The following is a 144,179-nucleotide window of genomic DNA, read 5'->3' as shown; positions in this document are numbered from 1 at the left end:
GAGTCTTACAACTTAACCCAAAATTCTTATCTATGCTTAGCCACATGGCTTGGTACCTTTTCTCAGTGCAGTATTTTCATCTTGCTTTCTCTGCATCTAGGTGGCGACAGCAAACTGAACCTTTCTACTTTCCAGAATTCTCCTAGTCTGGTCACCCCACCTATGCTTCCTACCTAGCTACTGGCCAATCAGTGTTTTATTAAACCAATATGAGTGACACATCTTTACAGGGTAGAAGAGCATTATCCCACAGCACTTGTATTTGTGTGTCTGTGTGTGTATATGTATGGTGAATGTATACAGGTATGTGTGTATATGTTTTTGTGTAGCTGTGTGTGTATGTTTTGCGTGTCTGTGTATGTTTGTGTCTGTGTGTATCTGTGTATGTTTTTGCATGTGCTTCTATGTACGTGTTTGTGTGTATGTGTGTGTGGTGTATGTAAATAGGGGTGTGTGTGTGTGTGTGAATGTGAAGACCAGAAGTTGATGTTCAATAGCTTCCTCAATCACTGTGCATCTTGACTTTTAGAGACAGGGTCTCTCACTGAACTTGGACCTCACTGGTTCAGCTAGACTAGCTATCCATCAAACGTCAAGAATCCTCTGTTTCCACCTCCCCGTGCTGAGATTATAGATGCATACTGTCTAGATTTTATATAGAAGCTTGGAATCCAAACTCAAGCGTTTTACCAGCAGACCATCTCCCTAGCCTAGGGGGAAAAATAAAGGACTAGCTTTACATTTAGTTTTTGTGGTAGTCCCTTTTGTTTTCTTTCGTTTTGTTTTGCTTGTGACAAGATCTAGTGTATTATGTCCCCGTTGCCTTGAACTCAAAATCCTCCCACCTCGGCCTCCCGGATATGTGACCAACCACACTTGATTTACTGCCATGATATTAATAGCACTTTGGGGGGTTGAAGATGGCAACGTTTACATTTTGCACAAAATTGTGAAAATTATATTATTCATTAATTATAACTCTTAGGTACACTTATGCTAATTTAGTTATTTCAAAAGTGCCCAGAAGAGAAGAGGAACACTTGCCCTATATGCTCTTGCATAAACCTTAACATGAATAAACTTCGGGTACTTCTTTAAAGGGTTTTTAAATGTGTAAAACAATGTCCTAGGGAAGCGAGATAACATAAGTAGGTAACATTAAGAGGGGAAAGAGTGAAGAAATTGGGGAATAGTCCTAAAGACAATGCCAGATTGCACACACTTAGACTCTGTTAAGTTCTATCCCTGGCAGGGATGTAAATCACACAGCCAGCTATTTAAAACTGACAGCAAGGCACAGAGCCCAGCTATGAAAAACTAAAGATGCCATTGATAGGAGGCATTAACCTCTCCCCTTACACCAAAAGGATGCTTACGCCATACACAAATTTGCACACTTGGGGACATCATGTAAACTCTTGCTGAGAACTGACTCTGAATGGCTCAGCTCTAGGGAACTAAAATTGCTGTTTATTATCTGGGGGCCTCCAGAGAAGTGTCAATTTCTCGGAATCCTAAATAAAGGAAAATGATGTGGCGTTAATTAAAGTGTGCCAATCCAGTCATTGCCCACAGGGTGTGGAACTAACAGGTCATTAGGAGAACAACAAAGACCGGGGACACTCGCAAGTTGTTAATAAATCCAAACCATTCTTCAGACGTGATGGATACACAATTATTTTTAAAAAGGCATTCTGTAGCTTGTATATTTAATGGTTCTCTTTGCTTAGCCATCTCATATTTTTTAAAAAGCCTTATCTGTATGTAAAAAGAACTTCCACAGTCGAGAATCTTCTAGCTAAAGATAGCAGAATAAACCAAGATAGTTTTTCCTAAACATAGTTCAGATTAGAAAGTACATCTAGGGCCATACCACCCTGAATTCATTCAATCTCTGCGCTATCTGGGAAGCTATGCAGGGTCAGACCTGGTTAGTACTTGGAAGGGAGAAACTACTTATCAGATGGGGGAAAGAAAAAAAATCAACCAAAGAGATTTTGACCATGGACTGGACAAGCCCTTCGGTGTGATTCCCAGTGCTGGAACACACACACACACACACACACACACACACACACACACACTGTAAACCAATATTGGGCACTATTTGGCCTTTCTTTATTTCCTAGTCCTATGGGTTAGTAATTCTAAACTACATTCTCTGTATTCTTGGATTAAATAAAGAACTACACTAAGAAGAATAGAAGACGCGTTTCTTGTTTGAGAACTACAAAGACTGAAAGAAAAAGTGAACATAAACCATGAGGTGCTCATTTCAAATTATAGGCCGACTTGAACTCACATAGCAAATTATAAATTTTTATGGCTAAACTATATCTTATTTATTCACTTTGATAAACACGAAGTGAGCATTTGTGTAAAGGATTTATGCACCTAATTTTTTGCTCACATTTAATTTTTATTTATTTTTTTGTAACAAGGTTTCCAGGTAACTTTGGAGCCTGTCTGGAACTAGCTCTTGTAGACCAGGCTGGCCTCGAACTCAGAGATACACTTGCCTCTGATTCCAAAGTGCTGGGATTAAAGGCGTGTGCCACCACCGCCTAGCTACTTTGACTTTTTAATGCTACACAACTCAATTCGCACTCCATTTGTGTTTCATTTACTTCTTTATTACTGTTTGTTGCCACTTTGTCCTAGTTACTGAAAGTTAGAGGCCACTCTTGTGAACTATTTCTTTTTCTTCTGTAGGCCACCGTAAACTTAACTAAATTTGCAACACCTAAGCTAAAAGGAGGGGGGCACATTCAAAATCACTCTGGAAAAAGAGAAAGTTGCATCATGAATCATGCCCGATGGTGAATGACCAACTGGTTGTACAATCCCATTTCTCTCCTAATTGATTGTGCTTAAGGCTGAATTGACTGTGAGTGTTCCCTTCCTAGAGCTGCTCCTATTGACAGAGATGCACGCGCTGGATGAGGTCACCACAGTCATCGAAGATATTCTCAGTGTCCACGGCACAGTAAGAAAGGGTCGGAGTAATGGCGCCCATCTCCACTAGCAGCCCTGATTCTCAGAAACTCATGAATGAAGTAGCTAACTCAGAGTGGACCTTGGACAAATGGTCTGGCAGCACCCATGGTCTACAGTTCCCAACCAGAAAACAAGTAACAGGTCACTGTCCTCCCCTTTGGGTCCCTAGATAGGAAGGGTCAGAGTGGCAAATAACTCCCAGCACACAAAGTCCAGGGGTTCCCGAAAGAGGGAGGAGTAGCCCCAAGGCACAGCAGAGTCACCCATTGACGCCAGTGGAAAACGATCTTGGCTCCTCTGGTTCCTGACACGCTAAGCGACCGGATCTGCCTATCCGGAAACATGTTCTCACCCACGGCGCTGTGCGTCTAGGATTTCCTACAGGAAGCATGAGGACAAAGGAAAAGAAAACCAGAACTCTAGCAGTCAGCTGCAGGCAACCCGGCATGTTCTCATGAAGAAAAGAACACATTCTCAAAGATTAAACCGCCAGGGAGGAAGGGGTTGAAAAGGGCAGGGCATGCTAGAAAGGACTTTGACCTCACAAGGAGATCTGCGGTTCCAGCTAGAGGGGTCATGGTTGATGCAAAAACAGACGTAGACAAAAGATACAATCCCTCTAGCATAACTAAAAGTCATAGGAAGTTACCTGCATGATGACAATACAAAACAGAACACCTGGCCAGGTCACCACAGAGGAGGATCATGCTCCTCTTGCCTTCAAGGCTCTAGAAGCTGCCTCCTGAAGATCATAGCCAGAAATTAAAGGGAATCCTTTGATAAAGGATTTTCATTATTGTCTTTATTCCACCCACTGGCCATGGCCAGCCCAGGGGTTCTGAGAAGTTACAGGCATCTGGCTATGTCATGACAGACTGGCATGGTCCACGCAACTGCAAACTGGAACCGAACATTGTGTTTGAAAGTGGCCCCAAAAAAGACACTTAAGGTCATGCTCAACTTCCTTAGCGATCAGGGAAATGCAAATCAAGACAACTTTAAGATACCATCTTATACCTGTCAGAATGGCTAAAATCAAAAACACCAATGATAGCCTTTGCTGGAGAGGTTGTGGAGAAAGGGGTACACTCACCCATTGCTGGTGGGAATGCAAACTTGTGCAACCACTTTGGAAAGCAGTGTGGCGGTTTCTCAGGAAATTCGGGATCAACTTACCCCAGGACCCAGCAATACCACTCTTGGGAATATACCCAAGAGAGGCCTTATCATACAACAAAAGTATATGCTCTACTATGTTCATAGCAGCATTGTTTATAATAGCCAGAACCTGGAAACAACCTAGGTGCTCTTCAATGGAAGAATGGATGAAGAAAGTATGAAATATATACATATTAGAGTACTACTCAGCAGTAAAAAACAATGACTCCTTGAATTTTGCATGCAAATGGATAAAAATAGAAAACACTATCCTGAGTGAGGTAAGCCAGACCCAAAAGGAGGAACATGGGATGTACTCACTCATAATTGGTTTCTAGCCATAAATAAAGGACATTGAGCCTATAATTCATGATCCTAGAGAAGCTAAATAAGAAGGTGAACCCAAAGAAAAACATATAGGCATCCTCCTGGATATTAACCTTCATCAGGCAATGAAAGGAGACAGAGACAGAGACCCACATTGGAGCACCAGACTGAAATCCCAAGGTCCAAATCAGGAGCAGAAGGAGAGAGAGCACGAGCAAGGAACCCAGGACCGCGAGGGGTGCACCCACACACTGAGACAATGGGGATGTTCTATCAGGAACTCACCAAGGCCAGCTGGCCTGGGTCTGAAAAAGCATGGGATAAAACTGGACTCGCTGAACATAGCGGACAATGAGGACTACTGAGAAGTCAAGAACAATGGCAATGGGTTTTGTCCTACTGCACGTACTGGCTCTGTGGGAGCCTAGGCAGTTTGGATGCTCACCTTACTAGACCTGGATGGAGGTGAGCCGTCCTTGGACTTACCACAGGGCAGGGAACCCTGATTGTTCTTAGGGCTGATGAGGGAGGGGGACTTGATTAGGGGAGGGAGAGGGAAATGGAAGGCGGTGGCGGGGAGGAGGCAGAAATCCTTAATAAATTAATTAATTAATTAAAAAAAGAAAGAAAGAAAGTGACCCCAAATGTTTTTCTACTGCCCTTGCTGTCTTCTGAGCCAACTGAGTTAGTCCCAGCACATTCCAGAGCAAAGGCAGTGGTCCCAGGTAAGGCAATTTCACTCACAGAGCCACTCAGCCCGTACTAGATTGAGCAAGCCCTGCATTCCATGAGGAGAGGCCAGCCAGGCTGCCCCAGCCTCTGACCACCTCACCGAGGCCCTTGGAAATCCTGGCCCACTCAGAGAAGATCTACCTGAGAAACACAACAGAGGCCTGGAGCCCAGAACCCCAGACAAAATGGTGCCATAAACGTAAGTCATAAAAGAAGGGGTGGAGGGATTGTAGGGGGCAGAGGTGACCAATAAGATCAAAGAAACAGTGTTTTCCAGACACGACAGAGCAGATACACATATGGACTGTAACAGGGTCCGAGACTTTAGTAGGCCCCTAGACCTTAGCATAACTGACTCCATGATGGAAGTATCATTCAAGCTGTGGAACTCAGCATGTAGACAGCACCACCTGCCAAAACGAAAACAAAGACCTAATCCATCAAAGTCCGGAGTTCTGGGAAAGTCTCTACCTGTACTCAACTTGCTTTTGGCTTCTGTAGTTCTGCTTCTGGCTAACTTGTTGTTGACTGAAGTATGTCAACCCAGGATCCAGTTTTTGTGCCGAGAAGCTCATCCTGAGAAAGGCTCAATGCTACACTGGGATCCCGGACACCCAGTGTAGTCACCGGCTGGCTAATAAAGATTTCTATTGGTTTAAACCCATGTCTGAGCAGTCTTCTCTGGAGAACATGCCCTAACAAACTCACAGCAGTTATGACAACATGCACCAGACCTGTGCAAATCCAAGCAGAGAAAATCCCAACAAGGAGGGTAGAAGATGGACAGGAAATCCCACCGCAAACTGGGAGCACTTGCTATTTGATAGCTGCTGGGAGAGGAGAAACAGTCTTCCTTAACGCTATGGCCCGTGTTGGGTTGACAACACACCCCCAAGCTAGCTGGGCAACATAAACTGGACTCAATGCCAAAAAAGGAAACTCTCAGTGTTGGGTGAGAAGGGTCAGAGAGGATGGTAATGGGAGGAGCTGGGGGATGACAGTGAATTGTATGAAATTCTCAAAGAATTAATAAAGTCTTGCTAAAGTTTATTTTAAAAAAAAACAGGTGGTTAGAGACTGGGCCTCTAAACATCTTGTCATGGTGGGGATGGTTTTGCAAGGCCCCACCCTGAGGATCGACAGGCGATCAGTGGTTGTTCCGGGAGAGAGAGAAATGTTTTCTTCAATGGCATAGCCACTGCTGAGATACCCATGCACCAGTAAGTAACCTTTCACCCTTGCTTCTGTTAGGAACGCTAATTATATTCATTCATTTCCCCCAAAAGAGGGGGAACATTTTGAAAGAAGGGAAACTAATAGGGAAGAGGGGAATCAGCAGAGTGAGAGGGGACCAGAGAAGGTAATCAGGGGTTAATATGATTAAAATACATTATATGCATGCATGACTATGTCAAAACAAAACCACAGTGCACATTTAACATATGCAGGTTAAAGTCTTTAAAATAGAAAATAACAAAATGCAGAGGAGGCCAGTGAGGAGTAATAATGACCCTGTCCCTGCCAGACATGATATTGGACAGACTCGTTCATCTTTAGCCACCTGAATTGGTGGACCCCAGAGTGTCACTCCAACGTCCCACAAGGGAATCTGCCTTCCACTGCCTTCACTGGGGAACTTGCTCACAGCCATGCCCTGAGCGCTGTGCCTGAGAACCAGCCCCCGGAGCACAGGGAGGGCTAGTGTTCAGCCTCGGGGCTCTGTAAAATGTGGTACCCGTCCTGCTGTTTTCCTTTGTTAAGGCGGCTGTAAGGATGGAGTGGCTCAAGAGGTGAAGGGTCCTGATCTACCTCACCGGAGTGAATTTGGAGCTCCTCCTGCAAGGAAGCCAACTGTACTCCTGGGCTTGAGATCCCTTCCTCTGCCTCGTCACTTCCCACTCGGGCCTCTGGCCTCCCTCATAAAGACCGTTGTAAAGACCCTGGGTCCACCTGGACAATCCAGGAGTCCATCTCCATCTCAAGATTCTTAACACCACATCTTCAAAGTCCCTTTTACCCTGCAAAGAAACACAGCGAGTGCAGGTTGTGAAGATTGGGGAGTGGGAATCTTCAGGAAGCTGTTACTCAGCCTACCACAGCCACCGAGCCTCAGTCAGTGGGAACAAACAGAAAGGCAAAGGGTTGTTAGGGACAGGTTCTATCTGGTGTGTTATAAAGTCAAGATAATAGACAGCTGATGATAGATAGATAGATAGATAGATAGATAGATAGATAGATAGATAGATAGATAGATAGATAGATGATAGGTAAATCTATTATGACGGATAATTGGTTTGTATGTGAATAATAGACAGATATCACATACATATATGTAAAGGGTCAATATCAGACTTTAGGGAGCTTTGAAATCAGGATCTTGATAAACACATCAGTGTATTTTGCTGGTTTTAATTGTTTATGCTGAAATGGTTTTTTAAATAGAGATCTCTATTTGTTTTGCTGAATTAAATGTTTTTTCATCAAAATAGCATTACTATATTTTGCCACAAGGTGGAGCCAACGAAACATCAAAGAGGCCTTCACAGCCGCCATTTTGCCGTCACTTTCTGACTGGTTGTGACCTTATCCACTAAAGTTCTCTGTGTGACTGGGCTATAAAGGCTATGTGTATTCGTTCAGGAAATCTCAGAGAGCTTTACAGTTTTCTATATTCAAAGAACTCATCCAGCTCCATACGAGAGTGAAGAGCGATGTTCTCTCCTGAGAGCTGCCAGCACAATGGAAGAGCTGAATGTCCTGAGTGCCACTGTGAGCGAGCATAAGCTGGGAGAAACGGCAAAGTGTCACTGTCGTCAAGGACACCCGTCCCAGATCTGTGAAGGAGGGAGTCGTCTGGGCTGGGGATGTGGGAGATCGCTCCTGACCAGGACTTTGCTCCCAGGGATGGGGCTTCAAGGTCCCTGGCACACCTGTGACAATGTGATCTCTCCTACCACAGCTATCATTGCATAAAGCTTCTCTTCAGAGCTGTGACAGGACTCCACACCTGCTACCCTTCATGACCTTATACCATCTAGCCTCTGCGTACCTCCTAGCCTCACTTCTGGCCTCCTCCAGCCCCTGAACACACATATACACACACACAGGCCCGCACACAGGCACGCGTGCACGCACTCACACACACAGGCACACACACGCACACACAGGCACATATACATACAGGCCCGCACACAGGCATGTGCGCGCACTCACACACACAGGCACACACAGGCACATATACATACAGGCCCACACAGGCTCATGCGCACACACACAGGCATACACACTGATGCACACACACAAACAGGCACGCACACACACAGGCATACACACAGACATTTTGTAAGGAGGGCTGCTTGTTTGTTTCCCGGCTGCCCAGACTCCCAAAATAATCACACAGAAACCATATTATCTAAATCACTGCTTGGCCCATTAGCTCTAACTTCTCATTTTCTAACTCTTACATCTCAATTTAACCCATCTCCATTAATCTGTGCATCACCACAAGGTCATGGCCTACCACAGCAAAGTTACAGTGGTCTGTCTCTGGCAGCAGTTCCATGGCTTCTCTCTGACTTCGTCTACTCTCTCCCCGCATTTCGTTTAGTTTTCCCCGCCTAGCTAAGTTCTGCCCTGCTATTGGTCCAAAGTAGTTTCTTTATTCATTAATGGTAATCACAGCATACAGAGGGGAATCCCACATCACAGACATATACACATGTGCATGTATGCTAAAGTATGTGTATGACCTCTTCCCCAAACACACACACACACACACACACAAATAAATAAATAAACAAATAGATGAAAAATAAAGATGCCTCCGTCTCCACTCTGTTCAGCATTACTGCCATGAGGTCCCTGACCCTCCACTACCCTCTGGGTGACCTCTGACTTGGCTTCGTCAAAAAACACTGTTAGGTGGCTATGGTGGCTACTTTTGATTGTCAACTTGATTGACTTAAGAAACAAGAAGGGCAGTAGAGAGCATATCTTTGGATGTGTCTTACAAGAGTGTCTCCTGAGTGGTTTAAACGAGGAGGGAGAACCTGCCATAATGTGGGTGATGTCATCTCGTGAGCTAAAGCTTGGGCTGCACACAAAAAGGGGAAAGGAGAAAGCCCACTGAGTGCCAGTCTTGCCTGATCTCTGCCTCCTGGCCTGCCTAGACCTAGGGCATGCCAGCCACAGTCTGCCATGCCTTCCCACAATTATAGACTATGGTACCCTCTCAAACCATGAGCAAGCAAACCCATCCCCCATGAGTTGCTTTTTTGCCGAGGACTTAGTCTTAGCCATGACAAGAGTGAGTGAGCTACAAATCACTGGGTGAAGCCAATCCTCTCACCCTGGGGCTCCTTTGCTGTACTTTCTATGGTCACTAGCTTCCTTGCTCCCAAATCCCATTGCTATGTTCCCTTTAGCTATTGTAATAGCTTAGAATAGTCCTCCTTATACTTTAAACATGCCATTGAATCATTTTTTTCTCTTCAAAATCCCCATCACTATGTTACCACTACTACCCTAAGCATGCTACCCACACAGTATTCTCCAGAGGTCGAGAGAGTTGCCAGGGTTTACCTGGCTTCCATGATCTTCTTTCTAGTTGGCTCCCAAAATGCCCTCAGGAAAGCAGAGAGAAGCTAAGCCATGTGTGAATGGGCAGTGTGGTCCCAAACAGACTCTCCAAAGATTTCATTAACCCTCCTGTCCTCAAACTTCCATAGAAACCAAAACTCACAGTTGAGGGATGAGCTGAGCTACAGAGAGTGAAAAAAGGAGAAAAGGAAAAATGTTTACAGGGTCTTTGTCCCAACCATTCTCCTGTAGATAAGCACTCCGCCCTAGGGTGTAGGGTATTCTCTTGTAAAGAGGGGTGACACATCACATTCTGTTCTAAAGGCAGGATGTAGGACCAACAGCACCCCTGCCCAGCCAAAATAAATGACGTTGACGTTAAAGATGCCAACAGTCTTTGCCTCAGGAGAGATCTGTGTCTCTAGCTTCCAGTCAATAAACTGGAGTTGGTTGTTTTACTTCTTTACTCTTAGGGGACCGCCACCCAGTTACCAAATAAATATATGGAGAAGTGTTCTTACTTATAAATGTCCAGCCTTAGCTTGGCTTTTTCTAGCCAGGTTTTCTTAACTTAAATTCTCCCGTCGATCTTTTGCCTCTGGGCTTTAAACTTCCTACACCTTTCTTTCCTTCTTTCCCCATGGCTGGCTGTGTAGCTGGGTGTCTGGCCCCTAATGGCCTCCTCTCTCCTTTTGTTTCCTGATCTTCTCTTCCCAGATTTCTCTTCCTATTTATTCTCTCTGCCTGCCAGCCCTACCTACCCTTTCTCCTGCCTAGCTATTGGCCATTATTTAGAAGAAACACTATTCTAAAGAAAGAAACAGAGGAAGGAAGATCTTCAGAAACCCACCAAAGCTCTTTATTAGACCAATCAGGTGTTTTAGACAAGCAAAGCAATTCAGCTTTACAGAGTTAAAAAAAATGCAACATAAAAGAATGCAACATATCTTTGCATCATTAAACAAATATTCCACAGCATAAACAAGTGTTACGCATCTTAAAATAATATTCCACAACAATAAACCTTTCAAAGCACCTACCAAGCGTCAAGCACTCTGCCAAGACCACGGAAACCCACAAGAAGGACACACGCTCCTATCTTATATTATAATAAAATAAAGCTCAAAATCAATGGTGAGAGTCATTGGAGAAACAAAACAGCATTGCGAGAGCAAGCACACACCTTTGAGCAATCAATGAACCATTGACAAAATCAATGGAGAAATTTTTAAATTCTCTAGAATCAAATGAAAATGAAAACACAATATACAATAACTTTGGATACAGAAAAAAAAAGAAGTGTATAAGTAATAGTCAATGTCTATGTTAAACAATCAGAGAAAAGGAATTCCAGGTAAGAAGGTAGACTAGAACCTACCTACAAGATGGCTTGTCCAAAGAGAGGTGCCAGGATAAGAAAATAAGCTAAACTGACGAGGGAGAGGGAGTTGGCCGGGGGAGGGGGAGGGAAATGGGAGGCGGTGGCGGGGAGGAGGCAGAAATCTTTAATAAATAATTAAAAAAAAAGAAAAGAAGCTAAAAATAGACTCTATTTTAAAGAAAGAAACAGAGGAAGGAAGATCTTCGGAAACCCACCAAAGGAGCGATAAGGCAGTGGGGAAGCACAGAGAAACTGAAGGTGGGGTGATGGGAAGAAGAAAGCCAAGCTGGACACTGTTTCAACTCTGTGGCTGGGGTGAGGAGTGAGGCAGAAGGTGGCCTGGATGGAAAGAGTATTCTAGGTTAGCATGATTGTCCTACCCACATGGCAATCCTACCCACAAGACCAGTCCACAGCCCTCACGAGCCTCAAATCGCATTGTGGATCTTGCTGAAGCAATGACTTCTCTTGTGGAAGGAGTCAGCCATCAGGGAAGCTGCCCTGGCTCAGAGGACTTTGGCTGGGTGCCATCTTGCTTGAGAGGTAACCTACAGTTTAAGAATGAGTACCACTGAGACTTGAGAACAGGGAGCAATCCCGAGTCCTGGGCCCTAGTTCCAACTGCCAAGGTTGCAGGGTAAGAAGACAGATCTGGACAGTCCCCCTAGTTGTGGAGAGCGGGAAGGCAGATGGTAGGAAACTAAACAGTGCAAGCAGCAGTAGGCGTGGCTCAGGAAGTCAAGTGCATAGGCAAGATGGTTCCTTCCTTGGTGAGAGCACACTTCATTGGCTGAGAAAAATTCCAGAGCTTGATAGCCCCGAGCAGGAATCAGCAGAGCAGACTTGCCTCTGGAGCCAGCTATATGTCCTGAGGCACGCAGCCCTCATCAGATAACTGCGGAGCTCCAGCGGGGTAATGAAGACTTAGAAGGCTTTGAAAGTGTGGAGACAGGCTCTCCTGTGTGGTTGCTTCCTCCACTCTCAATGCACTTGGGAGACATTGCTAGAACATCACTCACCCCAGGGGGTGCAAACTGGGAAGACTTAGAAGAGTGGAAGAACCAGTTTGGCACAGCAGCCTCATAGCCAAGGGTGGTTAGCCAGTAGAAGCTCCATGTATACAAAGAAAGGAGCTACTGCTGTAAAGATAGCTCAGACAAACATCAGGCTTCTCACAGGTTCAATATACCATTTGGAATCTCCCCCTTTGTGCATTTATTTATGCATAATTTTGCTATGGGAAAATGGTCTTTTATCCTGTCAATTGTTTTATTTTTAATAAAATGCTGATTGGCCCGTAGCCAGGCAGGAAGTATAGTTAGGGCAACCAGGCAGGAAGTAGAGGTGGGGCAACGGAGAACAGGAGAATTCTGGGAAGAGGAAAAGTGCAGTCTGCAGTTGTCACCCAGTCACAGAGGAAGTAAGATGAGAATCCCTCACTGACAAAGGCACCAAGCCACAGGACTAACACAGACAAGAATAATGGGTTAATGTAAGATGTAAGAATTAGTTAATAAGAAGCCTGAGCCAATAGGCCAACCAGTTTATAATTAATGTAGGCCTCTTGTGTGTTTCTTTGGGACTGAATGGCTGTGGAACTGGAAGGGACAAAAACCTCAGCAAACTTTTAGAAATTTTTGAGTTTACCTTACTAGGTTTTTATTTTATATTTCCCCTTCTTATGTATATTCTTAGTTATTTTTCTATTGCTGTGAAGAGACACCATAACCAAGGCACATATAGAAGAAAGAGAGTTTATTGGGGCTCACATCTCCAGAGGGTTAGAGTCCATAACCATCATGGTAGGAAGCATGGCAGCAGGAAGGCATGATGCTAAAGCAGTGGTCAAGAGTTTACATCTTTATCCAGAAGTAGGAGGCAGTGAGCAAGGTAACCAGGAATGGCAAGGACCTTTGAAATCACCCTGAGTGACACACCTCCTCCAAGGCCACACCTCCTAATCTTTCCCAAACAGTGCCACAAACAGGGACCAAGCATTCGATTATAGGATCCTAATGGAGCCATTCTCACTCAAGACCCCACACTCCACTCCCTGGCCCTACTACAACGCAAGCAATTAGTTCAACTTCAAACGTCCCCTAAGTCTTTCACAACCTCAACATTGTTTAAAAATCCGAAGTCTCTTTTGAGACTCAAGGCAATCTCTTAATTGTCATCCTATGTAAAAATTAAAATCAAATTATGTACTTCCAACATACAACAGCACAGATTGTACATTACCATTCCAGATGGGAAGAATGAAGACATAGCAAGGAAATGCTGGACCAACGCATGCCTGAAACCCAGCAGGGAAAACTTCAAATCTTCTAACTCCATGTCTGTAAACAGAGACTGTACTTTTGTTTCCTGGACACCCAGAACCAAATAATCAGACAGAAACTATATTAATTACAACACTGTTTGGCCGATGGCTCAGGAATATTTCCAGCTAGCTCTTACACCCAAAATTCACCCATTTCTATTAGTCTATGTATTGCCACATGGCCATGGCAATACCTTTTTTTTTTAACATATCCTCTTTCCTTGACTCTGCTTACTCTTTCTAGCTATCTCTGTTCAGATTTCTTGCCTGACTTTATTCTAAGCCACTGGCCAAAACAGTTTTATTCATCAATCAACAAAAGCAACACATACAGAGAAGGACCTCCCACACTGCATGTCTGATGTCAAAGGGCTCCCCCCTTCCGGCTTTGCTGACTGCAAGGCACTTCTTTGTCTAGGGTTTTTCCACTCCCTGTTTGCAGTCTTTCCTGGCAGATACCCCACAGTTCTGGCATCTCCAGCATTTGGGGGGTCTCCAATACAATCCAGGCTACACTTTCACTGCATAAAAGATCAGATGGGTCCTGATACAATACTCCATTTCCATCTATGGATAGTTCACCCAAACTACACCATAGATGACTTCATAGATATCTACAGAATATTCCATCAAACAGATATTTGAAAATAGATCACATTCAAGGGCACAATATAAGCTTTAACAAGCACAAGAGAACGTAATAATTTCTTGTGTAAAGCTAGAAATAAACAGCATGAGAAACAACAGAAACAACACAAATACTCGGTGACTGAAGAATGCACTCTGGAATGGACAGTGTGTCATTAAAAATATTAACAAGAAATTGTTGTAGATTCCTAGAATCAAATTAAAATGAAAGCATAACTTGCCAGAACTTCAGGGATAATAGTTAAGGCAATTCCGAGAGGACAGTTTATAGTTAACAGTGCCTACATCAAGCAAATCAGAAAGATCGCATGTAAATAAAGTATGCATCTTGAGATCTTAGAAAAACCAATAACAAACCATACCCAAACTATAGGTAACAGAAATAATGAAGGTTAAAACAAAATTGATGTAATAAAGACTAAAATATCAATGAACAGTTGGGTTTTGATGACATAACCATGATTTGCCTGGGTAACTGTGGATGGGGGTAGAGAGGGAAACATGAGGAAATGGGATGGTCGAGTTGGGGTGGGCATGGAAGAGGAGAGCAATGTTAGAGACATCTTGATAGAGGGAGCCATTATGGAGTTAGGGAGAAACCTGGGGCTAGGAAATTCCACAGAATCCTCAAGGATGACCCCAGCTAAGACTCCTATCAATAGTGGAGAGGGAGCCTGACCTGGCCTTACCCTGTATTCAGATTGGTAACTACCTTAATTGTCATCCTAGAACCTTCATCTAGTAACTAATGGAAGCAGATGCAGAGATCCACAGCCAAGGACCAGGCCAAGTTCTGGGAGTTCAGTCAAAGAGAGAGAGGAGGGATTATATGAGCACGGGAGGTCAAGATCATGACAGGGAAATCCACAGAAACAGCTGACCCCAGGTTGTGGGAGCTCATAGACTCTAGACTGGCAGCTGGGGTATCTGCATGGAACCTAACTAGGCCCTTTGCATGTGAACGACAGTTACATAACTTGGTTTGTTTGAGGGGCCCCTGGCAGTGGGACCAGGATCTCTCCCTGGTGTATGAACCGGCTTTTTCGAACTCATTTCCCATGGTGGGATGCTTTTCTCAGCCTTGATGCAGGGAGGAGGAACTTGGTCCTGCCTCAACTTAATGTGCCATGGGAGACCTTACCCTTTCTGAGGAGTGAATGGGGTGTGGGTTGTGGTGGGGGGAGGAGTGGGGGGAGAAGGGAGGAGAGGAGGGAGGGAAAACTGTGGTTTTTACGTAAAATGAATAAAAAAAGTTAAATAAAGAAAAAGACAGCTCCTTCACAAATGGGAAAGCTGGATATTCACTGTGGAGTAATAAATCCGCCATCCTCCAAAAAAATAAATTAAAAATACACCAAAGATCTTAATGTAAGAGGTAAAAATTTGAAATCATGGGGTTAGGGATGCTTGAAGGTTTGGGTACAAGCAAAGATTCTCTGAGGACTCTAATAGCTCAGGAAAAAGTGACAAGAATTGGCAAATGGGATTGAACCAATTTAAAACGAGTTTGTGCAACAAAGGAACCAATTAACTGAGTGAAGAGAGCCTGCCTACAGGATGGGATGGGAGACAATTGTTGCCAGCTATCCATCTGATGGAGAATTAATATCCAGACTCTATAAGGAACACCAAAAATTAAATACAAAATCTAATCAGTAAATGGACAAATTAAATGAACAGACAGTCCCCAAAGATGAAGCAAAATGTCTAATAAACATGCAAAACACATTTGGCATCCTTAGCCATCGGGGAATTTCCACAAACTCCATCTCACTGCAGTCAGAATGGCTGTCGTCAAGAAAAGCAGCAATCGATGCTGACCAGAGTGAGGGTGAGCGCATTATAGGCTATTGGAGGGATATAAATTAGAGAATCCACTATGAAAATCAGCGTGGCAGTATCTCAAAAAGAAATAGGACTACTTTAGTATCTATCTAAACCAAGTCTAGGAATCTAAGTCAGCTTCCATGGACCATCTGCACGATTCACAACAAGCCAATCTCTCTCTCTCTCTCTCTCTCTCTCTCTCTCTCTCTCTCTCTCTCTCTCTCTCTCTTTCTCACTCTCACTCTCTCTCTCTCTCTCACACACACACACACACACACACGAGAATTAGTGACTATTTTAGAATTGATCACAACAAAATCAATTGTTTTGTACAACTAATGTATACTAATAAAATTAATTCAAAAAATAAAAAAGAGAGAAAAGGAACCACATAGTGGACAATGGGGCAGGTATTTGTGTCACCATGGTACAAGTATTCTAACAGCAGTCATATGGAGAGAGCTAAGGGGGCTGGAACAGTGACTTGGTGGTTGAAAGTGCTGACTGTGCAAGATCGCTGTGCAAGGCAAGGACTGGAGTTTGTGTTCCAATACCCACCTAAAAACTAGGAGTGGTCCTGCACACATCTGTTACCGCAGCATTGAGTGGGTGGAGGCAGGGGAATAGCTAAGGTTTACAGACTGACAAATGTGAATGAGTTCCAGGTTCAACGAAAGGCCTGTCCTCAAGGCAGAGGACAAGGTGGTATAAGGGGACCCCCAGTAACTCTGGCCCCTTCGAGAGGGGCATGCAACCCTCCACACACAAATAAAAATAATAAAGCAATGAATAGAACTAAGTTTTATTACAGAGAACAGCTTCACTCGTCGACAGCTGTGTCTTCTGGCTTATGAGTCCACATCTCAGGAGACAGAATCCACACTCCTGATATGACTTCCATTTCAATTAGCCCCAAGCCTGTTCCGGGACACTCCCTTCTGGATATGAGTCAGAAGGCTGAAGCCTCCCTGCAGAACCTGCTCAGGACAGAGGAGCTGGGCCTCAGAAGCACCCTCAGTCCATTCAGACTGGGCACAGCCTAAGGAGCAGAGGAAGAACGAGCTGTCTCCGGAGAGTCTAGAAATGCCAACTCCAGCCCCGACTCCAACCCCAGGTCCAATCCCAGCCCAAGCCCCCGCGCGCACCAAGTACTCCTAAAGGACTGGACCTTCGCTGACCTGTCACCAGCCTTCACTATTTGGACCCCTGTTGCTCAGCCACAAATGCAGGACTAAGTGAAGAGAAGATCCCTCGGGTCCCCTCAGAGCCGCGGCTTTTTTGAATATGGAGAAATCTGCTGAGTCAGAAGCTTAGGGACACGTAGCTGAGCTGAGCGTGACTCAGCCCCAGGCTCAGCTCTAAGGTTCCTCCCAGAATGTGCCCTTTTTTGGCCCCAGGCAGGGCTTCCCTCATCTCCCTTAGGAGTGCTCACGGGCAAAGCGTCAAACAGCCTCAGACAGGCGCTACAATTCTCTGGTTCGCTCTCCAGAAGGACTGGGTGCAAGGAATGTCTCATTCTCCAAGACTTCAGCTCCTACTGGGAAGGAAGGGGCACAGCTATCCTTCACCTGCTGTGCCTGAGAAGCCACGCTAATAGTGTAATGAACGGATAACCCAAGTCAGTAGAAAAATCTCCTTGGAAGGGAGGAGAAAGGGGGAAGGAAAAGGGCAAGAGGAAGGGTCAAAAGGGAGGGAACCGGAAGAGAGGAAGTCTCCATCAGCTGAAGCATTCTACCTTTTTTTTTTTTTATCCCAGATCCTAGATGTATTCACAAGTGGCCCCTGGGATGGGAAGTTAAAAGCACGAGCCAGGCGGGTGTTTTGAGAAAGAGAAGGAAACGGTCCTACACAAAGACACAAGCAGAGGGAAAAGGGATGGTGAGCGAGCTTAAGATGTTCAGGTCAGTGGGAGCAAATCACGGAGAGAAGAGAGAGGGGTCCGCTAGCTTGGGGATGGCCAGAGTACCGGGAAGCCACAGAAGGAAAGTGAGCTGTGACAGCCAGCCCCGCAGTCTGCAGCGTGCTGTGACAGTGAGCTCAGGATGCAAGCGCACAATCCAAAATCCACTATATGATTTTGTATCATGAGCTCCCAGCTGAAGTGCAGGCTTCACAGTCCAGAGGTTGCATTTTCCTGAGGAAGTAATTGTATCTCTTGATGACTCTGTTTTCCCAGCTGTAAAGGTGGCAACAATGGCAAGACAGGGCTCACTGGGCAACGTGAGGATCTGATGATTGAATATATGCCAAACATTTGAGAAGGAGAGATGGACTCCCCAGCCGCTCCAGCCTGTAACAGCGCAGAGAGGTGGACAGACCATTTTGACCTCTGGCAGTCCTCTGCCTGCCAGCTTTATTTTGGAGTCTCCATCTTAATGACAGAGGTTTTCTCAGAGCTACACTGTATTCTAAGGGCACTTTTGCCCCACAGCAGTTCTTGTCTCTCTTCCTTGTTCCTGTAAGATCTTCCTGGGGGTCTGAAGACTTTCTCTACCTCGGGTTCTCTACATTTCCCCAGCCCTCACGTCTTTTGTCAGTGGTGTTCTGAGACAGCGTCTTACTCTATACCCCAGGCTGACCTCAAACTCATAGCAACCCCCACAGCCTCAGACTCCCCAGTGTTGAGATTACAGGTGTGAGTCACCATGCCCAGCTCCCCTGTTCCAGTTTGCTTTCTGTTGCTATGATACAACTAACTTGAAGGCAGTAATGTTATTTGGCTTAGAGGTTATAGGTCATCCTGGGAAGCCAAGGTTGGAACGCAAGGCAGGAGCTTGAGGCAGAAACCAAGGAGGAACACTGCTTCCTAGCTTGCTCCCTCTGGCTTTCTCAGCTACCTTTCTCATGGAGCCCAGGGCAACTCGCCTAGGAATGACAGCTGCTCACGGTGGGCGGGGCCCTGGGAAAGTGACATTCGCCCCCCCCCCCATGGAGGCAATTCTTCAACTTAGGTGTGTCAGGTTGGTGATGAAGATTGCCTATCACAATCTCTAACTTTGGGGGAGGGGGGTGGAGGGGAAAATTTGCTTCCTAGAAGACACAAATTGGTACACTCAGTTAAATGTAATTCTTTGCGATAAGACTGGTCAGAGTCCTTCATATATAAACAGCATTATGACTCATGAAGAGGCAAATTGAATGTGAAGTGTTTTCCAAATTCTCTTGACCCTGAAAAAAAATTACAGAACTACATTCACACAGAGATCACCCATTGACATCTCACAATACTTGGGTTGCTTTGCAGAGTCAAGTTGCAAGCCATTGGTCTAGAACACCTCTGAAGTTCCATTCAACCCTGCTTTCTGCTTTGCAGACCTCAAATCGTGAAGCATTCTGGGTGAGTATGGCACAGCCAGGGCCTTGTTCTGCAGAGAGGGAAACCCAAGCCCTCCTCTGCTTTGAGCTGTATTTGTGAGCCTTCATCCACCTGAGCGTTACAGAGCCCTTTGTCAGCTCTGTTATGGATGTCGTGGTCTCTCTTTCACAGACAGAGAAACCAAGGTCTAAGAAGTTAAAGACACTGGCTCAGATCCATAGCCAAGCAAATTCTTAGTGTGATCACTGAGTTACCCCCTGTTTGACAGATGGATGGATACCAAAGGGCCACACTCACTCACTGTTGCTGAGGAGTGAGAACCAGAAGGGTGCAATGGAATCAAAGCCCTACAATAAATGAGCCCACAACAATAGTGCTATGTCCCTGAAGCAAGTCAGTAACAGCAAGGAAATAACACCTGACCCCAGCAGACCACAGCAGGAAGCAGAGGAAGGGTATGAACCAAGTCTCAACTGTCATAAATTATACAGCAAGAACCAGGGGAAATGTGATTGCTGTGGCTTGGATCTTTTAAGATTTGTTCATTTTATTTTATGTGTGCATTTAACCTGCATGTATGTATAGGCACCACATGCAGGCTTGGTACCTGAAGAAATCAGAAGAGGGCATTGGAGAGTTGCAAATGGTTGCAGGCCATCACATGGGCACTGGGAACCAAGCCCAGGTCCTCTGCAAGAGCAAGAAGCACTCTTAACCTTTGAGCCATCTCTCCAGCCTGTGATCTGGATTTTAAATGCCTGTCAAAGGCCAATAGGCTAAAGGTTAGGTGCCAGCCTGCAGCACCATGAGGAGACAGGACACGATAGGAGGAAATGGGATGTGATTGTTTGACACGATAGGAGGAAATGGGACGTGTTTGTTGATCCCTGTCACAGTCAATGTTGCGTTGCTGTGCCGAGCTGTCATGAACAGCAACTCTTATAAAAGGAAGTATTTAATCAGGGCTTGCTTACATCCAGAGGCATTATTGAAAAGGGGGTGAGGATGCGAGTCAAATAAACCCAAGCTAACTCCAAAACATTTCAGCTATAATTTTTTTATTATAAAGGGCAAACTCACAGAAGTCCAACCTCAGGTGTGTAACACGGGAACCAGAGAGAGAGAGAGAGTCCTGGGCGGGCCAGTGGTTTTTCTCTGGGTACCCAAAAGGTCACGCCCTAACCTGGTCCAGCCTCTTAAAGGTCATTGGCTGAAGGAGGTACCCCATCACCTCTGCCTTTTGTATAGATAAGAGAGTTTTAAACCCAATTTAAAGCTATATACACTAGGAACATATATTAAGTATAAAATTAGGATTACAACCAGCATAAACAATATTAAGCAAGGAATGTACGCTAAATGTTTTAATAAACATTCTATTCTAAGGAGTTTAAGCCTTGCATTGGAAATGGCTTGGCTAAATCATAAGAGGAAGGTAACTCTGACTATCTAACCTTCAACCCCATCAAAGGCCTGAGAAGGGAGATAATATTATTTGATTAAGCAGGAAGTGCAATTAAGTAGCTTCCAAAATGTGTAGTATATGACAGAGACAACTCACTACCTGTGAAATCACCCAAAGTCTCATTTGCAGTGTTGAAGCAACCAACCTTGGCTAAAGCCTAGAGTAACTGACAGACCATTTTCAGAGTCAGGAAAACTTTTAGAACTGTCGTATCCTGTCTTGGCAAGATTTGGCAATATTTTTCCATGTGCCTTGCTTATCCAGTCTGGACACTATGCACTTTGTCAGTGGTCAAGGCATGGGCAGTTCCTTAACCAAAAGCCAGTTGTGCCAAGAAGAAAACAAACTCTGAGTGGAGTGTCTTTGGTGCTCAACATTCTCTCAGGAATAGATTGGTGCTGTCTGGAGCAATTATGTCTCACATCAATAGAACACTAAGTTATTTAAATGTCACATTCTATATATCATTGAAGAGGTTAAGGATTACCTACCTATGCAGAATACAATCTCTGTGTATCTAAAGAACCTAATTAATCTGACTATATGTATAACAAACATGACATGAATGAATATTGATGCATAATATTTAATACCTATATAGCTTAAAGACTAAGACTTCATATTAGAATATTAAACAATCTTTAAACAAATGTGCAGTGAATAAGGACAGTGACCTCAAAGTGTAAACAATGTGTAAGTATCTTGATTAGAGATAGAAATATATATAATGCAATATGATAAGTATATCCTAAAAAATTGTATCAATATACAAAATGTCTTAAACAGAGGAAGAAACAGAGAGTTGGTGACCAGGATAGAGAGAAAACCCAGACCCTTCCACCAGTGTGAGTCTCAGACTGTGTGCACTGCAGGGATCCCTGGCTGGAGAGGCAGAGACCTGTGGAGAGCTACACCGTGTTCCGGGGCGGGGAGGGGGGTATGCAGGACTCAGTGACAGCTGTAGATCACGAACTGCTGATGATTGGAGCCGCAGGTGAGGAGAGTCAGTGCCCAGTGGGGTCCCAAAAGAGGAGTGGACTGGTCCCCAACACCCACAATGGGGCACCAGATGTTACTAAAGGGGGTAGGGGGTGGGTATGAGTCAAATAATCCCAAGCTAACTCCAAAAGATTTTAGTTACTACTTTCTATTATAAGGGGCAAACTCACAAAACAGAAATGAAAAGTCCAACCTCAGGTGTGTAACACGAAAACCAGAGAGAGAGAGAGAGAGAGAGAGAGAGAGAGAGAGAGAGTCCTGGGCCGGCTAGTGGTTTTTCTCTGGATACCCAACCTGGTACCTCTTAAAGGTCATTGGCTAAAGGAAGCTCCCCATCACAGAGGTTTGGTCCATTGTCATCAGGATGGGAAGCATGGTGGCATGCAGGCAGACATGGTGCTGGAGAGGCAGCTGAGAGTTCTACATCCAGATGGGTAGGCAGGAAGCAGGAAGAGAGACACTGGGCCTGACTTGAACATTTGAAACCCCCAAAACCTGCCCTCAGTAACACACTTCCTCCAACAAGGCCACACCTCCTATTCCCTGGCAAGTAGGACTACTCCCTAATGACCAAGCATCTAAATACGTGAGCCTATGGAGGCCATTCCTATTCAAACCACCACTATCCCCTGGAGGCTCACACATTTGAAAACGTGGTCCCTAGCCAGTAGCGCTGTTTAAGGGGATTTAGGAGGTTTTGCTAGAGATAGTTTTTTTCTGGGGGGCAAGCATTGAGTTCATGGCCTCACCCCACTTCCAATTTGCTCTCTGCTTCATGTTTGCAATTGAAGATGTAGTCTCTCAGTTTGCTCTTGCTGCTGTGTCTGCCACTTGCTGCCTTGCCTCTCCATCAAGATGGACCCTGTCCCTCTGGAACAGGAAGCCCAAATAAACCCTTCCTTCTATAAGTTGACTTGTCATGGTGTGTTATGCCAGCAATAGAAAAGTAATTAGTACATTTGGTGACTGGGAACATGAACCTTAAGAGGCTATTGAAATCCCAGCCTCTCCTGCCTCTCTTTCTCTCTTTGCTTCCTGGAGGCCATAGGTAAATGTACAACCCTGCCACATACTCTTGATATACTATGCCACCATCTGCTCAAACCCACAGGACCAGGTGACCACAAAACGGAGCCTATGAAACCATGAGCCAAAAATGGACTTCCTCCTTGAAGCTGATTATCTAGATGTTTTGTCAAGGGGTAGAAAGCTGATTCATAAGTTCAGTGGTTGGCTCTCCCAGCCCCTTCCTGTCTCTTTACTATTCCAGCATCCTGGCCCCTCAGTTCCTTATCTGCAACCCCCATACGCTCCCTCCAACACAGCCACTGAATGATTAACAGCTGACAGACTTCCTACCTCGGGACCTTACCCTCCACTAGCTCGGTGTCTGATGCCACAGTGTTATTCGGTATCTTCGGTGTCACTCCCCGGCAACGAACCTATTCACCCACTGATTGAGAAAAGGAATGGAGCCAGGGGAAGGAAAACAATGAAGAGACCAGGTTGACCTATGCTTCTGCAACTATGGCCCCCAGATCGTAACTGAACAAGCCCAGTGTGATACTTAACCTTCATTGTCACCTTGAATGGATTTGAAAACAACTCAATTCTGGAAGTTCCTGAGGGTGTTTCCAGAAAGACTCAACTGAGGAAAGAGAGCCCACTCTGAATGTGAGTGGCTCCTTCGCACGGGTAAGGGTCCCAAACTGGGTAATGAGAAAAGCAAGAGGCCAGCTGGGCACTAGAGTCCATGTCTGCTTCGTGACCATGGCTACAGTGTGATGAGACACCTCATGCTCCCCTGCCAGGGTGGACAGTATCTCTCAGACTGGAACCAAAGCAGACCCTGAACTGCTTTTGTCAGGCATCATGTCACACTAGTAAGAAAAGTAACCAAGCGCGAAGATACCCAGGGATGCTTACAACCAAGATGGCGCCTAGAAGCCCTGGGGAACTGCTAAGGCTGTGGTCGGTGTGTTGGGAGAAATTACACCATCCAGACTGCACACTCAGGGGCCAAGTGACTGAGTGCCACACTGGCGTCTCGCCCTGTGAACTTGAGCACATATCAGGGCAGTTCTACAATTTCTACTGGAGAGGGACTTGAGAATTGAAAAAATGCAGGCAGTAGGTGGAGTTGCTAGGGTAGTCTTGAGGCTTGCCTTGTAGCTAAGTTTGCTTAGTAAGCAACTTGTTCTGGTTCAAAACACTGATTTGGAGGACTTGGGGTTACTGCTGATGCAGGGGCCACACCTCTCTGGCACCCTGGGGTGCTTCCCATAGAGCAGGCAATGTTCATCTCTGCATCTGTTCCCTTCATCAGGCACTGTGAAGACAGAGGATCAGCTGCAGCAGCCTAGGTACTCAGGTGCCCTCCTATGGAGGTGCCGTTGCTGCTGCTGCTGCTGCTGCTGCTGGCAGTGATGGTGACAGCAATGATCATATTGATGGTAACACCTAAGGTCCAGACATTTCACAGACATTGAAAGCTGATATGTGTAACAATTCTGACCGCGTGAAGTAGGCAGTAGTAGGTCCCCGCTTGAGAAGAATACTGAATTTGCTTCTCTGTTGCTTTGATAGAACACTTTCACCCTACAGCTTACAGCCCATCATGGAGGCAAGTCAGGGCAGGAGCTCAAGGCGGGAAGCTAGAGGCAAGCTGAAGAAGAGACCCCAGAGGCGTGCTGTATCCTGGCTTGTTTCTAGGCTCACATTCAGCTACCTTACTTATACAACCCTAGGCCCACCTGTTTGGGGGCAAGACCTGACCACAGTGGGACAGGCCCTCCTCCATCAGTTAGTCATCAAATGCACCCCCAGACATGTCCAGTCTAATGGAGGTCACTCTCCCCTCCCTGTTGTCTCTAGTCTGTGTCAAGTTGACAAAAATGTTCAGGTGCAGAGGTAAGTAAAAGGGGATGGGGAGCTGGCATTTTGAAAATGTCAAGGAGTCAAACAAATGAAGATATAATCTATCCTTAGCTGATCTGCCAATAGGAGAAGCCCTATGTAAGCTCCTCTCAGAGAGAGCCATCTGATGTCTGTGGCCCTGTGTGAAGGCTGGAGACACAGGCAAAGACATGCTCAGAAAGAATCTGGGCCTCTGGAACTTTTGGAACTTTCTTCGGGCTGTTTTCTCTTCCCTTCTAGTCCTAGCACCCCCACAGATTGATATTGAAGAGACACCTGCCTGTCCAATCTCCTCGTCAGCTCTCGGCCATCATCCAGAAGCTCCCTCTGCGATCTTGAGGAGAGAATAAATATACAATCTCTGCAGAGAAGAGAAAGTCTCATTGAGTGCTATGCAGCTTTCTGTAGCTGCGATCCAAACACTGGGAAAATAGATAAAAGGCAGGAATGATTCGCTTGGACTCAGGGTTTCAGGAACTTCAGTCTGTGCCTGGCTGGTCCTGTTATTTTAGGGCTGAGCTGAGGCTCCATGGAGGCAGGAGCCTGTAAAGGAGAAGGCTGTTCACCTCACTGTAGACATGAAGTAATCAGAGAGGTCCTGAAGGCCATGTGTACTTCAAAGACCTCCTTCCAGAGACTTCTTTCCCTTGCCAAGTCCTGTCTGTGAAAGTTCCTACCATTTCTCCAAGTAGTGCCACCAGCTGGGGACCAAGTTCTCAACACCCCAGCCTTGTGGGGGACATTAATGTCAAACAAAAGTTGACACCCAAAACTGGGCTGTTTGTTTTTGTTTCCTGTACACTAATACAGGGCAGGGGTGGGGACGACTCGGCCTGTGTACACTAGGCAAGCGCTCCGCCGCTGGACAGCTCCAAGTGTCTTTTAATAACACTGGAATTCATATTGTCTGTGACCTGCTATCTATTCATATGACAGACCTGAAACAGGGAGAAGAGGAAAACATGGGTGTCCCTCAGGCTAGACCTGTCTTATCCTGTGCTGTCTGAAGCCAGGAAGGGAAGCCCTGGGACTATGGTCTAGGGTTTCAGAGCGAGGCTCAATTCACCATGTCCGCTGTTGCCGTATCCCTCCTAAAACAAGGAGTGAGGATTTCCTGTGGGCAGGTGTGAAGTCTGAGAGCCCAACAGAGAACTGCAGTGCGCACACACATACACACACACACACACACACACACACACACACCTCCCACTTTCTTTCTCCTTCTCCATCTTGCTCATATTTCAGATATGACAACTGTTTCTGGCTCACCCGCTACCCTTCTGGTCTGGATGACTCATTTGGGAAGAGGGGATCTATGTGTGTCTTTATGTTTCCCTGACAGGGGTCTCGTTTGCCTAAAAGAGAAGACTTGGCCAGCTCCTCTGAGATAACATTGCCAGGGAAGCTTTGGAAAGCATAAAGAGCAGTGTTGACTCAGGTTACAAACTGGCCCCTGTCCAGATGGTGAGGTCAGTCTTCATATGTTTGCAAACCAATTGCAGCAGCTTTGGACAGTCTGGAGCCTTTGGGGAGCAGCGTTCTATGTACACAGTTGGTTAGGTCTGCTGCCCTGCCTGGATGCACTGTGATGGGTGTTTACTAAACTGGAAAAGGAAGCCAGCCGTAGGTGAGAAGAGACTTTCTGCTGCCTCAGCCTTGCAAAGCTTCTGTCTTGCAAGTTTCTGCCTTGACGGCAATGATGGGTGTAATCTGCTCAGACATTTATTGCTGGGGCCTGGCCTCCAATTGCCAGGGATTAGGCACTTCCTCCAGGTAGTAGCCAAACTCCACTATAACAGGTTTGGGACAAGCTCTTGAGGAACCAAGAGCCCCGAGCCCAGGAGAGATCAGGGTGGGGCCAATAGAAATCAGACGGTGGGGAAATCAATGGCTTCCAGGAAAGGACTGTGAAGCTTCAGAAACCATCGCACAGAAAACCCCTGAACTACAAACAATTGCTGTGGAGCCCCCAGCTCTTTCAGTGGTACACAAGATGGTGTAGTGACAAGCGGTGTGCCTGTCAGGCAATGTGCAGAGAGTTGAAACTTGAAGACAGAGGATGTGAGACAAAGTCAAACTTAGGTAGGGAGAGGTTGTCATTTGAAAGAAAGACTGTGGTTATGGGCAGAATGAGCCTGTCTCAGGGCTGTGCAAGCATCTCAGATTCAGAAGAACTGGGAGAGGGGTTTGTCTTTCTGTGGCAGAGGAGGGCCAAATGGCAATGTAGAATCTGGAAAAGAAGCTGGACAAACACTTGAACAGCCTAGCCAGCCAGGGAAAGTTCTGGCTGGTGAAAGTGGGCTGGGGACACTCAGCTTTGTTTGTGTGTGCTCTGGCCAGGGGGAAGAAGAGCTGGGGAACCAGTAAAAAAAAAAAGGAACCCTGAGCAAATGAAGCAGAGGGTCAGCCATGGGCAACAGTGGACTCCCAGTTAAAGACAAGACTGGACATGGTAAGGAGTGGTGTGGATAGCTCTTAAAGCTAAAATTATAGTTATTGTATTGATATAAAATGAAAACCTTTTTTGTTTGTTTGTTTGTAAACTGTTAATATTTTTTATCACTGTCAGATTTCCATCGGCCCCACCAAGATGTCAGAACTCAAAAAGAAGAGGAGGACTCTAGACATGCTTCATGCACAGGAGTGTGCGTGAGTCGGCAGTGTGAACAGACAAACTGGCCTTGACACTGGGAGAAAGACACCTTGATTCCTCCAGGAACAGAGCCATTTGCATATCACATTGATATTTTTAAGTTGCTACAGTTACCTACAACTTCCAGAGTTAAAAACTAACTCAGAAATGATGCTAGACCATGACAACCTGGAGGGAGGTTCCAGACCTCGGTTCCTGAGTCTGGTACAGAGAGAGACATTTGAGACTGCATTGTTCTGCCTTTTCTCTCTGTAAAGCACTGCCCAAGACCTGCTAACTCTATAGCAGCATCCTTGGCTTTCACTCAGTAGAGGCCAGGAGGACTCCCCTTCCAGCTGTGACAATAAGAAGAATGCCTGCAATCATCTCCAAAAGCCGCTTGGGTCACATGGGTGGGTAGGGGCTGCCTCCCCTTGAAGACCCCTACTGGAAATCATTCATAGCCCAGGCAGATACTAAGCCCTCCCAGTATTCATTCCAGAAGTTCTCTGAATGTGAACTGCAGCTCAGAAATTCTCTCTTGACAGAGTGGTGGCGGCAGTCACCAACACTGGCTCTCTCAGTGTTAACTCAATAAATCCTCCCAGGTAAATTTGAGTTTTAGATACGCTTCACACAGTCGTTCTAATATAGGTTGGTCTCGGGTGGTATTTGAGGGCTACACATACTAAAACCACACTTTTTTTTCCCTTTACTTAAAACTCAGATTTAACCCGGATGGCTGTTTTTTGACAAATTGTACAAACCAACTTGTGCACAAGTAACTGTCCGCTAATCGCAGGGACCCTGCTCTGCCTGTGACTAGCTTTAACCCATGGGGTTACATCATTGAGCTTCTATGGGACTCAGTTTCTCTTCTGTAAGATGAACACACCGGCAGCCACTTCTCATAAAATTTCAGGTATTGACGCACTTGTCCAGAGTCTGCAGAGTTATTACGATCGTGGGCCGGTGAGTGGCAACTGGAGTTAGTCTCTACGCTCACACTGCGACTGACTCATCCTGTTTCCTGGACAGTCATTGCTGAGTTTCGCCCGGCATTCCTCGCGACCGACACGCTGGGGTTTGTTTGAGTCTCAACTTTCCCATTCCAATTTGTGAACATTCCCCACCACCGGGTCGCGCCATCCCGGGAACCGTCCGAAGGTGGCAGCAGCGGCCCCGCAGTCCTCCACGGTCGGGCTGGCGCTGTGCAGGTCGCCGGCTGACCGCGTCCTGGGCTAGGCGACGAGCAGGCAGGGAGAGGCAGAGGCCACACCCCGCGGCCCAGGCTCTCCCAGCCGGTGAATCATCGCCTGCAGCAGCGGCTCCCGCAATCCGCTGCAGCGCCCCGGGCCCGGCCGCACCCCAGCCGAGTGCAGCGCCCAGCGTCTCCGCGAGCCCTCTCCCTGTGCAGTGAGCCAGCCCGATCGGTACCATGGCGGGCATCGCAATCAAACTAGCCAAGGACCGCGAGGCGGCCGAGGGGCTGGGATCGCATGAGAGAGCCGTCAAGTACCTCAACCAGGACTACGAGACGCTGCGGAACGAATGCCTGGAGGCCGGGGCGCTCTTCCAGGATCCTTCCTTCCCCGCCCTGCCGTCCTCTCTGGGATACAAGGAGTTGGGGCCCTACTCCAGCAAAACTCGGGGCATCGAATGGAAGCGGCCCACGGTAGGAAGCACCAGGAGACCGGGTGGGGCCGGGAAGGGCTGCAGTGGAAGCCAAGACCCAAGGCTCCCGGGCTCGGTAGTGCTAGCTTGGTTGTGCTCCGCGATTGCTGCTAAGGGGCCTGCAGATGCAGGCTGTGGCCCACCCAGTAGACCTGCCCCCAGATAGCCCAGAGCGCTTGGCAGGACAGGACCCCAAATCCCAGTAGCGGGCACGCCCAGGAGGCCGACTTTGTCTTCACAAAGCCTCGGGGACACAGGGCCGCTGGGGTGAAACTTAATGCACTCTAGTGTTAAGATGGAGGGAGGGGACATGGTTCTGCTGTGCGCGTCAGTATCCGAGTAGGGTAGAAGACTTCCGACTGCTTCGGGGAGGAAAGGGTGGGCACAGCCTGGCGCTGGCTTACATAGGTGGTCACAAGTACCTGTGATGGTTGGTTTTATCCAGCTTGGATCTTGTTTATTTCTCAAAGTGTAGCTAGTGTACCCCTCCCTGCTCCCCAGTACTTCCCCGGGTAACTTAACAAAGAATTGAAAGGCTTAAGGATCCTGTTATTCATTATTTGGCTAGCCCAGAGTCCTCACCTGGGAACCTCTGTCCCACTCCCAAATGTTCTTAGGCCAACCCTCAGGATCTCTGCCCTTACGCCCTCCCAGTTCCCGGGTGGTTTCAGTCTCCAGTGGAATTCCGCCTGGCTGGCCTTGACTTTCCCAGGGAACCTAGAGGAAATCTAGACTCCTGTTAGAACTGGGCATTCGTGCCCTGCTCCCATACTCTTGATCCTCCCAGGCCACTTTAGTTATCCTGAATCCAGTTCAAGATCTAGAGAGTACCCTAGAGCAGCTGGGTGCTCTACGAGCCCCGGGTTCTACCCCAAACACCACATAAAACCAGGTGCATAGTAATGTATAATCTATAATCTATAGATTATAGTCTATAATCCCAGAATTTAGGAGGTGGGGACAGGAGGATCAGTTAAAGCGGGGTGACCACTGAGGTGGCTCCGTGAGTAAGTTGCTAAGCTTAACAACCTTCGCTCTATCCCAGAACCCATGTGGAAAGAGAGAATTGACTCCCAAAAATTGTCCTCTGACCTCCACATGTACACTGTGGCAGACATGTGGACTATTGCAAGCATGTACACACACAAAATAAAGATTAATAATAATAATAACGATAATAACAACAACAAAAGAAGGTCAAAGCTAGCCTTGGCTATACAGCGCATTTGAGGCCAGCCTGGACCACATGAGAACTTGGCTCAAGTTAAAAAAAATAAATGAAAAGGAAAACCAGAAAGTCTCTGTGGAGCAGGACGGTGAGCACCTGGGTGCACTGAGTGAGTCATTGATCCTCTGCTCCTCACCGCAGCCCGGCCGGGTGGTACACACCTTGGCCCCAGCTTTGGCTGCTTAGTAAGTCCCAGGCCAATCTGGACTACAAAGTAAGACTGTATCAAACGAAAAGATAAGAATGAAGCAAGCTAAATTTCTCTAGTCTCTCTCTTGTCCTTCACACTGGGTGCAGCTCCCAGAGACACCCAGTTCTTTTCCCTTGCCCTTCTCACCTGCCGGGCATGCTCCCCCCTCGACCTCCGAATCTAGTTCATTTACATTCTTTGGGGCTTTGTCACAGGTCTCCTCCCCAGAGTCTTTCCTGATCACTCTTAGCAGACTTCACCCTGCTGTTCTCTGCCCTATGCTAACTTCTGCCCTAGCATTTCCCCCATGAACCAATGCGGTCCCATGTGTTTTCTTGTTCTGCCGAGCTGGTGTGTTGTTTGCCCTTGTGGTCTCGGGGTCTCAGAGAACTGTTCCTCCTCAATATTCACGCATGCATTCATTCCTCAGCATTTATAAAGTGCTGTTCTAGGCCAGGCATTGAGACATCCATGACAATCACAACAAAACAAACCAACAAAACGAAGTCACTGAGTATTTGGAAAATGAATGAACGAACGAATGTACAATCATTGTGAGCCTTGAATGACATCCCGGCTGGGGAGATGACTCACAAGCAGGAGAAAATGTGCCTTACTTCTGTGTACTGTTTTACAACTTACTTTCTATCCAAGTTTCATTTCTGTGGCTACGATAAACCACCCTGGCCAGAAGCAATTGAAGGCATGAAAGAATTTTTTCAGCTTACAATTCCAGGTTACAGCACAACACTAAGGGAAAGTCAGAGCAGGAACTCAAGCAGCTAGTCACATGACACCCGCAGTCCAGAGCAGAGATGATCAAATGCTACAGGGCAGTTGCTTTTGTCTGCCCTATCTAGGCTCCCCTGCCTAGGGAAATGGCGCCACCCACAATGAGCTGGGTCTTCTGGTGTCAATTAGCAATCAAGATAATCCCTCACCGACAGAACGACAGGCCAACCAGATCTGGATAATTCTTTGAAACGACTATTTTCTCCATGACTCTAGGCTGAGGCAAGCTGACATTTACACACACACACACACACACACACACACACACACCTTCTTTCACCCTTCCATTCAGACAATGAACACTTACTGAACACCTGTTATATTCCAGGCACAGGCTACTTAGCGTCTATTTCTGAAGCCCACAAAGGTTCTCTCAACAGGTGATAGAGATCTAGGGCCACTTCAGGGACTCTGCCTGGGCAGGCCACACACCACATAGCCATTCTATAGTTGGGGAAACTAAAGCTTGGGCATGTCAGACTTCCTCAGAACAATACAGGAGTGGAGCCAGGCCTGTCTTTCCAGACCTTGGTGGAGTCAGGCAATGGTACAAAAAAAAGTGACCCCTGGGTTCATTAGTCAGTTATCGGAGACTGGAAAAGAGCAATGGTGTGGATGGTGTGGATGGGGTGGGGGAGGGTGGGGGCGGGCAGGCAGGCTGGAGACCCTGGAGTAGGAGGAATGGAAGTGAAGTGTGTGTGTTTCACTCATTTAAGAAGGATGTCTAAATGACAGGAAGAGGAGAGAGAGAGAGAGAGAGAGAGAGAGAGAGAGAGAGAGAGAGAGAGAGAGCGCACTAACACCTATGGCTTGATTTGAGAGAGAGACTGGGCAGCTGTAGGCAACTTGAGTTTGTTAAAGGTTGAGTCATGACAGAGGAAGGGATTAAAGATGACTTCCAGAGAAAGAATGAAATAGCCATGAGGAAGAGAAAGCAGGGCAGGGCAAGGGAGCTGGTTAGCCATCCTGGGGGCAGGGGCGGGTGCTGCTAACTCTTCCTGAGGGGATGTCATAACACTGGCAGGAGAGGGCTTCACTACAAGAGGGATGAGGTAGAGCATGACCATGGCCACACTGAGGCCACAGATAGGAGTGGTACTGCATCACCCAAGGCTGGCACATCAGGTCCTCTATAGAGTTGTCATTTATAGAGTTCATGGCAAGGCCGTTAGTGTTCATCTGCCCTGACCCTGAGAACAGTTTCTATGGGTGCTACATTTGTCTTCAAGCCCATTTTACAGATGCAGATCGAGCTTCAGGGTGTTCAGTAACCCACCCGCATCCTAGGACCTATGCATTAAGAGGCACTGCCAAGATTCTCACTACCTTGTCAGAATCCAAGGCGCTCCTTTCTTCTGCTGCTACGTGGCTACACCCGTGTTTAATTCCAGGCTCCACAGGCTGTAGGCAGGGCTGTTTTCTCAAGTGTCTCTGGGCTGTGAAGTCTGAACTTGGGCTTCTCTGGAGACCCTGAGGCAGTTCCTGAAGTGTAATGGTAGCCCCTTCCGGAGGTGAGAGAGAGCTTGGTCCCTGATTGATCAGTGTGATTAAGGAGCTCCTGGAACTGAACCCCGTCTGTACCACCCCCAGGATAAGTGCTTGCCTGGCAGAACTTAGGGAAAGCTGGCTTCCCTGCCTGGACAGAAGTGCATTCTTGCTATCCCTTCCTTCGCCAGGCAGACTGTTGGGAAAGCAGGAAGGGAGCATGCTCTGTGAGCTGGTGTGCTGCAGGAGGCTGCCAGGATGGAGCTCTCTCTCACCCAGGGAAGACTCCTGGAGACAGCAGCACGCCCAAGGGGCAAGGCCACTCTATGCAGATGTGGCACTCCTACAAACCAACATCTCTGAGTCAAAAGCTGCTCAGATTTGGGCCCTGACTTCCTTTGTGGCTTTTGGGTGGAGCTCTTCGAAATCCGGAAACACATCCAGGGGGCTGCTGGAGGGCTGAGTCCTTCCACCGTGGCTTCCATCAGGCTGTTGGGAACAACCACGGCAGAGGCACAGGATGGAGAGGCTTAGCATTAAGGAGTTCAAATCCCAGTGATTTCTACTCCTGGAGAGGCAAGGAGCTTTGAACAATCACTTTACTTCCTGAGCTGCTCCCCACGTGTAAGAGGAGCTACATCACCCTGAGTTTTCCCAAAGGGCTGTAAGAGATAAGGCTCCAAGCAGTGTCTGCACAGCGGGTACAGAGTGCATGAATTCTTCTAGTCCTGGGGCCAACTCAGAAGGGCTGGATCCAGTCCCCTAACCCAAAGAAGCACGTGTTTTAGAAAGATGGAGGAGGACCCGTGAACACCACCACACAACACAGGTTTAGGTCCCCAAAGGCTTTGGGAAGGAACTCAAAGGGAAGAGTGGAGCTAAATGAGGAGGAAAGGCTTCATGCTGGAGGAGAGGGATGGGAGACTTGAAAGATGAACGGTTTGGGAAAAATGTAGGCAAAAGAGGAATGCCTTGCAAGCCCAACCACTGGCATGCAGGCCCAGAAGAGAAGGTGCCAGAATGGTGGGCAGCGGGGCACTTAGCATGGAGGGTCTGAAAGCCTGGCAAAGGAAGCTGGATGTACTCCCTGCCCTTGGTAAACAGCATAAAGGAGCCGACTGCGGTGATTTGGAATGTGTGGGGTCTGATGACTTCCTGGAAGCCCCCCTCCCTGCCCCACCCCGTTAGGGCCAATGGAGCAAGGTCACATGACTAGCACGGAGATCTGACTGTGGAACTCTCCTCAGAGTTGAGTAGCACTAGGAGGAGGGGCTGGACTCACAAGCTTCTGCCGGCTATGTTGACCTTACTCTGTGGGTTTGTTTCTAGGAGATCTGCTCTGACCCCCAGTTCATTGTTGGAGGAGCCACCCGCACAGATATCTGCCAAGGAGCCTTGGGTAAGTCGTGGGGTCTGGGACAACCTGTACCATGTCAGCTGCAAGTTCCACGGCTTCTGTTCTCGAGCCCTGTGGTGACTTCCACTCCCAAAAGTTCCCTGAACATCTTGTCTCCTGGGGATGTCCCCCAGCCAGCCACGACACTAAGGTGGAAGTTCTGGGAGGTCCAAAACAGGTCCCCAAGAGGAGGCAGTGACACAGTATGAAGGAGGGGAAACCTCTGCTGAGAGGAAGGGGAAGCCCTTACTGGGAGGAAGTGGAAAGCGCCAGGACCAGCTCAGCCCTGCAGGCAGCTGGCTCCCTGTGGCTCACCAGAGTAAGCTGTGAGGATTGTGCATACTCACACAACTGTAATACTCATGGATTCAAACTAGCCCAGGTGTCAATCAAGATTGAGAGGGCTGTGTTTGAGAATTCCAGCTCCAGAGCCCCTAGCCTCGTTCTGAAACTTCCCGGGCTTCAATGAAGTCTCAGCATTGAGAATCCACCCTCATTTTTTTCCTATACATAACAAACATGGGCCTATAATTATTGGAGCAGATTACTTACTCTGATAAGCTGGAAACCTGCTGTCCACCTCAACCAGCTTCCTAACAAGCCCATGGTAGCAAAACTAGCCAGCCAGAATTCACCCCCTTCCTGTGCCCGCTTCACAAGGGTTCTGATCTCTTAATGATGGCAGCCACTATTTCCTAGGCCAGTCACTAAGCCGTGCTTGTCTACGCTCCAAGATACCCCTGGTCATTCTGAGTTTACAGAGAAGTGTGCTAAAACCAAACTGTAGCCAGAGAAGAGGCCTGGTGTACAGACATTTGGTCTGACCCCAGCACTAGAGTGTTAAGTGACGAGGTGATCTCCCTACAAAGAGGCCTGCCAACATGTCACCTTGGGGGGGGGGACATCATGGCCTGTGCAAATCCTAAGGAGAGAGCAACCTCAAGGGAAAACAGGATCCAGACCTGTTGGAACACAACCATGCTAAGTGTGGATTCCTAAGATGCCAGAGAGTTTTCTCACCTGCAGGAAACAGGCCTCCCTTCTCTGCCCTCCCTTCCCAGGAATTAGCAGACTGGTATCCCAGTTTACCTAAGGTGTTCAGTGAGGCGAGCCACTGGCTCGAGAAAGTGGAGGTGGTAAGGGCTGGGTGTTGATTAAGGTTATGACCAAGCTTGAAGTTTTTGAAGGATCAGGAAAAATCCAGCAGCTACTGAACCCTACTCGCAGCCTAAACAGCTGCTTCAGAACTCTGAAAACATCCGAAGGGCCACGCTACACATTACAAGCACCCGAGTTAAGTCCCATTTCAATTCCACCAAGTTTTGGTTTGGGAGGGGGCCACACGGTTAAATTCCTGGGAGAAATTGCTTGTTCTAAGTCCAGAACCAAATGAAAAAAGAGAAATATAAACCTTCCTAAACTTTCTTGGCAATTGATCTAATGTTTAAGGTCTCTGAAGTGCGCCGACTAGCCATTTTATTTTCTCTTGGCTTTTATTCTGGAAGATTCTAATGAGATTGTGGGTCATGAAATGTAGTCTACTGAACTCTCGCCCTTACTTCGGCTTCCGGGCATGAAGTCCTGAAGGGGTGGTAACATCCCCAAGTCCCAAAAGGCTCAGGAATGACAGAACAGGGCTGTGGCAGAAACACAGGCTCAGGAATGAATGTCAGGAGTTGGGGGGTCTCGGCCCAGGCATCACTGGGGACCTCAATTTTCCCAAACTGCAGAGGGAAGCAAGTTAAATAAGCTGGCATCAGAACCCACAGATAGGTGGCATTCAGCCCTCTAAAGCTGTTCTTGCTGTGGGCTGGAACAATGGTAGAACGCTTGACCAGTTGGCAGGAATGAGGTCCTAGGTTCAATCCCTGTGGCAGCAACGAGTCAGTCAATAAAATCAAGCCCTTCTCGGTTCGTGGCTAGCTGTCCCCCATTCCTGGGTCTGGTATGTGAGCAGTAAGGAGCATCCCCTGAGAAACAATGGGTAACTCAGCATTGTCTTTTTGTTTGTTTTGATCTCATTATCATATGCAACCATCCCAAGTCCCACATAGATACATTTTTTAAGGTTTATTCATTTATTGTATGTATATGAGTACTCTATCTGCATGTATGACTTTATGCTGAAGAGGGCATCAGATTCCACTACAGATGGTTGTGAGCCACCATGTGGTTGCTGGAAATTGAACTCAGGACCTCTGGAAGAGCAGCCAGTGCTCTTAACCGCTGAGCCCAAGTACGTATTTTTACACTCACCACGCACATATGCAAACTGAAACACAGAGAGGAGGGTGCTTATAAGGCTGTGCTCTAATCATTGCCTGAGCTCTGGTCTGATGCAGTTCCTGCACTCACTTTATGACCCCACCCGGGGTCTGAACCCATGGTGCTGAGCTGGGCAAGGAGTTCATTTTCTCCACTTGTGCCTCCTACCCCAAATGCATTCGGTGACCCAGTGAGCCTGCGTAAATGGCTCTCTTAGACTTGTACACGTCCCGGTGTCCGTCTATGACCTTTGCTGTGAAGTGCTTTATTCATGATCTCACCCGCTTTCTTAGAAGGCTCGACTTCCAGCCGTCCCTCAAAGGGTTCAAACCGTCTGTGTGTGCATGCACAAGCACGTGTGCGGGAGCATGCGTTCCTGCACTGAGAGGCTCCCTCCATGAGCCACCTGTACAGCAGAAGGCGGCTGGACCAGGCATGGACTCAGCAAAAAAATTCTACCCTTCCTCAAGGAAGGTTGGAAATAAAAGACCAAGCCTCAGCCAGACTGGCCCAGAGAGAGGCCAGAGGCTCTGTGACTGCTGGTGGTGACCGAGCCTTTGCCCAGCAGGCCTCTGGCATCCAGTCCAGAGTGTAAGGTTCTCCCTGCTGTCCCAGGTGTTCAAACCACAGACCTGTGCTCTCTGGGCCATTGAAGTGAGTCAATTTGCCTCCACCCTCATCTGGTTCCCAGAAGAGCCACCAGGAAGTGTCTGACCTCAGGGTGCCCTTCCCTACAGCCTCCTAGTGTTTCCCTCCTCAGAGAGGCAGAGGCTGGGTGGGAAATGTGCCCCGAGGGTAGAGTTTCCGGTTTTATGCCCTCTACCACTTAATAGCCTTTATGATTTGGGGCAGGCCACTCAACTTTTGTGAGCTTTAGTCTTCCCTTCTGTAATAGTGGTACTACAAAGAGTACCCAACTTAGCAATGGTCCAACTTAGCTTTCCTCGGCTTTGCAATGCTGTGAAGAGTGCACACATTCGTCAGAGATCACACTTAATAGCATGCATCCCAGAACTCAGTCCCAAATGCTGGAGGGCGATAGCAAGCTACAGTTCCTGTCAACCATTTATTCATGAGGGGAAATACACACTGTTCAGGGGCACTGAGTTGCATTCATGAGACACTCGACATTTTGTAATAATGTGGTCTTGTGTTGGGGGACTTTGCCCACCTGTAGGTAACGTAAGTGCTCTGAGGACATTTAAGGGAAACCAGGCTTTGTATTAATTGCATGCACATTTGAAGAGCTCGGAATGCAAGGGTGCACGTGCCATGGGGGAAGGGCGCACCCAAGTCTGGAGCACTCAGAAGATGAAAACGGGGGAGAAGGAAGCATAATGGGGCAGGCGCTCGCTCTTTGGCTTTGGGAGTTGAACTTTCAAATATTTTAAACAACTAAAATGAAAGGTTTTAAGTCAGGAAATAAACCATTAAAGAAAATATCTCTGTATTAGCCCAGAATTGCCTGGAACTCACAATGGAGCTCGGGCAGGTCACCGACTGGAGACTAAATGCTGGGTTCGTTGTCCACTTGGTACGTTGTAGAAAAAGAGGAGGATGAATTTGCTTGTCCCAACAAAGTAGCCAACACCCATTTCCTAGCTATTGTCTTTTTAAAAAATTGCATGTGTAATTATTATTATTATCATTGTTGCTCTGTATTTGAGATAGTGTCTTGCTGGGTATCCCAGACTGGTTTTAAACTTGAAGCAATCCTCCTCCCTCAGCTTCCTGAGCCTGTGATTACAAATGTGCCCCAGTTTTATACTCCAGATGTTGGGGTTATAAATTGTGCCACCATGCCTGGGTTTCTTACTTATCTATTTGTTTTAAAGGGTTTTGCTATGTAGCTGAGGCCTAGAATTCATATGTATCCCATCCTCAAACTCACAATGCTCTTGCTCTCAGTCTTCTGAGTGTTGAGATTACAGCAGTACCACCAAGCCTGGCGTAAAATGTTAAATTTTTAATTTCTTTCACTTTTATATGTATGGGTTTTTGCCCCCACCCCCGTGTGTATGTGTGCATGTGTGTGTGTGTACCTTGTTTGTGCAGTGCCCAAGAAGGCCAGAGAAGGTATTGGAGTTACATGGTTGCGAGCCACCATGTAGATGCTGCACTCAAACCCATATCCTCTTGGAAAGCATCCTGTGCCCTTAATCACTGAGCGAGCCATCTCTCCAGCCCCCACATGTGAATTTTTAAATTCATCCTTATAATAGGAATTTTTGCATTTTAATAAACTTTGTGCTTTTAGGATAATTTTAGATTTGCAGAAAATTGAGGAGACAGCACAGAGACTCCTGTAGCCCAGAACTAGTCTTACGACCATCTCATGAGGGTGGTACATCTGCTACCATTGATAACCAGTATCGGTGCGTTCTCCTAAGGGCCACACTTCACATAGACCCTTTAGGTTCAGGGTCTCTTCCAGAATGCCACATTACATCACTGTCGTGTCTCCCAGGGCGCCTCTCGACTATGACAGTGTCCCGGCCGTTTCTTGTTTTTTGTTGAACTTGACAGTTTCAAAGAGTACCAGCCAAGAATTGTGTATGACAGCCTTCTCTTGGAATTTGCAGCTGCCTCTTTAAAATAATACGTGGAAATGTTGAGCACGGTGGGTGCCTGTAATCCCAGCACTCAGGAGGCTGAGACAGGAGGATTACTGAGGGTTCCAGGCAACTTTATCTCAGAAGCACACCAAATTAACAAGAAGAATAAGAATAAAAGAAGACGATGCTGGTGCCTGTAATTAAAAAAATCAAAACAAAACTAGACAATAACCAGAAAACGGGTGTAGGCTAGTTTAAAGAAGAAAGTGAACACATCCTTCTCTCTTCAGGTCCTTCACCCCCAGCCCCACCCCACCCTCCTACTCCATCACCCCACCCCACCCCCACAGAGGCCCCTCCCGGAATACTTTAGTATCTATGAGTCATGGCTTCCGCAACTTCCTCTCTGCTGCAAAGGCTCTGACACAGCTCTCTCCCGAGGCTGCTGTCTGCTTCGCAGCTGTCTCCCCTGCTGCAGTTTCAGGCAGCAGAAACGACGCTCCAGCACTCTGGCGCTCCGGCGGCCCTGTCTTGCCCTGGCTGGCCCCAGGCTTGGCCATCAGACAGCAAGGCTACAGCCTCCTGTGATAGCTCTGCGTTTGGCTGTGGAGTTAAGAGTGGTAGGAATCCATCAGAGCCTCCAGCTCACCTCCAACTGTCCTCTGAAGCCCCAGCATGCCCAGCGGGTAGTGGGACTGACTTCTGGGTCTGTAGATCAGGATATGATCTTTGGCTGTCTGGGCACTCCCTCAACTTTCCCACCAGCTGTCTGTGGCTGGGCGCCACAGCACATCCCTGTATGACCTCAGTCATCTCACGTCTGGGAAGAAAGGGTTAGATCAGATTTTCCAAAGGCCCACACTTGCAGCATGTGATTTAAAAATCAGTCACCTCCCCTGTGCTTGGGAGAAGAGTTCAAAGTCAACGGAGCCTTGTTCAGCCTCAGCCCCCAACAGTGTTAGCTCCAGGAAGGCTGCTATATGCGGCAATAAGGACTTCATGTCCTGTGAGGCGCTGTCGGGTCCGGGCAAGATCACTGCATGGATGGTGAGCCCCAGGATGAGACGGCCCATGCTGTCTCTGACTTGCCTGAGAGCAGGTGGCCTAGAAGGCAGGTGTGGAATGAGGCAGGCTCGACCAGCTCTGTCTCAACAGAGCACTTAGCAACAATGCCAGTGTCCAGCTGCACTGCCCGTTTGGTAGCCACCAGCCACATGGCTCGCGGCACCCAAACTGTGAGGGATGCAACCGAGGAGACGAACTGGGGGTTTGTTTTGTAAAATGCGTTCTCATGTCGTAGCTTGGGCTGGCCTTGAATTCAAGGAGCTCCTCCTGCCTCAGTTTCCCATGTACTGGGAGTATAGATGGGCACCCTCATGACTGGTGGAAGAAATGTAATTGTAGGTTTTGTTTCAGTGCAACCAAATGTGACAGTGGCAGGGGATAGTGCGGCAGAGGGCGGGGCTTCAGGGCCCGTCTCCTGTCCATCCCTTACTCTCTGGCATGGCTCGGTCCTCACATCAGAGCCAAGCAAGGCACACATGTCAGTCAGCATCTGAAAGCATCAGGGTGAGAGGGAGGACTTGGGCACCCAATGGTTAGAGGCTTGGCCCTGAGCTCTGTCACTTTGAACAGTGAGAGCACTCTTCCATAAAATGGTTATAACCATGTGGAGATGAAATGGGATAAGTCACAGAAGCTCGGTGTGCAAGAGGCTGAGCTTGGCAAGGAGTTGATAAGACCTCTGGGGACGGGACAGTGTGCTCTAGGGGAGACACTCAGACGAGGCTGCTTTGCACTGCCTCTCTTTCATGCCTGGATGGGTCCAGTGGTGACCGCAGTGTCAGAGAGGGTTGTGACTGAGAAGGTAGTAGTGGGGAAACATTGAGATTCCTCTGTTCCAGCACAGTAGAGTTGTGATGGCCACCCTTGCTGCTGTTTCCTTCCCAGAACCAGAGGTCTATTAGTGCCACCCAGCCTGGGCTCCTGCGCCACAGGGCCCGGGCTCCTGCGCCACCAGCCAGGGCTCCTGCGCCACACGGCTAGGGCTCCTGCACCACACGGCTAGGGCTCCTGCACCACACGGCTAGGGCTCCTATGCCATCTGGCCAGGGCTCCTGCACCACCAGCCAGGGCTCCTATGCCACATGCCCTGGGCTCCTGTGCATGCCTCCAACACCCTGGGAATGTTAGTCATCAGTTTCCAATTGCCCATCTGTGAAATGGGAACCATGTGGACATTTGAATCCTTTTTCCTTTCTCCACACAATGTGGCATCTTGAGACCCCTGATTCTAAAGTGTTCTTGAGACCAGGGCCTCTGGGGGTTCCTCCATCCCTCTGAAGATGGGTGAAAAACCAGCAATAGTCCTCGTCAGGCCAACCCTCACTCTGGCATGTCTCCTACATGTTGTTGCCTCAGCTCAATCCCCTTCCACTGAAAGGGGCTGCTGGTGAGCAGGAGCTTCAGAGAGCAGCAAGGACCCTCCTCTCTCCACCTCTCTCTTCTGAAGGTGTGGGAAGGAGGCAGTGAGCTGAGCAGTGAGCTGGGAAAGGGGGGGGTTGGGCTGCCTGATGGGAAGAGGCGTGGGGTAGAGGACAACGGGAAGGCAGACAAGAGGATGAGGAATCAACGCTGCCTGGGTACCAGGAGAAAAAAAAAATCCTACATCAGATAGTGACTGTGGGAGTGGCCCAAGATGGTTGGGGCTGCAGGGAACAACAAGGTAAAGGAAACCTGGGGCGGGTATGTTCTACTGTCCCAGGACAACTGAGGAAGGAAGGGGCTTTGCAGCTCTGGTGACCAGACAGACATCAGAGTATGAAAGTGTGGCAAAAGTCCTGTACCTTTGTGGATGCCCAAAAATGTAGCCTATTTCCATCTTGTCCCTCCCACTCCCTTCAGGGCCTTCCCACAGCAGGAGAGAGAAAGACAGGGGGAATGAATGGATTGGGGGTCTTTGGCACAAGAGACTGGAGACCTGACGTTGGTGAGGAGGGGCTGGGTAGAGTTCAGGCTTCCTCCCTCCCCAAGGTTAGTGGAAATGACAGGATTGCACATGCGTGGGGAACTCCCATTTGGGGAAGCCTTTTCTGGCCTGCTGCCAGGCTGTGGAATGAGTAACAGGAGGGAAGGCCCAGAGTGACTTATCATCACCTTGTTACAGGCCTGACTCTGGGCTGGGGTGTTTCCTCTAAAGCAGCGGTTCTCACATCAGATATCCTGCGAATCATATATTTACATTACGATTCATAACAGTAGCAAAATTACATTTGTGAACTAGAAACAAAATAATTTTAAGGTTGGGGGCCACCACAACATGAATTAATGGGTCGCAGCATTAGGAAGTTGAGAACCACTGCTTTAGAGAAACCCACAAGCCAGGTCCAGAGGGACCTTACAGTGACTCATTGGTCCTTCCTTCTCATTGCTCCTGAAGTTGAGCTATCTGAGAACTGAGGTCCCCTCCCTGTCTGGGCTGCCGAGGGCAGGAGAGTGGCCTGTCTCTTCCTCACAAGGTGTCAGATGGGCTGGAGACGGAAGGCAGAAGTGTAGCCAGGAGCTGCTTCATAATCTTGATCATTCTTCCAGCTGTGGGCAAGCGAGGCAAGGGAAGAGGCCACCACAGGAATGAGCCACAAAACCAGCAGGACTGGAAGCAAGCTCTCTCCTGGGTGTCATACTTGACATTTGGGACAGAGAATGTTTTCATGACTGGGAGTTCTCGCATGTTCAGCAACATCCTGAGCTTCTACCCGTCGCGCCATGAGCGCTCCCTCACTTGGGCTGATAAAAAGTGTTGTGCTGAGAATCCTCCCAGTATGGGGAGGATGAAAACGTCTCAGTTGGGCGACAGTGATTGATGGTGCCATCTCCACGCACCTCCAGCACTGCAGCAGCCTAACTGAGGGAGAGTTAAGGTTCCAGCAACATTGTAGCCAGGGCCAGCTTGCAGGGAAGTTTAGCATTGTTGGGGTATTTGAGCATGTGGGAGGGGAGTGCCAGACTTCCCGCCAGCGCTGGGAGGAGCTTCACAAAGGAGGAGGTGGGGACGACTCTTCTCTGAGTTTCTCTCAGGCCTAGCTATGGGCTTTCTCAGTTTCCACTTCTGGGTCCGTTCTAAACCTCTCATCAAGAGTGTGCAGGAACGCATCTCAGGTGCAGGTGTTGTCTGCAGAGTGGCTGGCTGTCCTGGGCATCCCAGCAGTGGCATATTTGGTGTTTATTGGTTTTCTCAAACCCCTACAGACTCAGTCAGCTGGTGCAGCTAAAATCTAAGTGCTTTAGAAAGTGCTGACAAGCTGCGACAGGCTGGTGTCAGAATGTGAGAGGGGAAGGCGCCTCAGTCTCAGGCCCCAGGGGCCAGTTCAGACTCCAGACCCACTCTGGGTATCTAACCCAGTCTCTCCAGACCTGGCCTCGCACTGACCTTTTCTACCCTGGTCTGTGCCTATTCCCCATGCCTTTGGTCCTCCCCTCTCCCTGAAAGTGCTCCCACCCTCTTCTCTCTCAGTCCCAGCTCCCACTCTGCTAAGCCCACTCCACAGCCCCACTCTTCCCTGCCCAGGCCAGTGCTCACCACCATCATTGGGATCCAGCTTCCATGGCTGTCCTTGCTGGCTGTGAGCTGGCTGTCCAAGTGCCTTGGCATAGCCTAAGGCTGGATTGGGGGTAGAAGAGGGTGACACTGCTCCCCTGCTTGGATGCATGGGAGGGGAGAACAGAAGAATGACAAGAAAGCTAAGCACAAATGTAACTGGAGGTTTCTCTCTTACCCACCAGCTCCCAAATAACCACTCTGAGGCTTAATATTAATTATAAATGTTTGGTCAATGGCTCGGGCTCTTACTAACTAGCTCTCAGAACTTAAATCAACCCATTTCTATGAGTCTATGCATGTCCACGTGGCCATGTCATTACCTTGTTTTCTACAGGTCTTGCTTCCTTGACTGGCTGACATCTCCCAGACTCCACCCTTCTTCTCCTGTATCTCTGCTTAGATTTCCCACCTGACTCTATCCTGTCTTACTATAGGCCAAATCAGCTTTATTTATCAACCAATGAGAGCAACACATATTCACAACATACAGAAAGACGTCCCATGGCACACAAATTAGGAAAGTAACCATGAAAGCCTGAGACATAGGAAGGGCTTCCAGGAGTGGTGTGGCTGACTGGGCTGTGTCTTGTTTGCCATCCCGGAGCTTAAGCACCACCTTGACTGTGTTTGAAGATTAACACCGATGGGTATCTCTTTCCCTGGCCTTGTAACTCGCTCATACGGATGGCAGGGCTCAGCTGAAGCCGTGGGTGGCCAGACCCTATCAACAGGCTATTGCCCTCAGGTATGTCGAGGCTATGCAGAGCCCAGCATGTCCTGGGTCCCCTGGAGTGCTTCCCCACTCTGCCTCACTTTCCTGTTTGGGAAGGAAAGATGTTGATGGCTAAAGGGAATGAAAGAGAAAACACCCAGCAGATGTTTCATCTTCCTCTTGGTAAGCCCTACAGACAACAGCGAATATGAGTAACCCAGCCTCAGCCGTTCCCGCAGTGGTACAGGTGACTCTGGCCTGGACACTGCGCTGCCACACAGGGAGCAGACACCAGGACCACAACTCTGGAAATTTACTGCCATGGCCATGAATGAATTTAACTTTTCAGATGAGGGCCCGGAGCTTAAAGGAACCATTCAGAAGGCCTGTGCTAAGGGAGGGTCTGGATACAGCCTGTGCCAACAGGGACCTGTCTGCAGGCTTGGGTGTGCAGGGAAGGCCGTGGGTTCTAGTGAAGCTCACAGCAGCCAGAGCAACAGAAACAATGAACCTTTTCATCCAGGTAGACCAAGTGAGTCCACAAGGCTGAGGCCAAGGGATGGAAAAACCCAAACCCCAGCTATGGGAGAGCCTGGCAGCCTTGTGTTCTGTCAGGGAATCAAGCAGAGAAGGAACCCCAGAAGGGCCCAGGATTCTCAGGTCCAGGGTCCAGCTCTAGAAGGAATGAAGAGGAACTCAGTTTCCCCTGAAAAACTGTTCTGTGGAGTAGGGTGGGATGTGGGATTTTCTCTGCAGAGACTACCCTTGACCCTTAAGCAATTATACAACCATGGCTTTCACCTCAGTGATGACTTTGACCTCAGTGATGACCTTGACCTCCATTGCTGGTCTTGAACTCCAGGCTGCCCTTGACCTCAGTGCTGACCTTGACCTTCATGGTGGCTAAGGCTTGCACTGAGGAAAGTAGACAGCAAAGTTTGTGTGCTTTTAAGTGGCATCAGGACCCAGATTCAGGTTTCTGGCCCCATCTGTGTGTCTCCATCTGCCTCTGGTGGGCCTCCTGGGTCACATCTGAGGTCCTTACCCCACTTGCTTAGCTTCCTCCCCATCCAAGCTGGCCAGTGCCTCTGCCCAAAGTGGCTGCTGCCTATGATAACCGTCCAAGACTCTCGGCTCCTGATCTTCCAGGCAGCCCTCAAGTCCACTTTGCTTGCCTCCTATTGGCAGGTGGGACCCCATGGTGCTAGGATAATGTGAGAAGGGCGGGTCACACCCGGGGAGGAAAACCCACAGGAAGTGAGAGCCTGGGCCAAGGAACAAAGTGAGCCAGCTGCAGCTCCAGGGGAGTGAGAGAGTAAAGGGCCTAGGGTGTTGAGGCTTATGGTGTCTTCTGGTGCTGGCGAGCAGGTGCGTGGAACATGCCAGAGAGTGAAAAACTAGAAAAGGAACGGGGTAGGCCAGGTCTCTGAGGGAAGAGGCACGCACTTTGTCTGCAGCCCTGGAGAGGACCCTGGAGGAACCCAGCAGAGGAAGGCAGGATTCCTCAGTGACTCCCAAGCAAAAGATAAAGGTGCCAGGCTGGCTGTGAGGCCCTCACCCCCTCCCCTGACCCTAGCAATTTCCTTTCAGTGCTGGCCCTAGACTCCAGAACCCGGCCTTCCCCACTTTCCTCAAACTGTCAGACATTTTACCTCAGAACTTTATAATCCAAAGATTCCCTCAGCCCAAGTCTGGCCTTTCTATTTGGAGGAGGGAATCCATCTTTTCTGACAGAAACAAAGCCCAGTGCTAGTAGAGGTTGAGCGGGAGAACACAGGCAGCCCCTGCAGCTCAGGCTGTGAAGTTTTAGTGTCTTCCCAGATGGTGTGTGACTGGCTGACGAGGGGCAGCCTGGGTGACAGAATGGCATTCTGTGGACAGTGGTCACAGGCAGCTCAGTAACCTCTGGGCTAACCACGACATGTTCAGCCATTACCAACTCCCACCCTTGGGAGGCACAGCCACGGGGACTCTCATGAGTGATAAGTGCTATAGTGACCCTATAGTGACCCCTCTCTGACCCTTGCCCCTGCTCATGTCCAGGGTGCTGGACAGAGGCCAGTACGAGGCAGACTGGAGATGGTATGCCACGGTTGAACAGGGGCCAAGGCAGTGCTTATTTATATTTACTTGTGCCTTTCCATTCCCAGGGAGCACAGACAACAGTGTAAATATAGACAGTGTATAAAACAGGATAGCCTTTAAAGGGAAAGCAAGCCACTGTAAAGAAAATACACTTCAGAAAAAGGCAAGAGCTCCTGAGTAAACTGGAAACATGAGGACCTTGGGAGAGTTGAAGGGGAGGAGAGAGGCAGGGAAAAATGTAGAGCTCAATAAAAATCAATTAAAAAAATATACTTCAGAGCCAGAGTATAGACACCTGTACTCTCTGCACTTTAGGGTGCTGAGGCAGGAGGATTGCTGTGAATTTGAGGCCAACATAGGCTATCAGTGAGTTCCAGGCTAGCCTGAGCTACAGATTTACAGATTGAGAGCCTGTCTTAATAGAAAAAAAGAGAGATCCAGAAGAAAGAGGGTGCCCCAACCCAGAGGGAAGAGCATAGGTACTGGCAAAGGCTTGTGAGGCTGCAGCAGATGGGCCTGCACTGAGGGTCTCTGGGCTCCCTGGGCAGCCTAAGCAGCCCCGTGAGAAACCCTTCTCAAAATGAAGAGTGGATGGACCTGAGGGACAACTCCTGGGGATGACCTGCACACACATGCACAGCCTCTGCTCTTGTATAGACACATAATACACACACGTGCACACACACACATGAACACAAACACATGCACAGTGTCCTGTTCTTGTGTATGCACATAACACACACACATGAACAGATGAACACAAACACACACGTGCTCAGCCCCCGCTCTTGTGTATGAACATAACACACACACACACTACAGGCAGAGCCTCATGTATATGCATACACGTGAACACACACAGGCATCAACAGCCTCCTGTTCGTATATATGCACACCTGAACACATGTACACACATCAATTTTTCCTTTTTTCATTAAATATATCTTCATTTTTGTAATAAGTTTGACCTTTTGCTCTTTATATCCTTAAAAAGATGTGACTTTTGGTCTAGGTCTGAATCACATTAATTTTTCATGTTTTTTGTGTTTTCATTATTTTACTTTTTGTGGCTTTTACCATATAATTCCTTTACTTTGATTTACATTTATTATTTTAGATTGAAATATTTTTTACTTATGATTTTAAATTTTCATGGCTTATGTTTATAATTGGATAGCCAGTCTAAGATTGTAAAAAGCTACGGAGAAACCCTGTCTCGAAAAATCATAAAAAAAAAAGATTGTAATAGAATCCCCCAGTTCTAGAACATAAATAGAAGAGCAAATCGTATAAATGAACAGTTTATCATAGTTATGAATGTGTAAGTATGTGTAAATATAAATTTAAGTTGCATAATATGATTGTTTACATATGGACATTAAACCATTTATCATTTATCTTTTCAGAAGAGTATTTATTTGTGGGGGGCACACACAAATGTGGGGGACAGAGAACAACTTGCAGGAGTCAGTTCTGTCCTGCCACCATGCGGACTCTGGGCCGGGTTCTGGAGATCAAACGCGGGCCTTCGGGACAAAAACTTTTGCCCGCAGAGCCCTCTCCCAGGCCCGTTCTTTGGCTCATGGTTTCAGAGATTGTTTTTTAAAAGACTTATTTGTTTACTATGTATAGTGTTCTGTCTGCATGATGCCTGCGTGCCAGAAGACACAAAATCTCATTCTGGATGGTTGTGAGCTGCCGAGTGGTGGATGGGAATTGAACTCAGGACCTGTAGAGGAGCAGCAGCCGGTGCTCTTGACCTCTGAGTCATCTCTCTAGCCCCCAGTTTTAGAGATTTTAATCTGTGCTCTCTTTGTCACTTAGCTCTGTTGCTTTAGGGGGATTTGAGGTGAAAAGGCAGCGAGGCAGGGAGCATGTGGTAGGCATGCATCTGAGAGCCTGGGGAACTCTTCCCACCTATGTTCCCAAGTGCTGGCATTACAGGGTGCACCATCACTCCAGGCCTCTCCTAGATACTGTTTTCTGAGGGTGTCTCACACTTAATGTTCCTTATAAACTTAGGCGTCAACTAGGTTCCAATTTTTAAAATTCATTTGCTATTTTTATTGGGATCATATTGTTTATAGACCAATTTAAGAGGAAGAGACATTTTTATGATAATGGATCTTTGCAACAGAGAATATGGGCTTCTTTTTTAAAATAGGGTAGATGATTGTCTCTGCCCCCAGAGGCAGGCTCTTGAACATGTAGTTAGTAAAAACCAACAGTTCCCCATGGCTCTTCTCTGGGTCCCAACCTGCAGATTTAGGGCCATTGCCAGAATTCTAAAACCCTGTACCATGTCACCACGAGGGAACCACCATCAGAAGAACCAGGGTAAACACGTCCTGTCTTCTGGTGTCCAGGCCCCCCACTGGCTAAACCACACCAGCAGCCATAACCCTGTGTCTACTGGTCAGGGGGCTCCTAAGCAGAGAAGAGGTTGGGGGATATAAACTAATCACAGAGGCAAACAGAGGGTATTGACTCAATCTCTGCCCACCGCGGTCCAGCACTCAGGCTCCAGAGACAAGTGTTTCTGTGTTGAGATAAAGAGAGTAATTTAGGGACCCAAAAATAGTCCATCGGAAGTAAAACATAAACAAGCTTCGTACCTGTGTAACAACAGCAATGATTTCTAGGAGAGAAAGGAAGACAGGAGTTTGGGTAATTCAAGGTTCAATGTGAAGAGACAGACAGTCCTTCACCCAAGAGGGGGCCAAGCCCTGAGTGGGCATCTCACCCTCCCTCCCACCAGTTTCTTCCTGTCTGACTAGAGAGCAGCGCCAAAGCAATGCCCATGAGGAACACTGTGCTCATCTTCAGCCTCTCACAGGTGAAGGTAAAACCTGTATAATTGTTTGTTTTTTTCTCAAGTTCCAGCCATGTGACCACCTGGTCCCTAAAGGCGCCTTCTAGGGTGTTCCTGGAGCTAAAACAGATTAGTCACCTCTCTTTGTAGCCTTCTAGTTAATCTGTGATCAGACTCCTCCAAATTCGCCAGCTGGCTCATTACCTACCCAGCCTCTAACTACCCCAAGCAAGTTTCGCTTAGAAAGAACCGCAGGGAGGTCTCCAGCTAGAGCACCTGCCCGGAAACACCAAGATTATCCAGAAGGGAGTGTCTCATAAAATGTTTTACAGAAGGTGGGTTCTGACCGATGGCGTGGGTTCTCTGTAGACATTTTCAGGTTACCTCTGGAGTACTGAAGTCCTAAGGCATTGCCCTTTGAACTGGCTGAACCTGGGAGCGACAGCAGCCTATTTGCAAAGCAGGGCATGAAGGATGTGTATGAAAAAGCCTAGATGAACAGACAATGGTGACAGATATTTACCCTCTGGGACCGGTGGGTAAGCCACAAACCCCACTGAACCTGGTTAGAACCATAAAATAGGATATGGATATTTACCCCGTGCTGTTTAGTGACCGTGAAAGGACATGATACTGTGCAAATACACACAAACTCTTGCACAAGCCTGGCACTTGGCAAGCCTTGAGCATGTCAACAGTACAATCATTGCATAGAGACTGATGTCAAGAAAGTGTATATGAAATGACATTTTTTAAAAAATTGGGTATTGAAGCTTCCCAATTTATTTAAAAATAAATTGCTGATAAGGGAGAAAGAAGGAATAAAATATGAGATGGGATTTTAAGAGTTTCCACCTCATTAAAAACCAACATATTCTTCTCCTGGCCTCACTGGACTCTAGAGTTTGAAAAATTGAATGCATGACTGACTATAAGATTTATATGATGAGCTGGGTGTGGCGGGGCACATCTGTAATCCCACCACAGAGGAGTCTGGAGCGGGAGGATTTTTGAGTTCTTGGCCAGCCTATACCACACAGTGAGATCTTTTTCAACACCACCACCAACACCAACAAACCCAAAATGTCCGTCATTTGTTTCTTGCCTTGGCTGTGATCTTAGTGGCATTTTCTTGGCTCTGTAGTGCTAACCTTTCATATTGTCTTGGTGAATTGCCTCACAATGAAGAGATGAATTTTAATATTTCACAAATATGGTGGTTTGCATAATAATGGCCCCAGGGGCTCACGTATTTGAATGTTTAGTCACCAGTGAATGACACTATTTGAAGGAATTAGGAGGACTAGGAGGTGTGGCCTTGTTGGAGGAAGTGTGTCACTGGGGGTAGGCTTTGAGGTTTGGAAAGCCCAAGCCAGGCCCAGTGTCACTCTCTCTCAACGTACAGACCAGAATGTAGCTCTCAGGTACTGCCTCAGTGACATGCATGCAGCCATGCTCCCTCTCTGAAACTGTAAGCAAGCCCCCCCCCCCCTAGTTAAACGCTTTCTTTCGTAAGAGTTGCCCTGGTCATGATGCCTTTTCACAGGGACAGAACAGTGACTAAGACAATGAACTGATGTTAGGTTATTAAAGTGCAGGGCTTACGGGCCCTGTTAGTGTGTTCTTCCTTCGTGCTAAATCTGAATTGCAGTTGAGTGTTCTCAGGAGAACTGGGTACTCCTGATCAAAAAGAAATTACTATCATGCTATTCTGAAGCAAAACCCAAGGTTTGGCTGGGCGTGATAGCACATAGCTTTAATTACAGAACTAGAGGGGAAGAGGCAGGCAGAGATCTGGGAGGCTGAGACCAGTCTGGTCTACATTATCAAGTTCCAAGCCAGCCAGCGCTCCACAGTGAGACCTTGTCTCAAGAGAACAAAACAAAAACAACCCAGGGTTTGGGCTCAGAGAATATGTACGCGAGACCTGCTGAATGTCCACTCCATAGACCTCCTGACCTTTGTGATAAGAATAGTGATAAACATCACATGAGGGCTATGAGATGGTCCTAAAAAATTTAGACTATTCTTTTCAAGTATTGCACAAGCGTTAGATGCCTAATCCTTGCTGTCCTGGAACTCACTCTGTAGACCAGGCTGGCCTTGAATTCACAGTGATCCACCTGCCTCTGCTTCCCCAAGTGCTGGGATTGAAAGTGTGCACCACCACCTCCTGGCACTGCCTGTTAGTTTTTAAACACCTGCTGGTAGAAGGAACAGAGACTTGAGGTGGAGGTGTTTGGACTGTGCCCCTTTCAGGACACGTGAGCTAAGCAGGTAGTTTAGTCTGGAGCCAGGGCTTTACCGCCCAGGGACCCTCTGGCATCATGACCTTTCAGAGGAACTGGATAGCAAGTGATGAGGAAAGCGGTCCTCTCCAAAGGCAGGTTGAGAAGAGGCTAATTCCTACCTGGCTAAGCTGGGGATATGTTTCTGGGACATAAAAGAAGAGAACCAGAAGCCATAAAGCAAGACCTCTGATTTCCAGGATGTGGCCAGAGCACACAGGATTGCTGGCTAGCAGTAACGTGAGATAGGTGTATGAACTTAATCTGAACTCTGATGCAGATAAATGAACTACAAACAGATACAGTGTCACCTTCCAAAGCCAGGCTCTCCTGTATTCAGTCATTGTTCCCTGAATAGCACACTGATCTGTAGTGAACACTGAGATTATAAAAACCATGGGCTGGGCCTGCACACATGCTTGTGTTTCCACGTGCATGCTGGTGTAAAAGCATTGATTGCTGGGGCTGAGGGAATCTAACGGGAGGGAAGATGGTCTCATCCCTGGGCTCAGACAGTACCAGGGATGCCCTAGGCAGATGCTCAGGGTTTGATGCAACATTGCACTGGACCTGTGGAATTTCCTGGCTCAGGTCTGACTCCTTACAGTTGGGTCTCTTTTCACACACACACACACACACACACACACACACACACACACCCCACCCCACCCCAGGCTTTCTTCCTTCAGGTGTCGTGGATAGACTCAAATCTAAGCAGCTTGCCAGATTCCTAGAAAATTCCTAGAAAGTTAGAATCACAGGTATTGCCTGGCTCCTAAAGAGGCCAAAAGAAGAGGAGGAGGAGGATGAAAAGGGGGCTCCTACCACCCCAGGAGCAGCTGGCACTTGGTGAACTAATCTTTTAATGTGGAGAGTTGGAAGGAGCTTGACCTCAGACAACTTGGAGGTCTTTTTGATCACTGAATCCATAGGTCCATCCATGGCACCACCTAGGATTATGTGGGGAAAGCAACCCCCAGATAGATGTCCAGTCCATCTGTACCAATCCTCAGCTTCGCCTATAGCCAGAGCTAAATAATCACTACCAAATTTCCAAGGGACTCCATAGCTTCTGCATGTCAGAGAGTCTCCAGTTTGGGCTGTATAATGGCTTCACTGACCCAGAGGGTTCTTCTGGAAGTCCAACAGCCGATAAAGTCTGTACCCGCACAAAATAAAGGCAATGCAGATATCAAAGAATATTTACCATTTTAATGATAAACTTACAGAACCAAAGTTCCAGCGTAGTACAGGTAGGGAGGGAAAGAAGGGAGCGAGCCACCTCTCCGCGCACCATTTATTGGCAGGCATTCGCCTGAGGCAAACCCCGCCCTCTAAAGGGGGCTGTCTTAACCCTACAAAAGTCACATCTTTAAAACTTGGGCCTGTAGCTGTTTGAATGTGGACAGGGCACAGCACTTCTCCGAGCCCTTTACTCTCAACTTTAACTTGGAGACAGCAGTTGCACTGCCCTCCTGGAGCTGTCGTGAAGGGTTTTCGACTCTCCTAGGGCAGTGGGCAACACACAGGAAGGCCGGAGGAAGTAATGGGTCTTGCTCATTTGCCCCTAGAATGAAGCAACAGGTACTTGCAGCCCCGTGTGCCGAGTGAGGAAACGGGAATGATCAGTTCATGGGACTGAAAAACTTCAAGCCGGGTCAGGTTCTAGGTCCAGCTTGATTCGGGGACCTGGCTTGTCCTGCATCGTTCATGTCTTCATCAGCATTGGCGCAGTTTCGGGCAGACGGCCTGTCCCTCCAGGGTGGCAGGACGGTGTCAGCTCTTCAGTCCACACCCATCTTTAGAGATGGCAACGCAGAGGAGGCCACCCTCCCCTTCTACCCCAAGCTCAGTTGGGGGCCATTACACTTTGTTCCTGAGCCTGCCACTGAAGTCAGCGGATGCCTCCTTGCTCCAGTGCTCCTCTGGAATTGGGGACAGGGACATAACTACTGAACCTTGGAGACAGAGCCCAGGGACGGTCTTGGTGTCACTAGGAGGGCAGCAGCTGACTGTGAGTGGGAAAACCACAGCATCCACAGCACCGCACCACCCATGCTATTCCAGGAGCGACACGGTTTGATTTCTTTTGGTTACGTGCTGACTGATTAGGAAGGCTGGGTGCTCACCCTCCACTCACCGCCGCTGTTTGTCACAGCACATCTAGGCCTCAAGTGGACATGCCGTTGTGTCAGCAGAATCGTCTAGCTCAGGTTCCATCAGGATCTGCTCAACAGCCAACCAGAATTCAGGACCCCATAAATGTCGCCAGTACATCTAATGGGCAAACTATTCTCGGTGGTGGAAAATTTTAAGCAAATGTTCCTTTCTTAAGACTGCAGTAAACATCCTCATCCTCTTCCCGGCCCCCCCTTTGTTGGTATTTTGTACTGAGCGGTGTCCCTGTCCACCAGTGTCCCTGTCCTCAAACTGTCCTGTGCTGGTGCTGGACCAGGCTGTTTGTAACTGCAGGGAATGAAGCTCCTACATTGGGCACCAATGAGGTCTGCCTGCTTTAAACATACGTTGTCCTTTGCAAAGGATGGGCCTGAGGCTCAGAGAACCTCATCTCCTTGCCCCTGTCCCTGGCCAGTCTCTTCTGTGTCCACGTCCCAGAAGGGAGGTCTGCCCCTACGCAGGAACCCTCCACGTTAGTCTGAACTCACACCTACTTCTCACGGCTGTTCCATCCACATTGCTGAATACTCCCGTGGTCATACTGCCAGCCTGCATGTCCTCCTTGTCTCCGAATCCTCCTCCTAAGAGACGTGCAGTGTCGGCCCTTCCTGTCTGCTGCTGCATTTTCTTCCTCTCATTCCAACCCCCCTGGAGAATCTCTTCTCACGGAAGCCTCTGTTGCCCAGTCCATTCATCCATGATGATTGCGGCTCCTGTGTCAGTCACAGAGCTGGGCTCCAAGGACACAGCTCGGCCACCCCAGAATTCCGAGTTTCGCAGAGAATGAACCTCACTTCTTGTACCCTGCCATCCACCCAACGTGGCATTTGTCCCTTGGCAGTGCCATTAAAATATCCACCCAGCCAACTGGCCTATCCCTCAGATGAGGACTATCTGAAATACTGCTCCATCTATACAAGGGTAATGCTGGGTGTCAAACCCCCAGCTGTAGGAACAAGTCTTAGCATCCTCCAGGAACTAAGATCTGACAAGAACTCTTGACTTTGTGTTCTCAGGGGACTGCTGGCTGCTGGCTGCCATCGCCTCCCTCACCTTGAACGAAGAAGTCCTGGCTCGGGTTGTGCCCCTAGACCAGAGCTTCCAGGAAAACTATGCTGGGATCTTCCACTTCCAGGTAACTGAAGAACTGACTTAGGCACCTCCTCACCCAGGCTCAAGGGCTCAAGAGTCTCCTGGTGTGGCTGGCTCCTCAGTCCCTGGTGGTTTGCGAACTCCTGAGATCAGTGTTGTTCTGCAGAGGATGCTGGGGGAGAGAGACAAGATTTTCCCAGCCTGAGAGTGGCGAGTGGGAATGACCCATGGAGGTAGATCTCGGTGTACAGGAAGTAATGTGTTCAGGAAGTAATCCACAAGTTTAAAAAACGCTTATTATTTGAGGTTTGAGATAGAAGTTAAGAAACTTCCTCTTTTTATGATGACAAACGAGAAATGATATTTTAGAAAGAAGTCCGGGTGGGTTTGGAGACACAGACAAGCTCCACCGTCCTCTCTTGCTTGGTGAGGGGCGTGCCTAGCATAGGAGACTGAAGAGCATCTTGGGAACCTACAAGGGGCTTGGCGGGAGAGAGCCTGGTGAGGCTGAGGCTCAGAGTCCCAGTGCCACCCTCTCTTGTCCTTCTTGCCCTGCAGTTCTGGCAATATGGCGAATGGGTGGAGGTGGTGGTGGACGACAGGCTGCCCACTAAGGACGGGGAGCTCCTCTTTGTGCACTCCGCTGAGGGGAGCGAGTTCTGGAGCGCCCTGCTGGAGAAGGCCTATGCCAAGTAAGTAACCACGCCCTTCCCAACACCCCACCCTTCCCCGGCTGCTGGACTCCAAAACAGCAGGAGCTATTCGGGGACTGTTCTGAGTAGAAGTTCTGTTCTATAAAAGGATGACTTTGGCCCAAACTGGGCTCTTAATTCAAGGAGGTAATGTGGGCATGGTGCCCGGTCACATGACGTACTGATAAATGGCAGTCATTGCTGTTTTTAATAAAGTAAACTGGAACATTCTGGGGCTGACTGCGCTGGGCTTGAGAAGGAACCTGGCTTCTTTGGTGGGCCCCACTGCATTTTACCAACTGAAAAGAGCAAAAGCTTTACCAGTGGGGAAAACAAAATACAAAAAAAAAAAAAAAAAAAAAAAAAAAAAAAAAAACTACCCATTGCAGAGATAGGGAAATTGTGGAAACTCACCCAAAACAAATCACGTGGCTGGTAAGATTGGTTTCCCAGTTCCAATCCTAGCTGTGTCTCACCCAGCTTGCCCAGAGTTGTGCTGGGCCTGCCCAGGGTGTGAGCCCCTCTGTAGAGGTGACTCAGCTGCTGGTGCTAGTGGCCCCCTGCATTGAGGTGAGTCCGTTTTAGCAGCTGCTGGGGTTAGAATCCCCACAGACCTAGGCTAAAACGGAGGGAGGCTTCAAGTCCTCAGCCGGGAAGACTGATGGAGAAGTCGTAGGAGTGAGCGCAGGAACCCGCTGTGTGCTTCCCAGGAAGCCGGCTTCATGGCTGAAGTGTCTTTCTAAGCACCTAACTGTCCAACAGTCAACCAGCCAATCTCCCCTTTGTGTCAGTGGGAGAGTCCACGCCAGAGGCTGGACCAGATCATCGCTAAGTCCTTCCAGCACCAGGACTGTACAATTCTGAAAACATGTCACAGCCATGGAGGAAACGTGATTAGGGAGATAGCGCCTTGCCTTCCTGGGTACCCCAAGTTGGAGATAAAGATAAGAAGACTAAAAGCGGAGGACCCCATGAGCTCCCGTGAGGGGGGACCTGAGTTGGAGTGGGATGGCCCCTTCGGGGATGACCACACAGGGTCAGCAGCATGAAGGGCCGTGAGTGGCAGCATGCCTTTCCTCCTTCAGGATCAATGGGTGCTATGAAGCCCTCTCAGGTGGCGCCACCACCGAGGGCTTTGAAGACTTCACAGGAGGCATCGCTGAGTGGTATGAGCTGAGGAAGCCTCCTCCCAACTTGTTCAAGATCATTCAGAAGGCTCTGCAGAAAGGCTCCCTGCTCGGCTGCTCTATCGACGTAAGTCCACACCACCCTCTGGAATCACCCTGGTCTGCCCTAGCTCAGGGGAAGCCCTGAGAGCGCCCAGGAGCTCATTAAGAACATTAGTGCATCCCTTGTTCACCACGCTGCTCATCACTTGAAGCCAGGGGTTGCTAGGCAACAGCAAGGCCTTCTGGGGGTGCCTTTGGCATAGAAACGCTGTCTCCAGCCCTTCCGTCCCCAGTCCATTTTCCATTCTGACTGCTCTGAATCACCCCACTCACAGAATCCAGTTTCCAGGAAAGTCCCCCAGCTTCTGCTGGTCTCCAGACCTTCACCCCACACCTGCAGGGCTGTCTGAGCACCCAGCAGCTTCTCACTCACTCTGTCCCAGTGCCCGTGGGTCCTGGAGAAGACTTCAGAGAGTAATTCCCCAAAATAGCTTTACAGGCAAACCTCAATAACAGGGATATGAGTGGTGGGCATGGTCTAGGCCCCAAGATTTTCCCAAGTCTGTGCCACCCAACAAGGGTAGTTTTGAGGAATTAGCGGTCCAATACACTGACTCTGAAGAGAACTGGAGATAAAAACTGCCATCTTGTTTGTGCAACTGAGCTGGGCATGGTAGGGGTTGGGATGGGAGACCAGAGCATCTTGGCCACAGGTGCCCGTTGGGTATCATCATTACGGTCCCCACGGGCACCTCCTTCACGCCCTCCCCATCCAGAAGACGCTGAGGGGTGTGCTTGGGAATAGGTGCTCCCACTTGCTCCTTGCCGATCAGCAACTGAAAGTACCACGGGGCTCCTCCAGATGGCGGGATGAATGTGCAGAGTTCCCCAGGCTGGGCCCCATGGCTTGTTCCTTTTTTTGGGTCGTTTTCGTATTAGAGTTGGAGCAGCTGCTGACTGTGTTTGCAGATCACCAGTGCTGCGGATTCGGAGGCTGTCACATACCAGAAGCTGGTGAAAGGACATGCGTACTCCGTCACCGGAGCTGAGGAGGTACTGGCCCTCTGGGAGGACCGAGTTCTTCCCCTACCCCCGCACCCCACTACTTGGCTGACCAGGGTGGGGCCTCCAGGCCCTCATCAGCGCGGCGCGCGCTGCCCCCTGCTGGCCACAGTTGCTGCTGCAGGCATTTTTCTATTCCGAGAGAGTTCCGACTTAATCTCTGAACCAGCTTTTAAAACAAAACCCAAACACAACGCTTTGTATCTGTATGGTATTTTATACTCTTCAAGATACTGTTAGTGGGCATGGTGCCTCATACCTGTAATCCTAGACTCTGTCTCCCATATGCTAGGACTTTTTTAAGAGATTTATTTTTATGCTTATTTCAACATTGCTAAGTTTTGCCACACACGCTCTCTCCATATGCATGGCTGTTTTTCCCGAGCCATTTACAAGTAAGCGGAAGCTATGGTGGCATGGCCTGAAGTCCCAGTAACTTTAGTGCAGAGGAGGGTTACTTGGGTTCATGTGTTCAGGGCCATGCTGGGTAACCCAATGAAACCTTGTCTAAAAAAATAAAAATAATTCCCAAACTGCATCTTCCTTTCATCCAACACCTTTAAGCAAGTGAGAAAGCCTCTCTGAGAGCCCAAAGTACATCCTATTCCAGTTAGCTAATTGAGGTTTAGCCATAACACCCCAAACACAGGCAGCAGGGCTGGCCAGGCTGTTGGTGCCTCAGGCTGCTGACAAAGACTAAAGGGTCCAGCCCTCCAAAAGCCAGATCCTGGGAGCCTTGATTCTCATTTTCTTTGGTTTATTTATTTACTTTTTGCTTTGGAGAGGTGGTGTTGTATTGAGATGGAGTCTCACTATGTAGTTCTGGCTTCCCTGGAATTTGGGGGAGGCCTCCTGGGTGCCTGGGGTTTAATTTTAGCTTTTCAGACCTGGGCAGCAGTGAGGGTCTGAGGGTCAAGCCCCTTCCTGATTCTGTGACCCTCCTCCATCCACTTGGCTCTTGCTGGAGGGGGTGTGGGTGTGAGCCTTCATGACTCTCAGCCTCTTCTGCTTCTTTTCCTTCAACTGGACAATCCATCAGGTTGAAAGCTCAGGAAGCCTACAGAAATTGATCCGAATCCGGAATCCTTGGGGACAAGTAGAGTGGACCGGGAAGTGGAACGACAAGTGAGAAGAGTGTGGGGTGTGCCAGGGTGCAGGGGGGGTGTCAGGGTGCGGGGTGTGCTAGGGTGCAGGGGGGGTGTCAGGGTGCGGGGTGTGCCAGGGTGCAGGGGGGGTGTCAGGGTGCGGGGTGGGCCAGAGTGAGGGGGGCTGTCAGAGTGTGGGGTGTGCCAGGGTGCGGGGGGGGGGGGTGTCAGGGTGCGGGGTGGGCCAGAGTGAGGGGGGTGTCAGAGTGTGGGGTGTGCCAGGGTGCGGGGGGGGGGTGTCAGGGTGCGGGGTGGGCCAGGGTGCAGGGGGGGTGTCAGGGTGCGGGATGGGCCAGAGTGAGGGGGGTGTCAGAGTGTGGGGTGTGCCAGGGTGCAGGGGGGGGTGTCAGGGTGCGGGGTGGGCCAGAGTGAGGGGGCTGTCAGAGTGTGGGGTGTGCCAGAGTGAGGGGGGTGTCAGAGTGTGGGGTGTGCCAGGGTGCAGGGGGGTGTCAGGGTGTGGGGTGTGCCAGAGTGAGGGGGGTGTCAGGGTGTGGGGTGGGCCAGAGTGAGGGGGGTGTCAGAGTGTGGGGTGTGCCAGGGTGCAGGGGAGGTGTCAGGGTGCGGGGTGGGCCAGAGTGAGGGGGGTGTCAGAGTGTGGGGTGTGCCAGGGTGCAGGGGGGTGTCAGGGTGCGGGGTGGGCCAGAGTGAGGGGGCTGTCAGAGTGTGGGGTGGGCCAGGGTAAGGGGAGAAGCTTGGGTGGGCAGGGTGCCAGGTAGGCCAGAGGGCGGGGAGGGGGCAGGGGGGCCAGGGGTCAGGATGTGCCAGGGTGTGGGGTGGGGGAGTCAGGGTGAGGGAGGGAGATGGGCCAGGGTGCGGGGTGGGGTTAGGGTGGGGGGACAGGGTGCAGGGTGGGGGGTGGGTCAAGGTTGGGGGTGGGCAGGGTGGGGGTGTTCAGGGTACGGGGTGAGCCAGGATGCAGGGTAGGGGTCAGGGTGCAGGGTCAGCCAGGGTGCGGGGTGGGGAGGGCAAGATGAGCCAGGGTACATGCATTCTACTAGGACCTGTTGAAACCCAGAGCGGAGGCACTGTGTGTGGTACCAAGAAGTGAGGTTCTGAGGTCATTCACCACTCACACCAAGTGGGTACCAGGGCTGTGCCCTTTTAAAGGTTCTTGTAAACAGGATACCACTCCCTGCACTAGTGCTGTGCCCAGGCTCAGGCCTCCAGCGGGGCACATTCTTTTCACCTGCATGCCTTTTTTCCAGCTCAGACTCACTCTGCTACTGGACCCTCTGGGGAAAAGGCACCCATAGGCGGGTGGGATGGCTTAGCGGGCAAAGGTGCTTGGCACTTAAGCCTGACGACATGAGTTTGATCCCAGGGACCCTCGTGGAGGAATGAGAGAACCAAGTAGCACAAATTATCCTCCGACCTCCACAGAAGCTCTGTGACATGAGCGTACCACCACCCTGCTGGCATATGTGAGCACATACACACACACACGGACACACACGGACACACATGGACACACACAGACACACACAGAAACATGCATGCACATGCAAAGTAAATAAATGTAAAAGAGAAAAAAAAAACAGTTAAAAGTCATCCCTCGTCCTAATAACACTTCCATCTCAAGGACATGAACTTTGCGCCAAGAGCAGAGATGTGCTGTTGACCTCCAGGGCTTGCTGGTAGCTGTTAGGTTTCAACCCTTGGGGGTTAATGCTCCATTAGCCTCTCCTCTGGGTCCCCCTTCCCCTCCCCCCACACACACTCTTTTCCTACTGCACACCTCCCCTTCCTCCACCCTTTCTCTGGCTTGTTCCAGTCAGTCTTGGCCTCAGCAGAGGAACACCTATTGGCAGGCTTTCTTCCAGGTTAGTTCTGGGGGTCCTTAGTGGATTCCCAGTCTCCTGGACCAGGTGATGCTCCCTCATCCCTGGATCGTGGGCCTTGCTCATTTTCTGCTCTCCTATCCGTAATCTTCCCGGAGAGAATGGCCTTTCCCCTTGCTCCCCGGGGGTACAAGGTTCTGTGCTTCTTAGGCTGTGCTTTGTGTTTCCCAGTGGGGCCTGGGTCCAGGAGGGATGACTCCCCCCTCCTTCCGGCGGCCTAGGCCCTCAGTAGAGAGAGTGGGTGTGCTCCGCGCCTCGGCTTTTGGGGACCATGAAGAGAAAAGGTCGTTATCACACACCCGTTCCTAAGGCCTCTCCTGTTGCTTTACTTTCCAGCTGCCCCAGCTGGAACACGGTAGACCCGGAAGTGAGGGCCAGGCTAACAGAACGACAAGAAGACGGAGAATTCTGGTAAGACAGTGGAGGCTCCAGGGCAAGAGCCCCAGTATTCCACACAGGAAAGTTGCTAACCAGAGCATCCGGCAGAAATGCTTTCAACACACTGAGGACATGTAACATGGCATCCTGGCTTTGCCGTTCCTAAGTGCCAGGCAGGGTGCTGCACTTCTATCATCCTAGCGCTCTAGGAAGTGAGGCAGAGGGCTCTCAAGCTGGAGACTAAGCTGCTTAGCCTAGGCAATCTAGCAAGAACTTGCTTCTAAAAACAGAGAAAAAAATTCTCCATACAATCCTGAACAACTGTCTCCACAGTGGGGTTGACACCCTGAGCAATGTCACAATGGCTGAGAGAAGTTCCTTCAGTAACGGTCAGATTCCAAGAGACAGCAAAGATGAGACCTTTCTTCCCACTAGTCCCCAAAGAGAGATCCCTGCTCATTAAGAAGCCAACTCCAAGGTGAAGGGATGGCTAAGTGGTTAAGAGCACTCTCTGCTCATGCAGACCTGAGTTCAGTTCCCAGCCCCACATGGTGGCTCACAGTTGTATGTAACTCCAGTTCCAGGGGATTTACATCTGGCCTCCTCAGGCTCCTGCCTGTATGTGATGCACATAAAGTCATGTAAGCACACATGCATAATAGAAATAAAAGAAGTCTTCAAGAGAAAGAAATCAGGTCCTTGACAAACAGAGGACCTTGGTGTGTGTGCTGCCCCAGAGAACATCTACCGTGGTTACAGTTTACCCTGAGAGCCCATATGTTGTCTCAGCTGTATTTATGCATGGCTTTCACTTCACATCTGAGGGCTCTGGGATGCAAAGAGAGTTCATCAGCTTGCTCAAAGTCATTCATTGGAACATGGCAGTTACAGGACTAGATCTGGGACCCTCTGAGTCTGTAGCTCTAGTGCCCACCACTGGGTCCCATGCAGCTCCTAGTCTGACCAGGTAGAAGACCAAAGTCAGCCCCATGTCTTCTATAACTCAGGACACCCTGTCTCTGCTTTGCCAGGATGTCCTTCAGTGACTTCCTGAGGCACTATTCTCGCCTGGAGATCTGCAACCTGACCCCTGATACCCTCACCTGTGACTCCTACAAGAAGTGGAAACTCACCAAGATGGATGGGAACTGGAGGCGAGGCTCCACTGCAGGGGGCTGCAGGAACTACCCAAGTAAGGGCCCTGCACGTGAGACTGCAGCCACGGCATCCCACCCTGATAGATACGCCACATCTGCCTGGACGCCCGGGGGACTTGGCTGTCACTCGCTCTCCTCCTTCACCACCAGCCTTGGTCTTAGCATCTTCTTCTGACTTCTCAGCCATACTACTTCCTTCATGCCTTTGCCCTGATAAACCCTTTGGGCCCCAGATCCTCTGGTCTTATGGCTGTCATCCGCTTTACGGAGGCAGTGCTAAGGCCCAGTTCATAGCTAGCTACCCTACGCCCTCACACACCAGCCTCTCGTTGCAGTCTTCCATCTTCTTGAGGGTCAAGTTCATTTAGGAAATGTAAACAACCAGGCAGTGGTGGCACACCTCTTTAATCCCAGCACTTGAGAGGCACAGGCAGGCAGATCTCTGAGTTTGAGGGCAGCGTGCTCTACAGAGCAAGTTATAGGACAGCCAAAGCTACCAGACCTACAGAGAAAGTAGACTGCGACCAGCCAGTGCCTCCAGTCCCAGCATCAGTGTCCAAGGGACAGTTCTAGAGTACACCTCTGGGAAGCCCTTCTGCCACCCACTCAAACACCCCACATCTGTTAGATGGGGTTGGGGGTGTCAGGAGACTCTCTCAAGGACCTTGGAGTGAATGCTCTTGGCCTTGTGAGATGCTCTCCCTCAACAGTACTTACTCAGTGCTGCTACTGAGGTAGCCTAGAAACTTTGTACGTGAATGCGTGTATGTTGACACACCTGGATTTGCAGAAAGAAATGGCTCCATGGCTGCCAACTCTGCAAGACCACGCTTCTAACTGCACAAGGGACAGGAGGAGCTTGGGGTAATTACCTCAATCAGGAGTGACTCGGGGTCTTGCCGAAGATGGGTCTTAGAAGTGGGGACCTTAGAGACACCATGAGGCTGAGCAAGAGACAGAGATGCTGAGCTAGGGCACAGGATACCCTGGCCTCAGCATTCACCACAGGGTAAGGGAAAGTGACGGCACAGTATAAATGTCCTTAGGAAGCACCAAAACGAGTCAACCTAAAAGCGAAAACGAACTTTGAGGGGAAATTTCTGATTTAGGTACTTCAGAGATTCAGGGTGTGCCAGGACCCCAGCAGTCTTCCATTTGCTCTGAGTAGGGGGTGATGAGCCTTTGGCAAGACTTCGCAGTGGGGGTAAGGATATAACTCAGGTGGTAGAGTGATTACCCAGCATTCACGAAGCCCTGGATTCAGTTCTTAGTCTAGCAATCCCTGCACTGAGGAGGTGAATTCAGAAGGATCAGAAGTTCAAAGTCATCCTGAGAGACAGCAAGTTTAAGGCCAGGGTGAGCTATTAGAACCCTTGAGGCAGAAGGCGAGAACCAGAGGAGGCCATTTCCTCACGAAAGGTGCAGATCCGCCTCTATAACCCTCCTCAGTCAGTAGCTACTCCAGCCAGGGGCTGCGGCTGGCCTCTGTTCAGCTTCCCCATCACCTGCCATCTCCCCTTTTCTCATCCTTGTCCCACTCCCTCAACCCCAAGGCCAGGGCCCAGCCCAGTTCCCAGCTCCCAGGCATTTATTCAAGGCTGTGCTCCTCTGTCCCTGATCCATAGATACCTTCTGGATGAACCCTCAGTACCTCATCAAGCTGGAGGAAGAAGATGAAGATGATGAGGATGGGGAGAGAGGCTGTACCTTCCTGGTGGGCCTCATCCAGAAGCACCGGCGGCGGCAGAGGAAGATGGGCGAGGACATGCATACCATCGGCTTTGGCATCTATGAGGTATGGGTGGGGCTGCGCTCTGCCTTCCCTTCCCTCCTCCCAGCCCCAAGCACACAGACCCCAAACTCAGGACTTGGCATAAGACAAAGGACAGGAACTTGGCCAAGCCCAAGTAAAGATGCCAGGACAACTAGATTTTGCTGACGCAAGGTCTGCCCAGCTATTTGTGTCTCCAAGAACCTCCTGGCCCTTCCCTGCGCCTCCATAGCTACCGTCCTAGGAGTTCCGTGCTTGGGAAAGATCTCTATGTCCTTTTCACATCCCTTAGTCCTGGATGGGGTTCTGGTTAGTCCAGCGAACTCCAAAGAACAGAAAAGGCTTAAGCTAGGACAGAATATTCTAGAGCATACCAAGTGTTGTGAGGGCTGGGCTGAGCCGAGAGGCCCTCATGGTCAGAGCCCAGCCAAGTCTTTGACCTGGATGGGAGAGAGCCCAGGACAGGAGAAAGAAGGGTCATTGTGCTCCCCCGGGGTCTGCTGGCTGCAGCCCCGCTCTCACAAACCCTCCAAGCCAAAGGAAAGCCATGCCTGCTCGACTGTACCAGAGGGAAGCCTTGGTGTGGCCGTCTCTCCTCTTCAAAGTGAGGGCTAAGGCTAGGAGACCTGGTTTCATATCAGGGACCTGCTGCAGTGAACATGGCCTTGATTGGCAGGAGGTGAGCACAGCACAGAAGACCTCAGGTGGCTGCCTAGGTGTCTTTTTGATTAGTGAGAACAATCTGACCACTTGCTGGGCTCCTCCTGGTTCTGCAAGCCGCCCCCGTCATTCCCTCCCTAAGGTCCATGTTTCTCAAGGTCACCTGAGTAACCTTAACACGGCTTTGGAAAATGGCAAACATTACGAAGCTGGGCTTCTGCCCACCAACTCCAAGCATACTCCTAGCACACTGGGAACCCAGAGAAGGCTTAACTGCTGTGCTCAGCCCTGCCAACGTGGCTGCTTCTGATTGGCTGTTGATCTGATCCCCATCCACCAACCCCAGAAATAGAGTTGTGACGTATACATAGGCCCTGAACTCTCAGCCTCTGGGACAGAAGCTGAGGATGTCAGACTTGGGCGGGATAGCTCAGAAATACAAAGTGAAATGTAGAACCTCACACCTGCGCTTGGGAGTCTAGTCGTGGGCTTTCAGAGTTGGCCAGAACTCTGGCAGTTACCAGTCCCGTTCAAATGTAAGAAAACTAAGGCCAGCGGGGGAATGTGATGTAGTGGAGGAAATACATACAGACTGGATGTGGCTGGCCTGCCTGTGGCTTCTTCCTCCCACTGCACCCAGAACTACTTTCCCTGAGTGAGAGGTGCGTGTGGGCTTCTATGCACCTGAAACCACGTGTCTCCAGGCAGGAATGGTGGTAGGAGCCCATCCGGCGTATCACCAGGTCCTGAGAGGGTGTTTCTTCCAATGTGACCAAACCACTTTGAGTCTGTGTTGACCTAGTTAATAGCACTGGAGCGCTACAGAGAAAAGCCACAGAAAAGAGTCAGTCAGAGAGCTGGTGTGTTCATCCTCCCCACGTCTGAATCGGGTCTTCTTTACTTTGCAGGTTCCAGAGGAGGTACGTCTGGCACCTGTCAGCTCCCAACCCCAGGGTTCCAGCTGCCAACACGATTGAGGCTTAGCCTGCCTGAACTCAGGGAGTAGCGGGAGCTTGGGAGGGGCTGGTGGCTGAGGGATGAGCCCTTGTCCCCTCTGAGCCCCACAGAGATGACTCCAATTCTGAATCCCACTGGACTAATCTCAGGACAAAGTATCTGGAGAGTTCATCAGTGTTCTCTGCTCCCCTGTGGCCCTAGAGAAGCCATGTAGAGTTTGGCTGTGGGGGCAGCCTTCTGCCCTTGGACTGCAGCAAGCATGTCACCAAGGCCTCTGTGGCTCCGAGAACAAGCAGGGAGGGGGAGGATGAACTGCATACTCTCCTGGACCCAACTCTCGGTCTAGGTGCCCCTGTACACACGACATATCTGTCTGAGCTTTTGTTTCTTTTCCAGTATAAATGGTGGGCCATTACCTCCCTGGGCACTGTAGGCATGAACTGAGTTATTGAAGGTCACAGTTAACAGGTATAAGATGTTTAACAGCCTGGTAACTCAGAAGGCCAGGTATTAAATGGCCATACCAGGCATCCTGACTCACCCATGGGCGTCCTGTTTTCACCAATAGACAGCTGAGCTGTATTGAGCACTAACTAACTAAGGAGTTGTGGTCCCAGCCTTAAGTGGCATCTGGTTTAACAGATGGGCCCTTCTCTGCCCCCCCCCCAAGCCTTGTCTTTCATTTTATCAGTGTGTGAAATACAACACAGAACTGACCTGGGTCCTTTGTGAGGGAGGAACCTCTGGCACCCTGAGAGTCTCCTAGAGCAAGGTGGATGGGAGAGGGGAGCTCCTGTCACACCTGGTCACACCCAAGCTCCTTACCAGTCATGTGTTGTTAGGAGTGGAAATGTTGCTTCTCATCTAAAATGAGCCGTTGTCCCATTATCCCTTTGTCTTGTTTCTCTGTTTAACATCAGCTAACAGGGCAGACGAACATCCACCTTGGCAAGAACTTTTTCCTCACAACCCGAGCCAGGGAGCGGTCGGATACCTTCATCAACCTCCGGGAGGTACTCAACCGCTTCAAACTGCCCCCGGGGGAGTACGTGGTGGTCCCCTCCACCTTCGAGCCCCACAAGGACGGAGATTTCTGCATCCGCGTCTTCTCAGAGAAGAAGGCCGACTACCAGTAGGTTCTGCCACCTCTCCTTTATTCCTGGTCTGCCCTTCTCTTTTCTTTTTCTGTAATACTGGCTTATGTAGTGATATTTTGTTTGTGTTCAAACAAATGAAGCTTGCCTGGAGATTGGAGTGCAGGGCTAAGCCACTAGAGGCCAAGCCGTGGTGGCTCACACCTTTAATCCCAGTATTTGGGCGGCCCAAACCTTTAACCCCAGCACTAGGGAGGTGGAGCCAGGAAGGGAGATGGCTGGACAGAGAGAGGAATATGAGGCAGGAGGAGACAGGAGCTCAGATGAGGTCAGTGCAAGGATAGGTAAACTGAACCACTCTAAGGCTTCTTCTCAAGGAAGCAAAGGGGAAAAAAACATGCAGGATGTGGGGTTTTTTTTCAAGCTGGGGAAGTGAGTAGTTTGTAGCCCAGGTTCACAGTTCATCTATGAATCATCAATAGTTAACATCATTTTAATAACCTGTGTACACCCTCTATTAGCCTATACTCTTCATAACCCTTGCTTTCCCAGGCCACGTGTAAGTGACAATGTGGATGGTCCATGCATCCAGAACTTTCCCTGTGTTAGTCAGGAAGCCTCTGGTGGAGGCTTTTAGGCAGACATAGCAAGTTCCTGCCATTGTCCCTGTGGCCTCCACTCACAGTAACTTCTGCCACATCTGTCCTTGTGTCAATCATTCAGCCAGCAGACAGAACCAACTCCGGACTGTCTAAGTGAAAAGAAGATCACTGAAAGGCTATGGGGACCCCAGCACTGATGGAGGGACCAGGGACAAGATGGGAAGGACAGGAACAAGGCTGTTCTGAGGACCATGGTCGGGACACCCTATGCCAAAGACCCAAAAGCCCCATAGGTTGTGTCTGATGGGGTGGGCACAGGCTAGACCCCAGCCATCACCTCCTGTGACAGGGAAGAGGCCATGGGAGAGAGACCAGGAAACCTTTGCTTCAAACAAGACACCACAGAGAAAGCATTCCAGTGCCCAACAGCTGTGAACCAGCGAATGTCACTAGAGTGTGGCTGTGGCTCCCATCCATGACAGGCTCTCTGGTTTGGTCGAAGCTTGCTGCAGGGAAGGGACCCATTGGATCATCACATGGTGTGGTGGGAGGAGCTCAGAGTGTCCAGCTTAGTCGCCCCTGATGAGATGGGGACAAGCCCGAATAGCATTGCCATGTCACTGCTCTGGGTCAAACCCTCTCCTGTCCTGCTAACCACAAGCCTTCCCCAGGCACTGTCAGCCCTCTCGGCTTGCTCCCGCGTGCGCTCTCTGCCCTTCAAAACGGTTGCCCTGACCCAGAATAGCCAACCTTTTGACCAGTTAGCAGCACTGAGAAGTCCCTTCCCCCTCTGTGAAGCCACAGGTCTGTAGAAGAGACTCTGAGTTTAAGATTGCAGGTACACAGGAAGCCCCTCCTAGACTTAAGTACCCTCACGGAAGGATCCAGCCTATGAAAGAGACTGTGTGAGAGTCAGCTAACTTTCTCAGCAGATTCCCTGTGGCTTACTCCAGCCCAGCATGGGACAAAGAGTTAGAGGTTCCTATGGGCAGGTCGCACCATGAAAGTCCTCCCATGGCAAAGAGTGTTTCACGTGAAACTTCAGTGTTGTCCTTTGAGACTGGGGTTGCGGCTCAGTGGCAGGGTGCTTGAACAAAACAGTTGCCAAGAAAAAGTCCAGAAGTGAGTTCACAAAGTGAGTCCATGGAGCCCCTGCTCCATGTGCTGTTTGATAAGGAGAATTTTTGTCTCAGCTTCTGCTGCCAAGGGGCTGTGCTGTGGCAGAAGCTCAGAGTGCAGAGCCCTCCTCTCCCACAGCATGCTGGATTTAAACACTGCTGTCCCATTTTATAGGGTGACTTCTGCAATATTTCCCATTCACCCTCCCCAACCTTCTAATAGTAAATTTCCTTTCTGTTTCCAGAGTTGTGGATGATGAAATCGAGGCCAACATTGAAGAGGTATGTCCTTCTTACCTCCCTAGTTCTACTCATTCTGAGGGACACAGAATGCAGGAGAGCAAAAACATGGCGAGAGCCTGGGTCCTTGACTGAGGGAACAGGGTTTGAAAGTGAGGCTATAGTCAGTCTCTTCTTCAATTCATTAAAGCCCAGTTTATCCGCATGCAGTGGTGTGAGGGTGGCGGGGAAGGACAGAGCACCAGGGCTACATTTAGCAGGATGAGTTCTGGTGACTCCCCTTGCTCGGCCTCACTTTTATCATCTATAAAATGGACTCAAAGGATAACAAGATTTCTCAGGTTTCAAAGGGTTTTAAGAATGGTTCAGTGGTAAATCCTGAGGGGCTTTTAGGATGTAAATCAGGAATTTTACCCAAGGCCCAATCTTAGCAAATGCAAGAAGTACCACAGGCTAGAGAAAGGAAGGGCTTCCCCTCTCTCTGGGGCCCTGAGGTGGTTGCTGAAGTCTGGTGCTTGTTGTATGTACCTAGTGCAACACCAAATGGTTTGTCACTGACCTAACTGCTCCACAGTATTCCACTTGGATAGACCATACAAGGTCATTTTTGTTAAATATTAAAGACACTTGGAATTACAAGAAGTTAAAGTATAACCTCCCTTCTCATGTGACTTCCACTCCCACTCATGGGCTTTAGCTAAAACAAACAAAACAAAACAAAAAAACCTTAGCTGAGCACAGTGATGCGCTCCTGCAGCCTCAGCCCTGCAGAGGTAGAGACCAGAGAATGAGGAGCTCAAAGCATCCTCGGCTTTGCACTGGGTTCAAGGTCACCCAGACTACTTAAAAGACAAGTGTGGTGACACATACCTATCACCCCAGCCCTCCATAGGTGAGACAAGGATCAGGAGTTCAAGGCCACCCTCAACTACAAAAGGAGTTTATATGAGACCTTGTCTCAAACAAAACAAAATATTCAGTTCTTCGCACTGTTATACATTGTAAGCCCAGCATCCTTAGAATTCTGGCCCAAGGGAGTGGAAGACTCTGGGAGTGGGAGAGGGGCTGCCCTGGAAGGGAAGGAGCATCTTCCTGTCAATCTTCACTTTAACCGGTCTCCTGTTTCTGCTCCTCACCTTCTAGATTGACGCGAATGAGGAGGACATCGACGATGGGTTCCGCAGGTTATTCGCTCAGCTGGCGGGGGAGGTAGGTGTCAGCAAAATTCTGCTGACTTAGAGGAAAAGTGATTTTCCCAGAGGAGACTTCCATTTAAGGGGGAGGAAAACAAACCAAGCAAAAGCAGAAGAATTTTGGTCGTCGCTCAGACCCTTAGCCCGACCCTTGCTCACATCCTCTCAAGCCCTCTGCTGGCTCTAAGGGACTCCTCTGTTCAGGCCAGCCCTGGCTCTGCTCTTCCTTAAGATTCTTGGCTCTCTTTGAGGTTGTTTTATTCCTCTGTGCCATGCCAACTGAGACTTGAAACGTGACTCCCCGTCTTGACCCCCATACACATACCTGAGATGGAAGGGTCCCATCCCTCCAGAATATAAGCAGTTTATACCAAAGCGTTATTTTTCTTTTTCTTAAAATAGTCCCCCAGGCCTCCAGTTCCACTACAAAGCCAGCCTGCCCTTCCTTCCCAGCAACTCCAGAAGCCAAGTGTCCTTCCCCATTGTAAACTGCCTCCAATGTTACCATGAGGCTGGTCTGTTGCCTAGCCACAGGCTCATCAAAGGACTCAGACAGACGCTGTTAGCTCTGCAGCACCAACTAACTCCCCTACCGCTTGTTTCTCAAGGGAAGGGGCCTCAGAGAAACTTACAGTCTCTTCTAATTGAATAACACATACATACCCTGGGGCTTGTCGTGGTTACACAAATACACCGAAGTGAACAGAGGTAGCTGGACCACTGCTGAGGAGACCTGGCAAATGACCCCAGAGAAGGGCTGAGCCATCTTGTAGATGACTGAGCTTAAGCGGTTTCAGGAAACCCAGGGTCTGAGTTGTAGAGGGTGGGAAGGATGGGGTGAGAGAATTACAGTGAGGAACATTGTGAACGTGGTCCCTGCCATACAGAAAGGGTGACTTGCCTGACCTCGTATGTGCCCTACCTTATAACAGTAGATTGAACACAAGCCAGGTCACTACTCAGGGTAGACTGGGGACTGCTGAACCAACGTCTCTTGGGGCATTAGCAATGAAACAAGATCTATCCAAGACATTCACTGCGTTTCACCCAGCTCCCACAGGGAGCCCAGGATGATGATGTGTCCTATATCCGCAGGATGCTGAGATCTCTGCCTTTGAGCTGCAGACCATCTTGAGAAGAGTTCTAGCCAGGCGTAAGTGTCCCCTTTGCAAACCCCTCATCACACTCTTACCGTTGCGGACATGAGGTGCTATGGGAGACTCCTTCCCTCAGGCACATGTCCGCTGCTGTGGCTAAGCCGTCACTCTCTGCTCCTATATAAGTCATTGCCTTTGCACTCCCAGCACCGGAACGAATAGGACAGAGGAGGAGGTGTGTGAAACAAGGCTGCAGAGCAAAGGTTCCTGGGTCTAGCGATGACAGATCAGATCCAAATTCTACTACTTACAAGCTCTATAAATAAACCACGTTAGATAGATCACCCGTCTGACTTTTCACCCCTTATCTGCAAAATCCACACACTATGGCTCCCTCTTCCCGGCGGTTGAACATCCGTCCAGAACCTGCTTGTTCCATTCACTTGAGCCAATGATCCAAGTAATGACTAACTCTGGAAATGTCTGCTCAGGCCCAGGCTGGAGGCTCCCAGAAAGAATAAACAAGACTAAGTAGAAGCCAGAGAATGAGGAGCCAAGCTTATCATCAACCTTTTTGCGCTTGTGACTATCACTTTCTTGTGTGTATGTGTGTGTATGTGTATGCATATATGTGTATACATGGTATACACAGGGATGCCACAGGGCACATGTAGAGGTCAGAGGCCAACTAACAGGAGCCTGTTCTTTCCTTCTCTTGTTTGGGTTCTAGATGTCGAACTTAGGTCATCAGGCTTGGTGACAAGCACCTTTAGTTGAGCCATCGCGATGTCTTTTGTTTGCTTTTTTGTTTTGTTTTTTGCTTTGGGATACGCTTTCATTCTGTAGCTTAGCACGACCTCCTTGGACTCAATATGTAGCCCAGGCTGGTCTTGATCTCACAACAATCCTCCTGCCTTGGGCTGCTGAGTATTGGATTTTAGTGTTGGGATTATAGGTGTGATTCACCGTGCCAGCTCTTCTAGTTTCTTTAAAATCACCCAAAGACTAATGCTCAGTTCCCACACTGTTCACCACCAGAGAAGAAGGAAAATATACTCCTCCCATTGAATCATTACAAATCATCCTGCCTCTGATAGAATACTAGAGTAGTTAGTGTGGGATGCCTGAGGTTACACATTGTGACATCCCAAACATCAGCTCTGTCAGTCATCATGGGACATCAGATGGCCTCTCCCTTAACCCCTTAGGATAAGAATAAATCTTTGTTTTAAAGCTTAAGAAGAGTACAAGGTCTCTAGAATGTTCCATGCTTGGTGTGTGTCCCTCATAGACAATGGGTTGCTGCGTGTGAGTCTTGAACAAATGATTCACAGAGTGCTTGGCCTCAGGGTGAGGATGGCGGAGCCAGCATCCCAGCAGGCCATGCAGGGCTTCCTCAGGGCTGGGCCCAACTGCACTCCCCTCACCCTCAGGACAAGGGAATGGAGTGACCCTTGAGGCTGTCAGGCACGAGGGTGGTCACAGGGCCCCTGAGGTGATGGCTGTAGTGCCTGTGGAACACAAAGTCGCTGTGTCCCACACAGCCGGAGTGCAGGAAGAGCTAAGCCATGCTTGGTTCAGCCCACTCCTCGTGGAGGGAAAAGCATGCACTATGCATGGACCTTTCTGAACTCAGACCCCTTCCCTGCCTGCCTGATGACTCCAGCATTCTAAGTGTCCCCACAGCCCCATGCCTGTAAATGCAGGTTTCTCTGTCCCGCCACATCCTGCTGCCTCTTCTAAATAATCACTTGGAGGCTTAATACTAATCACAGAATGTTTGGCCTATTGCTCAGGCTTGTTGCTAACTAGCTCCTACTTTTAAATTAATCTGTACATTGCGACGTGTCCGTGGCTTTTTTTTTTTTTGTGACCGTGGCTTTTATCCGTCTGCTGGCATGATGTTCCTTGGGCAGCTGCTCGTGTCTCTCAGACTCTACCCTTCTTCTTTCCTGTATTTTCAGTTTGACTTTTCTGCTTGGCATTATTCTGCCTCGCAATAGGCCAAAGCAGCTTCTTTATTAACCAATGAGAGTAACACATATTCACAGAGTAATGAAGGGTTATCCCACGGCACATGCCTATCCTGGGGAATGGGTTAGTGTCTAGTAGAGCAAGATTAAGACAGGCTAGACTCAACTATTCTACAAAGACATCACCAAAAGGGTTGTTCCTAGTGGCCTGGCGAGATGGCTAAGGGGGTAATGTGCTTGCCACACTGGTATGAGGACCTGTGTTTGAGTCCCCAGAACCTATGTAAAGCCAGGTACAGCAGCATGCACCTTCGCATGTGGTAGGATGGGAGGTGGAGATGAGAGTCCCCAGAAGCTGTGGGCCAGTCTAGCATACACGGGGGCTACCAACAGAGACCCTGTCTCAAACAAGGTGACCCACACCCAAGGCTGCCCTATGACTCCACACATGTGCCCTGGTACATACCCATCTACTCACACACACGCATATACACCGATCATACATTCGCATTACCATCATACACACACACACACACACACACACACACACACACACACACACACACAAGTCTGTGGGGGGTGTGACAGGAGTCTCAGGCCACCAATGGCACAGGACTCACCTAGAGAAGTTCTAGGTCCTCAGATTCTCAGTCTACTGGGGACACAGACCCAACTGGCTGCAGATGGACAGATGGCGCAGCTGCCTTCCTCTCTCCGCTCAGAGACTATAACGAACACACGTGCTCTCTGGCTGCTCATGACGACATGGCAGTTTTCCACCCTGTCAGCAATTAAAGGTTCAGCTGTGGCCAGGTGTGGTCGCACATGCCCGTAATCCCAGCAATTGTGAGGCAGAAGTGTGGATTTGAAGCCTGCCTAAACTTGAAAACAAGGCTCTGTCCAAAAAACCAAAAAAGAATGCCATCATTTTTTATCTCTTGTTTATTTTAATATTAAAGCCCTGTTTGTCCAGCACACGTAAGATTCCCTGCTCTTCCCCAGTTTCCCAGCCAATTACTACACATGGCTAGAGTAACCTACCGGGCTGCTGTAGTGGCCGGCACAGCAGACGTGTCTTCTGTCAGACACTGCTAGTCTGAAGGGCCTTGCTCACATGTTTATCTTGTCTTTTAGGCCAAGATATCAAGTCAGATGGCTTCAGCATCGAGACCTGTAAAATCATGGTGGACATGCTAGATGTATCCTTTAATGTGCTCAGGGCGGAGACTAGCTTCCTCCGTTAAAGGAAGTGAGTCCATTCACTTCACAGGCTAGGGGTGCGGACAGCCAGCCGGTCAGGTCCAGGGCTCAAAACCCTGGCCATACATCCGCCATCTCTACCCAGATCCACCATCTCTACCCAGAGCAGCCTGGGCAACTTCTTGAGTGACAGTGTTCTCCTGCTTTCCTAAACCATGATGTGTCTGACATGAATTTGTGTCTGCGGCAAGATTCCCTTCTAAAACCATGTGTTCTTCTGTTCATTCTAGCACATGGTGGGACTGAGGCAGGAGGATTTCCAATTTGAGGTCAGCCTGGGCTACATAGCAACTGTCTTTTTAAAAAAAGTTTCTTAGACCCGATGCCAAGGACCTGGCATCCTTTCTCTTTGGCCTAGCTCCCCCCGGGCCTCCCACCTGTCCCTGAAGTAGACTAACCATGCTTCCCCTCCATTTCTGAGGTCCAGTAACAGAACAGAGTGAGTTTCTGTGACACTCCCACCAGCCACATGGCATGTACCTATGATGCAGCTCCCTTTACCAGACGCCTTAAAAGTACCAAATAATTGTCAAGGGCCCAGTTGTCTGTCTATCATCTCATAACAAACTGCTAGCCCCCACAGCACCCCTGTCAGCAGACGGCAGGGCTCCATCACACCCTTCCCAGTCAGCAGACGGCAGGGCTCCATCACCCTTCCCCAGTCAGCAGACAGCAGGGCTCCATCACCCTTCCCAGTCAGCAGACGGCAGGGCTCCATCACCCTTCCCCAGTCAGCAGACGGCAGGGCTCTATCACCCTTCCCCAGTGAGCAGATGGCAGGGCTCCATCACCCTTCCCAGTCAGCAGACGGCAGGGCTCCATCACACCCTTCCCAGTCAGCAGACAGCAGGGCTCCATCACCCTTCCCACTCAGCAGACGGCAGGGCTCCATCACCCTTCCCCAGTCAGCAGACGGCAGGGCTCCATCACCCTTCCCCAGTCAGCAGACGGCAGGGCTCTATCACCCTTCCCCAGTGAGCAGATGGCAGGGCTCCATCACCCTTCCCAGTCAGCAGACGGCAGGGCTCCATCACACCCTTCCCAGTCAGCAGACAGCAGGGCTCCATCACCCTTCCCCAGTGAGCAGATGGCAGGGCTCCATCACCCTTCCCCAGTCAGCAGACGGCAGGGCTCCATCACACCCTTCCCCAGTCAGCAGACGGCAGGGCTCCATCACCCTTCCTGCTGTCCTTTTGAGAAAACTGGAGAGTATGAAAAGCAGAAGGCAAACCCTTCTGTAAAACCTCCCCACACATGTGCTGGCAAGACTGGGAGATCCAGCCCACAGGCCAATCAGGTGCCACTATACAGATGGTCACTGTATCAGGGACCGCATACTCCAGGAACTTTCCTTGACCGAGGGCAGGAAGATGGGAGTGGCAAGCTGGGGCTGAAGGAGTTCTACATCCTCTGGACGAAGATTCAGAAATACCAAGTAGGGTCCTGGGGACCCTGGGGTGGGTAGGTCAGTGCTGGGGGATATTCCAGACATATGCATTAAGACGCACCCTCTGGAGGGTGGGGGAGCGTTTCCAGGGGAATTGAATTTTATCCTCCTCCTGTAGGTCATGACCCCTTTGGGGTTTGAGTGACCCTTTCACAGGGGTTGCATATCAAATATTCAGTTTCATAACGGTAGCAAAATTGCAGTTATGAAGTGGGAACAAAAACAATTTTATGGTTGGGGGTCACCACAACACGAGGAACTGTGTTAAAGGTCACAGCATTAGGAAGGTTGAGACCCGCTGCCCTACTAAATATTGAAAGTAAAAGTGATTCTAGTGAGGCCAGACTAAAGGCAGGGAGACGGAAGACTTCACTCAGCACTCACTTCCCGGGCACCTTGACACCTGTTTCGCTTTGGGTCAGGGTTCTAATAAGTGTTTTCCATGTTCTAGAAAATTTACCGGGAAATCGACGTTGACAGGTCTGGGACCATGAATTCCTATGAGATGCGGAAAGCACTGGAAGAAGCAGGTACCACTTCATAGCCATGCCCTCTCGCCCGTGCTTTCTGCTGAGCCTCGTTCTATACCATACAATATATATAAAGCTTTGCTGGTGGGTCTGAAGATGCAGCTCAGAGGTAGGGCTCTTGCCTAGCACCCACAAGACCGTGGGTCCTAACCCCAGCTCCACAGAAAAGTTAGACTAGCCAGAATTCGTTTGGTGGCATAAAGCAGGAACTGGTCTAAAATGACACACAAACACGTCCTTCTTGTTCCCCTCGAAAAGACCGACTGCTCAAATTAAATGTCATCCCGGAAGCTCTGCCCATAGTGTCTTCCCAAATCTAAGTTTTGTGTGGAACAGCCTGGCAGAGCAAGAAGATAAAGCCAGCTCTGAGTGTGTGTGTGTGGTCTATGTAAGTGTGTTTGTGTGTATGGTGTGTGTGTGTGATGTGTTTGTGGTGTGTGTATGTGGTGTGTTTGTGAGGTGTGTGTGTGTGTGTCCCTTCCCATGCTCCTCCCACTCTTTCCCCTGCAGAGCTGACTTGGTAGACTCTGGCTGGCTCAGCTCAGCTTTCAGGAAAGCCCCGGCAGAACAGACATCAGTAACTAGGGTATAAACCTAGCAAGACCAACGGAGAGGAGACCTCTGTTCTTGAGGACAAATCTGACTGCATGTGACTCCAAACACTGTGTATCTTTCCCTCGGGCAGACAAGACGGGGCGGGGTCTTCTGCTGTTAGCACCTCAGGCACCTCCTGTCTACTACTTAGTGATCCGGGACAACAGGTCACCACCATCACATGCTGCCAGCAGACCCAAAAGGACTCCTTGTAGCATGAATTCTAATTGTTCTTATAGTAAAAACCCAGAGTCAGATATTAGGGGTGAAAGCTGAGAGATCAGAGAAGCAGAGCAGCCAGCCACTAGAGAGACCATTTATTTCTACCAAGTCCTCAGACTGAAGGGAAGATTCGGTCTCTCTGAAACCTCAGACTGTATCTGAGTTCCTGTCTCCTCCCGCCTTACATTCCTCTCTCTGCCCAGCCATATCACTCCTGTCTCCACCTCCCTAGTGCTGGGATCCCAAGTGCGGGGATCACCTTTGTGTGAGCCCTGTTTCTCTTTTAGACAGATTCGATCTCATGTAGCCCAGGATCTGGGGTTCTGTAGAGGTGGGATCGCTACAGCTTCTTGCTTTTGAAGGCACACCCATGACTTCTGCTTGCACACACTGTTAGCCAGAACTTACAAGATCTCCTACAGCTGCAAGGAACGCTGGGAAGTGCAGTCTACATACCCAGACAGCAATGGGCCTGCTTTAAGTTCCTTTTCTATTCACAAGGAAAAAATACTATTAGTCTGCCACGTAAATCTAGGAAGAAGCTCATCTCCAAGATGCCTTAGAGCTAACTTACACGGTTGTTGCTACATGTCGATGACCATGGTCTTCAGTTCAGAACAGCATGACCACTGCAGAAGAACAGACAAAAGCGTTACTTGTTAGGAAAAAGACAGGGTGGTGGAACAGTTCAGAAACAAAGAGGGACTGCATTGCAAAGTTCAACCATGGATGAAAGCAGTTATGGGTGTAATTTAAAGTGTCACACAGTCCAGGGAGCTGGGAAGATGGCTCGCTGGTTGAGAGTATTTGCTCTCAGAGGACTGACTTTGGTTCCCAATGCCCACATTGGGTGTCCCACAACCACTTGTAACTTCAGTTCTAGGGGATCCAACACCCTCTTCTGGGCTCTGCAGACACTGAATCCAGGTGTCACACATATACAAAAGCACATACATGCAATAAAATAAATAAATAAAAATATAAAAATAAAGGAAGGGAAGAGAGAGAGTGTGTCACATTGGTTCCACAGCCTGTGAGCAGAGCTGGATGGTGGGGTGGCTCTCAGCAGAACTACGGCAATGGGATCTGGCACTCAACCAATGGCTCTTTGTTCCCTCACCTCCAGGTTTCAAGCTGCCCTGCCAACTCCACCAAGTCATCGTTGCCCGGTTTGCAGACGACGAACTCACCATCGATTTTAACAATTTTGTTCGGTGTTTGGTTCGGCTGGAAACGCTATTCAGTACGTTGGCTCTTTCTGCTCCCTTAGCTCAGTTAAGGCCTAGCCTGTCTGTCACCAGGGGTGCGACTGCTGGCTTGTCTGTCTATGAGCTGGGAATGAATTTCCCTTTTGTTAAACTGGGGAAGCAGGAAGGAGTTGTAACTTGTGCCATCCAGTGAGAACCAGCTGCCAAACTGGCCAACGCTGCAAATCTGCCTTTCCGTGCCCTCAGTTTTCACACCCCCTGTCCTCCCTCCACAGAGATATTCAAAGAGCTGGATCCTGAGAACACCGGGACCATAACACTCGACCTTATTTCTGTAAGTCAGCAGCTCACACCAACCCCCGGCTCCTGGGAAGGCTGGTAGAAGATGGGTCAGACAGGCTGTTCCTAGGGTGACATTCTATTGGAAAGTTCGCATCTGAGTTTTTTTTCTGATCTCTTGGGGATAAGACTGTAAATGGTTGTAAAGTCCCATGATGCACTTTGATCTTCTATTTCTGAACTACTTGCTGATTCTCCTGCCTAGGAAAACACACCTGGCTCTCCCGTCCCATGAGTGTTGACTGGAGCATAAGCACCAGGTTAAACTAAGGTGACTTGGGTATACCAGATGGCTGAGGAAAGAACCGATCAGCACTTGAGAGAATGTGCTTGTAGAATGAGACCCTTTGGGTGGAATTTAGCTGGGCTCTGGGAAGACCTGCCATTTGAGGCCATATCTACTCATAGTATTTTTTTTGAGACAAATACTTCTTTCTATTATCTCTTCTCTTTAACATGAAACTAACGATACATACATCTATGCCCAATAAGCTTATGTGTCTACAACTCATCCACACATCTCTGAGATCAGTCTAAGCCTGCAGTCCTCAACCTGTGGATCGTAACCCCTTTGGGGATCAAACAACCCTTTCACAGGGGTCACTTAACCACTGGAGAACACAGATATTTACATTATAATTATAACAATAGCAAAATTACAGTTATAAAGTAGCAAGGAAGCAATTTTATGGTTGGGGTCACCACAGCATGAGGGACTGTACTGAAGGGTTGCAGTGTTCGGAAGGTTGAGAACTACAGCTTTAAGTCAACGTGGCAGGCAGCTTCACCAAAACAAAACAGGGCATCCTCTTGTCATCCTACAATTAGAAGGCTCACAGTCCCAGAAGCAGCGGGGTAGTAGAGAGTCTGCTGAGTGTTCACAAGGCCCTGGGTTCAATTCCCAACACAGCAGAAAAAGATAAAGCAGCAGAGAATCCAGGACCACGTGACTCCAGAAGGCTACAGAAGGATGCAGGACTAAGGGGAATGGTAGCCACCAGTGCTTCCCCGTGTCACACAGAGGAGCCAAATGACAAGGAGACAGGGCTTGGGGTCTAACAACTTTTTTTTCTTGAATTTTGAACTCTTGTTTTAAACCAATCCTCAAACACTGTTCATTGCTGTGCAGTGCACTGTAAAGTACCCATATCCAAGTAGCAAGCTTTTTGCCAGCTACAAACGACCAGTTGCTTAAAGCTGTCTCTGTTAGATCACCTAGGAAACACCCCTAGCCTGAGCCTGCAATTTAAAGGCAAGTCAACAGAACTGGAACATGAAACATGCCAAGTTGGGTTCTAGAAACTAGACAATTTCTCATTCCTGCTGGATAGCCAACTCTGGCTCCCCCACTCCCTGCTCACACATACGGGCCTCTCTTCTCTGACCAGCCCCTTCTTGTTTTCTAAGGAACACCTTTTATCCACCCTCCGTTCAGCCTTACCCTCCACAGGCTCCTAAAGATCCCTTAGGAGGAGCCACCAAGGATTAGCCTTGTTCAGAAAGTCTCCCCTTAATGCTGTAATTTTCATGATTTTTCAGCTTCAATTGTGGGTTACATCACTCTGGGGGATTTTGACAAGGTCCTGATGACTTGGTGTATTCCACACCGATTTAGGGTCAGAGAGTTCCTGTCATGCCAATATAGAACCAAGGCTAAGGCCAGTGGTTTCTGGATGTCCACACCTCAAACTTTTTTTTTCCTGAGACAGGAACTCAAAAAAATTCCTGACCGGCCTGAAATTCTCTGTGTAGACCAGGCTAGCCTCAGATTTACAACAGTCTGCCTGACTCTGCCTCCCTAGTACTAGAACTCAAGGTACACACCACCCCAGCCCCGAAACAAACCTCTGATGTGACATGTGAGGGAAAGTATGAAAAGGCTGGTTCATACAGTATTTGAATGTCACCCTTTGTATGTTAAGCACTATGACAGCCACCAATTCAAACAGCACAAATCATCAAACTGCTCAACTAGACTCCGAAAGTCAGGTAGAATGAACTGCTAGGGCACCGGGGTTCTAGTCCCTGGTATGCTTCCAGGCTCAACCGTCTTCCAGCATAACCCAAAGCCACCTAAAAAGCCTTTCATTTTAACGACGGTCCCTGAATAACTCGTTCTTTTCTTCACACAGTGGCTGAGTTTTTCAGTACTCTGAAGTTACATGCCTGAAGACTTCTAATGGAAGAAAACAGCCAATGCCTAAACTCCCAAAACTTTGTATCTGGACCTTGAACTTGTGGGAACATTTACTGAAATGGATACCTGAAGAGTATAACCGTCTGAGATAGATGAATTTTCACATATCAAAGATTTGCATATCATTAACCAAATGCAAATGAATTGTATAACCCTTGATAAGCTCGAAGAAAGCTTTATGTCTGTAAATAGTATACACTTTTTACTTCTACACATTTTCCTGTTCATAGCAATATTAAATTAGGAAGGAACGCAGAGAGGCTAAACGACTAACTGAGCAATCAATCTCAGGCCACAAGGCCTTGGTGGGGATATTTAAAGAAATATTTTAAGTTTTAAAACGCAGCGGTGACATCTGCCACAGCAGCCCAGGGACTGCCACTTGCTCTGAGCTAACTGGCGGATGGGATGATGTATCCTGAAGTAGTTTGATGGAGACATCTAAAGCATCCAGGAGCCAGCAGTGGTGGCACACCCCTGCAAACGGGAGTCTCAGAGAGAGGCCAACCTGGGCTACCTAGCAAGACCCTGTCTCAAAAACTAAATCGGGGAAAAAAGAAAGCATGCTTCCATTATTTGATTCTAACAAAAGATAGTTTTTATACAGTGTCATGAACAGCCAGTCATTCTCAAACTCAAGTCCTTGACCATATTTGGCCTTACACGGTTGAGTCTCACGAACAGTAGGTAGTGACAGCATTACACCCTGAGCAACTGGAGCAGTGCATCAGAGCCAGGTGTCCTGTTTGCAAGATCAGGTTAAAGGACAAACACGCTGTACGCCGTCGGCTGCCTCAACCTTATGTACTTCACTAACCCAGGGACTGTGCCTAGAGCTGGCGAGGACAGAGCTCAGAAGGTCTCAAAACAAACAAGCTGGCTTCTTGATCGTGGGAAAATGCTGGCAACATTGTAAACATATTGCCTTATCTCCTTCCAAATGTACTGTTAATAAAGTTGCCAATGCAGTCTCACACACACCTTGGTTTTCTTCCAAGCAATGGCCCCCGTGGGAGGGTTTATGAGTACACAGGGTTACAGCTGGGCTCTACTTAAACAGATCTGCCGCTCTGAACATTCAAATACCGAGAAAACACCTTACCTATAATTAAACTATGGAACTATATATACAATGTTTTAACATTCTAACTCAGAAGTTCTGCTCATTCGACCAGAAAGGGCAGTCCTAATTTCACCTGCTTGTTGGTCTCTATCACTTAGGCCAGCTCCCACGGGATGAGGAGCCAGCAAGGGAGCTGAGAAAACCTGAATATTAAATCATGAACCTGGGATTATGGCTGTCGCTGGTGATGTCTGAAGAATAATAAAATGGAAAAGAAAGATGACTTGGTGAGGAAATGCTACCTATACTTTCATGGAAAGCTTAGTGGATAGATTTTTTTTCAGGGGCAGGTGATATATAACAGGGCTTCATATAGTCCAGACAGATCTGGAACTATGTAGCCAACACTGGCCTTGAACTCCTGATTCTCCTGCCTCCACCTCCACAGTGGGAATTCCAGCCTCACGTTAAGTAGTAGATGGATTCTCAAATGCAGCTAGAGTGGGCCAGGAAGGCTAAGATTATGGAGCAAACTCAGGCCCCGGGTATGAGCATCCTCTGTTCAGAACTGGGGCTTTCAGGATAGAGAGAAATAGCTTGTCTAAGGACTACAGGTGCCAAAGGTAGTGGAGGTGGGGGACTGAGACGGGATAGGATCGAGAAAGGTGATCAAATGTTTGAAATAGGAGACTAGGAGACCCAGCTGGGAGGGGGCGGGAGTGAGGGCATGGGTCCTGTCTTTATAAGCTGAGAGAGGAGGGTCTCAGTTTAGGTGTAGGATGGGGGCAGGAGAATTGGCCACTCCCAAATGGCAGGCACCATGCAGCCAGCCCCTCCTACCGCATTTTAATCTCAAGGGCTGACCCTATGGCCAACTGTACTCTTGGTTGTAATGAGGAGGGCAAGGAGAGACCAGTTCCAGTTCCCAGAACCCCATGGCAGCCTTAGACGTAACCCTATTACAACGCTTCTGTAGCTCCAGTTCTGGGGGATCTGATGCCCTCTTCTGACCTCCACAGGCATGGCATGCGGTAGTGCACTGGTATACAAGCAAGCAAAACCATCATATACATAAAAGTCTAGAAACAAAAACTGGGCGGTGACCATTTTACAGGGAAGAAATAAACTCCCAAGCTTTTTGACCCCATCGCAATTATCCTAACCTATACCTCACCACAAACCTCTGCCCTGAACTGCAAGCCCAGACCTATATGGGCCCTTCTGTGGAGTGAGCACACATCTATCTCGGCAGTGTTTGTCACAGCTCCTCTGCGAGACATTCTAGTCGCACGCCTGCTCTACCCTGCCCTGTCCTTCCCCTAGGGTCATCGTTCTAAGCTGCCCCTCTACATCCACTTCTTTGTTCCCCAAATCATGTCTCCACCTGGTACCACCTAGTTATCAACAGCCTATCTGTCTTCTAACGTGGCTAAATACCAGTTACCTCCAGATGCCAACTCTAGAACACCTTCCAGTCCACCCCCACCAGCCTTGGCTGCCTTTAATTCTATTTCCTACTTCCTCTGCCCTGAGACCACACTCCCTAGTGTCCTTCTGTCTGTTGCTCTGTCAACTGGGAGTCCAGCCACGTGACACCTCCTCCTACCAAGACTTCGCGGCCTATTATATCAAAGTTTACACTCTCCTCTAACATGGCCCACTGCCCGCTGCTTCCTTCTGCCTTGTTTTGCAAAAACCTGCAAATTCTGCTGCTAGAAAGACCACAGCAGCAATCTAGGGAACTGAAAAGCAGCCCGTGTTAAACACTAAATCGTTTGATAAATTAGTTTTATACAGTCATTGAATCTTAACAATGGCAAGCAAGCAACAGAATTGCTTCCAGCATGCTCCCAATTATGCAATAAAAATCCAAGGACAAGACTACAAAAAATATACCAGCCAGTGTCGCTATAATGTCTAGTGCCTCACTCTAAGTAAGAATTCCTCGACAGAAGCTATCTTCAGAGACTGATCAGAAGGACAGGGCAGGGATGTGGAGACATGGGAATGTTGCAGGCCCAGGCTTCATCATTGTAGCTTGAGCTAACTTTAAGCCCCTGAACGTTGTCAGACTTCCATCTGGTGACTAATAGATAAAAATTGGAGTCTATGAACCTAAAATCTAAGAATATCATCTGATACATGAGACCTATAGGAGAGATTCCTTATCTTGCTGTCACTGCCTCTCTGATGTGCCCACCGATTTCTTTTTTAAATTGCTTTGGTTTAGGACTTTCTCTGCTCTTTTTCTATAAAGCTCCATGAAACTGCTTCTGTGTGGAAACATGGAGCTGCAGAAACCTGGCTCCATGGTTCCTGGGTCTTGGTCACTGAAATTGGCCTATAATGAAGTATCTCTTATTCCCTTGGAAGCTGTTTTTTGAGTCAAGAACCTGTTTGTATACTTTCAAATATTACCCCCAAGAAACTCTATTTTAATAATAAAACAGGTTTAAAAAAAAACTCCAAAGAGAATTCTTAGGATAAAGCAGTGGAAAGGTACCTTAGGTGGGCCCAGCCAAGGTGTGCTGTCAAGAAATAACACCACACAACAGATCAAATCCAAGAGGTTTACTGGGAGAGAAGGAGAGAGTCTGGGAGTGGGGACAGGAGAGAGACAGACAGACAAAAAGACAGGAAGACAGAGGAACAAGACAGAGACTGATCTGGGGTGGGGTGCCTGGGGCCTTTAAGAGGGTGCATGTCCCTAGGCAACTCTATGCAACTAATAGTGGCTGTGGAAATGTGTTGCACCTGGCGGTGGTGCCAAATTTATAAGAATAAACACAAACGGTAAGACTAAAGAATATGCCTCAGGATCTAATCTGCACGGGAAGTGGAAAAAGGCAAGACCTCCTGAGTAAATTGGGAGGATGGGGACCATGGGAGAGGGCTGAAGGGGAGGGGAGAGGCAGCAAGGGGAGCAGACAAAAATGTAGAGCTCAATAAAATAATAATAAAATATATGCCTCAGTCCTTGTGGGCTCCCTCTCCTCATTTCCAAGTTTCCCTGGACTCACACAACTCTTCAGCTTGCTCTACAGCACGTCTATGGCTTCTCTCAACTCCTTCGGCTTCACTACATGAACTAGAACAGATCTCACACAGGTCAGCTGCCTTGTGCGAGAACCCACGTCCTATTTATTTCTACAGTAGCATCTCATAGGAATCATCTCAGTGATTAACACAAATACCCATTATCCCACACCCGCAGACTGGGGTCCAGCAAGTTCCACTAGTGCAGCCCACACCCAGCTGTGGAATCATCTCTAGACAGATCAGCTTGCCTAGTGGGATGCATTCGGGTCCACATGGCTACAAGCCTGGGGTTTTGTCTCCTTGCAGGTTTTCAGTCCAGGGTTTTTCTTAGTTTCTATACTTTCTGGCTCATGACCCTGCATCTTCAAAAATATCCCAAATCTGGCTCACCACCCCTCTGTCTCAGGATCCTGCCTCCTCTTCTGCCCTTTTCAAGGGCTCATGTGATTACCCTGGAGCCACCAGGATAATCCAAGCTGATCTCACCATTGTGTTAGCTGATTAAGGAATTAAGTCTGAAAAGTCCTAGGATCTGTGCCAAAGTCACAAACTGGGGAAGGGAGGCCACTGGGTTTAGAATTTTGCCTGCTATGCATAATCTCCATATTTAATTAATGGTATCATTCTGTTTTTCATATACTTACCTTGTTAGAATTCAGCTGTAAAACGTCTAGAGAAAGTAACTACTGGTTTTGTATTTGTATCTTCTATTAGTTCCACTAAGCAATATGGGTTCTAAAACAGCTCCTTGTTTGGCAGTAAAATCAAATTAAAAAAAAATCAATGTCTATAAGTTTATGAAGGGGAAAAGAAACAAGAGCACTGAAACACGTAGCAGAGATAGCAGGTCTGCTACTATGGCCTCCAAGATCTTCCTTTAAATTACAAAGCGAAGGGCTGGAGAGATAGCTCAGTGGTTGAGCACTTCCTGTTCTTTCAGACCAGAGTTCAGATCCCATCACCGACATCAGGTGGTTCACAAAACATTTTAACACCAGCTCCGAGGGATCTGATACCCTTCCCAGCCTCCGTGGATGAATCCCCCCCCTCTTTCTCTCTCCCCCTCCCTCCCTCTCTTTCTCGCCCTCCCAAAAGTTAAGTATTCTAGCCACGCAGACTTGTGAACTGCAAAGCTGAGTTTCTGTAATTAAGAACTGCTTCTCAAACACACGGCTGTGAGGAACTCTTACACAGTTCACACGTCAGATCAAGCAGTTCATTATTCCTCAGCTGTGCAGGACAGAGCCCACCGGCTTGTGACAGATCACCAAAGATGTTTACAAAATTAAAAGGGAAACTGGTAAGTGGCTTAGAGACATAAAGTTTAATTTTATTACAATCATTTTTTAAAATCAGCTATGAGCTTGACAAATACAGGCAAATCTCTAATTTCCAAGATACAAAAAGACAATAAATATAGATTCAAATTCAACCTAAAAACAAGTTCTAAATCTAATTTAGATTAGGTAGTGTAGTTTAGTTTAAGTATTTCAAATATATGCATAAGTCTTAAAAGGCTCCAGGAACTCATACAATAGTTACTGTTCACTGACAATACACAAGTGTGCAGCGCTGGGGACTTCCAAAGCCTGCTGGTGCTGGGGACGGGCAGCTGAAGATGGTGCCTCATGGCACTGGTCCTTCCTGGCAGAAGACTGGTATGAGAACAGTGCCCAAAACACCGTAACCAGGACAAGAAGCTGATTTCCCACAGCTCCATGAGTGGAAAAGACAGGATCGCCGCTGCCTCTCTGTGAGCCACACGGAGCCCTCTGACTCAGCACCTCCCTTCCTGCCGCGCATGTCCTCTGCTAGGGCTGACGTCTTCGATCCTTCATTTTCTCCCAGGACACATTCTTCATTGCTTTCAAGCTATGAGTCTTTTGAAATTTTTTCCAAAACAGTCATAGTACTTTTTCTAGCTTATTAAGTCTTCAGTAACTCAAGTTTCAGGCCAAGCTCCTTTGTCTTGGTTTAATTCTTGGGTATAGCTGCAAGAGAGTTTTAAAAAAATATTTATAAACGTCACATGCATGGAAGTTCTAGAGTATTTCAATAAAGGCAGGAAGGAGTGTGACACACTCAGGAAAGCACCGAGCTGTGGAAGCACGCTGGCTGCCTGATACACAGCGCTCACACCCAGCACTGGTCACATGGGCTACTCGCTGAGAGACCTCTGAAGGTCACCAGGGTCCATCAGTTGAAACAGTACCAAGGAGCAGGGACATGGAACTCCAGGCAGTAACTCAACTACAAAGCAGCCAGGGGCGCCAAACTGCTGGTGACCGCTAGGGAACAGCTGGGCGCTCCAGGTCTGGAATGCCTTATGACAGGATAAAAAGCCATTTTTTAAAAGCAGGGGCTCTCAAGGTAGCCCAGGCTAGCCTCACAATCCTCTTGCCCCAGCGTCCTAAGTGCTGGGACCACAGATGTAAACCATACTTCTTCAACCTTATTTACTAGGTCATGACAGTTTGGGTGGGCCCTGAGTATATCAGAAACGAAATGTCTCAGTCAGCAGACATAGGGAAGCCAGGCGAAATGCTCTGGATCTGGAATTCTGTTGGCTGTGCATTCCATAACAGGGGTGAAGAGAGGCTATGTGAGGGTCACATTATATTTCAACCATCAGACTACACAAATCCTCCCCCTTCCTCCTCACAGGGACAAGGAAGCTTTCAAAAGGGTGGTGTGGTTATCTAAGAGTTAGCTTCAATTGAGAAGACATTTACTAATGCACTTCCCAGATTCATGGCTGAGCCTGGCTAAAATTTGATATTGTTCAATCCCTTTTTTTCTAAATACCAAAAGATACTTAAACATGATATGTAAAACACATGTCTACAGAAGAAACTGCCAGAGAACCAAGAGTATGTAAGTTTAGGACCAGAATTACAATCTTCCTCCCAGCCTGTTACTTCAGAACCTTCTGAGAACAGTCTCTGAGCAAATTCTGCCCATTGAGAATAATCCTCCATCTCATTAACCAGGGCATTTTGCTACTAGGGAATTAAACTTACAAAGACTTCTGTTGTATAACATGGGAATCATAGCTAAAAATGTGCACATTAATTGAAAACTGGTTAACAGACTTTATTTTCATCACAAAATAAGAAGATAGCTATGTAAGGTTTTACATGTTAGCCTGACTTAGTCATTTTATAAATATAAACCTGTTATTTCAAGTTGGATTAGGGACTGGGAACATAGGAGCTGGCAAGACAGTTTGGCAGGTAAGGACACTGGCTGCCAAGCTCTGTGACCCGAGCTCAATCTCTGAACTCCCACTGTCTTCTGACCTTCACACACTGTGGCACATGCATAAAGACACACAGTAAATGTTTGTAAAACTCCTCAGAAGCCACGTTATATACCACAAATATGCACTACTAGTTATCAAGTTACAACAGGTGAGCCCGGTAGCTGAGACATCTGGAAACCTAGCACTTAGAAGACAGAAGGAATAAGGGTTTGAAGCTAGCCTCAGCTACTTAGCAAGACCGTCTCATCCCTTCCCCCACCAAAACAGGAGGAGGTGGGGCTCATCTAAGCATGGTGTTTGAACAAGTATAACACCAGCACTTGAGAGACGAAGGCATGATGGAGTCGTGCAGAAGGCTCAGCAGGTGACTTCACAACAAATGCTGCTCTCTGGAAAGCAGCAGTTAAGGTACAGGAAATGACTTAAAATGGACACTGGACAGGCGATCTGCCAGGTCCCTGGGCCAAAGTCACTTGGAACACCCAAGCAGAGGAACCTTAGCAGGCAGGTATGATGCTGGAGAAGCCTCCCAAAGGCATCTATGTGACAGACCTTGTCTAACTGATGCCTCACATGGACTCCCTGTACTGTGTGCACAGCAAGCTCACAGGCCTCTCTAGCCTTTCTCACCACCCAGAACAGAACAGAAATGCTCCAACTGGATCAGCAGAGATGTAGAACCCAGTGCCTGTAACCTACACAACACTTGCATACGTCACCTCCATCCTTCCTTCCCAGTCCTTCCCAACAGCAGATCCACAAGACCTTCAATCTACCTATACTATTTCTCTTTCTTTTATACACACAACATATCTCTGTGTGCACAGGCCACAAAGAAGAATACCCAAGTCCATCAAAGAGCTTATTCTTGATTTTCCTACTTCTGTTTCCCAAGTGCTGGAGATATGGACATGACCTATGGCACCTGGTTTAAACCTATGAAAGAGCCCAGTGCAAAAATCTTGAAATCACATTACTCTAGCTTTCCAACCAATTAATATTTTCCTAAGAATAATAAGCTGTACTGTACTGATTGAGTCTAAATCAAGAGCAACAAAAATTTAAGCTTTGTGTGTTTAAAAAATTTTATGATCACATGTGCAGTGAGCAGGGATCAGGTCCCTGAGAACTAGAGTTTATGGATGGTTGAGAGCTGCCATGTGGGGCTGAGAACTGAATCTGGGTCCTCTGCAAGAGCAGCCAGTGCTCCTAACTGCTGTGCCATCTCCCAGCCCAGTGCCGTGTCTTATTAACAAAGGGCAGTAAACTGCACTGGATCTACACAGTTCATGTAAAGCTCTACTTTACCACACACGAAACATGGTCCGTGTTGGAGTGACTTACTCCTAACAGGTTGCGTGGAACATATCCTTCCTTGTCGTTAAGGCGGGCCCACCACCACTCAATTTCGTCCTCATCTTCTCTGCGGATGACAGTCATGCAATCTCCTTCTCTCATGAGCAGCTCATCTTCATTCTGGGGCTCATAGTCCCACAGTGCATAAATGACTCCTTTGTTCATTATGCCCATTTTCTCCTGAACTCCTACAACAGAGACAAAAGGAAGAGAGCACATGGGATGACCACTCAGATTACACTCCTCAAAAGAACTTTAGACTCTATAAAACAAATGGGAAAAGGATACTCGCTAGAACGTCAGAACTACTACATTAAGCATTCAAGAAATAAATGTTCCAGCATGGGAGAGAAACTGGAAGGCCTGCAGTGTTTATAGAACATAGAAAGACACCATAATACAAGGCCAAAGACAGGCACCTCCTAGGCATCTCAAAAGCTTGCCTTCCCCAGAGAGGAAGCCTTCTGCTGGCCCAGCATCTAAAAGAAAACCCTGTCTCAATCCATGATATTAAGAAAAGAAACAACAGGTTTGTCAGCTTTTGGCCTACTTCTAAGCATAATGACCAAGGAGCTGTGCAATTCAGTCTTCAGACACCCAGAGCAAACCAGAAAACTTCCAAAGAGTTCTACAGCAATTCCTAGTAATTTTAAGAACAAGGATAACATCGTGTGTTAGAATACAGAATATAGCAGTTTAGGTAAGATAGAAAAGTCTATATACACGGAAAATCAGAATTCTGGATGTTGGAATCTACAAACAGGGCAAGAGAAAATTCTCAAAAGGCCATTTCCCAGGGGTTACTTAATGACTGTGAGTTAGGTTCGACTTCTCATTCTGTTCCCTAAAGGTGAAAGGTGGCAGAAGGCTACAGAACCTAGACACCTGACACCACGGGAGGACAGCAGAAGGTGAGTGGGGGCACAGCAACAAAGTTCACAGCAAGCCAGTTCATTTTCATTTACCTTTATGTCTTAAAAATACAAGAAAATATCTGCTTGACTTTTGAACATATTTTTAAACTCTGAGCACCTAACAATTAGTAAGCAGCCTAGTACAACTAACATATCAATTAATAACCAGCACGTGCTGTATCTCTTGCTCTGGGCAAAGCAAAACAAAGCAAACAAACAAAACCCCAAAGAAATGAAATGTTCTTTTCCAAAAGACAATAAAACCTTTTTAAATAACATGAAAAACAGGACAGGACAAAAGTTGGTAGTGTCGCTTGGTGGGAAATCATTCGTGAAGTTTTGGCGGAGGCTACTCCTTTGTTTCCTGGCCACCCAGACTCCCAAAATAATCACACAGATATCTGTATTAATTGCAATACTGTTTGGCCAATAGCTTAAGTGTATTTCTAGCTCTTATATCTTAAACCAACCCATCTCTATTAATCTGTGCATCACCACAAGGTCATGGCCTACTGGTAAGGTTCTAACATCTGTCTCATTGTAATATTGTAACATGAAAAGAGGAGGTGATGTATGCTGTGAATATGTTTTATTGCCATTGGTTAATAAAGAAGCTGTTTTTGGCCAATGGCTTAACAGAGTAAAGCCAGACTAAAAGAGAGAGAGAGAGAGAGAGAGTAGGCAGAGTCAGAGAGACACCATGTAGCTACCAGAGGAGAAAGCCGCCAGCCAGAACCTTGCCAGTAGGCCATGAGCCTCATGGTAAAATATAACAGGAATGGGTTAATTTAAAATGTAAAAGCTTGCTAGGAATAGGCTGGCGTCACCGGCCAAGCAGTGTTGTAATTAATACAGTTTCTGCGTGAATATTTCAGGTCAGGGCAGCCAGGAACAAACAAGCAGCCTCTGCCAACAGTGATGCATGTACAAGGTCTCAGGTTCCCACCCCAACATCACTAACAAGACTGTAAAACAAAACCTCACACAAATATAACTCCACAATGTTTGAGAGCTTCATTCTGTTTTTGTTTGGGATAGGAATGGGAAAGAAATCCTAGGTACTATAATATGCTCAAATTAACAATGCAAGTTCCAGTTGTCAATGAAATTACCATTAAGAATGGCAGGGGACCCTGAAGATAGACTAAGCTAAGAATACTGGCTACTCTTCCAGAGGACCTGGGGTTCAATTCCCAGCACCCACATGGTGGCTCACAACCCTCTCTAATTACAGTTCCAAAAAAATCTAATGCCATCTTCTGGTCTTCGAGGGCACTGCATGAACGTGGTACACAGATATACATGCAGGCAAATCATCCACATACAGAGAATAACAGAAAATGTAATATGAAAATAACTTTTACAAAAGATGCAGATATCAGAGAGGTCAGGTTCTTCTCCCTAAGTGGGAGCTGTGCCCAGTCACTGTCTGTAGTGAACCTTCATAATGTGTCATCCCCCAACATCTGTGATAGAATTCATGTCCCAAAAAAGTCTGACCAAAAATCTTCATGTCTTTTAAAAAAAAATAATTGTCAGCTGGGCACACACCTTTAATCCCAGAACTCTAGAGGCAGAGGCAGGAGGATCTCTGTGAGTTTGAGGCCAGCCTGGTCTACAAGAGCTAGTTCTAGAACAGCCTCCAAAGCAACAGAGAAACTTTGTCTTGAAGAAAAAAAAACAAAACCAAACAAAAAACATTGTCTACCATATGAGCTTACATAATGCTAATGTCAAAATACTCTATTGGTCCAAAATTGAAAACAAACAAGATAAAATTGTAAGTCTCAATGATGAAATTTAATCAGCTTGAAGGGCATCACTCAGTGGTAGAGACCCTGCTAGCATGTTTAAGGCCTTGAGTTCAAAACTAGTGCCATAAAACACGAGGTGGGGGAGGGAGGGAGGGAAAGGGAGGGAGGGAGGGAGGGAGGGAGGGAGGGAGGGAGGGAGGGAGGGAGGGAGGGAGGGAAAGGAAGAATGAAGACAAACACTTAGGAGGATGACAGATTTTGTGGCTTCAAGAAGCCCTCTCTTCTTACCTACAACCTGAAATAGACAGACACCAAGGAACATGGCCAGGCCAAGAGAGCAAAGGCCTTTGCCTTTAACCTCTGGGAACTTTGTGAACAACTGGTAGGAAGCCTTTGACAGTTTGGGCAAACTAGCCTCCTGAGACCTCCTGATTTTCTGTCTTCTCTTAAGCCAAAAAGAACAGAAGAATGTACTGCAAGTGCTAAATCCTACAAATTTAAAAAAAACAAAAACAAAAAACAAAAAATCCTACATAAAAGACAATCAACATATATCTGTCTTGGCTTCACTTCCATTTTTCTCTCAACAGAGATCTGTATTTAGGTACAGCCCTAACAGGACATGTTTTGACAGAGATCAAAATCATAAACTCAAAACATGAAACAAAAACAAACTCCAAAACATGTGTTGTCTTTATCTTTTAAATCTCATTTACAGCAAGCTACAATTCACTAAACACTAAAGCCATAATAGAGGGGCTTCTGAACGCACACCAGCAATCAGCTGTAGCTGAAGATGTCTCTGACAGTAGCTTTTCCTGGGCACATGCATGGAAGCTGTATCGTATCTGTTCCCTAGGCGATCCTATTCTCAGAATTATGTAGAGCAAAAATAATAAAACACTTCCTGAGCTTTGAGTATTCCCTAGGGACAAAAAGATAATGGGTACAGCAGCCAACACATGTGACGGCACTGGCTACATACCATAGAGAAACTGGGAGCACTGCGTGTAGCCTTCCTCCATCTCCTCACACTTGTCTGCGGCCGTCTGCATGTCGCTGTAGGTCATCGCAAACACGGCTGCTCCTGACTCCACCAAGAACTTACACACCTGGACATTGTTGCAGGAGGCAGCACAATGCAATGGGGTCCTGTGAAGTAAACACAGCACTGGTTAGGAATGCGTCTCCAAGCTCAACAACCTCCACTTGGTAAATTATCCGTGAAGAAAGTTCCTCAGTCTCTTACCTATTAGCCTCACAAATGGCTTTTAAAACCAGTTCAACCGAGACAGATGACTGCACCCATAAAAGAATTACAGCTGCAAAGGAAAGTGTCTAACACAATGGAGCACAGTGGGGCTAGGAGCTCAGTGCTAGTGAGAAGAATCAAGGAAATAAAGTCTGCGCAGTGATCTAAAAGGAACAGCGTCAGGCGGATTTGGTTCTGTCTGGATTCCCTGAGCTTATAATCATTCCTATTTAAATTTTAATTTTTTTATAGCCTGCATGTATGTAAGTGCATCTCTTGTGTGCCTGGTGCCCACAGAGGCCAGAAGAGGATGTCAGATTCCCAGGAACTGGAGTTCCATAGAGATGGTTGTGAATTACAATGTGGATGCCGGGAATAGAACCCAGGTTCTCCGAAGAATAGCAGCGCACTTAACCACTGAGCCATTTCTCTATGCCTGAAACCTGATCATTTCTTTCAGAGTAAAAACCTAAGTCTTTAAACTATAGCCTGAATGACAGTATTTATTTCTTCTCATGGCCAACTTTCTAGGAATCAAACTGCACACACAGACTCCCTACAATATTTTTAAAACTCACAGTAAACTTTGACTCTATCAATTCAACTCTAAGTAGAAAAGTGACTGTAACAAACTGTAGAGATGATTCCAGTAAATACAGTCCTAATACAATGACTGTAACACATACATACATGCACACACATAATTCAATCTATTCTAGGCAAAAGGTATAATGAACATTAATATTATAGAAAAAAATGTGCCACCTCAAATCTCCAAACTTAAATAATTGGCTTAAGAATATTATGAATCAGTCTCTGAAAAAGCATAATATTTCTTTTTCTTTTCCTCATTCAGTCTGGTTCCCTTGGATACGCTTTTCTGCTTGTTCTCTCTTTGTCGCCCCCCGCCCCATTCTACCCCCTTCTAACTATAGATGCTGGGAGTCCTGGGTGCCCCACTCGTGCCAGACAAGAGCTCCACAACTGAGCTGCATCTCACCTGTGATCTGGGTAAAAGGTTTGCTTTTATTTATTTACAGACAAGATCTCACCATATAGCCTTAGCTGGCTTTGCACTTAGGGATCCACCTGCTTCTGCCTCCTGAATGCTAGGATTACAGGCTTATGTCACCACTACAGCTGGATATAGCTTTTAAAAAAAGAAATTCATACCCTTCATACTTCGGAATGCTATTGTTACTATTTTGGTGAATATGACTACAGACTTCTGTGTGCGCGCACATGTACAGTGTATGTTTGAGTGCATGCTTTTGTGTGTGCGCACATGCACAGTGTATGTTTGAGTGCATGCTTCTGTGTGCGCGCGCATGTACAGTGTATGTTTGAGTGCATGCTTCTGTGTGCACGCACATGTACAGTGTATGTTTGAGTGCATGCTTCTGTGTGTGCGCACATGCACAGTATATGTTTGAGTGCATGCTTCTGTGTGTGCGCACATGTACAGTGTATGTTTGAGTGCATGCTTCTGTGTGTGCGCACATGCACAGTGTATGTTTGAGTGCATGCTTCTGTGTGTGCGCACATGCACAGTATATGTTTGAGTGCATGCTTCTGTGTGTGCACATGCACAGTATATGTTTGAGTGCATGCTTCTGTGTGCACGCACATGTACAGTGTATGTTTGAGTGCATGCTTCTGTGTGTGCGCACATGTACAGTGTATGTTTGAGTGCATGCTTCTGTGTGTGCGCACATGCACAGTGTATGTTTGAGTGCATGCTTTTGTGTGTGCGCACATTAACAGTGTATGTTTGAGTGCATGCTTTTGTGTGTGCGCACATGCACAGTGTATGTTTGAGTGCATGCTTTTGTGTGTGCACACATGCACAGTGTATGTTTGAGTGCATGCTTCTGTGTGTGCGCACATTAACAGTGTATGTTTGAGTGCATGCTTCTGTGTGTGCGCACATGTACAGTGTATGTTTGAGTGCATGCTTTTGTGTGTGCACACATGCACAGTGTATGTTTGAGTGCATGCTTCTGTGTGTGCGCACATGTACAGTGTATGTTTGAGTGCATGCTTCTGTGTGTGCGCACATGCACAGTGTATGTTTGAGTGCATGCTTCTGTGTGTGCGCACATTAACAGTGTATGTTTGAGTGCATGCTTTTGTGTGTGCACACATGCACAGTGTATGTTTGAGTGCATGCTTTTGTGTGCGCGCACATGTACAGTGTATGTTTGAGTGCATGCTTTTGTGTGTGCACACATGCACAGTGTATGTTTGAGTGCATGCTTTTGTGTGCGCGCACATGTACAGTGTATGTTTGAGTGCATGCTTTTGTGTGCGCGCACATGTACAGTGTATGTTTGAGTGCATGCTTTTGTGTGTGCGCACATGCACAGTGTATGTTTGAGTGCATGCTTTTGTGTGCGCGCACATGTACAGTGTATGTTTGAGTGCATGCTTTTGTGTGCGCGCACATGCACAGTGTATGTTTGAGTGCATGCTTTTGTGTGTGCACACATGCACAGTGTATGTTTGAGTGCATGCTTTTGTGTGTGCACACATGCACAGTGTATGTTTGAGTGCATGCTTTTGTGTGTGCGCACATGCACAGTGTATGTTTGAGTGCATGCTTTCGTGCACATTGTGGTTTTGAGCACATATGAGCACATGCCAATGTCAAAGGTCAGTTAGGTATCTTCCTCTATCGATGGAATCTTCCTTCTACTTTGAGGCAGGGTTGTCCTCTGAGTCTAAGCTCACCAACTGGCTATGCTGGCTGACCAGTGAGATCACGGATCTGCCTGTCCCTGACTGCCCAGACTAGAGTCACAGACCTGGGAATTCAAACTTAGGGCTCACACTTGCAGGGCAGGCACTTTTCCTAACACATTGTCTCCCCAGCCTTCAGATTTGTCTTCAATGCTAGTTTCTAAGAGTAAAAAAACAATACAATCTAAAGTCTCAAACAAGAATAATACGATACAGTAAAAATTTGCTTATGCTAAACCGAAGTGTGTATATGTGTGTGTATTTATATACACACATAAATATATGCATACACAGATCAAAGTATGCAAAAGAGTTCAGGGGCTAGAGGAGCTGCATGTAAGGAGCACTGCTGAAGCAGGTGCATACAAGGTTCTGAATTTAATATGCAGGGAGCCCCCTACTTATACAAAATGGAAGGAACTATATTAAAATCTTAATGTTGGTTACTTGTAGATTATGGAGGTACAGGTTGTTTCCCTCTTCTTACTTTTCTGTTTTGTTTATTTTTCCGTAGCGGACATATATTACTCATATTTTTTAAATGCAATCATAATACTTCTCCAAGTATTATCTGTAACAATACAAATATCTAACAAAAAGGAACATATGATCACACAGTCATTTGAAATGATAGGTTAATTCAAATTTATGATTTATACACACATGCATCTGATATTATAATATTAAAAGAAAAAACAAAATTAAAGTATTTAAATAAATATGATGTTAAATTGTAACATTTTCAGTCCTCTATTGTTTCTCTACAGAAGAGCTCTGCTCCTCCTATGCTTCCCTCTGTGAAGTATCAAGCTAGAGGAGCAGCCTGATGGGCTCTTGCCCTGTTTCCCTTGTCCCTCTGCAATGTGACTCATCACTCTGTCCAGAGTATGCACACTGTATAGGCCACCTATACAGTGGTCACATGGCGACCTCCTGACCGGTCCCCACGCTCCAGTGATTGTGATCTAGTAGACAGTATTTTAACTCCGTGGCCTCAAAGCACAGAGCAGGGATGCTGGCAGGTTTATTGCAGTATACTATTAAAATTTTAAACTTCTTTTGCTTCCAGAAACTGAACAGAATGGCTACTCCAAGAGGACACAGTAACTCCAGACAGCACATGGACAGCAGGTGAAGACTGTATGCTGACATGTTTCCCGGCATTCCAACAGCACTACACCGCTTCTACAACTGGTTTACTGGTGTTTACGGCAAAACTTACCATCCGTCGCTATCTGCTGCGTTCACATTCACACCAAACTGTACCAGGAACTTCACGATTTCTGTGTGGCCTGCGCACACAGCATTATGGAGAGCTGTGATGCCCTCATCATTTGGTAGGCTTGGGTCATCAACCTGTCACACCAATAAAAAGGTGAGAGAGTCACTCCAACTTCACGCCACATCAACTGTCATTACTAACTGGCTTCTTAGGATCAAGAAAATAGAAACTTTGCTGACATTTTAAAAATCATAACTGAAACATAGAGGAACCAAAAAAACTATCAAGTCCCAGAAATAGGACAGACCGCACAGCCAAATTAAGTAAGTACTTACTATAAGAAGGTTTTGTTTAAAATCAGCATCAGAAACAATATCCTTAGAGTTAGTTACCCTTGTTCTTCCTTCCAATTCCCACCACAAACTGGTTTCTAACTAGACATCCTATTTGCTATGATAAGTTACACAAGTTCAACTAAAAATATTTTAAAAGAGTTGGGCATGGAGGCAATTCCAGTACTCATGAAGTTGAGGTAGGAGAGTCATGTATTTGAGGCTTACATACCAAGACCCTACCTCAAAAAAAAATTAATAGGTTTCTGAGTAGAGACTACAACTATAACTCAATACTATCGAGTACAAATTCATACACAACAATTTTCAGGAAGACATGTTCTTATCCCTACCAAAGAAGACGTATGCTAAAATATTTCAAGTGCAAACTGAAGTCCTCCATTATCAAAACCTTAGTTACACTCTCAAAATAACACAGCCTGTTTTAGAGCATGCTTTGTACTTCTCTCTACAACTCCGTAGTCCTAAAAAAGAACGTTTAAAAATAGGATTTCCCTATAGTAGCTTCTATTTTGAGCTTTAAAATAAGATATGAAGTTATGAAATTTACCTCATAGATAATTCTCTGTACAAGGTCAAATTCTCCCTCCAAAGATGAATCTAGGAGCAAAGCAAGAGGGTTGAATTTCACCCTCATCCCATGAGCAATCCTCTCAGAGCCAGTTTTACGCAAGTTTGTCCTTTTGCCCTGTAAAGGAAATGTGTGGGAAGTTACGAGAGCAGCAAGAGTAGGGGCAGCACTCGGCTGAATCAGTGAAAAGGACTCCTGTGTCATGTGGCCCAGGCTGACTTTTATTTGCAATCTTCCTGCCTCAGTGTCCCAAACCCTGGATCACAGGAGTGTGCTGTTGATGCCTCTCCGTGGAACTCAGAGTAAACTAAACTTGGTGGCACACTGAGGACCACATCTAGACAGGGATTAGTGTCTCTACTTGGGAGGCAGAGGCAGGCGGATCTCTGTGAGTTCTAGACCAGCCTGGTCTACAAGAGCTAGTTCCAGGATAGGCTCCAAAGCCACAGAGAAACCCTGTCTCGAAAAACCAAAAATAAATAAATAAATAAATAAATAAATAAATAAATAAATAAATAAATCACTTATCTAGTGGTGTAACATAGAGTCTCACTCTTAAACTGGGCAATACTCAGAATCCTAACAACTCACATACACAAGTGATTATTTACTCAATCCTCATTAAAAACCAAATCACCCTTATCACACAGAAAAAAATGCACACGAAATCAGCAGGATCAGAATTTGAACCTAGGTAAGTAAGCCCTTCCTCTTAAATATGTCATAACATAGCCCTTCCTAAGACACAAGCAAACTTAGGCTGCATAATGAAGACTGTTAGTTATAACTAGATACACTAACTAGATACACTGAGGAGAGCTGTACCTCGTAAATGAGTAGTCATGTTAGTAAGTTACGCTTTAGAGAGGCATTTTAAAAATGAGATCTAATGTTCTGTGAAACAGGATTTTTACACACACACACACACACACATCTTAAATTACATTTATTTGGGGTTGGAGAGATGGCTCAGCTGTTCTTCCAAAGGACCCAGGTTCAAGTCCCTGCACCCACATGGCAGCTGACAGCTGTCTGTAACTCCAGTTCCAGGGGATCTGACACTCTCACACAGACATACATGCAGGCAAACACCAATGCACACAAGATACAAATAACTAATTTAAGTTGCGTTCATTTCTGCATGTACGTGTGTGCATGTACATACTCATGTGTAACGGCGCAAGCGTGGAAGCCAGAGTCAGTTCTCTCTGTCCACAATGTGTGTCCCAGATTGTTGAGCTTAGTGACAAGTGCCTTTCTTTGCCCACTGAGCCAACCTACTGGTCCCCTTTTTCATTTTTATCTCAGATATGAAGAGGCAGAGCTTTGCAAAAACATTCCGTGATAAGTATTATATCTCACAGATGGGAAAGGCTAAAGTGTTAGACAAGATTAAGTAGTCTAATTCTGTGCTATCAGTCTTCTTTTTGGATGCTAAAGTGACCAGCTTCCTATTTCACAAAGCAAGCACCTAGCCACCTACTTTCAAAGAAACATATTCAATCAGGGTATCTGTGAAAGGGCAGTCATTTTCTAGGAAGAAAATATCAATCTTCCAAAGGAAGTACAGTGATATAAAAAATATGGGCTCAGATATACAAATCAGATTTAAACAATCATCCAGATGTGCCATTTGGATTGTACTGTGTTTTTTCTTTTTTCTTTTTCTTTTTTCTTCTTCTTTTTTTTTTTTTTTGAATTTCTGAGACAGGGTTTCTCTGTAGCTTTTGGTTCCTGTCCTGGAACTAGCTCTTGTAGACCAGGTTGGCCTCGAACTCAAAGAGATCCGCCTGCCTCTGCAAGTGCTGGGATTAAAGGCGTGCGCCACCACCGTCCGACTCTGTACTGTGTTTTCAATTCACAACTCAGCACTCTATTTTGTTTGCACTTAAGGAATCAAAAATGATTTCCAACCAAACAACAGAAAAGCAGACTGCACACACTGTGGTATTCTCTCCAGCCTATTTCAAAGGGACATGATAAATTTCCAAAATAATCTTAATATTGGAAGAAGTGCAGAAGGCATTCTCAGGCCAGAAACACAACTCTGGAAGAACTTGATGCTAGAGAAAGAGGAGCCAAGAGACTGTGGTACTTGCTAAGGCTCTCCAAACAACACTGACAGGAAGACGAGGCCAGAGAGCCTGCTCCACCGCTCTCTCCTGCTCCCACTCTCCCCAATCCTTCTAACTTTATCACTGTTTCAGAATCAACCCAACATTTCACCAAAAATAAGTTTCAAGGGGCTGGAGAGCTGGTCAGTGGTTACGAGCATTGGCTGCTCTTGCAGAAAACGCTGGTTCGATTCTCAGCACCCACAGGCATCTGTAACTCCAGTTCCAGGGGATCTGGCACTCTCTTCTGGATTCCGTGGACATTAGGCATGCATTCAATGCACATTTATACAGGTAAGCAAAACACTCCTGTACAGAAAGTAAAATCTTCGTTTCACTGCTAGAAAAATCAAAGCCTAGAAAGCAGTGGCACAGCCAATGAGAAGCTGTACTAGCTGCAGATTGCAGAGTATGAAACCAGGTGTTTCCAATCCACTGTTGCTTCCCTGGCGTGCCTTCAGCTAGAGAAAGAACAACGGTGGCCTTTACAGGCATAAGAACAAACATCTGTTTCCTTTATAAAGTGCACACGCACGCACACACACAGCAAAACATAGCAGTGTTTCTCATAGTTAATGTTACAGCAGATATAACTCCCACCGAGGATGATTTGGTGGCAAAGGTCTATATCCCAGCTATTCCAGAGGCAAAGGTCTGTCTTGGCAACTGAGACTCTCTCAAAATAAAAAGAAAATTGAATATATAGTTATATATGGTTCAGGATGAATGAGTCCCAGTACTGCCAAAAACCAAAACTACAAAGATCCTCTTCATGCCACGGAATCATAAGATAAAAAAGCAAACTAGAGAAGAATACAGCCACCATGATGAGCATTGCGAGGAAAGGTCTCCTAAATGAACATGGGACACTAAATTACCTACCGGAGGCAAAGACACCTGCCCAGTGATTTCAGGTGGGCGCATGCGTGCAGCGTCTTCTTCAGACCCCTCTGGCTCCCCACTCGGATATGGAGGGGGAGGGTACGGTGGGTATTCTTCTAGGTACACTTCAAGTAAATGGGGGGCCTCTGGGTTTGTGCCTTCTGTGTTATTCTGGAGCCCTGGACTGCTGTCTGCGACTCCTTCAGGCACATAGTCAAGGCCTGGAGGAGGAGCTGGCACGCCACTGCTCTCTGTACTGGCACTCTCCACATCCTCTGGAGACAACGGTTCAGGAGCTAAAGCACCCACTTCCTTCTCTGGCTCCACATGTAAATATGGATTTGGGATGTCTACTGGGCTGTCCGTGTTGACAGTCACAGAGCTCGGCGACTTTGTTGGGTATGCTGGGACTGAGATGGTCTCCATGGCAGCTATGGTGGTCCTCTGATATAAGAGTTTCTGGATATTTGGCCCGTTAGGGCCTTCTGGCTCTGTTATGGAGCTGCGCTTCTTTAATGGCCTTGGTGCATTAGACAGCTTCTTCCGTAGGGCTTCTAAGTCAGCATCGCTCTGATTTCGGTAAGGATTAGACAAGAAAGGCAGTAATTTCGTTGGGCTGAGTGGTCGAGGAATCCTTTCATTTTCATGGCTCTCGTGAACTGAAGAAGCAGGCTCTGCCTCGGGTTCTGGGCTGCCAGGCTTGCCCTGGTTACAAGAATAAATGTTCTCCGGGTGCTGCTGTGGGTTCTGAGTAGCAGCTATCACAGGCTTGCCATATACTAATTGGGGAAGACAGGAAGGAAAAGGCCCACTTAGTGCTAGCTAAACAAAACTGGTGAGACACAGCTAATGGTAAGTGAAGTCTCTTCGTTTCAGAGTTACCACATTATTCCCCTCACATATACTTAATTTCTTAAAATAACAAAGACAAAGCAAGGATTTCATCTTTGCATAATAAGCTATACTATAAAACCAACATGTTCACTGATTATAATACACACCATGAAATAGTAAGAAGGAAGAGTGTGGCCAATTATGAGAAACCATGGGCTGTGGTGTGGCATCAGTAAAAACTGGCAATGTCTATGTATCCAGACTAAGCCAGAGCATAATCTACCCCTCTTACACACTACTCAAATGTAGATCAATGTGAGAAATCATACTCAGCTCACAAAACTGAGAACTACTTGTCTTTCCCATAAACATTCTCCTGAAGCACTTCAATTATGTCAAAATTACCTGATTTCCACATTATTATATTAGCAATATTTACCAAGGATTAATAAAAAGACTAAGAGGCAGCATATACGCTGATACATTAATATCTGTTATGAAAGCCTTGAACCACAATTGTATGCTTACTTCACAACTAACAAGACATTTTCAATCAATTAAATCATGGCCAGTTGTATCCTGGCCTTATAACATAACCAACAAGTCAAAAAAAAACACAAACAGTCAGACTGCACATGTTTAACACAAACTAATTTTATTATGCTTTCATATTTACTTAGTGGTGGTATCCTCACTAGAACAACTTAAAACACAAGAGAACGTTGCTTTTAAAAATCAAGAGACAATGTAACTGTCCCACCCTCTGCATCCCAAGAATAATGGATCAACAGTAGAGGTGCGGCCTTCCGCACCATCTAACACCTGTGACTCTGTCATCCCCACATCAGCAAGTTCCTTCAGGACCGAGAGCCAATTCATCTGGGAAGTCAGTTCTCAACTGTCAACTTGCCACAACCTAGAATCACCTTTGAAGAGAGCCGCAGTTGAGGAACTCTAGATCAGGTTGGCTTGTGGGCATGTCTGTGGGGATTCTGATAGTGAACTGACGTGGGAAGGCCCAGCCTGCTGTGCATAGCTATTCCCTAGGTAGAGGGCTGAACTACATAAGACAGAAGAAAGTGAGAACAAGCAGGCAGCGTGGGTTTAGTCATTTCTCACCACTCTTAACTGTGAATACAATGTGACCAGCTGCTTGCGTTTCTGACCTGACTTCTCCAAAACGATAAACTATACCCCGGAATTATAAGCCAAATAAAAGTTTTCCTCCTCTGCTGCCTTTTGTGGGGTTTCTATCATAGTCGTAGATATAAAACCAGGACATTATGCAGTGTCTGCAGGAGCTACTACAGCAGCTGATGTGTGACAGGCACGCCACTAAACTCCCAAGTAACCAGAGCCATAGCCAAAATTCTTAGAACAACAGCTTCAGTCTAAGAGAGTGGTATTTTATTGTTTGCTGGCAGCTCAGCATAGGACTTAAGCCCAAAATCTACACAAGTAAGAATCTCACCAGTCAAGGGTTAGGTGAGATGGCTGTGTATAAAAGTTCTAACCACACAAGCCTGACCACCTGAATTCTATCTCTGGAACTCCTTATGGAAGGAGAGAACTGACTTCCAAAAACTGACCTCTGACCTCTACATGCCTACTGGCACATGTGTTTGTGGAGCACACGCTCTCATCCTCAGCCATAAAAAATACAAACGAATAGAACCTTACCACTTGAAAAGTGGGGGCCTCTGGGGTGTGTCTTGGTCAGAGCACTCTGCACAGCCTGCTGGAAGTTTTTTCCTGGCGCCTGATGCTGGGTGTACATGGAATAGATTGAGCTTGCTGCCACCGTCTGGGGTTTTCGGAAGGCTGGAGGGAAGGTGTCCTTGGAAGGCTGGGGTGTAAAGGGCCGGACCGCAGCAGCAGGTGGACTTTCTTGTTTAGATCCTGGAGAGAGGACTTGGTCTTGGCCACCTGAAGGTGCACCTGGAGATAGCAGCACCCTTGGCTGCGGCCCTGCTGGCTTGAGCTTGGCTCCCATGGACTGAGCGGCCATGGGCAACTGCTGAGGATTTCCATCTGGCTTCATGTCAGAAGCTGACTGACTCGTTTGTCCAAAATAAGGCAAGTTAATCTGTTTTGGCTTTGTAGGAACAGGAGGTGGAACTTTAGCCACATTTTTATTTGCAGCCTGTAACACATATGCAAACACACAGAGCAAGGTGGTTAAAATACTGTACAAAATTATACAGACACCCGGTCATCTCACTTCACATAAGCTCACACACCAGCTCGCAGGACTCTAGCCAGCTCAAGGGCTAAAGCAGTCGCCACACCACGGGTGGACTGGAGTTTGGACTCAAAGAACCTGTGTAAATGCTGAGTGGGAGCTCCCCCATAATTTCAGCCTGCAAGCTGTCTACAGCCAGCTCTGGGTATGACTGAGAGCCCCTACTTCAAAGAATGAGGAAGAAAATCCCAGCATCAACCTTGGACCTCTGAGACACGATAGGAACATATGCACTCACACATGTGAACATGCATACACACATATATATACTCCTGCACACTAGATACATACTCATGAAAAGTAGACAAAATATTGCTTCTACATTTTAAAATTATTAAAGCTTTAAATCAAATTAATAAGGGACTTACAGTGAGGTACTTGGATTCCTCCCCATGACTTCCTACCTAGTCTTGCTTCCTAGCTGGGCAGAACTCTTTACTGCCACTTTTCATAGCCATGGATGACATCAGTACATAAAGAACATTCTGTTCATCAGAGGGGCATACAATCTAACTGTAACCCCATCCTTTGGCAGGCTAAGGCAGGAGGATCACAAGTTTGAGGTCAGAGTAAAACCAAGTCTCAAAAAAACCATTCCAAAACAAGCAATTCCAGACTTGTATGCAATGCAGAACACTTGAAAAACCACCTAACTTGCAGCATTCACCCATAGGTTCACACACCTTAATTTAAGACCCTAACAGTCACTGAGGATTGGCCACCGTGTCTTTGACATAGCTTGGCTCTAGATTTCCTCATGGGTTTTGCTGTTTTCATTCTTTGAGACAGGATTTTACTCTTCAAATCTGAGGCAACCCTCTGCTCAGCATCTCCAGTGTTGGGACTAAGTCATGAGCCACCATGTTCACAAATCAGATTTCAGAGGATTAAAATACCTGGGCAATATGAATATTTTCTTCTTCATTGTACTTACACACTTCAGAGAATCACAAAAACCTGTGACCCAGAAGCAAATATGCAACCATCCCCAAGGAGGAAGTGCACCATCATCTCTAAACAACAGAAACAAAAACAATGGACTTCTATTTTATTTCCTGATGTTCCAGATACTGTATTTCTTCTGCTCTACCTCACAGACAATATTTTAAAATCTTTTCTCTAAAGATGCACAAGAGAAACCCATTAGATGGTAATGACTGAGATAGCGCTAAATACCTGAGCATCCCGCAAGATGTCCTCACTGCTCTGGTTCTTCCTCAGCGTACCAAAGGAGGGTGGAGCAGCACACTGGTCCACTGAGTCCAACATGGAAAAGGGACGCACTTTCTTCTCTTTCTCCCTCAGCGAAATCTCCCCATCATCAACTGAAGGCAAAGAAAAACCCCACTTTGATATTAAAATGCTTGGAATAAAACTACTTTTCATCCATTTCTTTCTCCTAGATCTCTCTGAACACCGTTCCCAGAGTGTTTTCATATTTATTGTAAGCTGGTTAAAAAACAAAACAATTACAAAAACAAAATATTACAATGCTAATATATTAGTTCTTCAGTTAAGTAATCACATAAATTAACTGCCCCAGCCTTAAAACAAAAAACAAAAACAAGTTACCTAAAAAAGTATAAAATACCCTTTAGAGCAAAGCACAGTGCTCAGGAGTGGCACAAAGAAAGCTCACCTTGGTCCAGGGCATTCCCCGTGCACTGGGGCACAGAAGAGCCTTGGCTGGGTAAGAGGTCTGCATGGGAAGGGTTCCAATCAGGGCCAACTGGGTGAGTTTTAGAGCCTGGAACGCAGAAAGCAGCACAAGTCACTCACATTCTAAAGACCTCTCCCTGGTCCAGGTGACTTTGAGGCTGTGACTTTTAACCTCTAAAACAAGCTTCACAGCGTGGGCGCACAGCCGTAGAGCAAACTTATTCACAATACCCCTGTGTTAGATTTCGTTTCTCCTTTCAGATTTTTCACCTTATATAAGTAGTTAGAAAAATCAGCCAAAGCATTGGCTGGTGGTGGCTCATGCCACCCAGCTCTTGGGAGGCAGAGGCAGGTGGGTCTCTGAGTTCAAGGCCAGCCTGGTCTGCAAAGCCAGATCCAGGACACAGCCACAGCTGTTCCACAGAGAGGACCTGACTCGAGAAATTTTTAAAAAAGGAAAAAAAATTGGCCAAAGCAAAGCAAAGTTTGCCTGAACCAGAGAACCAGAAAAGGCCTAGTTAAGTATCCCTGACGGTGTAAGGAAGCATTACCATCACCTAGAAGGAAGTTTCCAACAGAGCAGATGGATCTCACAAACAAGGCCTCAGTGATGGACTGGTAAATGCATGCCATGAACTCCAGCCCGGCAGTCACTATTTAGGAGATTCATGATTTTTCTATACTGGTATCTAAATTTCAAATGCCAGCCAGGAATGGTGGCAAATGCTTTTAATTCAGAACTCGGGAGGCAGATGCAGGCGGATCTCTGTGAGTTCAAGGCTAGTCTGGTCTATAAATATTGAGAGCCCACCTCAAAAGCAGTAACTATAATATTTACTCTAAACTATGAAGTATTAATGCTCCATAGTAATAATTATGGCAAAACAACAAATAATTTAAAATTTGTGATTTTTTTCATGTAACAATAGTGAAGAGAAGAAGAAAAAAATGGTTATTTGAATGATAAGAATGTTTAGACCCTGCACCTCCTAAACTCTATCTTTCCATTATGAAATTCTGGCTTGCAGCTCTCCATATACCTGACAACGACACAGAATCCAAAAGCAAGGGGGCCTCTGCTCCGCCCACTTTTCAGCTCCAGGTGTTCACCCTTAACCTAAAATAATCTGTCAGCAGGCAATGCTCACGCTTAAGAGCTCATGAAGCCTCACCACTGTCCCTGAGAGAGGATTCACAACTCGCCTCTGCAAAACTGCCATTACTGATATGTGTATACAGTCTCTTCACACAGTATGAAAGATCTCGTTAAAATATCAGATCAAAATTCCCTTCAGAACAAGGGGTATTTTCTTTTCTGAGATAATGCCCCATTGTATAGGCCCAGTTTGTCTTCAAAACACAATCCTCCTGCTTCAACCTCTGCAGAAGTGTTGGACTTAAGGGTGAATGCCCACATCCATTCAGCAAGGACATTTCTGAAATAACTCTGATTTTATCCTTAGTGGAACAAGATTGGTTAAAAATCACTAGGCAAGAATTAAAGGAATTTGAGATTTTAGAAGTGGGTAATATGAAAACACCACGATTGGAGAACACACGGGTCGGGGAGAGCTCACTGTGAAAGGACCTGAGATAGCCCACTTTTACCTTTACTTTGCAAAGCAGCCCCGGACCTCATATTGGGCAGCGTCTGCATCTTCATTGGCCCCTCTGCTGACTGCATGACCAGAGAACCATCGGGCAGGGCTGGCTTCACCAGCAGCTCGGGTCTGGAGGGCATCCGTGGCATAGTAGATGACTGGATGTACGGACCTACAGCAGCCACACGGCTTGGGGCTGACACTGCTTGCTGGGGAAGATTTCCATCAGGTGAAACCTTAGTTAAAAAGCACAGATCTTTTAATATTACATGTTTTACTAGATGACCAATTCAGAAAAGAACAAAAATTTCAGAATGAGCAGTTTCAGAATTTAGCCAGAGTCTATAAAAATGTCCCAAAGGAAATACTCCACAATAAACTCTCATACAACCTTGCTTCAAGTCTCAGAGAAAGAAGCTAAGCACACAGGTAAGAACAAAAGGTAAAGAGGAACAGATCACCTTTCGCAGACTCAACACTGCACTGTCCTCTAGAGGACAGCTGTCAGGATTCTGAGAAGCTGCTCCCCCTCGCCAGGCCCGCGTCCAGACAGCCCACTCACTCACCGGGAGATTTTCTTTTTGCTGCAGCGCTGCCTTCTTCTTCCACAGCCGGTCCCTGAGCTCACTGACTCGCTTATCCATGACTGCCACTTCTGAATTGCGCTTATTCAAACACTCCCTCTGTTGTTGCAGCTTGGCATTCTGCTCTTGGTTCAGCTTGTTTCTTAACTGAACAAAACAGGAAGGAAACACAAAGATAACCATGGAAAAGAAAGAAAAGCACCTCCAAGAGGCAATCACATGGTTAACTATTACATAATTTCTAAAAATGTAAGGTGCTTGCTTCCACCTCTCTGCACACCTCACCTTCTGGTTTAAACTTAAGCAACATTTGTGCCTGACCACTGGCTGCGGTTATACCTCAAATTTCCTGTTTGAGCATCTTAAAGTTTATTCTGGATTCCTGGGGTTAGGCCTCCCACTTCCACCCACTAGCTAAAGTCCAAAAGTTACGGTCATCTCTACCGCCAGCTTGTGTTTCTGGGGTGGAGCTCATACTGCACTGAGACAGTGGCTGCGGCGAACCTGCAGCTCCTTGTAGAGACGGTCGAGTTCAGCCACGGCTGACTGGTTGTCATGGTGGCCATCGATCCTGCCGTTCTTCAGCATCTCTAGCTGCCTCGTAAGTTCCTCCACTTTCGACACAGCCAGAACTAGCTCCCTCTGTTTCTGCTGGAACAAGCTATTCATCTGTTCAATTTCCTCCACTAGAATAGAGAGAATGACCACGGTTGAAAATAAAAATAAGAACAAACTTGCCAGGCAACCAAGCTTTATAATGAACTTTCTAATAAGCAGAGAACTCTTTGAGAATGTCCAAGGACCAACCTACTTTTAGAAGCAACAGAAATCACTAAACAGCATTACAGTCTAAAAACAGACATTTGAGACTCTGAAGAATTTATATAATGAATAAAGTAAACATTAAACTCTAAATTTTGGAAATCAAATTTCTTCAGAACTTTTGCTCTCAATGTTATAATGGTACAATGGAGCAGCTGAATCACTAAAACTTTAATTATAATAATATGGCAATTTAACAACTAGAGGTACCATATAAACAAAAATCCTTATCTTCATCAAACTCTTGATCAAGAATTTACGAAAAAATATAACTTAAAATGTAATTTTAAAACTACCTAAAACATTCAGTGCTAACTTCAACTAAGAGGAATTTGCAACATCAAAATTACAGGGACACACTTTCTTAAAAAATTCTTTTAAATACAAACACTTATTCTCACTACAAAGTCCACATAAATGTCTTGTGCTGCTTGCGCTATGCCAGAACAGCTTCAAATTTGGCCTCCACTGTCCACTGTGAGCCGCGTACCCAGCTTCCCGTTGCTCAGCCTCTTCTGCTCCACGTGGCCCTTCAGCGCTCTCACTTTCTTAAGCTTGGCTTCCTGACTGTCAGCTATTTCTCTGAGCCTCTTAAGTTTCTCCTGCTCAGCAGCTTGTTGCTGTTGACGCTGATCTTGTTGTTTTAAAAACTTTAAGCGTTGCTCCTAAAGACAGAAAAGCAGCATTCATAGGCCTGTCGTTTTAAACAGGCACACAACCAACCTCAATACAGCCTCCCCAGCCCGCGCACGCCGAGTCTAGTGTTCTGTGGCAGGTCTGCTCTCCCACATATCCGGCATGCTGTCACAATTACCTGAACGTGGGCAGTATTTCAAACACACACTCCTTCCTTGGCCCACCCTAGAAGCTCTTGGAGGAAAGACCTAGAAATTAGTAATTTTAATCCAACTAGTTCCTTTACAATAAGCAAGCGATAATCCTGGAAGTAGTTTCATAGAGAACTGCTCATAAAACAGATTATATGTGTAGTATATATGTGAGTATATACATGTGCATGTGTGTATGTGTGCAGGCATAAAAGGTCAGAGGTCAACAACATTAGATGTCTTCCTTGATGATCTTTTCCCCCTCATTTTTATTAGTTCTTTGAAGAGTTTTGTGTGATGAACTTTGGTCATATAAGCCCTTCTTCTCAGACCTATGCCTCCTTCCCTACCCACCCAACTTTGTGTCCCTATTTAAAAAAAAGATTTATTTTTAATAATGCATATATATAATGGGTGGGTATGTGCACACGAATGTAGGTACCTGCAGAGGCTGAGGGATTCAGAGCCCCTGGGCTGGAGTTATAGGCAGTTAGGAGCCACCCGGCATGAGGACTAAAAACAGACTCAGGCTCTCTGGAGAGCAGCTCATGCCTTTAACAGCTGAGCCGTCTCCCTCTTTAGACAATCAGGTACAGCTGTGCTGCTCATGTACTCTTCAATGTGTGCCTTTCACTGGAGGCGCCAACCTACCAAGAGTCATACCTTAAAGAAAACTGACTCCCCCTCCCAGAAGCTATCAATTGACAATCCCCTCCCCCAGCTGGGGGTGGGACTGCATGTCCAGCTTCCTTCTCCATGCTGGGATCTTATCTGGCTTGAGGTTGCACAGGTCTTATGCATGCTGTCACGCCTGCAATGAGTTCATACGTGTAAATGCCGTCACGTCTAGAAAACGTTTCCTTGTAGTCGCCCACTGCCACTGGCTCTTACCATCCTCCTGCTCCTGCAATGGTCCCTGAGCCTTGGGAGGAGGGAGACTATACAGATAATGAGTTAAGTCCCTGAAGCCCACAAGGCAGAAGGACATCCAACTCTCAAGAGTTTTCCTCTGATCTCCACGCTTGCACTGTGGTAGAGATATGTATACTGGAAAGCAAAAGCACGTGTGCATTCACACACACACGTGTACGCATGCACACTAACTTTTAAAAACAAGGCTAACTTTAAGAAGGAGTCCATTTGAGTTGGGAGGCAATGTAAAAAGCAGTTAAATGTAGAGGATATGAATTCAAATTCAGATTTGAACCCAAGTCACACTATGAATTCCTATCAGATCTTGGACATATCTCTACCGAGAATACACATTTGTTTCTTCAACTGTAACATAAGCAGCTGCAGGATGGTGGCGCACGCCTTTAATCCAGCATTTGGATGGCAGAGGCAGGCGGATCTCTGTGTGTTTGAGGCCAACCTGGTGTACAGAACAAGTTCCAGGACAGGCTCCAAAGCTACAGAGAGAAATCATGTTTCAAAAAACAGTTTTAGAAATGCAGGATCTCAGACTCCAAACTCTGGATCCGAAACCCATTTCTTAACTGGATCCCAAACTGGCCCTGGGTGATTAGGTCCAGTTTGGGAAGCAATGCACCACGGTGCTGGGTATGACACACAGGTAGAAATGGACGCACAGGAATGCATGGAAATACTGCATGCAAGAACACAGACAAACATCTAACTCAAAAAGAAAAACAAGAATAGTAACAAAAATTAGGTCAGGAAAATTCTGAACTAAAATGACACAAGGACTCCTGAAAAATGCTGAAGAAAGTCACACAGGAGGTAACCTGGGGATAACATCAGTTCCTACGTGAGGGACAAGGGCCTTAATAAGCAGGGTAGACTGTCGGTTTCCACAGAGACATTAACGGCAGTGGGCGATGGGGTCTGTGAAGACACTACCTTAGTAGCCAGCATTTGTTGCTGGGTCTCAATCTGCTGCTGCTGGCGAGATGCCATTTCCTGAAGTTCAGCAAGCGTCAGGTCCATCCTAGGACTATTAACCTACAAATGGAAACACACCACCATCCACTTCCATATGACGTTCAGAGATTCCACTCAAAGGCCTACTGAAAAGCTCCATCTCAATTAATCATAACAAAATTATTTGGGTATTAATCTTTACTTTAATAATTCACTGAGTTGACTTATTAAGATATAAAAACATACTAACATATAGGCCAATGATCTTTTAAGTTGTAAATTTTAAATTAAATAGTTTGGTCAGAGTTACTTTGTCCTGTGATTAATTTACAGCAGACTGTGGCTGCATAAATACAGTGCCAGGGTGTACACAGCAAACCTAGACCGCAGCCATCAAAACATGACTGCAACATTAAGTCAGCACTGCATGGGCCTGGCAGTGCATGCTTATAACCCCAAGCACTGGGGAGGCCGAGGCAAGAGTTATACCGCTTTCCAATCTCCAAAAAACAGTCTAAAGTTGGGTATGGTAGCTTACACCTATAATCCCGCACTCAAGATCCAGAGGCAGGAAGATGATCACAAGTTCAAGGCTAGCCTGATCTGTACAGGAAGAATGACTGAATGAATGAATGATGAGGCAATTTTGTTTAGCGTAATTCCACTTCCATAAAGCTTCCTTTGGGACAGGAAGCACCAACTGAGGGATGATGTTAGGTCACACTTAGGAAAACCACTTTTGTCAACCACCACTGACCATCACAGTAAGACAACTAACTGTGAATCAAAGAACAGAGCAGCAAGTACTCGCGGGAATGTAGAGCAGAAATTTTAGATATCAGAAACTCTGACAAAAATTAACTATAAGGTAGAGTAAGATAATGAAGGAAATCCAGAATGATATTCAAAATTCTGGGCTCTGGAAAGAACACCTTGAAAGGTGTTCAAGACACTTCAGTTCATATACAACAGCAAGATCACTAATTAATGATTTTCTATCTTTCTAAAAGTAATTATAACAACAAATAAAATCACCAAATATTTCCTGGAAATTGCTGAACATTTGTTGTGAATTTATGGTATACTTACCAAAAATATTTAATATTTAAATATAAACATTTACCATAAGCTAGCTTCTTAAGAGTAATAGCCAAACAAGAATCATGGAAGAATATATATGAAAGTATTTACGGGGCTGAAGAGATGGCTTAGTGATTAAGAACATATCCTGTTCTTGCAGAGGACTCAGGTTCAATTCCTAGCACCCACAGCAGGCAGCTCACAACTGCCCTCTGACCCAGTCCCCACAAATAAGTAACAATTACTTTTTTTTATTTTAAAATGGTTAAAAAAGAAGAAGCCTTTCAAAGGTAGTTATTATTGATCCACTGAACAAGAAAATAAGAGAGTGAGAGTTACCATTTAAAAACATATCAATGTGGCGTACAGTAAGATAAAGAAGAACCACTTACTCCATTTTCCTTTCTCCGATGCTCACCAGGAATTTTCACACCATTTCTTTTTACACTTGGATCTTGAGATCTTGGTCCACTCCCTAAATACAGAATGAAAACCTATGCATTACACTAGAGTTGAGAGAACTCTACAGCAGTTCCTTCCTCCTGTCTGTTCTACTGCTGTGTGATCCTTACTTTGAATGTTCACGTAAAGTCTCTAACAGCAACAGAGTGTAGGTCTCATAATTAGGCTTATTTTGAAAACGTAATTATCCGAAACAATGAGCAGCAACACGGAGCTCACTTTCCACCTGTTTATTCCCTAGGAAGCTGCCTGATTCACTCACAACGGGGGGAATTACTGTATCTGACTCCAGGTAACTCGTACCATTTGCTGATGTTGTTCCTCCTAGCTCTAGTCCATGCAGTGAAGAACTGAAATAGCTTCAGAGGAACCTGGTGGCCCAAGTCTACAATCTCAGCGACTCAAGAGAATCAACCAAGAGAAGCCCAACTGCCAAGCCTGCCTGTCTCAAAACAGAAAGAGGGATGGGGGAACCAGCAAAATCTCAACAGGTTAGTAAGATGTTTGCCCCCAAGCCAAATGAGCTGTTTGATTCCAAGGACCCACAGGTTGAAAAGAGAGAATTGACTCCCTTAAGGTTTCCTCTGACTTCCACATACATGCCACAGTACAAGCACAGGCACACCACGGAATCAGCACACACACACAAATATATACATATATATTTATTATATACATGTGGATTAAATATGAGTGTAATTTTTAAAATGTAAGCAGGCTGTAATATATGAAGATAGCTCAGTAGCAGAGTATTTCCTGGCTAACTGAAAATTAATGACTATTCTGCTTTTTTGACTAAAAAGGCTTTTTCAAGCCAAAACATATATCTTGGCACTAAAAGGAAAGGAATAAATTTAAACTAATACATATATGAAATATCAACAAGGACAACTTTTAAATGTATTAAACTCATACCCACAATTTCCAGAAATTACAACAATCACTAAAATTACCTGAGAGACTTTAAGACAAACATTTCTTTGAAACAAATATTTAGCATACCCATCAAGAAACTTAGGATAAACTCTTCTGTCAATAAATAAACATGACTAGCTAGCCTCATAGCCAAGCACTACACTCCTACAGAACTCTAAAGTGAGCTTTAAATGCTGTTTAGCTCTCTAATAACATAACCTGAATCATTTATTACAGTATCTCTGGAAGAAAATACTTTTCTGAGTTCGAGGCCAGCCTGGGCTACAGAGAGAGTACCCAGGCTCCAAAGCTACACAGAGAAGCCCTGTCTTAAAAAACATTATATATATATATATATATATATATATATATATATATATATATATGTATGTATATATATATATATATTCATTCTACAGCATAAATAATTGCTTTCTTTTCTGTCACAGGGAAAATTCATAGTCAGTTACAAAATTAGAGTAAAAAGCAAAAGTTTTAAAAATAATTTCAAACACAATGTGGGTTATAGTCTTCGTTGGTCTCCCAATGCTTAGCAGTCTGAACTGAACAGGGAAGTAGGGACCTGCCTCCAACAGGCAGGAAAGCCATCTTGCTCTCCGTCAACTAAACACTGTGCGGCACTGGTGTCTGCAATGGTGTGCAGACAGCTCCTTTGTCTTAGTTAACATTTTATTTCTCACATGACGAACATTCCAAAACTGGGAGACTATTTAATAATTCACCCAGAGCTGCACACAGCAAGACATTTGAACTGGGAGATGGATAGCCAAATTCCAACTTCTTAGAACTTAGAATGTATACGGTAATGTTAATAAAGAACAAAATAAAATGATGTAAATGTCAATTAAAATTTATTTTTAAAAGAAGGCTCAGGGGGAACTCTATGTATATTTAAAATAAAATTACGAACACCAGAGAAACTAAAAGGCTGTAAGTCAGCCTGGTCTGGAGATTCGAATTTTCCCTCCTGGCTCTGCCACCAGGCCTGTGGCCCGGCAAGCCAATTAACCCGACGTATCAGCACTTCTCATCTGCAGAGTAGAAGGTGCCAAACTAGTCAGTTCTGATCCCTGACACTAATCATTTCAAAATGGTGAGGTACCGTGTGGACACGGATTAAAATAACAGCAAATAATAAAACTGGGAAGTTAGACAATCTACTCATTAAGATGTTATCTACATTCTTACTCCCAAGAAAACTGTCTGTAAGTTTCCTTTAAAAATCCCAGCATGTTTGGAAGTACAGAACTGATGTGGGAGTGATTTCTTATTAATAAAGAAACTGCCTAGACCCATTTGATAGGCCAACCCTTAGGTAGGCGGAGTAAACAGAACGGAATGCTGGGAGAAAGGAGCTGAGTCAAGGAGTCGCCATGGTTCTCCCACTCCAGACAGACGCAGGTTAAGATCATTCCTGGTAAGCCAGCTTGTGGGCTACACAGATTAATAGAAATGGGTTAGATCAATATGTAAAAGCTAGCCAATAAGAAACTGAAACTAATGGGTCAGGCAGTGTTTAAAAGAATACAGTTTCCGTGTAATTATTTCGGGTAAAGCTAGCCGTTCAGGTGGCTGGGTGCGGGGACTCAGCCCGCCGCTCCTACTACTACAGAGTGGCACCCAACGTGCTAATGAACTCCACGTAAAACCTGAGAGGGCTTAAAAAGGAGAGAGAGAGAGAGAGAGAGAGAGAGAGAGAATTTAAGACAGCTTTTTGCTGTTTGTGGATTGCGCGCCGCAAAGAAATTGTCCTGACTCAGCAGCAGGAAAAAACTGGCTGTTTTAAAATGCTGGCTTTCTGGGCTGTGCCGCCATTGCGATCTCTGTCTGGCCCCTGTGGGAGACAGAGCTTTTGAATGGAGCATTTGGAGTAAAGCTCTACGGCTTGGTTGATGGCAATGTGGACTGCTGTGTGCTTGGAACTGTGTGTGTGGCTCAGGGGCACCAAATGACTCTGAGGCAGGAGCGGCTCAGCTCCGCCATGCTGAACTGTGCTGGTCTCAGGTAGGAACTACCGTAATTACCATAAAAACAGCGCAGTTAAGGTTTAGATTGGGCAGGAAACAGGCTGTACCTTATTACCGTATTACCTGTACATGGTGCAACTTAAGTTTTTAAGAACTGCTTAACATTTTAAGAAATGCTCCTGGATAGTAAAAAAATGTTACAGATTCACAATAAAACAGATTCAGACATAAAAGACCATACTGTTGGATGAATGTACGTAGGCTTGAGAGAGAGAAGAAAAAGAATATAGAGAATAAAGTTAATGGTTTAAAAAAAAGGTAAAGTCTTTAAAGAGACAGAGTACAGATAGTTAAGAGATTAAAAGAAATAAAACTAAGCCACGTAAAAATGGAAAATTCACAGAGAGTCTGGATTATGTACATTGTGCTTTCTTTAAAATTTTTGACTCTAAAGGAGCTAAGTACAGAGAGACATTTCATTACATGGGCTGCCAAGCTAAACCAGAATGGATATAAGGATATTACGATTTCAAAATTTGGGTCTAAGAATATGATGCTTTGGAGAGGGTCTTCTTTTGTTTTCACAGAGGACCAGACCCTGTGGATTTCTTCTATTACAATTTGGTATGATGGACCACGTCCTCCTGAAGGGTTGCTGTGAACATCTTCAGAAAATTGCTTTGCTCAACTGCCAACTGAGATGACCCTGGCACACAGGTTATACCATGAAAGACCTAATTAACGACGCCCCTATTCAGCAGGAAGCAGTTTGGAGAGAAATAACTGCGCCCATATTCCCAAAAATTGTTTATAAATGTTCTTTTACATTTAAAGGGGGATATGATATAGGTATGAATAATTTGCATTGGTATGGATTTTAAGGTCAATTTTGTTATATGTATATGTATTTTTGATCTTGAATAAGGTGTGATTGTGTAGTTCATTTTTAAAATGTAATGTATAATTAGGAAATATAGGTTGTTGATGGATAATCATAAATAATAGTCAAGTTTGTAGTCATGTTACTTAGATTTTCTAGATATATAGAGATATATTTCAGATAGGCATTCTTCATATCTCTCAAAGGCTACAGAATATGGCATTTAAAATATTTTAATAACTTAGGACTTTTCATGACAATGAGACATGTCTGCTCCTGGCGGCACCAATCTACTTCGAGAGGAAGATGGGCATCGAAGAGGATCCTTATGGAGTTTGATAGCCATTTGGGCAAGAAACTGCTCTTGCCTGGACTGTTGCATAAAATGGACACAGAGAACCCGCAGAGAGAGGACTGCTGAACTTGCCTAAAGGTGAGACGGTCTTTTGGGGTTCATGACTCATGAAAGAGTCTGCGAGACATTCTGCAGGACACAGCAGATAGTGACTGAACTGTCTTTGAAATTGCCTGCTTCATGGAAATGTCTGCTGGAAACTATGGGCCTGAAGGCTGAAGATGGATGCCCCAATGGTACAGAGGAACTTTGGGTGACTGTACAGGCAGCGAGATGTCTCTGTCATTTTCTTGTTTACTTAGGTAATATTATATCCTTCTGGAGTCTTTGATGGAGTTGAAGAATGGATAGGTAGTTATAGTTTTCCATTGTTATGATAAAAGATAAAATAGATATAAATATTGTAACTGTGATTCTTGCTTAATAACTGTTTTGCTATATGTAATTTTATTATGTTAAAGTTAAAGCCTTTCCTTTTTGTTTAAACAGAAAAAGGGGAAATGATGTGGGAGTGATTTCTTATTAATAAAGAAACTGCCTAGACCCATTTGATAGGCCAACCCTTAGGTAGGCGGAGTAAACAGAACGGAATGCTGGGAGAAAGGAGCTGAGTCAAGGAGTCGCCATGGTTCTCCCACTCCAGACAGACGCAGGTTAAGATCATTCCTGGTAAGCCAGCTTGTGGGCTACACAGATTAATAGAAATGGGTTAGATCAATATGTAAAAGCTAGCCAATAAGAAACTGAAACTAATGGGTCAGGCAGTGTTTAAAAGAATACAGTTTCCGTGTAATTATTTCGGGTAAAGCTAGCCGTTCAGGTGGCTGGGTGCGGGGACTCAGCCCGCCGCTCCTACTACTACACAGAACAATCCTGTTTCAACCGGTGGCTTCCCAATGAGAAGGACTCTTCCCCAGACTGAACATGGATTCATCTGCATCTTACAACAAGGCCACGTTCTCAGTATCTAAAGCATTTGCAGCCCACAAGTCTGCACTTGTATTACTGTCTGTCCTCTCCTGTCCTATATCAACTCAGGTCACAACCATCAGTTATAAAGATTTAGCCCTCCCCTTCTTTATGCCCTCAAAGTAGCCTTCATTCTGGACCCTGCTACCCAGGAAACCAGCTATGCTCTGTCGCCACGCCCCTTTCCAGGGTCTACCTGAAAGAACAGCGCTGAGAGCGGTCTACAGCTGAGATCTCGACTTTCCGATCACTCATTTCTCCCTCACTACATTTGTTTGATAATCTAGTTATGAGGTTTGGTTCCTAGATGCAATCTACTCTTTCCCCATGGACCCATCCTTTCCTTATCTCTACCCCACTGCCGTGGTTAGTGTTAACTACCAACCTGACAGTATCTAGAAACACCCATGAAACAAGCCTCTGGGCATGCCTAGGGGGAGCGTCTGGACCAAGATAATTAGGGCTGGAAGACCTGCTCACTGCAAGTGGCCCCATTCCCTGGCTAACAACCTGAATTGTGCATAAAGGAGAAAGCAAAGTAAGCGCTAGTATTTATGATCCAGCGTCCTGACTGGATGTGAGGTGACCAGTTGCTTCAAGCTCTCACCAGCCTGACTTCCTGCCAAACACACCCTTGACCTGTAAGCCAGAATAACCCTCCCTTCCCTAAGGAGCTTCTGTCAAGGTGTTTTTTCAGGGCAACAGGAAACGTGATTAAGACACCCACAAAACCTAGCTGATACCTTGCCTAACTAACCCAACCCTAGACCAGACTTGTCTTGCATCACAACCTCCTGCGCTGCAGAGCGCTCCTAGAGGGAGAAACACCTCAACTCGCACCCACAGACACCCGGACTTAGGTGTGTGTGTGTTTTCCTCTCTTTCCTGTTAATGTGAGGAGGTCCAGATGCCTCCTTTTACCTCAGAGGAGAAGCTCAGGTGGAGACACCCATTTTACCCCACTATCAGTCAAAACAGACTAAGAAACCTGCCCCATTGCTCTAACTTCCTAGCTTCCCTTCACCTCTCCAATTCCCCAGTTTCTCATCCTATGCTTCTCCCCAACTATTACAATGCACAAAATAAAAGCTTCAATACTAGTTATGATTCATAGAATATTATGTACCAATATCCCTGCTAGGGGGACGTTCGTGACGAAGAAAGAAACGAACTTCATTCCTTTGACTTCCAAATCGTTGAAGAACATCAAACATTCGTTCATTATCAGCAACTGGGCGTTCTAAAAGAAAAAAAGTTACACATTATCTACAGGTAAAAGAAAAACAAGTATACCCTTGACATAAACTATGTTACAAATACAGAATATGCTTGGTATTTTGTATAGTATTTTTTCTTCCATTAATAGAACTCAGAAAAATGGAACGTCACAAATTTTCCACACAATCTCTGTTAAGTCATGATAAAGTAAAAGAAGCCATGGGTATACATCAGTTGTCAGGTCCTTAAGAGTCTAACTATCAGCATGCCATTTAATTCCTGAGGGTTTCAACAGTTTGTGTGAACCTCATAGCCAGAGACCCACTCTCACTAACACTAATGGTCTATGTACCCCTAGATAGATGAATAAAAATTTAAAAACACCTTTCTCAATGGCCTCAGCTCAAGTTTTAATTCCAAGTCTTTAATACAGTTTTTTCCTTGTATGAGTATACAGGTGTGTATACGTGCACGCGAACACGTGTGTGGATGTGTTTTGCCCATGCGTACATATGTGGCGGCTAACATCAGGATGTCTTCCTTCATCACTTTCCACTTTCCTTAGGGTTTTTGGTTTGTTTGGTTGGTTTTTGGTTTCTGGTTTTTTGAGACTGGGTTTCTCTGCAGCTTTGGAGCCTGTCCTGGAACTCACTCTGTAGACCAGACTGGCCTTGAACTCAAAGAGATCCTCCTGCCTTTGCCTCCCAAGTACTGGGATTAAAGGAGTGTGCCACCACCATCTGGCTTTTGTTGTTATTGTTCACTTTCCTTAGTTTTTGCAACAGGGTCTCTTCACTGAATTTGAATTTTTGCCATTTTAGCCAAGCTGGCTAGCCAAGGAGTCCCTCGGATCCCCCTGTCTGCACTCCTACCGCTGGGGTTATAGAGCCTGCAGCAATATCCAGTTACGGGAGTGTTGGGGATACAAACCTGGGCCTATGCTGTGTGCAGCACTTTACCCACTGAGCCAACTTCCCAGACCCAATATTTATAAATTATCAGTTTGTAAATAATGTTAAGAGTGAAACTTACTCATTTGCAAAGAGTATTTCAATGAGAAGATATCTATCTGGCTCTTTGGCAGCAAGACTGCCACTTTTCATTAACTTCTCTAGAAACAAGCAAAAAGGACACAGCTGAACACTCCATTACTGGGAGCTTCAGTGTCGATGGATCTTGAATTATTTAAAAACAAAACAAAACAAAACAAAAACCTTCCACTTTGAAAAGGATTGAACAAAAAAAACCTCAACATACCAGTTGAGAAGAAGGCAAGTGCATAAACCCAGAGTTCTCAATGACATCAGTATAATTTGTGTAAGAATGTCCTATGAAATGTCCTATGAAAACTATACACTTATCAGTAATCAAAGACACCATCTCTCAGTGCCTTAAATAAACGACATGGCCAGAGACAGCGCGGCCAGGCATTCAGCAGCCAATTCTGTGACTTAACCCCGAACTTAATCTGCTTGGGTGGAACAAACAACTTGAAGTCCTGGTTCTACTCCCAGTAACAGTGATGCACTTAACTGCCTTCTACAAACCATGCAAACTCTCAGTCCCAACAGACGGCTACCAGCACTCATCTTTGACCCTGGTACCCACGCCACTGCCACCGCCCTCACAGCACTGTAAGGGACGCCAGCTGACACCTGCTTCTTTCTCCCGCACTGGGAGGTATCTGAAAGCAGGAAATTTCCATCTCTGGATCCCTCAAAATCTAGTACCCTGGCATCCAAGAAATGCTCTCCAAGCAGATGCATAAGCAGACAGAAAAGAAATAAAAGAAAAGGTGGGAGGGGAAGAAAAGACTTTAATATCTATAGAGTGAACAACAGAATACACTTAAAGTTCTGGGCTAAGGATGGATCTTTTCCCCAGCAAGCATTCCTGGGTGTAGCTGCAGTGTGACCCGCTCCCTAATCTCCTACTGCTGTGAGGTTCCCCAGCACAATGCACAACAACCTGAACTATGAGGCAAAAGTTGCTCCAGAGAGTTTTACATAGAAAAACGAAAATAAGACAACCCCCAACATTAAAGGGGAAGGGAAGGAAACGACAAGGGCACGAGTAGGGAGAGGAAGAGTGTCTCACATTTCCAACTGAGGAAAGCTTTACAGTTTCTCTGTGTAGCCCTGACGGCCCTAGAGCTCACTCTGCCGACCAGGCTGGCCTCGAACTCAGAGATCTGCCTGCCTCTTCTCCTAGGTGCTGGGATTAAAGATGTGTGCCCCAATGTCTGACAAGAAAAGCTTGAACATACAAAAACAAAAAAACAACTCTGAGCACCAAGTACTTGACCACAGCAATACCCCAGAAGCTTCCACCCAACACATTTTATACGTTTGTCATCTGTTCTAAGACCTATGACCTCTAACACTTGTTCAGTGACTTCCTTCTGTTGCAGGAAAAGAGAAGAACAAAAGGCTTTGTCATCAAAAGTTGGAGGAAAAATATGACCTCCGAAGGTGTAGCCTACCCTGCTGTCTATAGGTGAAAACGAGTGTTCCCACAGTGCCAATCCTAGAACCCCAAAGCAACAGAAGACAGCAGAACTCAAACAGAAAGCCAGGTCCATACCAGAGCCACACCACACTTCAGCCAAATGGCAGTCGCTCTCGCCAGGCTCTTTGCACAGATCCACCACATCTCTGCAGATCGTCTCCGGGGTAACAGGAACTTCTGTGAAGTGCTGCTCGCTGTTACTGAGGTACACCGTCAGGAACACCTGAAACATAGGAAACCATCACCTGTCTCATCTGCACAGGTGGCATTCCCCTTAGATTCCTGCCCTGAAAGAAAGTGGAGGGGGCTGATAAGCCCAAAGCACAGATACTGCTGGCTGAAAGGGAAACCCCACAGGACAGTCATAGGAAGCTTCAGGATAGAAGAACAAAGAAAATATTTTTCTGCCAGTTTCATTTGTACTATTTGTTTAAGCAAAAACTTAGCTAGAGCAAGACATCAAATAGATCTTTTCATGAATCCTTTCACAGTTAAAGAATGTCATACAGTCCAGACATGGTAGAACATGCCTATTGATGTTGGATTTCCCTCTGTATGATATGAATATGTTTTATTATCATTGGTTAATAAAGAAGCTGTTTTGTCCTATGGCAGGAAATCCAAGCAGAGAAAAAGGAGGAAAGAAGGCAGAGTCAGGCAGATACCATGTAGCCCAAAAGCAAGAGGTATCAAACTACAAGCATTGTGGTAAAATATAAAATAATAAAAATGGGCTAATTTAAGATATGAGAGTTAATAAGAAGCCTGAGCTAATAGGCCAAACAGTGTTGTAACTAATTAGTTTCTATATAAATATTCAGGCCTAGGCACTGGAAAACCAAAGCACAGCCTCCGTTTACATCTGTAGTCCAAACTACTCAGGAAGCTGAGGCAGAAGGATTGCTTAGTTTGGGAATTCCGAACTGTAAGTTCAACTTCAATACATAAATTCAGTCCAACAGATAATTAAAATGCTCTGTAAATCTTTCTCTATTAAATTACTTTAAAATTTAGTTAATTCCTAATGTTGAAGAAACTAACAAGGTGCAAATAAATGTTTGATGGCAATGCAAGTCAGAAAACCCTGTTCCTCCAGTTCCATGAACACAGCCTGCGTGTGAACTGGTATGTATCAGGATGAAGTAACACTCGTAAGGAGTTATCCCTCTTTCACTTTGAAGGAAGAAGGAATGCAGAGACTACGGGAGCTTGGAAAGCAACAGATCAGACACTGTCTTTCAGGATCACCAAATGACACTTAGCTGATCACTGAGAAAACACGAGGTTGGCTGGCAGTAGTGCTGCACACCTTTAATCCCAGCACTCAGGAGGCAGAGGCAAGCAATCTGAGTTCGAGGCCAGCCTAGCCTACAGAATGAGTCCCAGGAGAGCCAGCGCTACACAGAGAAACCCTGCCTCAAACAAACAAAGGATGGGGTTTACAACTACAACAGAAAAAGAAAGCAGAGTGAGTAGAATCTAACTCTGGTCAGTGACACAGCACCATTACAGGCTTACAGGGTTTGCCAAGTCACCTGACCACCCTTGAAGGCTGAAGCTTCTCTGGCCAGCATCCCAGTGAGAAAACTGCACAAGGCTCTCGGTGAAAGAGCAGCACTGAGAAGGGACAGTAACAGAAACTGACATCACAGCGGGGACCAGCAGATTTGGAGGCACCTGGGCTCTGCTCCTCAGTATGCTAAGGCCCGTCCATTTTCTTGGGGACTTCACCTCCACTTTTTGCAAATGCATCTCCTAATTTACATAAACACCTAACACATACAAAGTAATCCAGAAACAGCAGAAGTAGATTCTGTTAAAATTGTAAATAGATCATATAAACAGGGGAAATGCTGTCCGGATCCCTAGCATGGACTGAATGCATCGAGCCAATTATCCCAGGTTTGGTACACTCTGATAACTGTACTGCATGAAGGTGTGGGGTCGAAAAGTCTCACCTTAACCAGCAAGGCCTTACACACAGCGCCTTGACAACACTGGGGAAAATAAAGATTAACCAAGCTCGGAGAATGCTTCTCTGCTGCTGCTGGACCAGAAAACCCAGCATACTTAGTCAACCACGCGACAGTATTAAGCAGTACTTCTCCCCACCCACACCAAAACTTTCTCTGAAGTTTAAAGCTACAAAGTAGGAACTGTTTTCCGCGTAAGTTTGAGACTGGAGATGTTTACTAAATCACAGCAGCAGCATCTGAAGAACGCACACTGCATACGCGCAGCAGCAGATAAACAGTGTTACGTAACATCGCCGCTGCTCACTTCTGCCACAGCCACAGTCCCTCGGACTCACACCAACATCAGACAGACTCTCGGTGACGAAAAAACAGTGATCTCCTTGGCCGCTGAAACAAGGTCAGGTATAACTTTCTGATCTCTCCTCTACTTGGCCAGGCACCCAAACTTAACAGCAATCTAGCCTTCTTCTTTCTGAAAACCAATGGCGCTGTTATTTAAGAGCATAACTACTACAGAAATACGAAGAAGTGCTCCTCCCGGGGTACTTCCCCATGGAGTTAACACTGGAGGGAACGGCAGTGCCTGAGCCAACACCCCTTCCCCATACAGACTAGCTGTGGTGAAATCAATACTGGACCAGCAATGGCATTTTGTTGGCTTCCTGGGGAGATCCAATCAGAATCCGACATTTGATCTACAGAGTGTCAGGAAAGGTTCCTCCCTGAAATACTCATCCTTTTTTAAAGATTTATTTATATACCATGTGGCTGCTGAGACTTGAACTCAGGACCTCTGGAAGAGCAGCCAGTGTTCTTAATCACCGAGTCATTTCTCCAGCCCAACACTTTATTATTATTATTATTATTTACTCAGCACTCTTGTATTTAAAATGCATTTTCTGCTCCCTAAGAACTGCTGTTTAATTAGATGCCACAATAAAAGTCAGTACCGACTACAGACCGCAGGACCACGTGTCCTGCTCACACCAACAGCACCGCCACCATTAGTGTCACAACTCCTCACTTCTACCCAGCCTCTGCTCTACCAGAGTCCTCCAAGCTGTCACCCAACAGGCCAGGCCTGTGCCCACCGTGGAGGCTTGCACTCACTGTTCCTGTTAAGCACGCTCGTAAGCAGAATAACGTGCCTCCCCTTCCCATCTACACATCTGCCCCCTCTCAGTAGCATCTTCCCTGGCCACCCCACCTACATTTCCAACATCAAACACACATACACACTGGCCAGTGCCTCTGCATAGGTTCTGTACTTGGCAGTCACGAGCTTACCGTTCATTACAAATGTGGGTGTCACGCAGTCAAGGGTTGTCTTTGTTAGTGTGCCGTCAAACGCTGGAGATGGCACTCCACTTGAGGGACACACACTGAAGAACAGAGACTAAGCTAAAGTCTGCAAGTCGTACAGCTATGAAAGAACACAAAATCTATGTGGAAAAAAAGACACAGGGAGCAGCTCCCTTGCTCTCCTATTTCCCACTGGGAAACCCCAAGGAGAACCAGATGGCTAGGGGCTCTGGGGCACATGCAAATGTCACCCTCCTAAGGTACAAAGAGAGATAGAGGACAGGATTGTGGGGGACCCGAGCTGCTCTCCACAATGCTGGGAGGGTTCTTAAGCAGGCAGCCACCATCTAAAAGAAAAGAGGTGCAAGCCTAGCTAAGGTTGGGCACGTATGCCACAAAGAGAACAAAGGCCCCAGGAGGAAACAGTTGGTCACATCTGTGGAAAATGAGAGAGGAAGAAGAAAAGACTCCAGGAGCAAGAGGAAACCAGTGTTCAAGTCTTTATGGGCAGAGGTTCTAAAATGCTGGCAAGAACAGAGGGTAGATCAACACAGATTGCTGGCCCTGCCCTGACAGGTTCTGAGTCAGCAGATATGGGAACGGAACTGAGACCCTTTCACGTCTAACAAGTCCTGGACGGTGCACAACTGGTCTAGAAACCTACCAAGAGCCGTTATGAAAGGCCCAAACAAGGGAAGTTAGATTGTAATTTATGAGGCCCCTGGAGACATATAATAATAATAATAATAATAATAATAATAATAATAAGAAGAAGAAGAAGAAGAAGAAGAAGAAGAAGAAGAAGAAGAAGAAGAAGAAGAAGAAGAAGAAGAAGAAGAAGAAGAAGAAGAAGAAGATCGTCCATGGTTGCCAAGGGCCTCTAGAAAAAGATAGAGAATTGCCTCTTTCTCCTCTTAGAAGACATGAGAACAAAATAACAAAATGAAGTTACCACACCTTTGAAACATTCTTTTAAAATTATGTCAAACATTTCCTTATCCTAAGTATTCACCCAAGTCATAAAGGTTAAATATTACTTCACATCTCTAGACTTGAAACCTAGCCACAATGATGAATTTTAATGTGACAACCTATATTTTAAATGCTATAAAGAGAATAAAATGCAGACTTGTTTCCAATAAATATCATTTCCTTTCTCCTCCCTTTCCTTGAAAAGAAGGAAGAGAAGGGAAAGCTGGCTGAACTACCTGTGTGTGGCTTGAGTGTGAAGGCTGAAGGCATGCGAGTACCTCGCACTGCTACCTCCTTTTAGCTTTTTTTTTTTTTTAATAAAATGTGCTCTCCTAAATGAGCCAGGTAGTCTCAGCACTACAATTTAATTCCCAGAAACAAAATGAAGCAGTTTTGTTCAGCTCAGGTGACTTCTAAATAACCATGATGAAAAACAAATTTCAAAATCAGACGTGGTAGCATTCACACTTTGGAAGCTGAGGCAGGAGGTTTTTAAGTTCCAAGCTAATCACTATATTGTTGAAATTTAAATATTTTACAGCTTGAAAGCATGTCTAATATGATTATTGCTTGTTTCTGTCTCTTACAGTGATCAAGCTCAGGGGAAAATATGCAGGAAAAGATAAAATGCAACCCCAGGAACACTGCATAGGAATTCGTGCCAAAGCCACATCTACACGGAACTTCCAGAAACACAAGGGCACAGATAACATTCAGTTAACAGGAACAGGCCACAGACTTAGTTTAAAGCTCCACTGTGAAAGAACATGCAGTCACTGTAACTCATGTTACGTCACCGACATAAGAATGCTTTGTTTGCAAAGAGAAAAGAGCTATTTCAGATGGAAGTAGGAACAACCTTTCCGAGGACACACAGACAGAAGGTAGGGCACTGTCAGAAACTGAGACAGGTTTCAGCTTATTCACTGGGTTTTAAAGTTCATTTACTTATTTTTGGAGGTGGTACACACACGTATCACTTGAGGTGTGGAGGTATTGGTTTCTCTTCCCACCACATAGCTCCTTGGGATCACTCAGGTGGTCAAGGTGGCAGCGGGGCCTTTACTCACTGAGCCGCCTCAGCAGGTCCTAGTCATTTGGTTTTAAAAGCCACATGAAGCCACAGAGGAAGAAAACTGGAACCTGTGTCTAAGATGCTTGTTGCAATGGACAGGAAGTAAAGACTGACCACTCTACCTTCAGAGTTACCATTTGTGAAAACACACTTCCTAGGCTTACATGCAGGAAGTCAGGCACGCAAGGAGAAAGGCCAGCTCGTCAAAGAAAAATGAGCATCTCCAATTTCCCAACACATAAGAAACTTCCCAAAAACTGCTAGGTAATTCATTAAGCTAGTGGTGAGGTTTGGAGGAAAGCTGAGGGTTTCCTACTCCTCTGTGAGGAGCAAATGTGAAATGCCCATCTAGTTTTAGATTTTGTTAGATCCCGACTGCTTTCTGGAGAAGAATGTCCTGAAACTCCTTCTAACCTGGCCCTGCAAGAATACCTTTCCAAACACTGACTCAAAAAGGATGTGTGTGTGCATGTGCGTGCTTGTGCATGTATACACATGTGCAAATGCATGTCACATGGAGGCTAGAGGCTGACTCCAGCTTACATTTTGAAACAACATCTCTCACTGAACCTGGAACTGACCAACTAGCTAGACTGGCTGGCCAGTGAGTCTCCTACCCCCCTCCCCCGGGCCTACCTATCTCTGCTCCCCAGTACTGGAGCTACAGTTGTGAATTGTCACACCCAGCTTTTATGTGTGTGCTGGGGAATCCACATTCAAGTCCTCATACTTACACAGCAGGTACTATACCCAAGGACCCATCGTCCCAGTCCCCAGAGAGAGAACTTAAGAAACAGCAGGGCCAATGAGATGGTTCAGTGAATAAGTTGCAACACAAGCCTGATGTTTGAACACCAGGACATAAGGAATGTCTCCACAAAGGTGTCGTGTGTGTGTGAGAGAGAGAGAGAGAAAGAGAGAATAATATCACATTTTTAATTAGAAAATAACATTAAAGACTATGTTGTTGCTCAGGAGCACAGTAAAGGTCTACCATATGCCAGACCTGGATCTCTCTCTCTCTCTCTCTCTCTCTCTCTCTCTCTCTCTCTCTCTCTCTTTCTCTCTCTCTCTCTGTGTGTGTGTGTGTCTCTCTCTGTGTCTCTCTCCCCTCTTCCTCTCTTCCTCCCTCCCTCCCCCCTCTCCCTCTCTCTTCCTCTCTCTCTCTCTCTCTCTCTCTGTCCCTCTCTCCCTCCCCCCTTCCCTACCCTCTCTCTCTCTGTGTGTGTGTGTGTGTGTGTGTCTCTCTCTGTGTCTCTCTCCCCTCTTCCTCTCTTCCTCCCTCCCTCCCCCGTCTCCCTCTCTCTTCCTCTCTCTTCCTCTCTCTTCCTCTCTCTCTCTCTCTCTCTGTCTCTCTCTCCCCTCTTCCTCTCTTCCTCCCTCCCCCCCTCCCTCTCTTTTCCTCTCTCTTCCTCTCTCTCTCTCTCTCTCTCTCTCTCTCTCTGTCTCTCTCTCCCCTCTTCCTCTCTCCCTCTCTCCCTCCCCCCTCCCCTCCCCTCTCTCTCTCTCTCTCACACACACACACACACACAGAGCACCATCAATCAAAGTCTCCGTCCATCTCTCAACTCTCATGAGGACCTTCAATCCGAACACACCTTACAACACTTCAAAGAGCTTCAAATGGTTGTTCCGTCAGTCCCCCGCTCCTGTGGCAACTCTGCTGGCAGGCAGTATACTACAGCAAGTCGCTAGCTTCCTCAGGCAGGCATGCTCTGCCCCAGATTCTGCATGACGCCATTGTGGGATTACCCCCAATCTGAGAGGGCAGCATGTGGGGTCTTAGTGGATGTGGAGCTCCTTCAGGAGCCCCAGGCATCCTTCATCTTCGAGTCCCTTCCCAGTCTCCCTGAGGACATTCCAACTGTAATACAGTTCTCAAAAGATTGCTACTCACAACAGCCTAACATGCTTGCCAGAGTTCTTTCTCCCACCTACAGTCTACTCTGGGCTGTCAAGCTATGTTGAAAATTCTCATCAAGTGCCATGAATCCTATCTACCAATCTGCTAAGACTCAATTGCATTAAAACTCTTCTATGCTTTTTTATCCTGGCATACTTTTAACCTATGTCTATCAGTCTCTAGCAGCTAGATTTGAGTTACTTAAAGCAAAATCACAAAATCATAGTCAATGGATTGTTTTCTACATTGACTATTTCTTGGGTCACCTATGAGAAGTTAGAACTTGGCTATTAACACATGAAGCTTTAATTTGAACAATACTCTGTGAGAAAGTTAATCATACATAAAACATGCTCTCACTCATTCAATACCATGTAGATGACTATTTTCTAAAATAATCAACATGGGGAGTTTCACAATTGTGATTGTTTTAATTAAACATGAAAACTTTTGGTAACACTACTACTCCTTAACAGCTGCTTCTACATCCAACTCTGGGCAAGGCTCTTATCGAAATTAGTCACTCTAACCAAGCTCCTGCTTCTGTCTTCCTCTCAACCCCAACTATTTACTAACTTCATGTACTGAGAGCTTATCAAGCAAACACAGTTTAAGTAATAGGAAAGCAGGGCTGAAAAACTGCCTTCTTCGGGGAAGAATGGGAAGATTAATAATACAACGCTGAAGTGTGGAAGGTCAGGGATAAGGAGTGTTACAATGGGAGAGAAGGCTCAGAGATTAACAACAGCCTGACTTCATTCCCAGCACCCATATGGCAGCTCCTAACTGTAACTCCACTCCCAGCTTGCTCCAGCCTTCTATGGACACTGCACGCAAATGGTACACAGGCATACATCTAGGCAAAACACCCATCAACGTAAAAATATAAATGTTTATTTTTAAGGAGGTAAGTATAGGCTTTATTGCTGGGGAAGTCATTAGAGCAGATTTGTATATTTTGATTTCAGGAAATTCCAATTCAATTCCAATTCAATTCAGGAAATAAAGGTTGAGTATTCCTTACCCAAAAGGCTTAGGGCTACAAATGTTCCAGAATTTGCTTTGTTTCTGTATTTTGGGGTATTTGTATTATCCACAAAAATCTTATTAAAGAGACTCAATTATAAACATAAAATTCACGTGTTTATATACACCGATATATACAGCACACAGGCTGCCTTCTTAACTGCAACACTTCACATCAGTCAGGTGTGAAATTTACTCATGACACCCTATTCACACTCAAAAGATTTCAGAGTTTGAAGATTTTGGGATCAAAGGTGCTTAAAGCTCTGTTGAATACGGTAGCTCACATTAGCACCCAGGGCACAGAGGCAGAAGAATCATCCCAACTTTCAGGTCAGTCTGGGTTACAGAGTAATACCCTATATGAAGAAGGAGGAAAAAAAACAACCCTACAGCGTACATCAAATGAGCAGCTCCTTGGTAATAGCTTCCAGTTACCAAGTAAGAAATCTAAAATCCACTTTCTCACTTCTCTCCTAGAACAACAGCTCATCTGCAGCCCCTACCACCCCCCGTGTTGGAGCTAGCCCTACAATTTTAGACTAACTCAGACCATAACCCTCCTCTAGCTGCTCCTACACAAACAGCCAAGTGCAGCTCTCTTTGCCAGACAGCCCTCGCTCTTCCCCCACCACATCCCACTCCCCGAGTCACTCAGCTTTAGACACAGAACTCCGCCGTCCTGGTCTGCCTGAGTGAGTGAGTGAGTGACAATGAGTCAGAGACTTAACACTCCAGGAGTCTGTGTGTGTGCCTCAAGAAACATTTATCCACAAACAGAGCATTTTCAAAGCTAAATAATATCTCAAAAGAAAAGAACAGAACACTGCCTATTTGGAGACAAATTTAAAACTTTCTTTTCAACTATACCTAAAACTGAATTCAGTCAAAGTTTAAATACATCATCCAAAGCAATGTCCCTTGGGGTCACTCTGCTTTCCAGTAGCTGTAATAATCACAAATAAATTAAAAGGAGCAAAATACATGTTTAATATAATCTTCCTGCCTATAACTATTCTGTAAGATCAATGTTGCTATGCTCTCCCCTAAAGTGGGCATTGCTACTTTATTATTATGTGACTTGTTTTACATGAAGATACTATTAAATGTTTCATATTGCCTTTCACACAGAAAGATGGTGGAGTTCAGTGGAGTAGAGACAGCTATGGACAGCAAGATGTGAAAGGACACACTCGCTGTGAGCTAGAGAAAAACCCAATACCCCTCTAGCCCTGTGGCGCCCCATGAGATTCCTTAGGAGCACGAGATGGCAGCAAGGTGACCAGGCGCTCTCTTCTAAATGCTGACTTTGGTGTTTCAGTCACTTCCTGTAGGCAGCTAAAACTTCTGAAATGGGATGTACCCTTTACATAAAATGCTTCATTCTATTGGGCTAGATAACAAAGAAACTTGATATCCAGGTAAGGTATTTATTATGCTGTATTAGAGGCCTGTCTTGGAGATTCCTGAAGAGGAGGAAAACTACTGTTTCAGAAAGACCACAAGGAATACACAATTGTGTACAGACTGGAGCAAAAGTCATGAGCAAGGTGAGCACTGCTTGAGCCCAAGGAGAAAGAGACTGCAGACAAAGGGTTTAAGTGCACACTGACCAAATGGTTGAAAGAAAATAAAAGAAAGAAGCATAAATCTCTGTCTCTTGAGACCAACAACCAAAAAATACCAAAGTACTAAGCTACTTTTAAATACTAGTGTTGGGGGCCAGCAAGACAGCTCAGCACATAAAAGTGCTTGCTGTGCATGCCCGACAGCCCAAGCTGCATCTCCAGAACACACCGGAGGAGAGAGCCTTCTCCCTTGAAAGCTGCCCTCTGACATCCACACGCACCACGGCATGCTCAACCACACACACCTACCAAACAGAAAATGAAAATAAGTAATAGGTTGTTTAAAATAGCGTCTCTATGTTGTAAAATGAACACATTTAACAAAAACTACCTCTATCTCACAGACTAGCTTGTGTGATGGAGAAAACATGAAGAGATGGTTTTTAAAGTCACCTTGACTTGATTTCCTTAGGCCTCTGCCTACTTTGTAGCTATGTTAGGAACATGAAAATATCACTGATTTCAAAACAAAGGGGATCAAGGAGCAGTGAGGCAGGATCCGAAGCTGCCTGAGCAACATGGCTATACAATCAAACGCTTCCTATTGTACTTACAAGGCTGGAAGGGCATGTTAACGTGAAAATTTAACCAGTTAAGAAACTGGTCTGGGCCCAGTGGCACATGCTATAAACCAACTGGTTATTTAGGAAGCGGAAGAAAGCTCTCTCCTCCAGCCCGGCAAGATGCCCAAGGGAAAGAAGGCCAAGGGGAAGAAGGTGGCCCCGGCCCCCGCCGTCGTGAAGAAGCAGGCGGCGAAGAAGGTGGTGAATCCTTTGTTTGAGAAGAGGCCTAAGAACTTCAGCATTGGGCAGGACATCCAGCCCAAGAGAGATCTCATGCGCTTCGTCAAATGGCCCCGCTACATTAGGCTGCAGCGGCAGAGGGCCATCCTCTATAAGCGGCTCAAAGTTCCTCCAGCCATTAAGCAGTTCACCCAGGCCCTGGACCGGCAAACAGCTACCCAGTTGCTTAAACTTGCCCACAAGTACAGGCCAGAGACCAAGCAGGAAAAGAAGCAGAGGCTGCTGGCCCGTGCTGAGAAGAAAGCTGCCGGCAAAGGGGATGTCCCGACTAAGAGACCACCTGTCCTTCGAGCGGGCGTCAATACAGTCACCACTTTGGTAGAGAACAAGAAGGCTCAGCTGGTGGTAATTGCCCACGACGTAGACCCCATTGAGCTGGTGGTCTTCCTGCCTGCTCTCTGTCGCAAGATGGGGGTCCCCTACTGCATCATCAAGGGAAAGGCCAGGCTGGGGCGGCTGGTCCATAGGAAGATGTGCACCACTGTTGCCTTCACACAGGTTAACTCGGAAGACAAGGGTGCTCTGGCCAAGCTGGTGGAAGCTATTAGGACCAATTACAATGACAGATATGATGAGATCCGCCGCCACTGGGGAGGCAACGTCCTGGGTCCTAAATCTGTGGCTCGAATTGCCAAGCTGGAAAAGGCAAAGGCCAAAGAACTTGCCACTAAACTGGGTTAAATGTACTGCTGAGTTTTCTGTACATAAATATAATTATAAAACTTCCAAAAAAAAAAAGGAAGCGGAAGAAAACCGGAGTGTAAATTTAAGTTCTACCAGGGCCACAGACAGAGTTCAAACTAGACTGAGCAACTTACGGAGATCCTGTCTCAAAAGTAAGAAGCAAACTGTGGGCTGGAGAGATGGCTCAGTAGTCAAGAGCCCTGGCTGCTCTTCAGAGGGCCTGGGCTCGATTCTCAGCACCCACGTAGTGGCTTACAACCCTTTGCCACTCCTGTTGCAGGGGACCCGACACTGTCTTCCAGCCTCCTCAGGCACTAGGCATACACATGGTAAACAGACATCCATGCAGGTTCTGGCTGCTGTTGTTAAGCACTGTGAAGAGCACCCGCAAGGCCCTAAACTGAATCCCCAGTGCAGAAAGGGAGGGAAGAAGTGAACGACAGATAAATAGCTCCATTCCCACCTTGTTCTGATTCCCAGCCCTAGGAAGTCTATTTCTCCTCTCACCTCTCAATGTCACCTAAGACAAACTGGCAGAGTAAGTGGTAAACTGTATACACTGAATCTGCAACCAGCTCTTACCACTGGCTAGGCCCTTCATGGGGCTAGGTGACCCTTTTGTTCATTTTTCAGTGTCTTGCAGTCTTTCCCAAGTCTTCCACCATAGCAGCCCTAGAATCCTTTCTCCCCACAGCCAAGGAACAAGCTTTCCTAGACATCAGATCATGCCACCTCTCACTATCCTGCACTCAAGAGGCTACCACGTCTCCTCCACAGAAAATGTATATGCCACCTCACTTCCTGCCACTCTTCCCCTACCCCCAAAGCTCTGGTCTAGTTGGTTTCTAATGCTTCAGGATGGGCATCTGCCCCAGACACAGGAATTCTGCCCACTTGAAATGTTCCGTGTGGAAATCTTCAGTGTTGGCTCATTCCTTCCTGCTATGCAGATCCAGCAAAAATGTCACTTCCCTGGTCACCTGATGTAAAGCACCCACCCAGTCACATTAGCCTCACTGAAATTCTATCAAATGCCATTACTTCCTTTAACATATGTCTCCATCTCCCCAAGCTCCATGAGAGGTAGTCTCCCTGAATGTTGTCCTATTCTGTTATGCGTCCATGATGTCCAAAAAGGAGCCTGAAATGGAGTGGACATTCACTTAACATGTGCTGAATATGTGCTGTCCCCATGATCCAATTAGGATTCCATGCACATCCGCCCTCACTGTCCTCACCCAAGGGACAGTCCCGAGGACACAGAAGAAGTGCTTCCACCCTGCCACCATCTCAACACTTCTGCACCATCCAACCAACCGGAAATGGTTAGAGAATGAACCCAGCCACTTCCCTTTCCCTGTCTTCAACATCTCCAATGTCTCTATTCCACCCTTTGTCCCTTCTGTTTTGTTTTCAACACCATCTCCTTCACGCCCTGTTAAAACGACCACTGCAGGAGATTTATCCCTCATAAACAGATAATTATTAAGCCCCTTCTCTTTCCCTATGAATGAGAAAGATCTGCACTCTCTATAGTAGTAGAGGGGGAATTTTTTTAAAGGCCTTTGAGATAATTCCTCTACTTAGGGGCAGGTCACCACCTCCCTTTCAATGGGAACTTGGTAACAGATTTACCAATTTTCTCAATTTAATGTGCATTTAAATAGAAAATATCTGTTTTCTTTTTCCACTTCAAAAATTAGCTACATTCTGGAGAGAATTTTTAAGATTTATTTTTATTTATGTGTATATGTGTGTGTGAAAGAGTATATGCATGTGTGTCCAGGTGCCTGTGGAGACCGGAAGTGGGCAGCGGATCCCCAGAGGCAGGAGCTGTTGTGAGCCTCCTGACTTGGGTGCTAGGAAGCCAATTCCAATTCTGTGGAAGAGCAGCAAGTGCTCTCAGTCAGTGAGCCTTCTCTCTAGCTTCCGAAGAGCAATTTTGGAAGTTATCATATTAGACACTGGCCAAATGCTAATAATGTCCTGCAGGTGCATTACAGTCCAAGTGCTTGCAAGCTTGGCCAGAGCATGTGTCTGCAACCAGCGAGTTCAAATCTCACTTCAGCACAACGGCCAGAAGCAAATTACTGAAACGACTTTGAGCTTCAAATTCTGCTGTCTGAAAATGGAAAGACCAACTTCACTATGTAACAAGGAGACAGTTAGAAAGACTTCTCTAGGTCACAGGGCTGTGTTAGACAAAGGGGCTCTAGACAGACGTTTTTGCCTGACCTGCAAGGGAAGCTGGGTTTCCCACCTTCCACTTCACACCACCTCCAAGTCCAAGTTTTCAAACAGTTTGTCCCACAGTGAGAGGTCAGTAAAGTGCCCTAACCATCTTTTTTATTATCACTAATGGCTTAAATTGGTACTTTATAATTGTTCATTGTGGTTTTCTATAATTCTACTTTTCTATGGGGCTTTTAGTTGGTATGTGTGAAATTTACCTACATGTCTAAGGGCCTGGAGAGATGGCTCAGGAGTTAAGAACATGTACTTCTCAATTCCAGCACCAACGTTGTGAGCCACGTGTGCAGGGGATCTGACCCCTACCTATGTCCTCTACTGAGCTCAGAGGCACATACCCTCACACAGAAACAGAAATACACATAAGTTTTAAATTAAACCTTTTAAAAATTTCTTCTAAGAAAGCAATTAATATATGTTTCAGAAGTCCAGCAGTTATGACCAGTCAACTGGGCATTTATTTTCATTGATGATTTGGTGCTAGTATAATCTAAATAAATCAGCTTCTAAATTATTTTACATAGAAAAAACTACACTTGCCAAGTTTCCTCTTACCTACAATCTAAACTTGAACTTGGCACTTCTCTGACAAAACAGTATTGAGTGTTTAATGACACTGCTTCGTGCCTCCTCCTCTCAGGAGCTCCTATGACCAACGGTCCACATCCAGTACAGATGCAGAATCTTAAACCTTGCCACTCCAACTAAGAGCACATTTCAAATGTGGTCATTTATCTACATTTTTCTCAATTCTAACAGATAAGAGAAAAATGTTCTGTTTAGTACCTAGCACACTATCAAAACACAGTATTTAAATAATGTTTGGCTTGATTAAGGGGCATGAACTGAAAAGAACCCTCTAGATTCCGAAGCTCTTACAGCCCACACCTCTCGCTCTTTGAGAAGTTGTTAGTGGAGGTTTCTGACACATGACCGCATATTAGACCAGCAGGCACTGCTCCAAAGTTCTCCTGTGTGAACTGGAGAAACCTAGGCCAGCTCCAGACTTCCCAAGGGCTCCGTGTGCCTTAGAAAGGAGTGCCACCTGCCGCAGATCACCAAGAGATAAGGGCAAAGGATCCCTTAAGAGCTCCAGCATAGAAAGTCCTCACTGTTCCTAGAGGCTGCAGGGTAGGGGGGACTGCTAGCTCTTCCTCAAGAGTAAGAGTGACACCCCAAGATCCCTTCCAGATAAGCTAATTCTTTTTAATTTTTAAAATATGGGGCACTGCATGCTTGCTTACACTCCTTTATGCTGTCTTAAATCTGATTTCTCTGAAAGGTAAAAAAAAAGTCAGAAAATTTCAAATGTGAAATCACACAAAATATAATTAAAGTCACAAGGCCACAAAACTCAAACACATGAAATGTGAGATCTTTTGCACATTTTTAAAAATAGACGATTCAACAGTCTTTGAGAACTCATCTTTAAGAACTGAGTCTAAACTTCATTCTGGAATAAAAACTAACATATTCTTATATTCCTAGTCCGCTGGGAGGAATTCTATCAGAGCACATAATTTACACAGGCTTAATCATTCTCATCAGCAACATTTTTTAAAAAAATATTTATTTTTTGTGCATTGGTGTTTGGCCTTCACGTCTGTCTGTGTGAGGGCATTGGATCCCCTGAAACTGGAGTTACAGACAGTTGGGAGCTGCCATGTGAGTGCTGGAAATTGAACATGGGACCTCTGGAAGAGCAACCAGTGCAATTAACTACCGAGCCATCTCTCCAGCCCCAAATTCCTAACAGTGGCAAATAAAACCGGACTTCTGGAAATACAGTACTTGAGCAGAAGTGGGGCTCTGGGTCTGTGGGGGAGCGGAACTACAGAACAGAGAAACTGCTGACCAGGGGCCACGCTGCTCAGAGTCACTGGGACAAACAGAGGCCCCCACAATCAGGTTTGCTCTCCAGCTCTACAAAACAACTCCAAGTGGTTATGCCCCTGCAGCACTGACAGGAAAAAGGCCACCAACTTGAAACTAAACCGTGGTCAGATCAACTGAGCTTTTTAAAACAAGCCAGTGTCTGGAAAGATTATCTGTAGTATGATGACATTTGGTTTGATTGCGCATGCAAAACAGTCACCACCAGGCACACACAGCTATTTAAACATAATTAAAATGAATCATTTTTCAAGTTCAGTTCTTAACTCACAATAGCCACCCTGTGTACAAGGCACTGCCGGATAGCACAGGCCAGCACACCCCACTGTCTACACCAGTGTGCCCAAATGTGCCATACAGGCAGATCCAAGGCCTTCTATGGGGCACTGGCAACTACAGGGGATAGCTTTTCGTAGGTGAAATCTGCTTTTTAATTTACCATTTCAATAGCAGATAGAAACTTAAATTTTTATGAAACTGGTTTCTGAAAAGAGCAGTAAATTCCTTCAGAGCTTGATAAGCTCTTTCATAAAAACGCTGTTTTTGTTGGCATATAACACTTCACAAAAGGAAAAGTCATACATAAAAGAAATCTAGTATAATTTTCAAGAGGGTAAGAATTTTTGTTTTGGATAATTGCCTCCATCTGAAAATCAGTTACAATGAATGAAAAACTAAAACGGCACCCTGTCCAGGTTCAAACAACCCTTCTGAAACGAAGGCAAGGTGTCGGCTCTAGACTCAGTTTCCCCTCATAACTGGCGGAGACAGCAGAGCTCCAGATGCTGGCCGTGGCGGGCATCTGAAAGCGAGAGGAGCAGTCATTCCCACTCACAGCACCCTATCATTAGCGCTGTGCTTCTGTTTATTTTTAGTTGGCCTGCTAGAGTGCGTCTTCACTCCGGCTTTGTAACCAATTATCGCTGTGTCCCACATAAAGGAAAACTACTTGAGTCTGTACTATTTGGTAAGAAAATACATGAATACCATTTTTTGTATGTATTCAATACAAGGCAACAGAACTCCAAAATGCCTTCCAAAACAAACCAAGGAATTTACTTAGTGCCATAAAAATGCCCTTGAAAATGGTTAGAAAGGTACATTTTTAAATTATGTATATTTTACCACATTAAAAAAAAAGCACAAGGCAACTGATCCACATTATGAGTGTCCATCTTCCATTAGTATGATGCTTTTCCTGACAAACTTTTAGTTTCCCAAAGTAAGAACAAAATCCAACAAAACCTTCCTCATAGTAGAATCAAGTTCCAAGCATATTAAAAGCTAAAGACAAAAACCACATTTAAGAATATGGTTTTAAGCCAGGGATAGTGGCCCATGCCTGTTATCCCAGCATTTGAGATGCTGATACAGGAGAATTGCTGTGAGCTAAAGGGCAGCCTGGGCTACAGAGTAGGTGCCGCACCAGTCTATCTCAAGGAACCAAGATAAACTTTTAGGGGCTTTATAGCTCAGTAACAGAGTGCTTGTCTAGCATGTATACACGGCCTGGGTTTCATCCTTACTACCACACACAAGGAAGTTTCCTTTTCAGGTACCTTCATAATACAAGAACAAAAACACATACGACCTGAGGCTTGGGCGCTGGAGAGATGCTTAGCGGTTAAGAGAACTTGTTAGTCCTACAGAGGTCCCGGGTTCAATTCCCACCACCTACACAGCAGCTTCACAACTATTGGCAACTCCAGTTCCAGGGGATCTGAGGACCTCTTCTGACCTTTGCGGGGACCAGGCACACACTTGGCTCATACACAGAGACATCTGCACGAGGAAAACACTCACAGACATAAACCTTTTGTAAAAAGAACACAAGGCTGCTAAATGAAAATCTATCTTATGTATGGAAGAACGAGACCCTCATGTGCAATCACTGTTGCCAATTCAAGAGTTTTATGTAGCGCTAGCCAGGCCCCATACTAATCCCTTCCTTCTTAAAGAGTAACTCTACTCTTCCAGACTACACTGAGAACTAGTACTCCACCATCCCCAACTACAGATGCTGAAGCAGGGAGTTTTGCTTTTTATAAATATCTGAGATTACTAATGTGCAAAATTCCAAAGGGCCTCATGCACACTACACCTGTTCTATTAAGATTCTGACATCAGAAAAGCAGTCAGAACCACACTACTTGAGGGACTTTCCAAGATTCCTAACTTCTTATAAGAATTCAGAATCTTCTATGTAGTTGGGAGGAAAACATCCCTACATAAAACAAGAAGAAAAACAAAACGGCTGGACGCTGGTGGCACAAGCCTTTAATCCCAGCACTTGGGAGGCAGAAGCAGGTGGATCTCAGTGAGTTCGAGGCCAGCCTGGTCTACAGAGCCAGGACTGTTACACTGAGAAACCCTGTCTCAAAAAATGAGAGAGAGAGAGAGAGAGAGAGAGAGAGAGAGAGAGAGAGAGAGAGAGAGAGAGGAAAAAGACAAAGAAAACAAAGGCTACCTTGCTACTGAACTGATCTTCCAAGAAGAAGCCATACTGCAACAAAAACACCTACTCTGTTCCTTTTACTGCTCAGAGAAAAACGGTAGACAACCTACAAAAGTTTTTCTTCACAACAAAGAAATAAAAACAGAAGGAATACTAAACCAGAAGACACAAAATGCTAACAATTCCAAATTTCTTGACTCTTACCAATAAAAAACATCCCAAGTCATCTAACTCCCCTCCCCAGAAAAAAAAATCAAATTATAATGTGTATGTATAAGATAGAAAAATTTAAGACATCTTCCACAACACAAGGGGCAATGAGACAATATAGTATATACTGCACGTGTAATTACAAAAACAAACAAAACAGACCTCTCCACCCACCCACACACACACAAATTTCATTGCTCTATTCCAAGGATTTTCCAAAAGAAAAGGTTGTTTCAGGTGTTTTGTTTTCTTAAACAAGTGAAGTTATACGATCATGGGTTGAATGGAATTTAGCGATGGTTATGATTCAAATACATGAACTTTTCGAAGAATATATAAAAGTATTATTATTATTATTATTATAAAAAGAACTCAAGTTGACTGCAAGATTGATTCTGTCTGCGAGAGGAGCAATACAGCACCCAAGAGGAAATCTACGACTATAGAGGCCACCACAACTAGCCAAATCTTGCGCTCGCTGAAGAAAAGTAGCTTTTCAGAAACCCCTCCTTCGAAGCTGCAGATCACCTGTGATCTGGGGACCAAGTTGAATGCCTGAAGAGCTCACTCCTTTCAGAGGTCTTGCAGAACAAGCTCTAGGAGCGGGTCACAGAAGTTTTCCTGCAAACTAAAACTTTTAAGGCTACATTTACTAAAACCTGTTTCCACAAAGAGATAGGGTGCCTTGGCTGCTATCGCCAACATCAGATCGAAATTCAAGGGGGGGGGGGGGGTGGCAGCAATAAAGAAAAGGAAAGGCAAGCCTTTTCCAGCGTTACGCTTCACTCCTGTAAAAAGCCTAAACAATTAAAAGAACAGCCCAGTGCCGTGGCTCTCGACCTTCAAAACAACCCCCAAAAATGTCTCAATCCGAGAGGCAAAGTTTGGAGCGGCGGCCCAGGGCTGCCTCCCTGACCTGCGAGGCAGCATCGTGACCCTAGCGGGGACCGGACACCGCGAAGCCTCGGAGTCCCGAAGCCCCGAGCTCGACTGGCTCGGCTGCTCCGGCCACCGCGCCCCGCACACTTCCGGGCCCCAAACCGTGGCCCCAGCACGCCCACCTGCTTACCGGCATCATTTTGGACCCGAACCGCATGGACGCGGGGGTCCGGCCGTGGCCTGGCCGAGCACAACTGGCCCGGGGGTCGCGGGCCCCGGGGAAGCAGAGCGAGGACGAGGCCGCGCGCCCGGAGGCCGACCTGTTGCAAGGCAGCGGCGCGCCGATCCCCTCAACCAACCGGGACGCCACCGAACCCCCGGCCCACTCCCCTCGCCGGTCCCCTGGACGCGACGCGGCTTTGTCTTCGGCGATCGCGACTCCCTCCTCCTCCTCCTCTCCGAAACCAACTAATCCCCGTCGGGCCCCCACGGAGGCGCTCCGGCCCCGCCCCCTCCCGCGAGGCCCCGCCCGCGGCGCGCCCGGAGGCTTGAAGGAGGGGACGAGGGAGGGACAGATCCCCGGCCGGGGCGACGAGAGCGCAGGCGCAGAAGCTGGGGGCGGGGCCGGAGGGGCGGGAACCTTTCGCCCCGGGAGCACACTGTGGACTCGGGGGCGGGGCGGAGCTGCTCGTGTGCGCGCCTTCAGGCGGAGCCAGGCTCCCGAGAACAATAATCGTAAAACGCTGGGATGGAGCCCAGGGCTGTGTCCCTCACCTCCACTACAGTCCTGAATTGCACAAGACACTTGAGCCCTTTGCCTTAGGGACCGTGATCCTACCTCAAGGAGCAGAGAGGCCCCGCGGCGCCGCGTCACACACCTGACTCGGGGAGCCCTGGGGGATCCGACCGCCCCACAAGATGGCCCCGGAGCACGTTCTTGGCTGCAGGAGGTCTCGAATCTGTCCTTCCTTTCCAACTCCTCAGGCCATGTCCACGGCCTCATCTAAAAGGTTACTTGCTATGATGTAAGAAGAAAAAAAGTGCTTCGACATTCCTGAACTGGGAGGTGTTGTGTATGCTTTTGAACTGTCAAAGGTTTGAAAAATGTGCAAAGCAGATTTCTGAGGCGCTCTTCCGCTTGTCACACCCTATAAACTTAACACTGATCCTTTCTTGCTATGGAAACGCATGCTGGGAAAGGTGCAGTGTTCTGCTTTGATTGAGCAACACTAGCTGAGGACCCCTCTTCCACCATCCAGAGAGACATAGGCTTCGGGAACCATAAACTCCCAGAAGCTCATTTCGGGTTAAGTAGCACATGCTAGCTCACTCGGAATTATATACCATTACACAAGATTCCCGACAACGAAATGAAATAAAGCACCTGGATTTATGTAGCTTCAAGAATAAAGCCAGCTGAATGTGGTGGCGTACATTTGTAATCTCAGCTCTTGTGAGGCTGAGGCAGGAGGATGACAGTGAGTTCTAGGCCAGTCTGGCCTGAAAGAGTAAGCCCTTACCAAAAAAACAAAACAAGAGGAAAAAAAAGCTCACCTTTTTAAAATTAAATTAAAAATTATATTCCCAACGACTCAGAAGACTGAGGAAGGAAGATCCCAATAAAAAGGCCTGCCTGGGCAGCTTGGTAGAATAGGTCTCAAAACATAAACTAAAAAAAGAGTCTTGGAATATAGCTCAGTGATACAGTGCTTTTTTAATGTGTGTAAGCCCTGGTTTTAATAAAAAGAATTAACAGTCCTTGTTCGAAGTAGTGATGCACACCTGTCCTCCCAGCCCTGGAAAGGCCAAGGCAGGAAGAATCAGGAATCTGAGGCCAGCCTGGGCTACATGCCTTGTCTCCAAATACATACATGAACAACAAATAAAAGAATGTTTCTTAATTTAACATATCCCTAACTAAAATTGCCATCAAACTCCCTATTGGCACCACCCCAGTTCCTATATCTAAGTATTAAATTATAACTGATGCAACTAAAATTTAATGTTCTAATGAAACCTAGTTTAGTTAGAGTCTATTAATTTTAAGATTATGCTGGGTTAAGTAAAGAAAATCCAGACCTCCATTTATTCAGTAATATTTATCAAAATACTAACTATGTACTATGTATTCTAAGTACTATGGATCAATCAATCAATGAACAAAATAAAGTTGAATAGGCAATAAAACCAGTATTTAAGTGTTTTGGTAATAAATATTTTATTTTAAAACCATTTATATTTCCCAGGGTAAGGAAACAGACTATATAAGGATGAGGCTTTACGATGTATTTTTTAATAGGGTATTCAAAACAGGCCTCACTGAGAAGCACAAACTTGAAGGAACAAGCTACATGAATCTGTGAAAGAAAGCTTCCAAGCAGATTAGAAGATACTTAGCCCCAGACAGAGGATCCTGCTTAGTGTATTCAGGTCCAAGATAGTGTATGAGACAGAAGAGCGTATATAAGGCAGGGTGATATGCAGGATTGAGTAGGAGCTGGAGAGATGACTCAATGGATGAAAACATTTGCTGATTTTCCAGCAGACCTGAGTTTGATTCCCAGCACCCACCCACAAAAGCAGCTAATGACTGTCAACTCTAGTTCCGGGTGGGGAATCTGTTGCCCTCTTCGGGCCACCATGGGCATTGCATGCACATGGTACACATACATACATGCAGTCAACATCCATACACATAAAAATAGTCAAGTAAACCAAGGCCTATTATTATAAGGATATTAGTGTTTAGGAAGTAAAACGGGTGTGGTAGTTTGAATGAAAAGAGTCCCATAGGCTCATGGGAACTGGCACTATTGGGAAGTATGGTTTTGTGGTCTCTCTGGAGCAAGTTTAGCGTTGTTGGAGGAACTGTGTCACTGGAGGCGGGCTTTGGGGTCTCAGAAGCTCAGGCTTGTCCTAGTGTGTCTGATTCTCTTCCTGCGGCCGGCCAATCTGGATGTAGAACGCTCACCTCCTTCTCCATGTCTGCCTGCATGCCACCAGGCTTCCCACCAAGATGATGCTAGACTAAACCTCTGAAACTGTAAGCCAGTCCCAATTAAGTGTTCTCCTTTATAAGAGTTGCCATGGTCATGATATCTCTTCACAACAATAGAAACTCTAACTAAGGCAGTCGGGAAGCAATGAGAAAGGGGTTTTAACAGAAGAATGATGTACACTATT

General features: G+C 46.6%; 2 protein-coding genes and 1 pseudogene across 4 annotated transcripts; 2 read left to right on the top strand and 1 right to left on the bottom strand.

The window, feature by feature from the left end:
* The first annotated feature begins 28,485 nt into the window (after positions 1-28,485).
* Positions 28,486-81,570, top strand: Capn2 (calpain 2). Of its 3 annotated transcripts, XM_075989362.1 has the most exons (21): positions 28,486-28,974; positions 33,998-34,067; positions 54,576-54,694; positions 55,210-55,343; positions 56,429-56,597; positions 57,482-57,565; positions 58,614-58,699; positions 60,894-60,968; positions 61,967-62,127; positions 63,718-63,887; positions 65,432-65,443; positions 66,401-66,612; positions 68,540-68,576; positions 69,678-69,743; positions 70,823-70,880; positions 73,932-73,996; positions 75,424-75,492; positions 75,956-76,034; positions 77,977-78,093; positions 78,334-78,392; positions 80,530-81,570. In XM_075989362.1, exons 1-21 carry the CDS (start codon positions 28,738-28,740, stop codon positions 80,551-80,553), a joined length of 2,103 nt encoding a protein of 700 aa, XP_075845477.1. In that variant the 5' UTR covers positions 28,486-28,737; the 3' UTR covers positions 80,554-81,570. The 3 variants fall into 3 exon arrangements, with proteins under 3 accessions (XP_075845477.1, XP_075845476.1, XP_075845475.1); XM_075989361.1 differs by lacking the exon at positions 65,432-65,443 and having other exon boundaries at positions 63,718-63,893; XM_075989360.1 differs by lacking the exon at positions 65,432-65,443 and having other exon boundaries at positions 63,718-63,904; positions 66,406-66,612.
* Positions 81,571-86,001: 4,431 nt separating this feature from the next.
* Positions 86,002-141,518, bottom strand: Tp53bp2 (tumor protein p53 binding protein 2). Its single transcript, XM_075989358.1, has 18 exons — positions 141,187-141,518; positions 122,016-122,163; positions 119,341-119,454; positions 113,038-113,120; positions 111,545-111,646; positions 109,348-109,522; positions 108,540-108,721; positions 108,018-108,182; positions 107,459-107,687; positions 105,831-105,938; positions 105,368-105,516; positions 103,630-104,092; positions 101,116-101,894; positions 98,099-98,236; positions 97,196-97,329; positions 92,968-93,134; positions 89,303-89,502; positions 86,002-86,687 (listed from the first exon to the last, which is right to left on the bottom strand). The coding sequence occupies exons 1-18, from the start codon at positions 141,211-141,213 to the stop codon at positions 86,646-86,648; spliced, it is 3,405 nt and encodes a 1,134-aa protein (XP_075845473.1). The 5' UTR covers positions 141,214-141,518; the 3' UTR covers positions 86,002-86,645.
* LOC142858411 (large ribosomal subunit protein eL8 pseudogene) lies at positions 132,493-133,353 on the top strand (annotated as a pseudogene).
* Positions 141,519-144,179: the final 2,661 nt, after the last annotated feature.

This window comes from Microtus pennsylvanicus, chromosome 10 (assembly GCF_037038515.1).
Source record: "Microtus pennsylvanicus isolate mMicPen1 chromosome 10, mMicPen1.hap1, whole genome shotgun sequence".
NCBI classification, from domain to species: domain Eukaryota; kingdom Metazoa; phylum Chordata; class Mammalia; order Rodentia; family Cricetidae; genus Microtus; species Microtus pennsylvanicus.
This window is presented reverse-complemented; position numbering and strand designations above follow the sequence as displayed.

Bases quoted from the DNA above. Each gene is read 5' to 3' on its own strand.
- Capn2 (XM_075989362.1), top strand. From the start codon at position 28,738: ATGGCGGGCATCGCAATCAAACTAGCCAAGGACCGCGAGGCGGCCGAG. The intron at 60,969-61,966 runs GTAAGACAGTGG...CTGCTTTGCCAG, and splicing joins CAAGAAGACGGAGAATTCTG to GATGTCCTTCAGTGACTTCC. The intron at 68,577-69,677 runs GTATGTCCTTCT...CTCACCTTCTAG, and splicing joins TCGAGGCCAACATTGAAGAG to ATTGACGCGAATGAGGAGGA.
- Tp53bp2 (XM_075989358.1), bottom strand. From the start codon at position 141,213: ATGCGGTTCGGGTCCAAAATGATGCCG. The intron at 113,121-119,340 runs GTACATAATATT...TTCTGTATTTAG, and splicing joins TCCCCCTAGCAGGGATATTG to GGAGTGGACCAAGATCTCAA. The intron at 111,647-113,037 runs GTAAGTGGTTCT...TTCCATTTGTAG, and splicing joins ATCGGAGAAAGGAAAATGGA to GTTAATAGTCCTAGGATGGA.